The sequence below is a fragment of the Podarcis erhardii genome (assembly GCF_964252035.2).
Source record: "Podarcis erhardii genome assembly, chromosome: W".
Taxonomy (NCBI): domain Eukaryota; kingdom Metazoa; phylum Chordata; class Lepidosauria; order Squamata; family Lacertidae; genus Podarcis; species Podarcis erhardii.
The window spans coordinates 1,517,370-1,661,548 of NC_138506.1; the positions used below are offsets into that span (position 1 = coordinate 1,517,370).

The window sequence follows — 144,179 nt, forward strand, 5'->3', positions numbered from 1 at the left end:
GCCCCAGTCCCAAGTCGCGGGAGCAATGTTGTTGGTAGCCTGTTCCTGCCTGCACCCTGTCCTGCTCTTCTGCCAGAGTTCCTGACCTCACCTGACTCCCTGCCTTGGACCCAGCTTCAGCTTTGACGGACTGCCTCCATACTGCACCCTCGACCTTGGACTGGACTTGGACCTAGCCGCACGGATAACCCTCGGGACCAGCACACTGCTGCTTGCTTCTTTCCCCGCTGGTTGACAGGGAAGGAGGCGCTTCCCTGCCAGCGGCTGCAGACGGCGGGGGGCGGGGGGCGGACGCCTGTGTGGCTCCTTGCTTTTCTCTCTCTTTCTTTCTCCATTTCCTCCAAGGGAATGATAAAATGGAGGGAGCAGGACTCTGAGCCAAAAAGAAAAGGGAAAGGGGTAGGGAGAGAGAAGGCAGCGTTGGCATGAAGCTAAGCCGGGTCTAAAGATGTCTGTTAAGAAGCAGTGGGTCTCTTCCCAGCTCACTTTTATTAGCCAGGATCAAGGAGACAGGTGGTTGGTTTCACTTGTCCAAGCAGCCTGTCCACATCCTAGGAGGTAACAGATTTGAATTGATTTGATGCAGCTTGACTAGACAGGACTCTAGCACTCTCTCACCCTGGCCCTGATCCCATAGTGGAGTCCACCTCTCTCTGAATCTGAGCAATTTCATCTGCAAAAAACTGCAGGAGATATTGGAGTCTTTGCCAGGCTCCGATGTCAAAGGTGGTTCTGTTAAATTGTGAACCACCTGTGTAGTAATAGCGGGGACTATTTCCCCCCCCCCCCGACCAGTCCTCTAGACCAGTGTTTCCCAACCTTGTGCCTCCAGCTGTTTTTGGACTACAATTCCCATCATCCCTTGCCACTGGTCTTACTAGTCAGGGATGATGGGAGTTGTAGTTCAAAAACAGCTGGAGGCACAAGGTTGGGAAACACTGCTCTAGACACCAGCAGGACCTGGCAGGAAGAAGGAGAGTTCGCTAGGTGTTGCAAGTCACAAGCCCAAACAGTAAAGCTACCACCACCTCCTTTCCTGGGCCACCCTCAAATGGGGTTCAAGGAGGAGAACCCCCTTTGATATTTACCAGGTTGCACAGGCCTGAGTCACTTTACCGTGACGCAGAAAGAAATTCAACAGGTAGGTGTCCAAACGGTAAGGCACCAGTTCAGCTTCTCCTAGCAAAGGCACAAAATACAAAAGGCAAAAGTCCTTTTCCAGGTTTATTGAAAAAGCCACTCAAAAAGTTTGCACAGTTCTTGAAAGGGTTACAAACAGAAAATAAAAAGCTAACTAAAATCATACTCACACAGTAACAGTTCAAAGCACAGCGAGTAGTCAAAGTCCTTTCACTGGTCAAACGCCCTCAGGTGAAACAGCAGGGCAAGATGTTCTGCAATTTGCATCTGAATTCCCCAAACCTTTATCCTTGAAAACCCCACGTGGAGGACAGGTTTAGGGACCAATCATTTCTTTAGGTTAATTACCAATTTACCAATGGTTGTATGATGAGACAATATCTCTTGATTGACAGGAGACCAGCACAGCTGAACTTTGTTTAGACTCAGAGGCCTTGAAATCAAAAGGCTCCCGCTCTGTTCCCAGCTCTCTCTGACAGGTACCAGGCTCTTGACTTGTAAATTACTTGATAGCCTTTTGTACCTTTTCACACCCAATCCACATTCAAGCCCCCAGCTGCCAGGATCTGCAAATCAGATAACATCCCATCCTGCCTAAAGTCAGGATGTAATTGATTCACACTTCTAAAGACAGGGAGTTTTACAAAACAAATTCCTTCCAGTAGCACCTTAAAGACCAACTAAGTCAGTTCTTGGTATGAGCTTTCGTGTGCATGCACACTTCTTCAGATACACTGAAACAGAAGTTTCCAGACCCTTCTATATAGTGAGAAGGTGGGGAGGGGTATTACTCAGAAGGGTGGTGGGAATGGGTGATTGGCAGATAGCTGTGATGAGCCTGTTGACGACTCTTAACGACTGCAATAGGTCTTACAGGAAAATGCAAGGGGTGAAAAGGTGAAAAATGGCTTTGTCATGTATAATGAGATAAGAATCCAAGGTCTTTGTTCAGACCAGGTTTCTCCATGGTTTTAAGTTTGGTGATAAGTTGTAATTCAGCAGCTTCTCTTTCCAGTCTATTTCTGAAATTCCTTTGTAGTAAAACAGCTACTTTGAGATCTTGTATAGAATGTCCTGGGAGATTGAAGTGTTCTCCTACTGGTTTCTCTGTCTTGTGATTCCTGATGTCCGATTTATGTCCGTTTATTCTTTGGCGTAAGGTCTGGCCTGTTTGTCCAATATAGAGAGCTGAGGGACACTGTTGGCATTTTATGGCATACACAATGTTAGACGATGAGCAATTAAATAGTCCTGAGATGGTATGTGTGATGTTGTTGGGGCCAGTAATGGTGTTGTCCGGGTGTATGTGGCAGCAAAGTTGGCATCTGGGTTTATTGCAGGCTCTGGTGCCAGTGTCCGTGTTAGGTCTGGTTGTAGTATTATTGTGGGTTAGGAGTTGTTTAAGACTGGGTGGCTGTCTGTAGGCAATGAAAGGTCTTCCTCCCAGAGCTTGAGAAAGAGAACTGTCATTGTCCAGGAGAGGTTGCAGATCTCTGATGATGCGTTGTACTGTTTTAACTTGGGAGCTGTATGTGATGACTAGAGGTGTTCTGTTATTTTCTTTTTTGGGTCTGTCTTGCAGCAAGTTCTCTCTGGGTATCAGTCTGGCTCTGTTGATCTGTTGTCTAACTTCATCTGTTGGGTATTTTAGTTCTAAAAAGGTTTGCTGTAGATCTCTTAGGTGAGAGTCTCTGTCTGTAGAATTGGAACAGATGCGGCTGTAACGTAGTGCCTGGCTATATACAATGGACTGTTTGGTATGTTTGGGATGGTAGCTAGAGGCATGTAGATATGTTTGTCGGTCAGTTGGTTTACGGTATAAGGTGGTGTCTATGTGCCCATCCTGTATTTTTATAGTAGTGTCCAAAAAATGTATTTCTTGCATAGATTGATTCATTGTTAGGTTGATTGTGGGGTGAAAATCATTGAATTTCTGGTGGAAGGTGTTCAGGGTCTGTTGACCATGTGTCCAGATGATAAAAATATTGTCAATGTATCGCAGGTACAAGAGAGGTTTGAGTGGGTAGGAGTTTAGGAAACGTTGTTCTAAATCTGCCATGAAGATGTTGGCATACTGTGGGGCCATGCGGGTGCCCATTGCTGTGCCGCTGATCTGAAGGAACAGGTCATCACCGAATTTGAAGTTGTTGTGGGTAAGGACAAATTGGCAGAGTTTGGTGGCAAAGTCCGCTGTGGTTTTATCTGAAATGGTGTTCCTTATAGCTTGTAAACCATCGTTGTGTGGGATGTTGGTATACAGAGATTCCACATCCATAGTAGCTAGTATAGTATTGTTGGGAAGATTATTTAAAGATTGTATTTTCCTCAGAAAATCTGTGGTGTCACGTACATAGCTGGGAGCACTGATGGCATATGGTTTCAGAACAGAGTCCATATAACTGGAGACACCCACTGTAATAGTGCCAATACCTGAAATGATGGGGCGTCCTGGATTGCCTGGTTTGTGTATTTTAGGTAGAAGATAGAAAGTTCCTGGTCGCGGTTCTGTTGGTGTGTTAGTGAGGATCTGTTCTTGGATGTGTGGGGGTAGCTCCTTAACAATCTTGTTCAGTTCTTTTTTGTATTCTTGTGTGGGGTCTGAGTCCAATTTTATGTAAAAGGCGGTATTGGAAAGTTGTCTGTGAGCCTCCTGAATGTAGTCAGTTTTGTTCATGATGACGACAGCTCCACCTTTGTCCGCTTCTTTAATTATAATGTCTGGGTTGTTTCTGAGATTATCTATGGCTCTCCTTTCAGCATGGTTTAGATTTTGTTGTAAGCGATGGTGTTTTCTGGTCACATCTGTTTGGATTCTGTGGCGGAAGCAGTCAATGTACAAGTCCAGTGTGGTATTGCGTCCATCAGGAGGGGTCCATGTGGAGTCCCTTTTAGTGTAACATTTTTTCGGTGGTAGTTGGTGGAAACTTCTGTTTCAGTGTATCTGAAGAAGTGTGCATGCACACGAAAGCTCATACCAAGAACTGACTTAGTTGGTCTTTAAGGTGCTACTGGAAGGAATTTGTTTTGTTTTGACTATGGCAGACCAACACGGCTACCTATCTGTAACAGGGAGTTTTACAGTTAAAGAGACCAGACACCCCTTCCCCAGAAGGCCACAGTTTTAACTCTCCCACAATGCCTCACACCTGCGTGAACCAACGTTTTGACATACCAAAATTTCCCAACTTCACTACAACCTGAAAGAGTCTCCTGCTCCTATTTTCTGCAGATGCAATAGAGGCAGTGAAGAAAGCCCTCTTCGCCGTCGCTATTGCCACTTGGTAGGCTCGTCGCTGAGCTCTAACCCGTGTCCAGTCTGATTCAAAATGAGTTTTCTGCCACCAGTGCTCTAGCCTTCTCAGCTATTGTTTCATTGCCCTCAGCTCCGGGGAAAACCACGGGGCTGTCCAGGCTTCATGCAATTGGAGAGGGTGCTTTGGAGCCAGACAGTCAATAGCCCTGGTTAACTTCGCATTCCAGCGGGCCACCAGGGAATCAGCTGAAAGGCCATCAACATGGGATAAAACATCCACTACCACTCTCTGGAAACCATTTGGGGGCGGACCATCCAAATCGCTCCCACCTCCCTGCAGAGGGGAAGGGTCGCAGAGAAGTCCAGTTGCACCAGGAAGTGATCTGACCATGGCACTTCTTTGGTTTCACTTTTACTTGGTGTCAGTTCACCCACGTCACTAGAGGTGAACACCAGGTCTAAGGCATGTCTGCGGCTATGAGTTGGGCCAAACTTTTTCAGGGACAGCCCCACGGAGCCCATGCTTTCCACAATGTCCCGAGCGGCCTCTTGTAAGGTTGTGTTGACATGGATGCTAAAATCCCCCAGGACAACCAAGCTAGGTGTCTCCAGGAGCATATCCGCCACGACCTGAAGCAGCTCGTGCAGCAGGGAGGTCGGTACACCATAAGGAATCCTGTACTGCCCCTATTGCCCAGCTTCCGGAACATGCACTCAGAAAACTGGGTCTTCCCAATAGGATGCCTTTTGCAGACTAATGACTTCCTAAAAATCACTTTACCCCCCCCCCTCGCCCACATGACCTGGGTTGCTGTGCGTACAAGAAACCTAGTGGACGAGCAGCGGCAAGGACAAGCACATCTGCTTCATTCAACCAAGTCTCTGTCAAACATGCCAGGTCAAGTCCTCCATCCACAATCAAGCCGTGGATGGCAGTGGTCTTATGAATCATTGACCTGCCATTGCACAGCAACACCTTCAGGTCATGTGGGTCTCCCTTGTTGATTCCAATATGCATCCGGTCAAGACCAGACCTGGAGGCAGAGATAGTCTTCGGAGAACAACTAAACCTGCCTCCTTGGTAATGATGTGGTCTGGTCTTAGCATAGCTCCTCCTCCTACCTGTGATCACAGAGATCTGGTGTCTCAGGACATCTTCACCTGTGGAAATTGCCCCAGCCATTCTATTAGCTGGGGCCCACTCCCCAGCAGCCCTGACCCTCTCCCCTTAGGAACCAGATACAAACTATAGAAAACAATAGGAAAAAAACCCCCAGCAAACCAAAGAACCAAAAAGAAAAACAATTCACAATTATATTAAAAATGAACGAACCCCCAGCCCCATCTAGACATTAATCCCACCCCAACACAGTAAAAACCAAATCGTAAACCAAAATTTAAAACACCCCCACCACTTAAAATGACACAGATAAAATATAACTTAGAACCAATTAAAAAAAGGAGTCCTCTCTGCTGAGTAGCCGCTGCAGCCTTTGTGAAGCCTGTCAGACCCCTCCCCAAACCAGGTGGAAAGAGGCAAGGCGGGGCCCTTCCAGCCCTTCTCAGGCAAATCATAATATATCCAGCTGCCTCAGCAGAAAAGAACAGAACCTTCTGGAAGGAATTTTCTGGTTTCTGCCCTCAAGACTTTAGCCATGACATTTTGTCCCACTGCCAAAAAAGCATCTTTAGCTCCCTAGTTTCTATGTGTAGGGAAAAAATGTGATATGACCATAAAAGCAGGGCTAACAGAAAGCCAATAGCCAAAGCTGACAAATAATAAATCATATAGCCATTAAGCCTATGAATAATCTAACAACGTGGATCAATGAAAAATAAGAATGAGCCAGCTATCTGTTTATCTGCTCATCTGCTTCTGTAACTGCAAGCTTCACTTAGTACAAAGTAGGCCGTTGGCTAAAAGCGGGTGGGGTGCTTAAAGTCAACAGAAGTTTAAACTGTACCCATGTTTATAGTGTGCTTAGAATGCTTGATAGTGTAATAGATAGTACAGGCAAGTGTGATAAAGTAAGCGGTATCTCAAAAACACCCATGGGTGAAAAACAGAAATTAGAACATCTAGTGGTTTTTGTGGGTTTGCATACACACACAACTAGATTCCTAGACTCATCTGGAAAGATGCCATATGAAGTTCCTTTCCCCATTTGCCAGGAGCCTGAGCTCCATTTGGGGTTCCTCATTCCGTACCCCAAGGTTCCTTCAAGGCATTGCAGCCCCCAGGAAGCCTTTTCAGAAAGGCAGGAGACACTCAGCAGAGAACAGCCAACTCCAGTTCTTCTCTGCAATGGCTGCTTCTTCTGAGAGCTCCCTCTCTTTCTTGTCTGGGCTGTACTGGGAGGACTCCAGTTAAGCCAGTTCCCCAGAGTCCCCCCACTGGGCTCCAGTGGCCCCCTGAGACCTGCAGGAATTTGGAGGGGGAGCGACTTCTCCTGTGGAAATACCGCCTGAGGGAGAGGAACAGACGTCTTGGCCCATTTTGGAGGCAAGTGAGGGCCGTCCAGAAAGGGCTCCTGGGACCCCGAGGGGCCAGAAGGGGAGCCTTCAGCCTTGTCTGGGGAAGAGCCCCCTTTCCCCTAGGCCTGCAGGTGGAGCCCTTCTCCTAGCGCTGACTCTTGGGGTGACGAAGGAAGTTGGTCCGGGGGGTCAAACTCCCCTGAGGGAACCATCCACCTCTGAGGAGATAAAGCCCTTATTATATTATTATTATTCTCCTTCTTAGGCCTCAGAGACAGAGAGGGGCTTTCCCTCCTCGCCCCCTTCACCTGTCCTAGTGGAGAACCTGGCGTATCCCCCAAGGCCGCTTGCCTGGCATATCCCAATGGAGAGGCCTCCTCCACTGGGCCAACATGGCGAGAAGAGAGGCTGCCCTGTGGAGGCCAAGCCATCATGGCAGGAAGGACGCCTCATGAGCACTGGCACCTGAAGGTACCGCCCTACTTCAGCTGGGCGGAGAGACCCCCAAGAGTGTGGCATCACAAGCTCCTCTGCTTCCACATACAGCAACACCTCCAATAAGCCCTCAGTACAAGGCAGACCATCTTGCTTTAGTTGAGATAGACGCTGCAGGTGACAATCCTGACTAGCCAGCTGACCTGGACCCCAAGAACCCCCATAACTCAGACACCCCTGGGTCTTTGCACTTGTGGAATCTGGGGAATGACCTTCTTGACAGAACTGAAAATAATTTATTACACGCCTTCTGTGCTCTGCCACAAGACGCCCAGAATGAAATACTTTCCAGATTTGACCTCTTACGTCCTGCCTGACAAGTTGGAAGAAGGAACAGAAGGGCTCATGCAAGCAAAACTTGACCCTTTGTGCTCCAGATCCAGCCCACCAAATATTCCGTGAGTTGAATTTATGGGCTGAGAAGCCCCCCTCCCCTCACCACCAGCAGGTTACTGAACCCTCTTTCCTACCAATTGGAGATGAAAAGCTTCCCCAAGATTTAGTCCCCAAGCACCTAGCATGGGGGCACCTATATGTAATAGCTACTCTGCTATTTTCTGCCCATGCTCTGGGGTTGCAGTTTTCAGGCTTGGGGACAGGACGGTGACTGGTTTTGGCACCAAGTTCTGTCCATAAGCCCCACTGAGTTCAATGGGATCTACTTTCAGGTCACTACTGTGCAGACCATGCCAGCCTTATGAAGTGGGGTCAGGAGCAAACAGATGAAATTGGAACCACTGGAGATGTTTAGAAATGGGGCTTCTGTTGGGAAGGGGCTGTCCCATTTGTGCTTCTCCAGGGGCAGGGGAATATCAAGAGTAGGAGAATCCCTGCAGGGCCTCTGAGGCTCCCTTTGCTTCTTCCTCTCTCCCAGGACCCTGCAGCTTGTATTGGCTCCTTGACTCCTCAGGAAGGATGAAAGAGACGGATCCTGCAAAGCTAGTGAGGATGGAATAATAATAATAATAATAATAATAATAATAATAATAATTTATTTACATCCTGCCCTCCCCAGCCAAAGCCGGGCTCAGAGCGGCTAACAACAGTAAAATGATACAACATTCTAAAATCATTTCATTATAAAATCAATTCAAATCAGATTAATGGCAACCATTGGGCTAGAGTTCTGTGAGGATTGCCAAAGGAGGGAGTCAGGCTGCGCCCTGACCAAAGGCCTGGTGGAACAGCTCTGCCTTGCAGGCCCTGCAGAAAGATGTCAAGTCCTGCAGGGCCCTAGTCTCTTGTGACAAAGCGTTCCACCAGATCAGAGCCACAGCCGAAAAAGCCCTGGCTTTGGTTGAGGCCAGCCTAACCTCTCTGTGGCCTGGGACCTCCAAGATGTTTTCGTTTGAAGACCGTAAGGGTCCTCCGTGGGACATACCAGGAGAGGCACTCCCATAGGTACGAAGGTCCTAGGCCGTATAGGGCTTTGAAGGTTAAAACTAGCACCTTAAACCTGATCCTGTACTCCACCGGGAGCCAGTGCAGCTGGTATAGTACTGGGTGAATGTGATCTCGCAGCGAGGACCCCTTAAGGAGTCTCACCTCAGCATTCTGCACCCACTGGAGTTTCTGGGTCAGTCTCAAGGGCAGCCCCACGCAGAGCAAGTTACAATAATCCAGTCCGGAGGTGACCGTCATGTGGATCACAGTGGCTAGGTCAGGGCGAGAGAGGTAAGGAGCCAACTGCTTAGCTTGGCGGAGATGAAAAAATGCCGCATTTGTTATAGCTGTAATCTGCGCCTCCATGGAAAGGGAGGTGTCGAAGATTACACCCAATGTTCCAATACCTGATGGCTGTCAGCATTTATGGCATCGACATATGGCACATGTGAATTGGGGTTACGTTAAGAACGTCCCGGGGTGCACAATGAAGACATGTGATAAGTTTTTAAATGGCAGAGCTTGTAAGCAATCCAAGGTAAAAATGTGCTCTTACCCCACATCTAACAGAGTGACAACCAGGCCTTTTGAGCTGATGCATGCAGACTTGTGTGGCCCTATGCCAGTAGCCAGTCTGGGTGGGGCAAAACACATTGTTTTGCTTTTGGATTATTTTTCAAGGAATTCTTGGGTCTTCCCGCTTAAAAAAAAGGGGGAAGCTGCAACATTGGTGAAAGACTGGATCTCTGCTGTAGAATTGCAATTCTCTTCAAAGGTCCGGAGCTTTCAGTCTGATCGTGATGCAGAGTTCACTGGGTCTGCGCTGCAGAATTTCTTCCGCCAAAAGGGAATACGCCACAGGTTGACAGTCCCACACAGTCCTCAAGAGACTAGCGTTGCTGAACGCAAGAACAGAATGCTACAAGAGGCTGTTGCAGCTATGCTCTTTGATTCTGGGCTCCCACAACGCTTTTGGGCCGAAGCCTGGCAGTGTGCTTCATTTTCTCAGAATCGCTCCTATTGTTCTGTTGTAGGGGACACACCCTATTTTCTGCTGCACGGCAAGAAGCCCAAGGTGCATTTCTTCCATGTTTTTGGTTGTGAGGCTTGGGTCCTTATACCAAAGGCCAAACGCAGAAAGGGTGGCCCTAGGTCTCAAAAGATGATTTTCTTTGGGTATGAGCCAGGGACCAAGGGGTGGAGATTTGCCTATCCAACAGGCGACCAGTCCAGGATTCTGCTCAGCAACAGTGCTGAATTCTGTGAGCAGAGTGGGTGGACACGCATACATGGGAACCCTGATGTTCTTTCAGAGAGTCTGCTTGACTCTGCTGATAAAGAAGAGGAAGAGGTTGAACCTGCTGCTGAGGCACAGAGTCCTGACCCAGAATAGGTAGAGGGGAGAACTTCTCCTAAAGCGGTGAAGCTTGAACAGAGGAGTGCTCCTTCCTCTCCCACAGGTTCAGCTGAGAAGTCTAGATGGTGCCGTAAGTCAGAGGGGGAGCTCTCTGATGCCAAGGACGTTCTAGCTGGCCCTAGTGAGTCAGAGGGGGTACCTGAAGTTGAGTTGAGACTTTCAACTCAGACAACAAAAGGTAAGCCTCCTGACAGGTTTACAGTCACAATTGTGTGGGTTGGTATGGCACAGTGTGAACCTGAGTGTTTTGAGGATGTTCAGAAACTGCCTCAGGAAGAATCCAGCAAATGGCATGAGACAATGCAGAAGGAGATGAGCCCAATGGAGTCTCTAGGTCTGTTCTCCCTCACAACGTTGCCGGCTGGCAAACAGGCTGTGAGTAGCCGCTGGGTTTACTGTCTTAAACCCACAGCAACTGGAGAACCGCAGTACAAGGCTAGGCTAGTAGCCAGAGGGTTCACGCAGCGGAAGGGACTGCATTATACTGAAGTATATGCTCCTACTTCCAGAAGTGAAACTCTGCACATGTTCTTAGCCATTGCTGCACAAAGAGGTTTGCAGGTGCATCACTTTGATGTGGATGTAGCCTATTTGAACTCAGACCTCCAAGAGCAGTTGTACATGCTCCCTCCTACAGGGTTTGAGGGCAAGGGGCAAGGCATTGTGTGGAGATTGCACAAATCGATTTATGGGCTAAGACAATCAGCCAGGAATTGGAACTTGTGTCTGAATGAAGTCTTAGAGAAGCTAGGTTTCAGGAAGAGTCTTGCTGACAGCTGCCTGTACCTTAAAGGGTCAGGAGAGTCACAGGAAATGGTTTTGGTCTTTGTTGATGACATCATTCACTTCTCAGGGGCAAACAAACGGGTGCAGAAATTTGCCAAAGAGCTTGGTAAACGTTTTCAGCTCAAGAACCTAGGTGCAGTAAAGATCTACCTAGGTGTGCAGATAGTTAGAACTGAAAATGGTAGCTTCTTGCTCAGTCAGAAAGGCAAGATTGAGCAGTTGCTTGAGAAGTTCAGAATGTCTCATTGTGCAGGACTCAGGACACCCATGGAGACAAGCTATGTGAAAGACAGTCAGCTAGCAGAACACGCTGAGTTCGAGAACGCTAAACTCTTTCAGTCAGCTCTGGGTAGTCTGTTGTATCTGTCCCAATGGAGCAGACCAGACATTGCGTTTGCTACCAATCTGCTCAGTAGGGAAGCTACGAAGCCCAGTGTAAGTCCCTGGAATGGTATCAAGTGGGTACTGTGGTACCTGCAGGATACCAACGACTTCAGTCTCAAACTGTCAGCTGCTGGTGAGACGAAGCTCACGTGCTGTACAGACAGCGACTGGGAGAATCTGGATGACGGGAAGTCTGTATCTGGGATGGTAATAAAGGTTGGGGAATCTCTTATTGGGTGTAAATCCTGGAAGCAAAGTCTCATTGCGCTGTCCTCTACTGAGGACAGCACACTGTCAGATTTGTGCCGGGAACTGGAGTTCTATAGATGCCTGGTACAAGAGATCTGTGGGGATTGTAACTCTTCAAATGCTGAAATCTGTTTCTTCAACTGCAGCAAAGAGGTAAGCGTTATGATGAGACTGACCAAACGTACATTATCCTTTCAGGGTTGCCTGAAAGCTGGTTGCCCGTGATTAACAGCATGGAGAGTATGCGTCCCTGAGATCTGACCCTTGAATATGTGGTTGGAAGATTGACCAAAGAAGCAGAAAGGAGGCCAGATAGACAGGCTGAACTCCAAGAGCGAAGGAGTTACAGCCAAGGGGGCCAGCAGCAGAATCTGCCAATGGAGCAACGCCAAGGTTTGGACTTGGCCATGGCATTGAGGAGGTGCTATAGATGCAACCAACCTGGGCATCTCCAGCGTCAATGCAGGGCAAGACTTCCAGGAGACGACACGGAGCAGAGACAGCAATCGATACAGAAATGTAAGCAGAAGGGGTTCTCTTCAGGGAAGAAGAACACGCATTCTGCTCAGCTTGGGTCTGCATTTTCTCGAGAGGAGAGGATACCTCGAGGAATGTGGTTGCTGCACTCTGGCAGCAGCAGGGTTATCTGCAACAATAAGGAGGACTTTAGGACCCTCGAGAAGCCAGTCGACAGAAAAGACTCGATCTATCTTGCTGATGGTCGTAGGAGCAAGATTGATGGCCAGGGAATATGTTTCCTGCAGTGCTTGAACACTACTCTACCAGAGATTCTGTTTGTCAGTAGTTTGGACGATTGTTTACTGTCTGTAAGCTGTTTGATTAATGCAGGGTATATATGCAGGACAGATCCTGAAGCTGAGACTCCAATACTTTGGCCACCTCATGAGAAGAGAAGACTCCCTGGAAAAGACCCTGATGTTGGCAAAGATGGAGGGCACAAGGAGAAGGGGACGACAGAGGACGAGATGGTTGGACAGTGTTCTCGAAGCTACTAGCATGCGTTTGACCAAACTGCGGGAGGCAGTGGAAGACAGGCGTGCCTGGCGTGCTCTGGTCCATGGGGTCACGAAGAGTTGGACACGACTAAACGACTAAACAACAACAACAAATAGTGTTAAGTTCACGCAGGATGGTTGTCTGATAAAGAATGGAACAAAGGTATGTGGCCATGCAAAGATGGAAAATGGGTTATATGTAATGCAGGACAAGCCTGTTAAAGCAGCCTAGGTGGTTCAGGATAATTTGCCAGTTCATAAGGGTCTGTACGTGAATTACATAGGAAAGTGGGTCATGCAAATTTTCGTGTGCTTTCAAAGATCCAAAAGCTGTGCAAGAACCTAAAAGTAAATAGCTGTAACTGTTTCCTAGATTGCAATGTATGTAAAATGGCCAAATCTAAGAGGAAGCCTGTGGCTTCTAAAAGTGACAGAGTATCTAAAGAAGTTTTAGAACTTGTCCATTGTGACATGATAGGTCCTTTCCCACAGAAGACTGAAGGGGGCACCAGATATGCTTTTCTGGTAATAGATGATAAATCACGTTTTAGTTGGTTGTTGTTGTTAAAGCAGAAATCAGAGTGTTTCCCCACATTCAGAGAATGGGTTGCCCAAGCCGAAAAGCTCTTCGCTCACCCTGTTGTGCAGTTGCAAACAGATAGGGGTGGAGAATTTCTGAACAAACAATTTGGGGCATGGTTGCGATGTAAGGGTATCACTCATCATTTGACTACCCTTATAGCCCTGCTGAAAATGGTCTGTGTGAAAGACGTGGGGCTGTAATAGTCAGTAGAGGATTGCCTGCTAGTGGATGCAGGATCAGGTCACAACCATAGGCTGTGGGGTGAGGCTTTCCTCACAGCAAACTTTCTGACTAATAGAACCTGGTCAAGCTCTATAAGGGATTTTCCTTATCGTGTTGTTCTTTGGGAAAGAACCAGAGTGGTTGATGATCATAACTGGGGTTCTTGGGCACATGTAAATATCCCCAAAGCTCAGCACCAAAAAGGGGGTGCTAGATTGCAGAGACTGCGGTTTGTGGGGTATCAGTCCTATGGCAAAGGGTGGTGTTTCAATTTACTCCCAGGATGCTTGGTTTTGTCACGAAGTGCAGACTTTGCTGACCAGGACAGATGGACTACGATCCATGCCAACCCAGATTACCTACTGCTCCTGCAAATAAGAGAAGAGGTTTCTTCTCAGCCATTGGCAACACAGGAGCAGAAGGCAGATTTTCCCAAAAGATGTGGCAATAGATAATATTTCTCTAGAGGTAAGGGAAGAAGAGCCAGAGATAAGGGAGCAGGAAGTAGTTGTGGCTAGACGCTCTCAGTGTTCAAACAAGGGTGTACCTCCTCAACATTTGACCCTAGGAGGAGTGAAAGTATGCAATGTGAGTTGTGTGGAACCACAAAGTTATAATGAAGTCTTAGACTTACCCCCTGGGGAACGTGCTTTGTGGGAACAAGCTATGAAAGAAGAAATGGACTCTTTTAAATGTAAGCGTTTGAGGTCATAATGCCGCCACCTGGTGGCAGAGTGGTGTCATGCAAGTGGGTTTATAAAAGGAAAACCCTTGCATCTGGGGAACCATGTTTTCAAGCCAGATTAGTAGCCAAAGGGTTCACTCAAATTAAAGGGGAGAGTTATGATGAAGTGTTTTATCCCACTGTAAAGAGTGAAACCTTTCATTTAATGCTTTCCATTGCTGCTGTAAGACAACTAGCAGTGCACCATTTTGATGTTGATGCTGCATACCTGCATGCAGATTTAGACCATGAAGTGTTAATGAGACAACCCCCTGGGTTTGAAGAGGGGAATGGTGCAGTTTGGCATTTGAAAAAGGCTGTCTATGGTCTCAAACAAAGTGGAAGGTGTTGGAACCAGCGTTTAAATGAAGCCCTTGTAAAACTTGGTTTTAAAAGGAGTGTGGCTGATCCATGCCTCTACACCAAGGGGACAGGCAACAAATATCTAATGCTCTTAGTCTTCGTTGATTATTTGCTTGTAGCAGGGAGTTCCACAGATGAGATCCAGAAGCTAACAAGTCAGCTGGAAAAAGAGGTTTAAGCTTAAAGCCTTAGAGCCTGTAAGCAATTACTTGGGAGTAGAAGGTGGGAAGCCGAAGGAAGCTTCCTATTGAGCCAGAAGGAGAAAATTCTTCATTTGATATAGCAGTTTGGCATGGAAAACTGCAAACCAGTTCAGACTCCCATGACACCAGATTTCCCAAAGACAGTGTGTGATGATGAATTTGATCAGCCTGAGTTGTATCACTCAAAAATAGGATCACTGTTATATTTGAGCCAGTGGTCAAGGCCAGACATTGCGTGTGCTACAAATGTTCTGAGCCAACGTGTATCTAAACCCAGTACTGCCGGTTGGTGTGCTTTGAAAAGGCTTATCAGATATCTAAAGGTAAAAGGTAAAGGTACCCCTGCCCGTATGGGCCAGTCTTGACAGACTCTAGGGTTGTGCGCTCATCTCACTCTAGAGGCCGGGAGCCAGCGCTGTCTGCAGACACTTCCGGGTCACGTGGCTAGCGTGACGAAGCTGCTCCGGCGAACCGGCACCAGAGCAGCACACAGAACGCTGTTTACCTTCCCGCTAGAAAGCGGTACCTATTTATCTACTTGCACTTAATTGTGCTTTCGAACTGCTAGGTGGGCAGGAGCTGGGACCAAACGACAAGAGCTCACCCCGCCGCGGGGATTCGAACCGCCGACCATGCGATTGGCAAGTCCTAGGCGCTGAGGTTTTACCCACAGCGCCATCCGCGTCCTATCAGATATCTAAAGGGGACATTAAATGTATGTTTGAAGATATCTAGTACACAAGATGAAAAACTAGAAGTATTTGTTGATGCGAACTGGGAAAGCTGTGTAGCTACCAGAAAACCTACAAGTGGAATGGTTATGATGTTTGCCAATTCCATAATTGGATGGAGGTCAAAGAAACAAGGATTTGTTGCAACCTCATCCTGTGAGGCAGAATATGGGAGCCTGTCGCAAGCATGCAATGAAACCATGTGGTTTATACAGATACTAAAAGAGCTAGATTGTAAAGTAGATTTGCCTATCCAAGCGTATGAAGATAGTCAATTGTGCATTGAATTAGTGGGCTCAGAAATAACGAAGTCTGCATCAAAGCATATTGCTATCTGTCATGCAAATGTTAGAGATTGCGTATAGAATGGGGTAATCAAACTGGAGTATTGTCAATCACAAGATAATATTGCTGATTTGTTTACCAAGCCTTTGCCAGCAACGTGTCATAATGAATTGATGACAAAACTGGGTTTATGTATATAGTGTATGTATGTTTTGTTTTCTGTTGGGGTTTTTTGCATTTAAGAAACAGAAGGGTTGTCACGGCTAAAAATTGGCCGCTGTTTCTTTAATGCTAAAAGAACTAAGTCAGCATGAGTCAACGGCCTACAATGACTCATGCAACCTTTCACCTAATTCTACCTGTATATATAGAGTGTGTTTTGGGGTTTTTTTTGCAAAAATTTTATTAGTTTTTACAATATCAATGACAAACAAAAACATAAAACAAACAAAACATAACAGACATAAATCATAACCTTATTGAAAATAACAGTTATTTACTTTGTAAAACGACTTCCTCGTTTCCCCTTAGTTGAATTTCATTGCATATCCTTATAACGGTTTTCCAAATCCCAATTTTAATACCCTTTAAATTAAACATTAACATCTTTAAATCTTCTCCTTCTTGTATTAAACATATTATTTTATCAGTTAACATAGATACAATCCTAAGCCCTTTAAGTATCTGGACGCTATTTCCAGTTATTTTAGCTTAACAAATTTAACTAATCATTAAATTTCTTCCATTCTTTGTGATGTTCCTCCTCCTTCTGGTCGCGGACTCTTCCGGTTAGATCGGCTAGCTCCATACAATCCATCATCTTCATCTGCCATTCTTCTACTGTTGGTAATTCTTGAGTTTTCCACTTTTTAGCTAACAAAATACGAGCCGCAGTTGTGGCATACAAAAATAATCTAACATCTTTCTTGGGCAATTCCAAACCTGTTATTCCAAGAAGAAAGGCCTCTGGTTTCTTTATAAATGTATATTTCAACATTTTTTTTCAATTCATTATAAATCTTTTCCCAGAAGTCTTTCACCTTGGAGCAGGTCCACCACATATGAAAGAATGTTCCTTCCTTTTCTTTACATTTCCAACATGTATTATCACAATTATGATACATCTTTGCTAATTTTACAGGTGTCAAATACCATCTATACATCATTTTCATAATATTTTCCTTTAACAGAGTACATGCGGTGAACTTCACCCCTTTCTTCCACAATCTTTCCCAGTCCTCAAACTTTATGTTATGTCCTAAATCTCTTGCCCAGTCTATCATCACCGATTTAACTTGTTCATCTTTCGTATGCCAGTCCAGCAAAAGCTTGTACATTTTAGATAAGTTTTTACCTTCAGTATCTAACAACTCCATCTCCAACTTAGATTTTTCCAAGGCAAAACCATTTTTCTTATCCAGTTTATACAATTCGTTAATCTGGTGGTAATGTAGCCAATTTAGCTTATCTTTAATTTGCTCAAATGGTCTTAATTTATAGCCTTCCTCTTCCTCTATTAATAAGTCATAATACCTCAACCATTTGGTATCCATATTTAATTTTTTATGGGCCTTTGCCTCCATTGGTGAAAGCCATCTGGGCGTCTTTCTTTCTAAAAGGTCTTTGTATTTTATCCAAACATTATACAACGATTTCCTAATTATATGATTTTTAAATGCTTTATGGGCTTTTACTTTATCTTACCACAAATATGCATGCCAACCAAACACATTATCAAATCCCTTCAAATCTAGTAAATCTGTATCTTCTAATTTCATCCATTCTTTAATCCAACAAAGTGCGGCAGCTTCAAAATAGATTTTTAAGTCTGGCAGAGAGAATCCCCCTCTTTCTTTGGAATCCGTAAGTAATTTGTATTTAATTCTGGGTTTCCTCCCCTGCCAGATAAATCTAGAAAGAGCTTTTTGCCATTCTTTAAAACATTTCACATTGTCTATAATTGGGAGGGCTTGAAACAGAAAAAGCATCTTTGGCAGCACATTCATCTTAATCTGGCCCATTAATGACAATTTTAAGTTAGACCACACCTCTAAATCTCTTTTAATTTCATTCCATATTTTCTCATAGTTATCCTTATACAAATTCAAATTTTTCCCAGACAGGTTCACCCCCAGATATTTAACTTTTTTCACAAAATCTAGGCCCGTTTTTTCTTGTAGTATTTTCCTTTCTTCATTATCCAGATTTTTCTCTATTACTTTGGTCTTGCTCTTGTTTAATTTAAATCCTGCTACCTGACCAAACTCATGTATTCGCTCCAGTGCTTTAACTGCACTGGAGTCTGGATCTTGTAATGTCAGAACCAAATCATCAGCAAAGGCTTTTAATTTGTATTGTTTCGAACCTACTGTAATACCTTTAACTTGTTCATCTTTTCTAATCATACTTAGCAAGACCTCCAGAACTGAGATAAACAGCAGAGGGGACAGTGGACACCCTTGCCTGGTTCCCTTCTCAATTCTAATTTCCTCTGAAACCACATTATTTACAATAATTTTAGCTTTTTGTTCTCGATAGATCGCTTTAATACCATTTATAAAATCACGACCTATCCCCATACTCTCTACGTTATGTAACATAAAACTCCAAGAAACACTGTCAAAGGCTTTCTCAGCATCGATAAACATTAGCATAGCTTTACAACTCTTTCTTGCTTCTAACTTTTCCAAAATATCCACAACATTTCTAATATTGTCTTTCATATGTCTTCCAGGCAGAAATCCTGCCTGGTCTTTATGAATATACTCAGATAAAACCTTTTTTAGCCTATTAGCCAGTATATTTGCAAAAATTTTATAATCCACATTAAGTAGGGAGATTGGTCTGTAGTTTTTAACGTTGGATCTATCCTGACCCTGTTTAGGAATCAGAGTAATGTAAGCTTGTTTCCAGGTTTCAGGTGCTCCCCCCCCCCCTAAAATTGAATTAGATATTTCTACGAGAGGTTGTATAAGCCAATCTTTCAATGTCTTATAATATTTCGCTGATAGACCATCAGGTCCTGGTGTCTTGCCAAGTTGCATTGAATTTATTGCATGTTCCACTTCCTGACTTGTAATTGCGCCATTTAGCAGATTCTTTTTATCTTTCGGAATCCGTTGCAGTCCGTTGTTCTTTATAAATTGCTCGATTTTCCCTAGATCTTATTTTTCTTATTTATACAGTTGCTTATAATATTTATAAAAACAGTTTCTAATGTCTGCAGGTTTCTCTACCGATTTTCCTTCTGTAACAATGTTTGTAATAGTACTTTGTTTTTGTCTCTTTTAATTGCCAGGCTAGTAGTTTCCCACATTTATTTGCAGATTCAAAATTTCTTTGTCTCATCCTTCTTATCTTCCATTCAATTTCTTGATTTACCAGCTGTGAATATTGAACCTGTAAGGCTTTAATTTCTTTTTGGATCTGCAAATTCTTTGGGTTTCCTCTAAGCTTCTTCTCTTTGTCTTTCAGTTGTTCCATAATTTTGTCTTTTGCCTCATTCTGTGACTTTCTCCTAATTGCATTTTATTGTATCAGAAGCCCTCTCATTACCACTTTGCTGCCCCCCCAATTCACCCTTATCTCCATTCCTTGAGTCATATTAAGTTCAAAATAATCCTTTAGGGGTTTTTCAAAATAATCCTTTAGGGGTTTTTCAAAATAATCCTTTAGGGGTTTTGGGGCCTTATTTACAATTGATGAATTTCTCAACAAATCGTCATTCATTCGCCATCTGAAGGAACCCTGAACAAACATTTTCAAGTCCATAGAAACTGCATTATGATCCGAGCAGGTTTTAGGGCAAATTTCCATTTTTGCCACTTTAGGAACCAAGTCTCTGGATATCCATATAGAGTCTGAAGAAGTCTCTGGATATCCATATAGAGTCTGAAGAAGTGTCTGGATATCCATATAGAGTCTGATATCTCTGGATATCCATATAGAGTCTGATATCCATATAGAGTCTGAAGAAGTATCTGAAGAAGTGTGCATGCACACGAAAGCTCATACCAAGAACTGACTTAGTTGGTCTTTAAGGTGCTACTGGAAGGAATTTGTTTTGTTTTGCATATAGAGTCTATTTGCGAAAATACTTGGTTTGCACCTGAAAAAAAAGTGAAGTCTCTTTCCATTGGGTTTCTAATTCTCCATATATCTGACAGATCAAATTTTTCAGTTAGATCAAAGAAAGTCTTCAGTAGTCTGCCAGAGTTTGTAACCTTTGATCTCTGAGTTCTGTCCATCAAGGTAGATGCAACTCCATTCAAATCCCCCATCAAGATAATTTTATAATCCAAGTATTCCAGCAGACTTGCTTCCAGGTTCTTAAAAAATTCTGCTTTGCCATCATTGGGTGCATAGATTCCTAATACCAAAAATTTCTCGCCTTGTGCTGAAATTTCAACTGTGATATATCTTCCTTCCTCATCTTTGAAAGCAAATTTTGGATTCCATTTATCTTTGATGTAGAAAACCACTCCTCTTTTTTTGGCTTTATCAGAAGAAATAAATTATTGACCCAATCTTTTATTTATTAATTTTTTTTGTGTAATCTTGTAATATGGGTTTCCTGTAGACAAATTATGTCCAAATTTTGTTTCTCCAAAATATGATAAATTTGTCTCCTTTTTTGTGGCAAGTTCATGCCATGAACATTCCATGAATAAATTCTCAACGCCATATTGTCTATTTACGAGGAGGCTGCCTCCGCCCCCCGCAGCTGTGAAGTGTGCAATCCAAGTTCCACCGAGTGCTTCTGCATAAATCTATCCTTCTCCTGAAGATTCTTAATCTTTTGCTTTCTTCCTTCAAATTTGAAGGATAGGCCCTCTGGAAATTCCCACCTGAAAAAAATGTTCTTTCTCCTCAGAATGTCTGTCAGATCCTTGTACTGGGATCTCAAATTCCAAAAAACCCTAGGAATTTCCTTGAAGAGAACCACCACTTTATCAGACACTTTGAAGCCTTTTTTATAGTGATGTCCCAAAATGATATCTCTTTGTAACTTAGTCTTAAAGACCACAATACAGTCGTAAGTTATTTTAGTCTCTTTTTTAGGTCCAAATCTATAGGCTTTCTCCACCCAGTCTTCCACTTCCTCTTTTTTCAGATCCCAGAATTCAACAAAATGTTTTATCACACATTCTCTGAGTTTGTCTTGATCCTGTTCCAGATTAGGAAATCCTCTCAATCTCAGATGGGACTGTTTCTGTGCCAGCTGTAAATAAGCTGAAGATTCTTAAACTTTTGCTTTCTTCCTTCAAATTTGAAGGATAGGCCCTCTGGAAATTCCCACCTGAATAGCTGTTGCATTTTCCTGTTGCAAGCGTTCCAGGTCCTGGACCCAAATATTCTCCAATTGTGTCAATCTTTCATCATGTGTATTAATTTGCTCTTTAACAACTCGCAGGTCGGTGCTCAACTGGTCAAACCTTTCTTCCAATTTATTTACCGCGCCTGTATTGCGGTCCAGTCCTTCTTTAATATCATTTAATGCTGACAAAACCGACTCCTCAAATTGTGTCGGTGCTTTAGAGCCACGTCTAGGCTTTTCTTTTTCTGAAGTCATATCTGAGGAATGTCAAGGTCAATCACACAGTCTGCCAGAACAATGGAGAAAAACAGTTTCTCCTTTCCACCAGCCAATCAAAAGCAGCTTCCTTAGTCTTTAAAACTACTCCAATCACAACAAAAAATATGGCAGAGAGAAGTTTATCCAAAGCACTCTTTCTTGAGAGGAAGTAAGACAGTTTTTATCACTTTAGAACGTTACTAGTCAGTGCAGGACAATTCACAATTTACAGGCTATTTAGTCGAGGTGGAGATTAAGTTTATTCACTTTCCTTATAAAATCACCATGGAGACTAGCCTTTCCTCTCGGCTGGTCCGCTGCCGAGAGAGGATATCTCAGTCTAATTAGGCAAGTTTCCAATTGTAATAAATCATTCACATACCCCTATGTTCCCAAAGAAGGGAAAGGGGAAAAACATTGCTTCCAGTTTTAAAAGTTTTCTTTACTTTTAGGCTTCAGTCTTTGCACGCCGCTTCATATTTTTGTTCAACAGAAGGGGAGCCACCTCCTTTTCCAACGTCTCCCTAATCTTCCCAGATAGCTCTAAGAATGATTTAGGAGTACTTACAGTTCCAAATTGCTTATTCTTTTTTTAAGGAGGGATTGATCACTGCTGGTTGGCAGTTCTCAGAGCTTCGCAACTTTGAAGATAGAAGTCGTCTCCACCCCACTCACTCTCAGGGCTCTTACGAGCTTACCGGGGACTGGGGGAGTCGCAGATAAGGCTTGCCGGATAAACCAAGTCCTCAGAACGCCCGATCTGAGGTTTTAATGGGGGACTGTGTCGCTCTCACAGCCTCTCCCTTCTTCAAAGTGCTGGAATTCTTTCAGCCGAAAGACTCCATGACTGCCTTGCCACGTGACCAACCAGGAAGTCTGAAAGCTGGTAGTGTTGATGTGTGTACAAGCTCATCTCTAACTTGGTTTTGCGGAATTTGCGAGAGGAGCTCAGCAGCTACAGGGGAGTTGCGGTTAAGGAGATGTTGGTAATGTTCTTTCCAGCGCAGTGCAATAGCTTCTTTTATCTTTTAGAAGTGTGGTACCGTCTGTTGAGCATAGGGGGCATATGCCATGATTTATTGGTTCATAGATGGTCTTTGTGGCTTAAAGAAACTCTGTGCATCATGAGTGTCGGCTAAGTGTTGGATCTCTTGAGCTTTTTTTTAATCCAACAGGTGTTCTTTAGTTCTCTGGTTCTTCTTTGAACCTCGGCCTTAGTGTTGGCATGTTTTTACTTAGTGGCATATTTTCTATCTCTTTGCCAGATCTGAAAGGCCTTCCTTTTCTTGTTCATAAGGCGTTCAATCTCACTGTTATTCTCATCAAACCAGTCCTGGTGTTTCTTGCTTTGGTATCCAATAATTTGTTCACAGGCTGCACTAATGGATGTTTTTAGCTTGGCCCAGTGTTCCTTGATGTTATCAGGGAATTCTGAAAACAGATGGTCCTTAAGAGTTGTTTGGAAGCAATCCTGCTTAATAGGATCTTGAAGGGCTTGAGTGTTCATTTTACGCCTTGGTTTCCTTCCTTGAAGCCTGCATTGAGGTATAATCTTGATAGCCATCATGGAGTGTATTAACACTGGGAAACAGTTTTGTTTTTTTGCATTGACACCTGCAGTTGTTCTAACCTAATTTTGACGTGCTGTTTTCATATCTGAAGTTGGTTTTGTTCTGTAAGCTCTAGTTTAATTCATGTTTTTCACTTTTCACCATAAGCTTTGTTTTTCACAATGCAAGAATTCAATATTTTATTAAACACATAGCCAAAGTAGTACAATATGAGTATAAATGTAAGTGACTTATATAGCATTGAACATGGGAGACTTCCGGGGTCGGCGCCATCGGTAATGGCGGATTCCCTCTGACTCTGAGGGATTAGCTCTGCGGGAATCGGGTCTTGCCGCTACGGCGAAGCAGGGACCCTTCTAAAAATCACAGGCGGGTGAAGCCTGTGACCGTGGGACTCGGCGGGCACCTTCAGCACCCCCCCCAATTCGCAAGGGAACCCGACTACGGGCTCCGGAGTGAGCGGGGTGAGCGGCGCGGTGCTGAGAGTTAACTGCTTTTTCCGTGGAGCGAAGCCGCACAGCCGTTACCGGAGAGCGCTGACTTTTTTCCTGTGACAATTTGGACACTAAAACAACTACCCGTGAGTAGGTTAAATCTGGAAATAAGGGGAACAAAGGCTTAATTTGGCACCGAATGCGGGAAGGCATAAACAGGAAGTCCGCCTTCCGTTTCTTGTAAACAGACTAAAGCAAAGAATTTCTAAGCTAAGACCTGGAAAATCGACTGAAAAGGACTAGAATCCTAACATCATTACAAGAGATCTCCCTCCCTGAGTTGCAGGAGAGGGGAGGGAAAAGGGAGAAGTATTTTTTCCTGCAAAAAGAGAGGATAGGAAACAAAAGTCTACCGCTTAATGCCTGGGAACGGGCTGTCAAAGCACATTAAGATTATCGCTTTGTGAAACGCGCTGTTTATGGATAATGTAACTCTTTGAGAGTTAACTCTGCAAGAGAGACACTTTGTTTCTGACTGGTTTCTCCTGACTTTAAGGTAATTGAAAACTAACTGAAATTGGAACTGTTGCTTATTTTGTTAAAGGGGGGACCAGAAAGAGCTCTTTGAACGCAACAAGTATTGACTGTTATTGTGTCCCTCTAGAGGAAGTTTGAAACTGCTACAACTGTTCAGGGGAATTTTCCACTGCAAACTGGCCAGGGGAATTTTCCACTTCAAAACAAACTCCGGCCGTGGGATCGACCTTGAGTTCCAGATAAAGTGGTATGGCAAATGAAAAAGATAAAATAGACTTGCTTCAAGAAAAAACAACGAGGTCTGGTAAATCGTGGCAGCAGCGAAGAGCATCAGCATCTGGCCCTTCTGCACCACCAGGGGCACTATCTGCTCAACCCAAGTCAAAAGTAATGACTTCTGAAGATGCTTTAGCTTTGGCATTAGGAAAAATTAATGAATCTTTGGAAAAATTAAGTAAACAAGTAGCTGAAGCATCAATTAAAATTGACCAAAATACTACAAGCACTAATAATTTGGGACAGAAGGTGAATACTAATACAGAAACTATTGAGAAATTGCTACAGGAATCTACTTTGACCCGAAAGACAGCTGAAGAAGCAAAGGAAAATGCAGTTGCCGTAGAGGAAAAGATACCACCGATATGTAGGCAACTTGAGGACCATAGGTCGATGCTGTCTATGATTGAATTGAAGGAAAAACAAACAAATTTGAGGATCAGGGCCGTACCTGAACTTGAGAAAGACAATTTAAGTGACTTTCTTATGAAGGAATTTGCACTTTTGGAACATAGCTTCAGAGAATCAAGATTTCAAGATAGTAAGTGCTTTCAGGCTGGGAAGAGGGGGGGGGGGAAGAACAGGGTGAGAGACTGTTTGATTACCCTCCGAACAAAAGAGGAGAGAGACAAAATTTTGAGTCTGCATTTCCAGAAGACCTTGGAAATACATCACTCAAGAGTGGAGATATTTAAAGATATTCCGAAATATCTTTTGGATCTTAGGTCCAGCTATGGAGATCTGGTTGCCCTGTTGAGAAGCAATAGAACTGTTTTCAGGTGGGAATTTCCCCAAGGCCTATCCTTTAGCTTTAAAGGAAGAAAGATAAAAATTAAATCAGTGGATGATAAAGAAAGATTTTTGAAAGATCACGGAGAAGACCTGCAGAAAGAATCTGGAGAAGAGCCAAGAGCGCTAAAACCAGGAATATTTGACATAGCAACACTACCCTTTGGATTGGATAATTCTGAGAAAGTGATACCACCAACAGAACAAGAACAATTACTGGGTGCAGTTGGAGGAAAGTAAAGTAATTACGACATGGCTCTGCAACTATTAAGTTGGAACATTAATGGTTTTAACTCCCCACAGAAAAGGAAAAAAGTCTTTCATTTATTAAAAAAGGAACAATTGGACTTGATTTGTCTACAGGAAACACATGTGATTAGGCTACATAGAAAAGTATTGATCAATAAAAGATTGGGCCAAGAGTTTATTTCATCGGACAAGGTGAAAAAAAGAGGAGTAGTGATTTATGCAAAAGAGGGCCTATCACCGAAATTTATCTTTAAAGATGACCAAGGAAGATTTGTGGCAATTGAAATTCAAACACAAGGAGAGAAATTTTTGATAGTAGGAGTTTATGCACTGAATGAGGGGAAATCTGAATTCTTTAAAAAGTTGCATGAGACATTGTTGGACTATCTGGACTATAATATCATTATGATGGGAGATATGAATGGAGTGGTATCTACAAATATGAACAAGGCACAGAGACAGGTAGTTACTAAAGATGGCAGACTACCAAAGACCTTTTTTGAGATGACTGACAATATGGACTTAGTTGACATTTGGAGAACAAAGAACCCTTTGGGTAGGGAGGGAACTTTCTTCTCTGAAGCCAAAATGACATGGACAAGAATTGACCAAATCTGGATAACTAGAGGACTGGCCCCAAAGACTAGAAAAGTGGAAATCTGTCCTAAAACCTGCTCTGACCATAATGCTGTGAGAATGGAGATGAAACTAACACCAATTGGCTCCTTCAGATGGAGGATGAATGACACCTTGTTTAGAGATGAAGAGGTTACCAAGAAGGCCCCCAAAAAACTCTGAGAGATTACTTTGAGACAAATATGAATATTACTATTGAAAAAAGAGTAATCTGGGATGCAAGCAAAGCGGTTATGAGGGGGTTTCTGATTCAACAGAATGCAATAAAGAAGAGAACTCAAAATGAGAAAAAAGACAAAATTTTGGAGAAAATAAAAGAAGGTGAGAAGAAACTGAGAGCGAAACCAAAATCACAAGAGATTCTGAGAGAAATAAAGTTACATCTGTGAAGAGAATCAGAACTTACAGGGTTAAACAGTTCTGAGTGACGTCTCTCATTCTGAGGCGTGACCATTTTCCAGAGGGGAGTGTTCTTCTCTGTCTGTTTTTTCCCTTCTTCGCTTGTGCGGCGAGGCAGCATGATGTGCGCTCTCTCGCCGGGTTGATTTATGACGTTTTCTACACGATTAAAGACTATTAGAGATAAGCAAGAACGCCTGATTTATTACACACACACGCATTGCAACAGGCTTCTGCCCGCTGTGTCGAACTCTGCTGAAGGAAGCTGACGGAGAGCTTCCGTGGGAGTCCAGTGAGGCGCAGAGGAAGCGTGTTGGACTCCATTCCAATAGCCACAGGTTATGGGGAGTCAGCAAAGCTTTGAAGCTGTTGCCAAATCGTGCCGGTGTGTGTGGAAGCCAGCTGAGAGGAGGCTGGAGCCAGCTGGAGCTGCCTAACGTTTGAGGCAAGGAGGAGCTCGCTGGGAGGAACGGATCTGCTGAACCGGGTGACGGACCAGCTGCTGAGTACGTGAGTAAGCTGAGCCCCAGGGGAGAAGATGGCAGATGGCCAGGAGTTAGCAGATGTCCCGTTCGAAAAGCTCACAACCCAGTCCTGGGACATCTGGGTTAGAAGAGTGAGGGGTTGGTTTTTGGCCACAGGGCTTTGGAGTACAGCCCAGAAGGAGCCAGCACCCCCCACACAAGTTGCTGCTGGAGATGACGCAGCAGGCTGTGAGGCTGCTTTGCCGGAGGAGAGCAAGCAGAGAATGCAAAGGGAATTTTGCATGTTGAAGTCATGCGTGGATGCTATGCTGTTGCCCCATTTGGAGGGCGTTGAGTCGGCTCAGGCTGCCTGGGAGGTGCTGAGGGGTTTGTGTAAAAGCTCAGCAGGAGACCAGAGCCCTGAAGAAGTTATGAGCCCAGAAGGGGCTGGTGCCCATGTCCCTGAAGTCTCAGCCTCAAGGAGCGCTGTTGGCAAAGTCGGGGGGGGGGGCAGAGAAAACCAAAGGCAAGTTTGTAAAGTTTTCCACTGTGTGTGACGAGGAGGAACGCCATTTCAGAGGGGGCAGAGCTGGCACAAGGAGCCCTTCCGGTTGCAGAAGGAGGGGGCCAGCTGGAAGCCCAGTTCAGTGTTTTTCCACTCGTCGCTGTTTTGTTTGCAATTCTCCAGACCATCTGCGTCGTTCCTGCCCGCAGAGAGCCAGGGAGGCTAGGCAGGATGTTTCCAAGGTCGTTTCCCATGGCAACCAGTCCAGGAGAGCAGACCAGCGTGGGAACGCGAAGGGAAGACGTGACTCAGGGAGTGAAGACGGCCCTTATCATCTGACTGCTTCTATGGCAATATTAAAGAGCTCCAGTGAGAACAGAAAGATGCGCTGGGTCATAGACTCTGGAGCCAGTCATCACCTGATAACAGCGACACCTGCTGTCGAAATGTGGAACTGCAGGGCTGTTTCAGCTGGGAATACAGTTGTTTTTGCTGATGGGTCGCAAAATCCTTTATCTAATGTGGCTAATGTTTATGTCTCTTTCTTGCAGGCGGAGCTGGAAGTTTACGTTGTGCCTGAGATGAAACACTGTCTTTTGTCTGTATCTTGTCTCTTGAAGCAGGGGTACAAGGTTTGCTTTGAAAATGATGTCTGTACTATTTCCAGGGGTGGGAGACAGCTCGTCAGTGTTGCATGCCAGAACAATCTCTTTTTTCTGGAGACACCTCTGGAGGGTGAGGGGAATGCTGAAGGAGCACAAGCAAAGTGTGCAAACGTTCCCACTCATGATTCATGTGTTTGCTTGTGGCACAAGAGATTGTCACATGGTTCTTTGGAAGATGTCCAGAAGTTGCGCCAGTACACAGTAGGGTGCAGAATAAAATCATGTAACCATTCCCTAGATTGTAGGGCATGCAGAAAGGCAAAGGTAAAAGGGTGCAGTTATCCCAGGGTGGAGAGGGTAACCACGAAACCTTTTGAGCTTGTGCACACAGACCTTTTTGGGCCCATGCCAGAGAGTTTGGGCGGGGCCAGGTTTCTGCTGACGCTGACAGATGACTTTAGCCAGCATAGCTGGTGCTTCTCGCTGAAAACAAAAGGAGAAGCAGCACAACTGATCAAAGATTGGGTTGTGGAGGTGGAACGACGGTTCTCCACCAAAGTGCAGGGGTTCAAGAGTGACAGAGGTGCAGAGTTTACTGGGTCTGCTCTGCAGAGGTTCTTCCGTCAGAAGGGGATAAGTCACAAGGTGACAGGTGCTACTTTTCCTCAGGAGAGAGGCGTGGCAGAGCTCAGAAGTGAAGCTCTGGCTAAAGCTACAGAAGTTTTACTGTGTGACTCCGGTTTGCTTCAGAGCTTTTGGAGTGAAGCCTGGAGGACGGCCAATTTCACGTTTAACAGGTCCTACAATTCAGTGGTAGGTGACACCCCGTATTGCTTGCTCCACGGAATGAAGCCGAAACTGCATTTCTTCCGCGTGTTTGGTTCACAGGCCTTAGTGCCGGTGCCAAAGGCTCAACGCAAGCAAGGTGGCCCGAGGTTCCAGAAAATGATCTTCTGTGGGTATGAACCTGCGACAAAAGGGTGGAGGTTTGCATATCCAGAAGGTGATCAGACCAAGCTTCTGATCAGTAAGTATGCTGAGTTCTGTGAGCAGAATGGTTGGTCAAGGATCCATGCGAGTCCTGACGTTCTCTCAGATTGTCTGTCTGATTCTGAGGAGGAGGGAGAGCTAGAGGCTGAACCTGTTGCTGAGGACCAAGTCTATGAACAGGGTCAAGAACAGGGTCGGGCATCTCCACAGGTTGTTAAAAGAGAGCCCAAGAGTGAGCCTTCGTCTCCTGTTAGCAAAGTACAGAAGGCCTGAAGACGCACTAGGTCAGAGGGGGAGACTTCTGATGTAGAGGACACACTTGCTGACCACAGTGAGTCAGAAGGAGCACCTGAGTTTGTGCTCAGACGGTCCACTCGCACCATGAAGGGAATTCCACCTGAGAGGTTTCAGGTCACCAGTGCGTGGATTGGTTTCGCACAGTGCGAACCTGGGAGGTTTAAGGAGGTTCAACGATTGCCTGAGACAAATGCCAGGAAGGGACGAAAGGCAATGGTAAGGGAGTTGAACTCTCAGAGATCTGTAAATGTATGTTCACAGGTTCCCTCTGAATGCGAGACGAGAGGGGGTGTGAAGAGAATCAGAACTTACAGGGTTAAACAGTTCTGAGTGACGTCTCTCATTCTGAGGCGTGACCATTTTCCAGAGGGGAGTGTTCTTCTCTGTCTGTTTTTTCCCTTCTTCGCTTGTGCGGCGAGGCAGCATGATGTGCGCTCTCTCGCCGGGTTGATTTATGACGTTTTCTACACGATTAAAGACTATTAGAGATAAGCAAGAACGCCTGATTTATTACACACACACGCATTGCAACAGGCTTCTGCCCGCTGTGTCGAACTCTGCTGAAGGAAGCTGACGGAGAGCTTCCGTGGGAGTCCAGTGAGGCGCAGAGGAAGCGTGTTGGACTCCATTCCAATAGCCACAACATCAAGTTCAATATATGAAAATGATGAATCAGGAAATAGAGTGGAAAATTAAACAGATGAGACAAAAGACATTTGAATCGGCTAATAAATGTGGGAAAGTGCTAGCCTGGCAGATGAAAAAAAGACAAAAACTTAATACCATTACAAATTTGGAAGTGGAAGGAAAGAATATACAGAATCCAGTGGAAATTAGAAAATGCTTCCAGAGATATTTTAAACAGTTCTATACACAAGGGCCACAGAAAGAGACTGATATAGACCAATTTTAAAAAACAAATGGATTACAAAAAATCTCTCAAGAAAATAAGCTAATGTTGAACTATAAAATAACGGAACAGGAGGTAGAAGGTGCCATCCAGAACATGCAATTGGGCAAATCTCCCGGGCCGGATGGTTTAACTTCAAAATATTATAGATCTTTGAAAAATTGGATAATTCAACCACTAAAGGAAGTTTGTAATGAAATTTTGGAGGGGGAAAAAGCACCAGAGTCGTGGAAAGAAGCTTATATTACACTTATACCGAAAACTGAGTCTGAAAAGACACAACTTAAGAACTACCGCCCCATATCCCTGCTTAACGTGGATTACAAAATTTTTGCAAATATTTTGGCTAAAAGATTAAAAAAAAGTATTAGTGGAAGAGATACATAAAGACCAAGCTGGCTTTCTCCCGGGCAGACACTTGTCTGACAATACGAGAAATATTATTAATATTTTAGAAAAACTACAAGTGAACATTAACACTAAAGCAGTTTTAATATTCGTAGATGCGGAGAAAGCCTTTGACAATATTTCCTGGAGTTTTATGAAGAAAAATCTTCAGGGGATAATAATAAATGTCTTGTCATGTTTGTTGATCAATAAAGCAATGTTATAGAGAAAATCCAGTATTGGTTGTCTGGGGTTTACTTGTGCCTTCCTAGAGTGTACTGGGTCTCATCTATGCTAAACATGTAAACAGATTAAAAGGACCTAATTGGTCATAACAGGTTTGGGACTGGCTTTTGGAAGATGCCTGTTTGTGAATTTGTTTTGTGTGTGTAGATCAGTGCACGCTGACCAACGTGCAGTCTTCGCAGTAAGCCTCTATTCTGATGGCCTTGAGTAATCATGACAACCAGTAGATTCTTATCTGCTGCAGCCTTCATCCGCCCTCACAGCAGCCATTGTAGCATACCATTATCATCCGCCTGTTCTGCCGTTGAGGACTTATTGGATCATTCCTTGTCTAGCTCCTTTCCTTTGACCTTACCGCCTTGGGTACAGCACACTAAACAGCTGTAAGGCCACTGAGGTTACTTCACAAGTTGGACACAAGAGAGAGCAGGAGGGAAATAGCTGAAGGGAACTCCTCTCTATTAAAAATCATCTCTGAGGCCAACACACATACAATTCAGAAAAAGCAGAACATATTGTGAAAACAATTTGTATTTCATTACTTTCGGTTTTATTTTTCTCAAAAAATGTAAATGTACTTTTAAATTTACATTTCAGCTATTACACTGAAGAAGCAGACAGTTGTACCAAAATGTTAATGCTGCTCGAACACTTTGCTGAATAGCATTTTTTGATCTCCTGTTCTATATGAAGGAAACCAAGAATTAACTGTCAGAGTAGTAGTAATAATAATGATTTGATCTATATACTGCCCTTTATCAAAAGATCTCAGGGCGATGTACATTAGAAACACATTCCAAAACATCAGTGATAATCATAACAACAGTCCTCTCCAGCCTGCAAACTTCTCCAACCAGATGCTGTCCAGATGTTTTGGACTACAACTCCCATCAGCCCCAGTCAGTGAAGGTTTTGCGCTCTCACATCAGTTTCAGCGTCATACAGCTGGCCAGGGCTGATGGGAATTGTAGTCCAAAACATCTGGAAGGCACCAGGTTAGATTACAGTCTCTCCTGCCAAAGCTCATCTTGCCAGACTGCTGGATGTCAATTTGTCGGGGAGGCTGCAATGTGAGGATGCACTTGGCCCATGGCTCCTTGGCTCATAAGTGGCAGCAGATCCAATGCAAAAGGAAATCTTCATCTTTTACACTTGCAGAAATCTGCACAAATCACTTCTATGAAATGCCTGCTATGTTCCCTGTTGCGACATTATGTACACAGTGCCTTCTTTTTAAATTATTATCTATAAATATTTTTATCATGTATACAAAAGAATAAAAATGTGAACTAAGAAATAAGTGGTGTCGCTCTCGCCAAATTAAATTTTAGGGCCAGAAAGAAATATGGCAGCAGGAACAACTTCAGCACTCACCCAGGCGTGCTGGCCCAATGAGGGCTGGACATGCTAACCTGAGACACCAGCAAGCCAAACTCTCATGGTGAGCTGTTTGCATGTGACGAGGCACATGTCAGGACACTCACCCCAGGGGCATGTGATTTAACTGTGGCCACAGCCAGGCCTGTTTCACCTCTAAAAGATAAGTTTCTCTACATGCCGTACAAATATACACTACACCCAACATTTACAGTGTGTGATTTCTTGAAGTTTACAGCACAGGAAGCAGGCTGCCTAACTCTCCATGATATAGAAAACAATCACTCAAAATGCATTATCTTTCAGGCAGATGACCTTGCAATCCAGGAAAAGGGTGTGGAGCAAAGTACACCAGCAGCCACAATAAAAGGTTCTGAGGATACGGGAGGGACTGTGGGGCTACTGCATTGTCCTCTGTCGCTTGGCATCAAGGGGGGGGGCCTAGATTTCCAGCAATTCATCTGAGGCCTTCACTTTCATTGCTGGATCTTTTGGCCAGCTCTTGGACAGGTTTAGCCTGTGTAGGAAAGAATGGCTTTAGGGAAGAGGAATCCTGAGATACTGGCAAGGGCCATGCCTCACTGTTTCCTGGAGCAGGAGCACCAGCTGAGTATTGCCAGGTATGTCGTCCAGGAGCTCCATGCAACTCAGATGCTGCACTCACCTGTCCTTGTTTGGCTCTGCTGGACTGCCATGGGCTTCAAGATCTTCTTAGCATCACTTGCATAGCAAGGAACATTGTATTTGCCACTGGAGGTCTTGATGATGGCACCTCTTCTCTGAGCATCTTGAATCAAAGCATTCCAATCTTCATTTTCCTACAATGGTTTTTATTTTAATTTAAGAAACAATAAATTATTAGGACAGGAGACTGGGCAGGTGCGGTAGTGACGGTTTATAAACAAGAGTTGGGAAAATTCATGGATTCGAAGTTAATCCTGCTGCCTCAAAGTAGAGGCTGTTGTAGCTTGCTCCCAGTTCTCTTTTCTTCGAAGGCAGGGACAGGAACCTGGTGACCAAATCAGCCCCCCCCCCCAGCATTCCCAGTCAGCCCACCACCCTTCAACTTGTCAATCCCACCTGCTCCCTCTAAGGAGATTCTTCTAACTTCTGTTGCACTGCAGGAGAGGGCGAGTGTGATTGTGTGGGTCTCTGGCTCCATCTGCTTTTGGAGTATGCCTCTCAACAGCATTCCACAAGGAAAAATGGAGGCGACCTTAGCTTGAAAAAGACTGGCTAAATTAATCTGAAATACTAAAGACCACTAATAATGGGTGTCAGTAGAAATTAGGACACAGAACTTCCTTTGGATTGCACTCACTGGTAAACAGTGGCTTCCGAACACACAACAGAGAATCCCTCCAATACATTTGTACATAGACTACAATTATCCTTCCCTCCTCACTGCAGCTATAGAGCCACCAGTGACAGAGAAACAAGTATTGTTTAATGCAAGTCCACTAACAACTCTGCCACTTTACAGGAGCAACAGCAAACCATCATCACCAGGACTTCCAAATGGAGAAATCTGGATTGGAGGCCCTCTAGTGGCAAAGTCATTGCAGTACAAGACTGACAAAGGTGACCATAATAAGACTGAGTGCATACGTATGTGAGTGATTGTGATTTCACACAGAAAAGTGGCAGGATGGGAAAGAGGGTGCTGAAGTCTCCCCCACTCCACCTACTTTTCTCCTGACAGGGCTCACTCCCAGTCCAAGAGCCTGACTGGGAGAAAAGTGTCAGGATAGAGAAGAGTCTGATGGGGCAGAAGCAACTGTCATGGTAGAGAACCCAATCCCTTTCTCTGCTTGAAATAAACCCTCCCCACCACACAGTTTGGCATTTTAAAACACTGAGACGAGTGGAGAACTTCTGTGGCCCTCTATATGCTGCTGAACTACATCTCCCACCATCCCTTGACCACTGGCTATGCTGGCTGTGGCTGATGGGAGTTGTACAACATCTGTAGGGCTGTAGGATTCCCAGTCCCTGCCCTTACAGCCTCTCACGAACAACCTTGGTGGATCAGATCAAATGGTCCACCCCCTGAAGTGCCATGCTTGGTCTTGCATGAAAAATAGCAGTGGTGGGGAAGCTGTGTTGTTGGGTTCCAATTCCCACCAGCCCCAGCCAGCATAGCTAAAGGTCAGAAGACGGGAGTTGTAGTCCAGCAGCACTGGGAGGCAGCAGAGCTTCCTTAGCTCTGGAATATAGTATTGCCAGTTTAAGCTCAATTGTGGAAAGACCTAAAGTAACCTAATTGTTTTATAATTTATGAAACCTGAGTTTCAGGTTCCTCTGGGCACCCACAAGCAACAGGGCCTTCTCAGTGGTGGCTCCCTCTTTGTGGAATGCCCTCCCTGGGGAGCTATGTCTTTCTCCCTCATCATTGCCTTTCAGGAGGCATTTGAAAACATGTTTGTTTAGCCAGGCACTTTTGGTGGTTGAAGAACACTGTTCCTAGCAATGCTGAGATCACTGGATGAGAGAAAGGTCCCGTCCCCCCCCCCCCCCCGATTTTTAATCGTAGCTATTTTTAGAATGCTTTAACATTTATTCTGTGTTTGGCATGTTTACCACACTGGGCTCATTTGGGCAGAACATAAATTCAATAAATAAGCAAATGCTGCCCAATATTTTCCCTAACACTGCTGATTCAAAATACATAATTACTTACGACACCTTTTGGCCAGCCTGATGCTTTCCAGATGTTTTGAACTACAACTCCCACTTGCCACAGCCAGCAGAGCCAACATGTGCCCTCTTTTGCAAGTGTGGGCAGAGGGCCCAATCTATACAGGGTACTGTGCTCAGAAAATCCTGTGGGCACCCCTGAATCCTGTTATGCTCTCCTTCCAAACAACCCTATGAAGTAGGCTTGATTTATAGCTTTTGGAGGTGATATGGGGAGTTTGTGTGTGTGTATAAATCCAGGTGTCTTTGGGCCAAGCCCAGGACACCACCATTAACCCCCCACAAAGGTGCTTATTTCTTCTTCCACGTACCATGAGCGTTTGCAGGTGTCCAAGGATGAAGAGACTGTACTTGGCTCGGGTGATGGTGATATTCAGTTGCTGCAGACTCTTCAGAAACCTAGAGACGGGGGAAAACCCTGTATGTAAGGCTGGCTCAGGATGGGCAGCTATGTCCACAGTGCCCTACTAGCTACCACTGTGGGGTTCAACTAAATCCCTGTTTAAATTTCAAAGGCATTAAAAAAGTTTCAGGCATTCCCACCAAGGAGGAATAAATCTTAAAATCAGTCCATGCTCTGCTTTTGCAATTTCAGCTGCTCCCTACCCGCCACCATGTGGCTTCCAAGCGCAGACACCCCCACCACCATAAAAAAAAAAAAACACATGTGGAAAGGAAGTGGGCTGGTGGTGGAAACCAGCTTCATTCCATGTCAGGACCTTCAGCTGCCTATCCAGCACAACCTGTTGGTGGAGTAATACTATTTGTTGTGATTCAGGTGACTTGAAAAACAGAAATGCATCGTTAGCACAACAGTGAAATTTTTTCTCCTTCTAACCCCCCCCCCAACTTTTAAATAAAATAATAAAAAGAAGCCCCTTGTGAGTTATTCCTGACCTGCTCTCGACTCCCACCTTGACACTTGAACAGCAGTTCTTCTGGGGCGCATCTAAAAGCACTGGACCCATCGAAGCCAGGAGCCCTCTGATAAGGGCTCCCCATTTTGTGACCCATCTGAAGCTACAGAAGAGGAGAGGCAAGAGGGTGTCTGCACTCTGCCCTCCATTCTGCCCCCAAACCCAATGCTTCCTTCTGGCCTTGCCAACCCCTCAACTTCCCTGTTCGCCCACCTCCCAGATATATAGTTCAGTTGTAAGCTGACAAAGTGCCCCTCACCTTCAACACACACTGCACCTCCACTTACAATATGAACTTCTGGCTTCAAGATCTGGCTTTTATTGTGTGCTACCCTAGGCTGCCATTAGGTTCCTTCCAGGCAGTTTGACAGAAGGGCACATACACACAGTTTTTGGGTTGTGGGACAGGCAGGCACTTTCACATCCTGCTATTTTTTTCTGGAAGAGCCAGAAGAGTTGCTACCACTGGTTAGAGGCCCCCTCTTCTCCCCCCCCCCCCAGCTAGACACAGTGGAAGCGCCCTCCCAGATTCGCCAACATAAGGAATTGTAAATTCATTGGGATAAGGGAGGTGAAATGAGGAAGCTAACACAGCCTTGGCCCTGCCAGAGTGCCACACTTTGGGAACTCCTCTCATAAGATCCCTTATGGGCATCACAGGTGGTCAAGAGTGGAGTACAAGACCACCATAGGGGCTCCAACACCCCTTGTTCCAACCTTGAATTGTGGACAGTGGCCCACATACTTGACCACCCCAAGGATCACATCTTAAGTGTCAGAATTGCCAAGTTGAGGCACCTCAGTTGTCACCTCGCACTATGACAGCAAAGTCTTACCCAACTGATCCTTGCATGCTGTTCACTCGAACACAGGACACAATGATACAGTCCTTCTCACGGCCCTGGAACCCATCCACGAGGTCAACTTCCCCGACTCTGTAGAGAAAAGGAATGTCGTATGGTGCCATCCTAAATACACGTCTCTCTTTACCACCACCACTCATCCCCAAAAGAGAGGTGAAACTGATTGAGAAGGAAACAAACCACACTTTTATGAAGTTAAAGAAAACTCCACACTTCTTGTCTGAAATAGAAAACTATGTAAACAGTGAGAGAGCAAGCGAGGGAGCACATGGTAGATTGGAGAGATTACTTGAGTCAGTAGGTGAGCTGTTGCACCTCACTTTTCTCATATGTAAAATGGGAATATAACCTGTATTTTACACACTGCTGTTGCAAGAACAAATGAGATGGGGGGGGGGTTGTGGGAATGTTAAGGATAGTAGGAAATGATATATTGAATAAGCATTATCCTTCCTTCACTCATGCTAGTAAGTGATGTAGCAGAGCAGATTCCCCTCAATATACCTGGAAGCTAGCTTGCGGATTTGTTTGAAATATAAATTTTATTTATATCCCGCCCTCCCCAGCCGAAGCCGGGCTCAGGGTGGCTAACAACAGTAAAATAATGCAACATTCTAAAATCATTTCATTCTAAAATTAATTCAAATCAAATTGATGGCAACCATTGGGCTAGAGTTCTGTGAAGATTGCCAAAGGAGGGAGTCAGGCTGTGCCCTGGCCAAAGGCCTGGTGGAACAGCTCTGTCTTGCAGGCCCTGCGGAAAGATGTCAAGTCCCGCAGGGCCCTAGTCTCTTGTGACAGAGCGTTCCACCAGATCGGAGCCACAGCTGACAAAGCCCTGGCTCTAGTTGAGGCCAGCCTAACCTCTCTGTGGCCCGGGACCTCCAAGATGTTTTTTTTTGAAGACCGTAAGTTCCTCTGTGGGACATACCAGGAGAGGCGGTCCCGTAGGTATGAGGGTCCTAGGCCGTATAGGGCTTTAAAGGTTAAAGCCAGCACCTTAAACCTGATCCTGTACTCCACCGGGAGCCAGTGCAGCTGGTATAGCACCGGGTGAATGTGATCTTGCAGCGAGGACCCCGTAAGGAGTCTCGCCACGGCATTCTGCACCCACTGGAGTTTCTGGGTCAGTCTGAAGGGCAGCCCCACGTAGAGTGAGTTACAATAATCCAGTCTGGAGGTGACCGTCGCATGGATCACAGTGGCTAGGTCAGGGCGAGAGAGGTAAGGAGCCAACTGCTTAGCTTGGCAGAGATGAAAAAATGCCGCCTTTGTTATAGCTGCAATCTGCGCCTCCATGGAAAGGGAGATGTCAAAGATTACACCTAAACTCTTAACGGACGGTGCTGGCACTAATTACGCCCCCGTAAGAGATGGGAGTTGCCCCCCCAATCCCATATCGTCCCGACCCAGCCAAAGGACCTCTGTCTTCAAAAGATTTAACTTCAACCGACTCCCACATAACCATCCAGCCACAGCTTCCAAACATCTGATCAGTGTGTCTGGGGCCGAGTCAGGATGGCCATCCATCAACAGATAGAGTTGGGTGTCATCAGCATACTGATGGCAGCCCAGCCCAAAACTCCGGACAAGCTGGGCGAGGGGGCGCATAAAGATGTTGAAAAGCATCGGGGAGAGTATCACACCCTGAGGCACTCCACACAGCAAGGAGTGGCGCGATGACAATTCCCCCCCAAGTGCCACCTTCTGTCCCCGACCAGAGAGAAACGAGTGCAGCCACTGAAGGACTGTGCCCTGGATCCCCACATCGGCGAGGCGGTGGTCCAGGAGTTCCTGATCGACCATGTCGAAGGCTGCTGACAGGTCTAGAAGAATCAGCAGCCCCGACCCGCCTCGATCCAGCTGCCTGCGGAGAACATCTGTTAGGGCGACCAGAGCCGTCTCGGTCCCATGACCAGCACGGAAGCCGGACTGGAATGGATCCAAAGCCGATGTTTCCTCCAGAAACCCACCAAGCTGTTCAGCAACCGCTCTCTCAATCACCTTACCCAGGAATGGAAGATTCAAAACCGGGCGGTAATTGGATCTAATGATGTTTTCTTTAAGAGCGGACGCACCACTGCCTCCTTCAGTTCCCCTGGGAATGTCCTGGTGCCAAGGGACAAATTGATGATATCCCCTAGGAGGGCCCGCACCTCGTCTGGACATGCTCTAATCAGCCAAGACGGGCGCGGGTCAAGAGGACAGGTGGTGGGCTTTCCAGCTCGGAGGAGTCTGTCCACATCGGCTGGGGATATCCGGTCAAAGTGGTCCAATACTGGACCCAAGGACAGTCGAGGGGCCTCCAGTTCCGTTATTGTATCCAAATTGGCAGGGAGGTCACAGTGGAGCAACAGGACCTTCTCCGCAAAAAAGCTCGCAAATGCCTCACAGCTGTGTGTCAAATTGTTATTTAAATTTGGCTGTCCCTCGAGGGACGTTAAAGACCTAATTATACTAAATAATTGCGCCGGGCAAGAGCTAGCGGATGCAACGGAGGCCGAGAAGTAAGACTTCTTAGCGGCCTTCACTGCCATCTCGTAGGTTTTCATAAAAACCCTATAAGATGTTCTTGAGGCTCTGTCGCGGGCACCCTGCCATACTCGCTGTAGCCGTCTGAGGTCCCGCTTCATTTTCCGGAGCTCCTCAGTAAACCAGGGAGCCTGGTTTCTGCGGGGTTGCATTAGATTATTATGGGCACCACTCTGGGCAGCTCCCAACAGATTAAAAACAGAATAAAACATCAAACATTAAAAACTTCCCTAAACAGGGCTGCCTTCAAATGTCTTCTAAAAGTCAGATAGTTGTTTATTTCCTTGACATCTGATGGGAGGGCATTCCACAGGGCAGGTGCTACCACTGAGAAGGCCCTCTGCCTGGTTCCCTGTAACCTCACATCTTGCAGTGAGGGAACCGGCAGAAGGCCCTCGCAGCTGGACCTCAGTGTCTGGGCTCAACGATGGGGGTGGAGATGCTCCTTCAGGTATACTGGGCCGAGGCCGTTTACGGCTTTAAAGGTCAACACCAACACTATTTTAAAATGGGGTTTTAGAGCTGTCTTTTTAAAATAATATTTATTACTTTTAAAACTTACAAAAAAGAAAAAGAAGAAAGAAGACAAAAGAGAAAAAAGAACAAAAAAGAGAAAAAACAATACAATATATAAACTATACAAAACACAACCTTAACACATTAAACTAAACACAATAAACAAAACAAAACGATACAAAAACAATTTAAAAGCATACATCATACCTTTTCCATATTCTATCTTTCATTCCCTTGTTTCATCAACCTCCTCTCACCTCCCTTTTTGTATTCTACTTCTATTAGTTGTCTCAGCAATTCCTTTCCCTCTTTCTCTATTTTCTGTCATATAAATGTCTTAACATATTTTTAATCTTATTTTCCATTAAAACTAGTATACTTATTTAAGCTTAACTCCTTAAAACATTTCCACTAAGGCCATAAAATTTCATTCCAACATTTTTCTATCACTCATTAATTTTACAATATTTCTATATATAAACTTTAAATTTTCCAATCTTCTTCCACCATCTCCTCTCCCCGGTCTCGGACTCTGCCAGTCATTTCCGTCAACTCCATATAGTCCATCAACCTGGAGATCTTATGTCCGAGGCTCTTAACTCTTTTCCACGTCCCTTCTGCAGGTCTTCTTCATATTCTTTGATGCTAAAGAGCAGATCTCGGGGAAACTCCGACCTAACGATGCTTTTATTCCTTCTCGACAGGTCAGCCAAATTTCCGTAGTTAAAGCAAAGATCCATAAAGTATTTCAGGGCATGTTTCAAGATTCCTCCAAATCCAAAGGCCCCCAGAACTCCAATCTCCTCCTGACCCAAGTCCATGACCCAAAAGTCAGTTAATCCCTGCATGGAGGGATCTTTCCAACTTTCCTTTTCCAGTCCAAGCCAGGCTCCGATCCTCAAAATCTGACTTTTTCTAGTTTCAATCATAAAAGGCCTCAACTTATAGTCCTCAATTTGCCTCTGTAAGGCTGAGGCTCCCACTTGTATTACTTTAGGTTCGACAACAACTTTCTCCTTCTCCTCTTCCACAATTTGTCCTGCTAAAGTAAATTCCTGTACCAAATCCTGAATAATTTCTATATTGGTGCTCACTTTTTGTCCCAAGTTATCAATTTTAGTAGTCAAAACATCCGTCTTCTTGTGAAGTTGTTCCAACGAGTAGCTTATCTTACATAATGCAGTCACTAAAGCTTCTCCTGTCGACATTCTTAAATGGTCCAAGGTCAATCCCTGATTCTCACAGTTCTTATCATGCAGCTGGAGATTCCCCAGCTCCACTCTTGTAACAGTTTCAAAAGCTCCCTCTAGAGGGAAACAGTCTCCACTTGTATCAATCCTTTCAAGCACAGTTCAAAAAGTAAAGTTAGTTTCAATTTTCAGTTACTTTTCCTCCTTTTTAAACGCAGAAGAGGACAATGGAAACAATATATTTCTCTTATTTAACTAACTGTCAACATACGTTCTCTTCACTGTCAATGAACTCTCCCAAAACGTCAATCTACTGGCAGCCCGTTTCCAGGTTCAGAGCAGTGGTAATTTAATTTTTATCACTCTCTCCTGCAGGCTACACAGGCTAAAACCCCGAAGTGGGGGTTTTAGAGTTTTTAGGGGTTTTTGAATGTTTTACGTAGTTTTTATGTAGTTTTATGTAGTTTTTATGTAGTTTTATGTAGTTTCGTGGTAGTTTTATGTAGTCTTTATGTAGTTTTATGTAGTTTTTCAATTTCATTGTTCCGCAAGGGACAATGACAATAAAGATATCGTATATCGTTGAATTGTGATTGGAAACATACTGGGAGCCAATGTAGGTCTTTCAAGACTGGTGTTATATGTCCAAAAAATTCTCTCCCTGGAGTTATAGAAAAGAGTCAAAATTTGGGGAAGTGGCAGGATTTAAAGTAAATAGGAATAAAACTAAATTATTAGTCAAAACTTTGAAGGAAGAAGAGAAAAAAGAGTTGGAGCAAAATATTGAGATAGAAGTTCATAAAAAGGTCAAATATTTAGGGATATGGTTAACATCAAGAAACATAAATATTTACAAAGATAATTATGAAAAAGTGTGGCTCGAGATAAAAAGAAATTTAGAATTATGGAGCAGAATGAACCTCTCCCTGCTAGGAAAAATAGTTGCGGTAAAAATGAATGTTTTGCCAAAAATGCTATTTCTGTTCCAGTCAGTCCCAGTAATGGTAAAAGATGATTGCCTTAAAAAATGGCAGAAGGAAATTTCAAAGTTTATCGGGGGGGGGGGGGCAAAAGGCCAAGGATAAAGTATAAGTTACTTAGTTACTGTCAGGGAACTGACATCAGAGCGAGCAGAGCGAGAGGCGGAGGCAGGGCTCCAGAGCGATGCCGGAGAGGGGACCAGCAGGGGGGAAGGAATTCAGCGTAACACCAATAGAGATGAGAGGGAGATGGAGGAATTGGTGACAGGGCTCCAAGACCCTTCACCCGAATCTAGTGGAGAGAGCGCTGGCACGCCCCTGCCTTCCCCTCACTTGCGCAGACGCGTTCCGCGCAGGGAACATAGGAGGAGACTTGGGGTCAAACAGCTTTTATGCTGGAAGAGGTTCAAGAAACGCCCACTGACGGATTCTGCAAGTGACTAACAGGTCACGGAGGGCGAGCTCTAACCCTAAACATGGTTGAGCAAACAAACTGACTAAACTGAAGGCAATTTACGCACAAGTAACCCCCTTACAACCATTACAGCAATCCGTCAGTCCCTGCTGTTACTTGTGCGCAAGCAGTGGAAACATGAGCCAGACTGGAGGCGCCGGGGCAGCGGAGCAAACTGCGGGGGCGCAGGACCTAGTGAAGAGGAACCAGGAGCTGGAACGGCATGTAGCACTGCTGATGGCGCGGCTGGATGAGAGGCGCACCCAGGACGCGCAGGTTAGACCCACCCCGTGGCAAAAAAGGTGCCCGGACTGGTACACAAATTTGGGGGGAAGCCCCAGGAATATAATGGATTCCAAACAGAAATAGAGTACGCCTTGCAGCTGCAGCATGATGACTTTGCTGACGAGGCAGCGCAGGTGGCGTATATTGTGGGGCACCTTGAGGGCAGCGCGAGGGAATGGGTTAGACCCCTAATGGCCCCCGCCATGAAGGACGTCAGGAAGTTTCTTCAGGCGATGGACGCTATGTATTCAAGCCAATTGGGGGAGAGTCTGACACAGAGGGAGCTGATGAGATGCAGGCAGGGGGATCTTTCCGTTAGAGACTACTGGTCCCGCTTTGCGATGTTAATACACAGGCTCGAATGGGATCTAGATAGCCCCCCCATACGGATGCTGTTTGAGGAGGGGTTGTCCCCAACCGTTAAAGATGAGCTCTCCCGCGCGCCCCGCCCGGAGACTATGGATCAGCTGACAAAAGCTGCGATGGCGATAGGCGCTCGCCAGGAAGCGCGCGCTTTGGAAAGGCGGGAAGGGAGAGGAGAGCGTTGCCCTGACTACCGCATTCCTGAGATGCCAAAGCAGCCTTCCGATGACGTGGTGCCAATGGAAATTGATGGGGCGCGCGCATGCGAGGTTCCGAGCGCCCACCAAGGAGGCAAAAGGGAAGGAAAGGCTGGGGAAAGCACCAAGAAATGTTTCCTCTGCCAACGGCCAGGACACTTTGCCAGGGTCTGTCCACAAAGAAAGGCTTGGCAAGGGATGGTGGGAGCCGCTGGAAATGAGGAGGGGGGGGCAGAGGAAAAGGTGCAGGGAAACGCCAGCGCTTGACTGCCCACAGGGGGGCGCAGCAGCCAAGCGAACAACTAACAGAAGTGCCCCAACCAGACCCACCCAAGGTTTCTATAGCGATAGAGGTGGTGCTAGAACACCCAGTCAAGGTGAAGGCAATGCTGGACTCAGGCAGCTCCTGTAATTTTTTTAGTAAGGAGATTGCACTGGAGCACCAGATCCACCTGCTGCCACTTGATTTCCCACTCCAAGTGACCACGATAGATGGCAGGGAGCTGCTGGGAGGGGAGGTAACGCATCAAACCCCGCCAATGAGAATGAGTGTGTCCAGGCACACAGAAACCATTGCCTTTCATGTGGCCACACTGGCGGGACCCCCGATAATACTGGGCATGAGCTGGCTAGTGCTACATGATCCAGTGGTGGCTTGGCATCAACGGACAGTCACCTTCGGGTCAGCGCACTGTTTGGAACACTGTCTAGGGGGAGTGAAGCCCAGAGTGAGGTTGGCCAGAGTGGCAGCAACTACACTGAAGCAGAGAGCGGAAGTGCCGCCACAGTACGCGAACTTACAAGAGGTCTTCAGCGAGAGGGAAGCGGACAGGCTGCCGCCACATAGGCCCTTCGACTGCTAAATCAACCTACTCCCTGGGGCGCAGCTGCCGGTGGGTAAGCTGTATGCCATGTCGGACCAAGAGATGCAGGAGTTGCGAGACTTTATAGACAAGAACCTGAAAAGGGGGTTTATAAGAGAATCTAAGGCAGTGGGGGGCAGCCCTGTGTTTTTTGTGGATAAGAAAAACACGGATCAGCCGAGGTTCGTCGTAGACTATCAAAGATTGAACCTCGTATCGGAACCCGTGACCTTCCCAATGCCCAGAATTGATGATATTCTGACTAGGGTAAGGAAGGGTAAGATTTTTACCAAGCTGGACCTTCGGGGAGCATACAACTTGATTAGAATGAGAGAGGGGGACGAATGGAAAACCACCATGTTCACCCCCCTAGGGGCCTTTGAGTACCTAGTCATGCCATTTGGATTACAGTCGGGCTCAGCCTGTTTTCAAAGCTTCATGCACCATGTGCTGGGTCCCCTGCTGTACAAGAACTGCGTAGCATTTCTGGACGACGTCCTGATCTATTCGGACAATGAAAAAAAGCATGTCCAGGACGTCAGGGAAGTGCTGAAAAGGCTACAAGAGCACCAGCTGTGGGTCAAGCTGGAAAAGTGCCAGTTTCACGCCAAAGAAGTGGAATTCCTGGGATACAGGTTGTCAGACAGAGGCCTAGCCATGGACCCCGGCAAGGTGCAGGCGGTGCTGGAATGGAAGGCCCCCCAAACCCGGAAGGATGTTCCTCGGGTTCAGCAACTTCTACCGGAAGTTCATCAAGAACTTCGCCCACTTGACCGCGCCCATCACGGATTGCCTCAGTAGCAAAAAGAAGTTCGTCTGGATGGAAAGTGCCCAACGATCCTTCGAAAGGCTAAAGAAGGCGTTCAGCTCGGAGGAACAGCTCCTGCACGTGGATCTGCAGAAGCCGATGAGGCTAGAGACCGACGCATCGGACAGAGCGATAGGAGCGGTGTTACTCCAGCCGGGACCAGGCCAACACACCTGGAGGCCGTGCGCCTTCTTCTCAAGGAAGCTGAATAAATCGGAACAGAACTACACGGTGTATGATCGCGAACTGTTAGCTATTTATGCAGCATTTCGCCAGTGGAGACATCTCCTAATAGGGGCTCAGCACAAGATTCAGGTTTGCACTGATCACAAGAACTTGGAATACTGGAGAACAGCGCGAGTTCTCAACCAGAGACAGATTCGATGGGCACAGGAGTTCTCCAAGTTCTTCTTTGAGATCAAGTACGTGCCAGGAGAAGAGAACGTGAGAGCAGACGCGCTTTCCCGGAAACCGGAGTACACGAAAGGAGAAGGACCACCGGAAGCTCGACACGATTTCCCTGAGGAACGATGGGTTTGTGGGGGAGCGTTGGTTGGGAAACGAGAACTAACCGAGCTAATTCGCCAGGACGAATTCGCCCAAACCAGAATCAGGGAACTCAGGGGAACTGAGGGAGACCGGGGAGGTTTTGAGGAAAGGGAAAGACTGCTATATTACAAGGGAGCAATGTATGTGCCCGGGGAGGCCTTGCTTGAAAGGGTGCTCAAACAGCTTCACGACAACCCAACAGCGGGGCACTTTGGGCAACACAAGACCATGTTACTGGTCACCAGGGAGTTTTGGTGGCCAAGGGTGAGGGAAGATGTACGAGAGTATGTACTGGGGTGTGACCGCTGCCAAAGGGCCAAGGGAGAGAGGGCAGCCCCGGCAGGGCTACTGGAACCCTTACCCACACCGGGAAGACCCTGGGAGGTGGTGTCTATCGATTTCATGACAGATTTACCCAAATCCAGAGGGAAGACAGCAGTCATGGTAGTAGTAGATCTGCTAACCAAAATGTGCCATTTCATAGCGTGCTCTCATGCAGTGACTGCAGAGGAAACCGCCCAGTTGTTCATGAATCACATCTTCAGGTTGCATGGGGCTCCTTCGAGGGTTATCTCTGACCGAGGGAAACAATTTACCTCGAGGTTTTGGAGGAGGCTTATGAACTTATTGCAGGTGGAGATGGGATTCTCGACGGTGAGGCACCCGGAAACTAACGGGCAAGCAGAGAGGGCGAACAGCATTTTACAGCAATATCTACGCTGTTACGTCAACGAGAGACAGAACGATTGGGTAGAAAAGCTAGCACTGGCAGAGTTTGCATATAACAATGCGGAGCATGTGTCCACGGGGATGAGCCCGTTCTTGGCTAATTATGGGTGTCACCCCAGGGCCTTTCCCGGGAGGGGGGAGGAAGGGGGGAGCGTGCCCGCCGCAGAGCAGTTCGTGGAAGAAATGGAAGCCCTGCACCAGCAGCTTAAGATGAATCTGGAAAGGGCCAAGGAGGCGTACAAGAGACAAGCAGACAAACGCTGCCGTGAAGGGGAGACCATTAGGGTGGGGGACCGGGTGTGGTTATCCACACAAGGCTTACCCTTCAAGGGCGGGTGTAAGAAGCTGAGGCCAATACGGCTGGGACCATTTGAGGTGACACACCAAGTGAACCCGGTGGCATTCTGGCTCAAGTTGCCAGACAGCATGAAAATCCACCCGGTATTTCATAGGTCACTGCTCTCACCGTACAGGGGGGAGCGGAGGGTCCGGGGGGTAGGAGGGGAAGGGCTCACACACCCACAACTGGAAGAGAGGGAACACCACCACCAGGTAATGGAGATCCTGGATTCGTGCTGGCAGGGGCGGCAGGTGGATTACCTAGTAGCTTGGGAGGGGGAAACCGAGTCAGAAAACACGTGGGTTCCCGTGGGGGAAATAGATGATGAATTTCTGGTGGAAGAGTTCCACAACAGGTATCCGAGGAAGCCCAAACCCCTGGAGCGATTCTGGGAGGAGCAATTTGCCACCACCGATGAGGAGGAGGAGGATTTCGTGGGTTTTCCAGCTTCCCCAGAGGAAGGAGGAGAATCGTCAGGAGAGGAGGAATCAGATTGGGAAGCCCCTCCCGTGAGGAATCGGAACGGGTGGGAAGCTGGGTTTGAGTTCTCGGACGACGACAGCAGCTCCTTTTGGGGATTCCCTACATCGTCAGCTGAAGAAGCGGACAAGGTCACATCACAGGGTCAGGCCGGGGGTGGAGGGGGTCCTGGGAGGGAGGTGGATGTCAGGGAACTGACATCAGAGCGAGCAGAGCGAGAGGTGGAGGCAGGGCTCCAGAGCGATGCCGGAGAGGGGACCAGCAGGGGGGAAGGAATTCAGCGTAACACCAATAGACATGAGAGGGAGATGGAGGAATTGGTGACAGGGCTCCAAGACCCTTCACCCGAATCTAGTGGAGAGAGCGCTGGCACGCCCCTGCCTTTCCCTCACTTGCGCAGACGCGTTCTGCGCAGGGAACATAGGAGGAGACTTGGGGTCAAACAGCTTTTATGCTGGAAGAGGTTCAAGAAACGCCCACTGACGGATTCTGCAAGTGACTAACAGGTCACGGAGGGCGAGCTCTAACCCTAAACATGGTTGAGCAAACAAACTGACTAAACTGAAGGCAATTTATGCACAAGTAACCCCCTTACAACCATTACAGTTACTTACAGATACAAAAGAAAGAGGCGGTTTGGCCTGCCCTCCCATACCTTAAATTGTATTATGAGGCTGCATGTTTGGTATGGATTAGGGACTGGATAAAGCTGGAAAAGCAAGAAGCATTGGATTTGGAAGGTCATGATAATAGATTCGGATGGCATGCATATCTATGGTATGGGAAAGGAAAAGTACATAAAGGATTTTATAATCATATAATTAGGAAATCATTAATGAGGGTTTGGGAGAGATATAAAGATTTAATAGAACAGAAGACACCTTGGTGGCTCTCAGCACTTGAAGCTTTGCTGCTCAAGCCACTTGGTAAAAAAGGAAAATGGCTTACATACAGTGATTTACTAAAGGACCGAGAAGGAAAATGGAAGCTAAAAGAGTATGAGGAAATAAAAGATCATTTTCAGAGTTGGTTACTGTCAGGGGCTCAGGAGCAGAAGCACAGGAGGGGGAGGAAATGGAGAGCGAGGGGGAGGAATCCGAGGGGAGCGTAGGAGATGACAGTGGCCCGAGGGATTCCATGAGCCTCTCCAGCAAATCGGAAGATTCACAGAAGGGGGCGCCAGTGGCCAGGGGTAGGGGGTTCCCAAGGGGAACGCCCCAGGAGCAAGGGGGCAGCAGGGACTCCCAGAGCAGTAGTTGGAAATCAGGACCAGCTTCCCCACCAGAGCAGAGTGGGGGGGAAGGGTCCCAAGTATCGGGGCCAGTGCATTCCCCACCAGGGAGAGAAGACGAGGCAGAGCTGACCACGCCTCCATCGGAGAGTCGGACAACGGAGGGGAGGTCAGATCCGGCCAGTATCCCGGAAGAGGGAAGCAGTGACAGAAGTAGTGTAACGGTTAGGAGAAAGGTCACTGGGTTGGCGCGAGAGGCAAGTTCAAATGTACAGGAGCGCGGGACAGCAGAGAATGAGGATTGGGAACCGGGTCCTAAAGCCCGCCGGAGGCAGGGGGAGGAGCTAAGCGACTCAGCGTCGGAAGAGTCCAGAAAGGGCAATGCCCCAGCGGGCAGGAGGACCCAGAGGAGGAGAGAGCAGCGGAAAAGGTGGAGCAGGGCTAGGATCTTAAACTGGTGTCAGAGGGGAGGAGACTCAGACGGGACTTCGCCGATCTAGGGTTTAAGACGTAGGGCTGCACGCTGCGGCTTTGAAATGGAAACTGAACTTCAATAAAGACTTTTGTACATTAAGACAGCCTAGCGTTGGTCCTCTGTGAGCTGGGACCTAGAGGCAGCTCTGACAGTTACATTACAGGCAATTACACAAGATATACAAAGAAGACAACAAGAAAGGATTTAGTTATACTACTTCTAGATTTCAAAAGGAAATGATAGAAGGAAAAGTGAAGTTGCTGAATGGTGCATATAGTATTCTGCTAGAATGGGAAACAAAAGATGAGGTGAAATCGGTCATGATCAAATGGGCACAAGATATAGGACATAATATACAATTTGAAGATTGGGTTAAATTGTAGAGAATAGATTTAAAATTTACAGACTGTTCTCTTTTGAAAGAAAATTACCTAAAAAAACAACAAAATGAATTGGACTCCCTGGCAGGTTTTGAATAAACATACACAAATTTATTGAGGGATAACATAGAAGATAGATAATATAAGGATGTATACAGTTTTATAATATGCGAAAGTTAACACTGGATGAGAAATCAGAGAGGAGCTGAGGGAAGTCGTGGGGGGGAGGGAGGGAGGGTTTGTTGGGGAGGGGGGAGGGGAAAAATGGGGGGGAATAAGGAAGATGATTTGTTTTGATAATTTGCTATGTTGAAATTGTTAATAAAAAAAAATCGAAAAAAAGAAAGAAAAAAAAGACTGGTGTTATATGCTCCTGGCGGCCACTCCCAGTCACCAGTCTAGCTGCCGCATTCTGGATTAATTGCAGTTTCCGGGTCACCTTCAAAGGTAGCCCCATGTAGAGCGCATTGCAATAGTTCAAGCGGGAGATAACTAGAGCATGCACCGCTCTGGCGAGACAGTCCGCGGGCAGGTAGGGTCTCAGCCTGCATACCAGGTGGAGTTGGTAGACAGCCGCCCTGGACACAGAACTGACCTGCGCCTCCATGGACAGCTGTGAGTTCAAAATGACTCCCAGGCTGCGCATCTGGTCCTTCAGGGGCACAGTTGCATCATTCAGAACCAGGGAGTCCTCCACACCCACCTGCCCCCTGTCCCCCCAAAACAGTACTTCTGTCTTGTCAGAATTCAGCCTCAATCTGTTAGCCGCCACCCATCCTGCAACCACCTCCAGACACTCACACAAGACCTTCACTGCCTTCACTGGTTCTGATTTGGAAGAGAGGTAGAGCTGGGTAACATTCGCATACTGGTGAACACATAGCCCAAACTCCCTGATGATCTCTCCCAGAGGCTTCAGATAGATGTTAGAAAACATGGGGGAGAGGACGGAACCCTGAGGCACCCCACAAGTGAGAGCCCAGGGGTCCGAACATCCATCCCTTAACTCCACTTTCTGAACACGGCCCAGGAGGAAGGAGCGGAACCACCGTGTAACAGTGCCCCCAGCTCCCAGCCCCTCAAGATGGCCCAGAAGGATGTCGTGGTCGATGGTATCAAAGGCCGCTGAGAGATCCAGCAGAACTAGGAAACAGCTTTCACCTCTGTCCCTAGCCTGCCGGAGATCATCAACCAGCACGACCAAGGCAGTTTCAGTCCCATGATGAAGCCTGAATCGCAAATGGAAGGGATCCAAATGGTCCGCATCCTCCAGGCGTGCCTGGAGTGGTTCCGCAACCTGTTGGAAAACGCCCTGGGGAGGCTCCTTCAGATGGCAACTGAATGATGATCTGTTGAGAAGTTCATTAATTGTTAATAAGGCCCAAAAAACCCTAAAGGATTATTTTGAACTTAATATGAATCAAGGAACGGAAATAAGGGTTATTTGGGAGGCCAGCAAAGCGGTAATGAGAGGGTTTCTGATACAACAAAACGCAATTAGGAGAAAGTCACAGAATGAGACAAAAGATAAAATTATGGAACAACTAAACGATAAAGAGAAGAAGCTTAGAGGAAACCCAAAGAATTTGCAGATCCAAAAAGAAATTAAAGCTCTACAGGTTCAATATTCACAGTTAGTAAATCAAGAAATTGAATGGAAGATAAGAAGGATGAGACAAAGAAATTTTGAATCTGCAAATAAATGTGGGAAATTATTAGCCTGGCAACTAAAGAAGAGACAAAAACAAAGTACTATTACAAACATTGATGCAGAAGGAAAATCTGTAGAGCAGTGTTTCCCAACCTTGGGCCTCCAGCTGTTTTTGAACTACAACTCCCATCATCCCTGACTAGCAAGACCAGTGGCAAGAGATGATGGGAATTGTAGTCCAAAAACAGCTGGAGGCCCAAGGTTGGGAAACATTGCTGTAGAGAACCCTGCAGACATTAGAAAATGCTTTTACAAATATTATAAACAACTGTATAAAAAGGATAAAGAAGATATAGGGAAAATCGAGCAATTTATAAAGACTAATGGGTTGCAACAGATTCCGGAGGATAAAAAGAATCTACTAAAAGGTGTAATTACAAACCAGGAAGTGGAACAGGCAATAAATTCAATGCAACTTGGCAAGACACCAGGACCTGATGGTCTATCAGCGAAATATTATAAGACATTGAAAGACTGGCTCATTCCACCTCTGGTAGAAGTATCTAATTCGATTTTGGGAGGGGGCAAAGCACCTGAAACCTGGAAGCAAGCTTACCGTAGTTTTCGCTCCATTACACGCATTTTTTTCCTCCTAGAAAGTAAGGGGAAATGTCTGTGCATGTTACAGAGCGAATGCTTCCCTCCTCCGTGGTTTCCAGCGGGAGAAGAGCCGCTGAATGGGGAGGAGAGAGGGACAGAGTGCCTGCTTCTTTAAAGGAGCAAAGCGGGAGGGGAGGGGAGGGGACGGCTCCTGTACGGTTGGCTCCTTTAAAGCAAGCAGGCTCTCTGTATCTCGTCCCGCTTTGCTGGAAATAGCAGGAAAGATTTTCAGCTCGTGTAAGTGGCTCCTGTCCGGTAGGCTCCTTTAAAGCAAGCAGGCTCTCTGTCCCTGCAGCAAAGTTTTTCAGCTTGCTAAGGAGGGGAGGAGGAGGGAGAGAAGCAGAGCTTGCTCCACGCGTGCTCCTTGTCCATTGAGTTCTTTTCCTTCCCTCCCCACTTAAAACGTGGTTACAAAGCACAGATCCACATGGATCCTCAGGATTTTTGCACTGGGTCACCCCAAATTCACCATCAGATCACATGTCTGTGGCCACAGCATGAACCACAAAAATCATACATCCACTGTTTCGTGTAGAATATTTTTTTTCTTGTTTTCCTCCTCTAAAAACTACATGCGTGTTATGGTCAGGTGCGTGTTATCGAGCGAAAAATACAGCATATTACTCTGATTCCTAAACAGGGTCAAGATAGATCCAATGTTAAAAACTACAGACCAATCTCCCTACTCAATGTGGATTATAAAATTTTTGCAAACATACTGGCCAACAGGCTGAAGCAGGTTTTATCTGAGTATATTCATAAAGACCAGGCAGGATTTCTGCCTGGAAGACATATGAAAGACAACATTAGAAATGTTGTAGATATTTTGGAAAAGTTAGAAGAAAGAAAGAGTTGTAAAGCAATGTTAATGTTTATTGACGCAGAGAAAGCCTTTGACAATGTTTCTTGGAGTTTTATGTTACATAATTTAGAGAGTATGGGGATAGGTCATGATTTTTTAAATGGTATTAAAGCGATCTATCTAGAACAAAAAGCTAAAATTATTGTAAATAATGTGGTTTCAGAGGAAATTAGAATTGAGAAAGGAACCAGGCAAGGGTGCCCACTTTCCCCTCTGTTGTTTATTTCAGTCCTGGAGGTCTATGATTAGAAAAGATGAACAAGTCAAAGGTATTACAGTAGGTTCGAAACAATATAAATTAAAAGCCTTTGCTGATGATCTAGTTCTGACATTACAAGATCCATATTCCAGTGCAGTCAAAGCACTGGAGCTGATACAAGAGTTTGGTCAGGTAGCAGGATTTAAATTAAACAAGAGCAAGACCAAAGTAATTGAGAAAAATCTGGATAATGAAGAAAGGAAAATACTACAAGAAAAAACGGGCCTAGATTTTGTGAAAAAAGTTAAATATTTGGGCGTGAACCTGTCTGGGAAAAATCTGAACTTGTACAAAGATAATTATGAGAAATTATGGAATGAAATTAAGAGAGATTTGAAGATATGGTCAAATTTAAAATTGTCATTAATGGGCCGGATTTCTGTGATTAAGATGAATGTGCTGCCAAAGATGCTCTTCCTGTTGCAAGCCCTCCCAATTATAGATAATTTGAAATGCTTTAAAGAATGGCAGAAAGCACTCTCTAGATTTATCTGGCAGGGGAGGAAACCCAGAATTAAATATAAATTAGTTACGGATTCTAAAGAAAGAGGGGGATTTTCCCCGCCAGATTTAAAAATCTATTTTGAAGCTGCTGCACTTTGCTGGATTAAAGAATGGATGCAACTAGAAGACACAGATCTATTAGATTTGGAGGGATTCAACAATGTGTTCGGTTGGCATGCATATTTATGGTATGACAAGGTAAAGGCCCATAATGCATTTTATTTTTTTTTATAATATTTTTATTAAGTTTATGAAATACAGAAAAAAGAGATAAAGACAGATATAAATAAAGTAGAGAAATTACAAATTTCCATAATCCTTTTTTCCAGCACATCTATTGGACTTCCCCACATCCTCCAAACCCTGCGTTCTCTGTAATACAAAACATCAGCAATTTGTTAACTTATTTCAAAGCTTATTGTATCTTTCATTTTATTATGTTGCCTAGTTTCAAAACTGTTGTAACCCAAATCTTATACGTTTTAGCTTAAACACAATAAAGTTATTTCATTATTCCACCTCTGACTTCTTGTACCTTAATTTCCATTTCATTAATTTACAATTGCTGAAGCTAGAATTTCTAAAAAGTGCATTTTTTAACATTCATACAACTTGTAATGTTTTTTCAAATAGTCTTTAAATTTTTCCCAGTCCTCCTCGATTGTTTCTTCTCCCAAGTCTCGGATTCTGCCAGTCATTTCGGCCAGTTCCATATAGTCCATCAACTGCGTCTGCCATTCCTCCAGCGTGGGTAAATCTTGTGTCTTCCAATGCTTAGCAATCAGGACCCTTGCTGCTGTGGTAGCATACATAAAAAAAATTCTATCTTTCTTAAGTACTCTCTGGTCCACAATGCCCAGAAGAAAGGCCTCCGGTTTCTTAGGTAAGGTAAATCTAAGTACCTTTTTTAGTTCATTATGAATCATCTCCCAAAAGGCCTTCACTTTCGGGCAAGTCCACCAGAGATGGAAGAATGTCCCTTCCGCCTCTTTACATTTCCAACATTTATTGTCAGACAGGTGATATATCTTAGCAAGTTTGACTGGGGTCATGTACCACCGGTATATCATTTTCATAATATTTTCCTTCAAGGCACTACATGCCGTAAATTTCATTCCGGTGTTCCATAACCTTTCCCAGTCTTCAAACATAATGTTGTGCCCCAAGTCCTGTGCCCATTTTATCATGGCGGATTTGACTGTCTCGTCCTGTGTATTCCATTTAAGCAGCAAATTATACATTCTCGAAAGTAGTTTATTTTTTGGCTCTAACAGTTCTGTCTCTAATTTCGATTTTTCCACCTGGAATCCAACCTTTTTATCCACTTTAAAAACCTCCTGGATTTGAGCATAGTGCAACCAATCTCGCACCTTGTTTTTCAATTTTTCCAAGCTCAGCAACCTCCAATTGTCTCCAATTTTTTCAATTATTTCCCAATATTTAGGCCAGTAGGCTTCCATGTTAAGTCTCTTACGTGCCTTGGCCTCCACCGGTGAGAGCCACCTCGGAGTCTTACTCTCCAATAAGTCCTTATATTTTGTCCAGACCATCAAAGGCCCATAATGCATTTAAAAACCATGCAATTAGGAAATCGTTGTATAATGTTTGTATAAAATATAAAGAACTCTTAGAAAGAAAGACGCCCAGATGGCTTTCACCAATGAAGGCAAAGGCCCAGAAAAAACTAAATATGGACACCAAATGGTTGAGATATTATGATTTATTAATAGAAGAAGGAGGAGGTTACAAATTAAAACCATTTGATCAAGTTAAAGATAAGCTAAACTTGGTTACATTACCACCAGATCAATGAATTGTATAAATTGGATAAGAAAAATGGTTTTGCTTATGAAAAATCTAAGTTGGAGACCGAGTTGTTGGATACTAAAGATAAAAATTTATCTAAAATGTACAAGCTATTGTTGGAGTGGCACACAAAAGATGAACAAGTTAAATCTGTGGTGATAGATTGGGCAAGAGATGAAGAAAATAATATAATGTTTGAGGACTGGGAAAGATTGTGGAAGAAAGGGGTCAAGTTCACCGCATGTACTCTGTTAAAGGAAAATATAATGAAAATGATGTATAGATGGTATTTGACTCCTGTAAAATTAGCAAAGATATATCATAATTGTGACAATATATGTTGGAAATGTAAAGAAAAGGAAGGAACCTTTTATCATATGTGGTGGACCTGTCCCAAGGTGAAAGACTTCTGGGAAAAGATTTATAATGAATTGAAAAAAATGTTGAAATATACATTTATAAAGAAACCAGAGACCTTTCTTCTTGGAATAACAGGTTTGGAATTGCCCAAGAAAGATGTTAAATTATTTTTGTATGCCACAACTGCTGCTCGTATTTTGTTAGCTAAAAAGTGGAAAACCCAAGAATTACCAATGATAGAAGAATGGCAGATGAAGATGATGGATTTTTTGGAGCTAGCCAACCTAACCGGAAGAGTCTGCGACCAGAAGGAGGAGGAGTATCAGGAAGAGTGGATTTAATTTAATGATTATATAGTTAAATTTGTTAAGTTAAATTAACTGAAAACAGCTTGCAGATACTTGATTGGCTTAGGATTTTATTTATGTTAAGTGATGAATTAATATGTTTAATTCCATAAGGTGAGGATTTAAGGATGTTAATGTTGAAGTTAAATTTCATAAGAATTGGGATTTGGAAAACCGTTAAAAGGACATGCAATGAAATTCAACCAAGGGGAAGCGAGGAAGTCACTTAACAAAGTTAATAAGTGTAATTTTCAATAAGGCTATGATTTATGTTTGTTGTGTTTGTTTGTTTATAATATTGTGAAAACCAATAAAAAAAAAATAGAAAAAAAGGAAAACGCCCTGGGGATGCCTGCAAGCCCCCATATCTCCGAGCATCCTCCGATGTGTGCAGCACTGGAAAAGGCATCTCCCTTCATCTCCAGGGAACTCAGCGACATATACCAGCTGGCATATGCACACTAATCTTCTGGCATAACACAGCAACAAGCGTGGGACATTGTAGATCTAAGCTACTATTTATTTACACTCTATATACAGACTACAGCATAATGGTGTCCGTTCTTTTCCGAGAGAACAGAAGAAGTGAAAGTACAGTCCAAAGTACATACAACGAAAGAGAGATAAGGCTGTCTTCCGTTCCCATAGTCTTCTCAGACAGGCATGTGATTTACAACAATCTCAAATGCAGCGACGGTGGAGTGAAATGCTAACACAGCCACCCGCTCAATCACCTTGCCCAAGAATGGAAGTTTTGAGACTGGGCAATAGTTGGCCATATGGGCTGGGTCCAAAGATGCTTTTTTAAGAAGCGGTTTAATAATTGCCTCTTTCAGTGGGTCTGGGAAGGCTCCCTCACAGAGGAAAGCATTCACCACCCATCTCCCAGCCCAGCACTTCCCGGCTTGCTTTTATGAGCCAGGATGGGCTGTTAAGGAGACAGGTGGTTGGTTTCACTTGTCTAAGCAGCCTGTCCACATCCTCGGAGGTAACAGATTGGACTTGATCCCACGCAACTTGACTAGACAGGACTCTAGCACTCTCCCGCCCCGGCCCTGCTGCCATGGTGGAGTCTACCTCTTCCCAAATCTGAGTGACTTTATCTTTCCTGGTGTCCCCTTTAATCCCTCTTCAAAGAATAAAGACACAAGAGTCTTTCTGAGTAAAGTAACAAAATGTTTACTCACATTTCAGTTCATTTGATCCCTGAAAGGCAGGCTTTACTTGGTAGTTACACAATAAAGAGTCTGAGTTCATCTCATATGGAGACTGAACTCATGTGCTGCTGGCTGAGAGCCAGCAGACAGCAAAATTACATTAAGACAACAAAATGGATGGAGGAGAGCAGCATGGCAGCAAAAGATAAACAAGAGAATAGAAAGCAAGTGAAGCAAGACAAACAAGACTGAGAAAATGGCTGCATGACTCGGCACTTTTATGGAGTCAGCCAGAGCGATGCCCATCTCCTAGGTCACATGCAGGGGAGGGATGCTCCACACCAGTGGAAAAGGACGTTACCCTGACTGGATGTCCCCCTGCCTGTGCCCACGCTAGGGAAATAAGGAATGTTGCATTTGACTGCACCAATGGATTACATCCCACAGGGATATTGTGCTGAGCTATCAGTATACAGATGCTTTACCGACTACCATCAACAAATAAGGAAGATCCCTGCCCCAGGGAACCAACAATGTACCATACATTTTAGCAACAGGGAAACAACAGAGGGAAGATTTTATTTTATTAAATAATAAGTTCAGGGAAGTGAGAGATAAGGCTAACAAGGGGTGACTACGCACAAGCGTAGTCTCATTTGCTTGGGATGTACTTCAGCAGCATGCAAGGCCTCACAAGTGACATCACTTTGGGAGGAAGACAGGGGGGATACTTACAGTGCTTTTGTACACCAGGAATGAGAAACCCATGGTCCTCCAGATGATGCTGGACGGTATCCCGCATCATCGCTGCCAACAGGCCATACTGCCTGGGACTGATGGGAGCTGAAGTCCAGCAGCATCTGGAGGGCCTATTGCACACTGAATGCAGTATTTCAACAACTTAATCATGATTCAATTGAGAGTAAAGTTCACCTCCAGTAACTTGACTGACACTCTGCTGAATCAAGAGGCCCAGTTAAAGGGATTTTAATGCCATTCAAGGCTTGTGAAATTCTTACCTATTTTCTCCAAATTCTTTCTCCAGCTGGTTCAGGATCCTTCTTTTCTGAGCACTGCATGGGGTGATGATCCCAATGTTGCGAAAGCTGATGTCTCTCTTTTTGCTCTTAATTAACTTCATTAATTCTATTACCAGCTTAACTTCCTGGAGATTAATGAAGGAACTGAACAAGAAAGAAATAGAAGGGGAGGGAGAAAGGGATGAGCTGAAGGCCTTGTATTTGGATGTGTGCCTCATTTTAAAAGTTATCACAGATTCTCTCTCTTAGGGTTCCTTTGGGACATACACTCAAAGAACTGCAGAGTTGGAAGGGACCCCAAGGGTAATCTAGTCCAACCCCCCCTGCAATGCAGGAATTCCAACTAAAGCACTCATGACAGATGGCCATCCAACCTCTGCTTAAAATCCTGCAAGGAAGGAGAGTCCACAGTCACCTGAGGGACTCCATTTCACTGTCAAGCAGCTCTTACTGTCAGAAAGTTCTTCCAGGTATATAGTTGGAGTCTCCTTTATTGTAACCTGAAGCCATTGGTTTGAGTCCTAGCCTCCAGAGAAGGAGAAAACAAGCTTGCTCCATCCTCCATGTGACAGCCCTTGAAATATTTGAAGATGACGGTCATATCTCCTCTCAGTCTCCTCTTTACCAGGCTAAACATACCAAATTCCCTCAATAGTTCCTCATAAAACTTGGTGTCCAGACCCTTGATCATCTTGGTCACTCTGCTCTGCACATGTTCCAGCTTGTCATCACCCTTCTTAAATTGTGGTGCCCAGTACGAGACATCGTATTCCAGGTGTGGTCTGACCAAGGCAGAATAGAGTGGTACTATTACTTTCCTTGATCTGGACACTAGACTTCTGTTGATGCAGTTTAGAAGATCATTATATTTTTTTTGCTGCTGCATCACACTGCTGACTCATGTTAAGCTTGTGATCTACTAAGACACATACTACTAACAATGCCTTGTTAGTAATATGAGATGGTGTCCCCCATCTTATATTTGTGCCCTGAACAGTGCTAGATGACCTCAAAGATTGCTTCAATCTTAGCTTTTTAAAAAACACTTAAGTGTGCCCACCCACCAACAGCTAAGGAGAACATGGCCACAAAAGCTGCCACATGCTCTTATTGTGGTGGAAAGTGGGAAAACACCAGATCATGATTGCTGCAGCCTTCCCATTGGGACATCTGGTTGCTCACTGTGAGGACAGGATGTGGGATTTGATGGGATTCTGGCCTGATCCAGCAAGCAAGCTCTTCTTATGTTCTTGATCAAATCAATCTGTGGCAGGTAAGTTACCCACAGATCAGATCGTGAAGCTGAGGCTCCAATACTTTGGCCACCTCATAAGAAGAGAGGACTCCCTGGAAAAGACCCTGATGTTGGGAAAGATGGAGGGCACAAGGAGAAGGGGACGACAGAGGATGAGATGGTTGGACAGTGTTCTCGAAGCTACCAGCACGAGTTTGACCAAACTGCGGGAGGCAGTGGAAGACAGGAGTGCCTGGCGTGCTCTGGTCCATGGGGTCACAAAGAGTCGGACACGACTAAACAACAACAACAACAACAAGTTACCCAAATTGTCCACCAAGCCAGAGTTCCACACCACACAGCAGACCTTTCAAATGTAGCAGGGATGACACCATATACCTGTAGTCCAGCAACAATCTGGGTTTATAACAGCACCTCTGGGAGGGAAACAGGTTTCCCCATTCCTGTCCTACAATAGAGTTCAGGACTAAATCGGGGTGGTGCACCTTTTGTTGGGACTCCCAACTCTCATAGCTCAGGGTGGGGATGGTAAGAGATTGCAGACCAGCCATGAGCTCCTTACTCCAGGATGAGAGAGGGACCCTTGGGGTGGGGGGCTAAGCAGGGCTCTTTAGCTTTTTCTGAGGGCTGGATTAGATGGCCAGTGTGTGGCAGCTGTGAAAATGCTATGCTAGGGAACATTAGGAAAGGAATGAAAAATAAAACTGCCAACATCACAATGCAGTTACACAAATCTACAGTGAGACTGCATTTGGAATACTATGTAGAGTTTTGGTCGCCTCCTCAAAAAGGAAAAGGTTCAGGAAAAGGGCAGCCCAAATGATGAGGGGGATGGAGTGACTCCCCTATGAGGAAAGGTGGCAGCATTTGGGACTTTTTACTTTAGAAAACAGGTGACATGATAGAAGTGTATGAAATTACACATTGTGTTTTAAGTTTTCATTGTTTTTATCTGTTAAGTTGCTTTGAGATTTGTTTGTGTAAAAAGCAGCTAACAAATGTAATTAATAAAAAACAGTGCTGGCTTTATGTGGGATTTTAAATTTTGTTTCTTTATTTTACTCCTGCTAGCCACTTTGAAAAGTGTGACTACAAATTCACAAAGCAAATAAATGAAAAACTTACTTGCTCTCCTGTTCTTCCTGGCCATCCAAAACATCAAAGAGGAGGTACGGTAGGAAGGGCCATTCCAAAGAGAATCGGCTCTCTTCTGTCCATCTATAATGCAATGAGAAATCATAATAGCTTTTAAAAAGCAGTGTGCTGAGGTCTATTTGCTCAATTCTTCACTGCAGGAGGAAACACTATCCGTCACATAATCATTCACATGATGTTCCCCACATAGAGAAAACTAGCATGTCAGGGAGGTGGTGTGGGGGATGACAGAAACTGTTCTCCCTGATGTCATCGTTTTCTACATGAAGGGGAATATTCAAACAGCATGACAAACATATTCAGTGAATAGCAGTGGAAGGGCAAAAAATCCAGAGGCTTATACAGAAAAATCCAGAGGCTTATACAACCTCTTACAATAGCAGAAATGCAAGTACGTTTAGAAAATAATCAAATTTCATGCCTGTTAGGATATCAGCCGAGATCATTTCTTACAAATACACAGATTAAAAATGAAGCTACAAGTAAACTAACAGAATATGAAAATATAGTAATAAGAGATAGCATTTCCCTTTTATACAAAACACTTATTGAGAACCAATTTTGCCCCCAACAAAATCTAAAAAGCTGGAGGGAATTAAATTGGGATATAAACACTGAAGAGGTTAAACAGAACAATTTATGGACAAAAGCACCATATAAATTTCTGTCAGCAACTATTAGGGAACGTTCACTAAAAATTGTACATGGATGGAATTTAACACCATCTTTTTTAATATACAGTATATTAAAAAAGAAAGAACAAGAAAGTGGTTAGAATGGAAGAAAAAAATTAAAGTATCAAATTAGGTTGCTGGAAAGAGTCAGGTTTGAGGCCTATGATCATGCACAGAATTTTCATTCAACTAAGTACTCACCAGTAGTGTCAGAGCAAGTACATTCATTCACACAAACACACCAGATATGATGAGCTAAAGCAGGACCCTCCAGGTGTTGCTGGAATACAACCCCCACCATCCCTGACCACCAGCCAAAATTCCAGGGTAATATGGAACCGATGTCCACACTTAGGTCACCTTTTCATGAAATGCCTGTTGCCTTGAGGCAAGGTAAAAAAATTAGTAAGATGTCTACACACCGGTCAGTTTTCAGGGCATGGTCGTAGATGTAATTGGAAGGGAAGAGGCAGATCTCTGGGTGCATCCTGTACTGAGTCCTCAAGCACAGGACTGGAAGCCTGTCACTGTGTTTTTCTTGGATTTGCCCATTCAGGTGTCTGCAGAGTCGGCCCATCAGAGACTGCCTGTAGCCGTAATCCTCAGCTTTCTGCCAAAGCAAGGGAGGGGAGGAGGAGTAAAACTTTCAGGGAATGGGTTAAGCACAGGCAGCAACAATTAAAGAACAAGAGATGAGAAGTAGAAGCATGCATATGTACTCTGTACTTGGTCTGGGCCCCTTTTGCATCAATTACTGCCTCAATGCGGCGTGGAATGGATGCTATCAGCCTGTGGCACTGCTGAGGTGTTATGGAAGACCAGGATGCTTCAACTTCCGGGTTGGCGCCTCCGGCAATGGCTGAGCTCCTCCGATCGGGAGGAACTTACTCCGTGAAAAACAGGGTCTGACCGCCACGGCGAAGGCGGAGACCCATTGAAATCACAGGTGGAAGAAACCTGTGAATCTGGGATTCGGCTGGCACCTTTTGCGCCTCCCCTACTCGCAGGGAAACCCTGTTTAGGGGATCCGAAGCGACGTGGGGTGAGCGGCGCGGTGCTTTGAATAGACCGCTTCTTTCACGGAGTGAAGCCGCATTGCTGTTGCTGGAGAGCGCTGACTTTTTCCTGTGGACAATTGGATTTTAAACAACTACCCGTGAGTAGAACGAAAAATTGGATTTTTAAGTATCTTAATTTGGCGCCGAAGCGGGAAGGTCATAAACAGGAAGTCCGCCTTCCGCTTTTGTAAATAGACTGAAGCAAAGACGTTACAAGCTAAAGCCTTTGAAAGCCTTTGATAAAAGATTAAATTTCCATCGGTTAAAAATACAGAACCCCCCTTGGAGGCAGGTGAAGAGGGGGGAAGCTTCGAATTTTGAACCTAGTAAGCCTGCAGGAGTGAGGGGAAAATCAAATCACCTCAGCTCTGAAACTGGGAACGGGTTGCCAGATGACGTTTGGGGAAAGTTCGTTGACAGAACGGATTTGACAGCTAGTTGAAATAAGAGCAAGATACTGTTTCCATTGTCCTCTTCTGCATTCAAAATGGAGGAAAAGTACTTCCGGAGGCGGCGCGAACGGCAATGGCTGCCCTCTTCTAACCGCGAAGAGGGAGCTCCGTGGAAATGGGTCGTCCGCTACGGCGAAGCGGAGACCCGCATCGGAAAACCACAGGCAGTAGAAGCCTGTGGCCGTGGGACTCAGCGGGCACCTTTAGCGCCCCCCGAAACTGGATAGGAACCCCGTAAGGGGCTCCGGAAGGTGACGGGGTTGGCGCGGTGCTGAGAGTCGATCGCTCTTTCCCTGGAGTGAAGCCGCAAAGCTGTTGCCGGTGAGCGCTGACCTTTTTTCTGGGACAATTTGGCTAAGAAACGACCACCGTGAGTAGGTGAAGCTTAAGAAATTTATATCTTTAAAAAACAAGCTTAATTTGGACACTGAAACGGGAGATGCAACCAGGAAGTCCGTCTCCCAGCTCTGTTTAAAGTTCAAAGCAACGACGATTAGTTTGCTTTTGCCTAGAACTACGCTTTAAAAGATTACCTTCTGAACATCAGACATAGAATCTCACCTTATTTTAAGGTGGAAGAGGAAGAATTTGGCTTTCCCTCTTCCCGTGTGGATTTATAAATATTTTAATTGACTGAACCCCTGGAGATCGGGCTGCCAGGCTACTAGAGCTGTCAGGCTGCAGGAACTGTCAAACTGTAACTCGCGCTTTTTGGAGACATTGTAACTTTCTATGATTAACTCTGCAAAGTAGAGGACCTGTTAGGTCTGCTGGACATTTGCAACTGTTATAAACTTGAAGGGACATTTTGTAAATTCGAGACTGTATAAATTGTGACTTTTGAGATAAACATTGTGTCCCTCTAGTGGAAGATTGAAGTGGTGTAAAGACTGGGGGTATTTTTCCATCTTTGGACTTGGGGATTTCCATGGGAACTGCAAACCGTGTGACTGACCTTGACACATAGACAGCAGTGGAATGAGAGGGAGGACAAGATCAAGCAAAGCCAAAACACAACAGACTAGCATAATCTCACAGCTGCGCAGGTCATCTGTTCCTGCTATTCCTGTGGCACAAGAGGAAGATTTAGAACAAACAAGGCCTGAAGGAATGGCCGCAGGAGGAGACTTTACTACAGTGCTAGATAAAATTTTTGAAAAATTAGAAGGCCTAAGTAAGCAAGTGGCGGACCAATCATCTAAACTTGACCAAAACACAGCTAGTGTCAACAATTTGACTCAGCAAGTTAGGTCAAATGCAGAATCTATTGGAATGTTATTGGAAGCCACTACAGTAAACCGTCAAACAGCTGAGGAGGCCAAACAGAAAGTAGAGGCCGTGCAAGAGGAAATTAAACCCATGCGCAAACAGATTGGCGAACACCAGGCATATCTGTCTATGATTGAACTAAAATCTAGGGAAAATAATTTGAGATTGAGGTCAGTCCCAGAAAAGGAGGACTTAATTGAGTTTCTGACAAAAGAGTTTTCAAAATTTTGGCCTTTGGAAGAGGATAAAGACTTTAAAATTATAAGTGCATTCAGACTTGGAAAGGGAGGGAGGAAGGTCAGGTCAAGAGATTGCCTGATCTCCCTTAGAACGAAAGAAGAAAGAAACAAGATTCTGGGTGCACATTTTCAAAAGACTCTTGAGATCCGAGACTTTAGAGTGGAAATTTACAAGGATATCCCGAAACATCTTCTGGAGCTCAGATCCAACTACGGAGATTTGGTAAAACTACTGAGAAGCAACGGAATCATCTTTAGATGGGAGTTCCCCCAGGGACTATCTTTTAACTTTAGAGGGAAAAAAGTTAAAATTAAAACAGTTGAAGACAAGGAAAATTTTTTGAGTGACTACGGAAAAGACCTTCAGAAAGGGACTGAAAAAGAACCAGGAGCCTCAGGATTTGATCCCTTGAGTCCATTACTTACACCTTTGGGTCTCGACGTGCAGGAGAAAGTGACACCACCGCCAAAAGGAGAAGAACTTTTGGGAGCAGTAGGAGGAAAATAGATATACTGCAACATGACTCTGCAACTATTAAGTTGGAACATTCATGGCTGTAACTCCCCCCAGAAGAGGAAGAAGATCTTTCACATATTAAAAAAGGAACAATTGGACTTAATTTGTTTACAGGAAACGCATGTGATTAGGCTCCATCGGAAGGTTTTAACCAACAAGAGGTTAGGCCAAGAATTTATTTCATCTGACAGAGTGAAAAAGAGAGGAGTTGTTATCTACGCAAAAGAGAGCCTATCACCAAAATTCCTTTTTAAAGATGAGCAAGGAAGAATTGTGGCAATTGAAATTAAATACAAGGAGAAAAATTTTTGATTTTAGGAATTTATGCACCAAATGAGGGGAAGTCGGAATTTTACAAGAAGTTGCATGAGACAATGTTGGATTATATGGACTACAACAACATTATCATGATGGGCGATATGAATGGGGTGGTATCCACAAATATGGACAAGGCACAAAGACAAAACATGACAAAAGATGGCAGACTACCTAAAACTTTTTTTGACCTAACTGACAATATGGACTTGATTGACATTTGGAGAACAAAAAATCCCTTAGGGAGAGAAGGGACTTTCTTCTCTGAAGCCAAAATGACCTGGACTAGAATTGACCAAATATGGATAACTAGAGGACTGGCACCAAAGACTAGAAAGGTGGAAATCTGCCCCAAAACTTGCTCCGACCATAACGCCGTGAAGATGGAAATGAAACTAACATTAACTGGTTCCTTCAGATGGAAGATGAATGACACCTTATTAAGAGATCAAGAGATTGTTAAGAAGGCCCAAAAGACCTTGAGAGACTACTTTGAAGTAAATTTGAAAACTACAGTTGAAAAAAGAGTAATCTGGGATGCAAGTAAAGTGGTCATGAGGGGGTTTCTGATACAACAGAATGCTATAAAAAAGAGAACCCAAAATGAGAAAAAAGACAAAATTTTGGAGAAAATAAAAGAAGGAGAGAAAAAATTAAGATCGAAACCAAAGTCACAGGAGATTCTGAGAGAAATTAAATTATATCAAGTACAATATCTGAAACTGATAAATCAGGAAACTGAGTGGAAAATTAAACAAATGAGACAAAAGACTTTTGAATCAGCAAATAAATGTGGGAAACTGCTAGCGTGGCAGTTGAAAAAAAGACAGAAACTGAACACAGTTACAAATCTCGAGGTGGAAGGAAAAAACATCCAGAATCCTGTGGCGATCAGAAAGTGCTTCCAGAGATACTTCAAAAAACTCTATACCCAGGGGCCACAGAATGAGACTAAGATAGATCAATTCTTAAGAATTAATGGATTACAAAAAATATCTCAAGAAAATAAGACAACATTGAACTATAAAATAACAGAACAGGAAATTGAAGGTGCCATTCAAAACATGCAACTAGGCAAATCTCCAGGACCGGACGGATTAACCTCCAAGTATTACAAGACTTTGAAAGACTATTTAATTCAACCATTAAAGGAGGTGTGCAACGAGATTCTGGAGGGAAAGAAGGCGCCGGAGTCGTGGAAAGAAGCTTTCATGACACTAATACCAAAATCTGAATTTGAAAAGACACAACTTAAGAACTACCGTCCCATATCCCTTTTAAATGTGGATTACAAAATCTTTGCAGATATTTTAGCTAACAGATTAAAAAAAGTTTTAAATGAAGTGATACATAAAGATCAGGCAGGCTTTCTTCCAGGCAGACATCTTTCTGATAATACAAGGAACATTATTGACATTTTGGAGTTATTGCAAACGAATATTAATACAAAAGCAGTTTTAATTTTTATTGACGTGGAGAAGGCCTTTGACAATATTTCCTGGAATTTTATGAAGGAAAATCTTAAGGGAATGGGAGTGGGACGGGGGTTTGAAAATGGTATAGAAGCAATTTATTCAGAACAAAAAGCAAAATTGATAGTTAATAATGTGGTGTCAGAAGAGTTCAGAATAGAAAAAGGAACACGACAGGGATGCCCTATCTCTCCATTGTTATTTATTTCGGTTCTGGAGGTGCTTTTGAACATGATTAGAAGGGACCAGCTGATCCAAGGAATTAGGGTCGGAGCTAAACAATATAAACTTAAGGCTTTCGCAGATGACTTGGTGTTGACATTACAGGAGCCAGAATCTAGTACGAAAAGGGTGTTAGAATTGATTCAATAATTTGTTAGGCCGAATTGCTGCTATTAAGATGAATGTATTGCCAAAAATGTTGTTTTTGTTTCAAACACTACAGATTGTGGACAAGACGGAGTGCTTCCGGAAGTGGCAGAGAGATATCTCTAAATTTGTCTGGCAGGGCAAAAAGCCCAGAATTAAGTTTAAGATATTAACTGATGCGAAAGAAAGAGGGGGCTTTGCCCTGCCAGACCTAAAGCTGTACTATGAAGCCGCAGCTTTCTGCTGGCTAAAAGACTGGCTACTTCTGGAGGACACTGATGTACTGGACCTGGAAGGCTTTAACAATGCTTTTGGTTGGCATGCATACTTATGGTATGACAAGGTTAAGATCAATAAGGCCTTTAAGAACCATATTGTCAGGAAAGCAGTATTTAATGTCTGGACAAAATACAAAGACTTATTGGAAAACAAAACTCCAAGGTGGCTTTCACCTCTGGAAGCTAAGGCCCGAAAAAGACCCAATATGGAGGCCAAATGGCCAAAATATTGGGAAATATTAGAAAAAGATGGAGACAATTGGAAATTGCAGAGTTTGGAGAAAATGAAGGATAAAGTGCGAGACTGGTTACATTATGCTCAGATTAAAGAAGTCTTTAAAAACGACAAAAAGTTAGGGTTCCAGGTGGAGAAATCGAAGTTGGAAACAGAATTGTTAGAACCAAAGACTAAGGTACTATCAAGAATGTATAACTTGCTGTTAAAATGGAATACACAAGACGAAATGGTTAAATCGGCTATGATAAAGTGGGCACAGGACATTGGGCATAACATTATGTTTGAGGACTGGGAAAGGTTGTGGACCACTGGGCTGAACTTCACTGCATGTAATGCTCTGAAGGAAAATGTAATGAAAATGATATATAGATGGTACATGACCCCAGTTAAACTTGCCAAAATATACCATTTGTCTGAAAATAAATGTTGGAAATGTAAAGAAAGTGAAGGAACATTCTTTCACCTCTGGTGGACTTGCCCTAAAGTGAAGGCCTTCTGGGAAATGATATATAATGAGTTGAAAAAGGTATTTAAGTATACCTTCACTAAGAAACCAGAGGCCTTCCTTCTGGGTATTGTCGGTCAGAAGGTGCTAAAGAAGGACCGAACATTTTTTATGTATGCAACAACGGCAGCAAGGATACTCATCGCTAAGAACTGGAAAACGCAAGATCTACCCACACTGGAAGAATGGCAGATGCAGCTGATGGACTATATGCAACTGGCCGAGATGACTGGCAGAATCCGAGACTTGGGAGAGGAGAGGGTTGAAGAAGATTGGAAGAAATTTAAGATGTATTTGCAAAAATACTGTAATTTGGTTGAATGTTAAGAAGGATGCTAGATCATAAATAATTGAGCACCACTAAACTAGACGGAATTGGGATGACAAGTGAGAAATGTAAACCTTCTGGAGAACTATTAGATTATATTTAAATGAACGGGGCATAAGAACGTAAACAAGATGATAAATTGCTGGTAAAAATTTACAATGATGTAAGTGGGAGCGGGAGACGCGTGGGAGTCCAGAGAAGTTATGAAACTATGTTACGATACATGTTATATTGTTCATTATTTTTACTCTTGTATTGAAAAATTTTAATACATTAAAAAAAAAATAGAATTGATTCAAGAATTTGGTCATGTGGCAGGATTTAAATTGAACAAACAAAAAACTAAGGTTTTAGAGAAAAACTTGACAATAATGGAAAAAGAAAGGTTTCAGAAGGAGACAGACTTAACTGTGGTTAAGAAAGTGAAATACCTAGGGATTAACATGACGGCTAAAAATTTGAATTTATTTAAAGATAACTATGAGAAATGCTGGATAGAAGTCAAGAAAGATCTAGAAATTTGGTCAAAATTGAAGCTTTCCTTGTTGGGCCGGATCGCTGCTATTAAGATGAATGTATTGCCAAAATTGTTGTTTTTGTTTCAAACTTTACAGATTGTGGACAAGATGGATTGTTTCAAGAGGTGGCAAAGAGATATCTCTAAATTTGTCTGGCAGGGCAAAAAGCCCAGAATAAAATTTAAAATATTGACTGATGCTAAAGAAAGAGGGGGGTTTGCCTTGCCAGACATGAAGTTGTACTATGAATCAGCAGCATTCTGCTGGTTGAAAGATTGGCTACTTCTTGAGAACACTGACATTTTGGACTTGGAAGGGTTCAATAATGCTTTTGGGTGGCATGCATATTTGTGGTACGACAAGGTAAAAGCTAATAGAGCATTCAAAAACCATATTGTCAGGAAAGCTGTGTTTAATGTCTGGACAAGATATAAGGACCTATTGGAAAACAAGACCCCAAGGTGGCTATCACCTATGGAGACTAAGGCTTTGAAAAAACTCAATATGGAGGCCAAGTGGCTGAAATATTGGGAGATATTAGAACAAGATCGAGACACATTGAGACTGCAGAGTTTTGAGAAACTAAAAGATAAAGTGCGAGATTGGTTACATTACTACCAAATTAGAGAGGCCTTTAACTTGGATAAAAAAATAGGCTTCCAGGTGGAAAAATCGAAATTAGAAACAGAATTGTTAGAACCTAAAACTAAGATACTTTCGAGAATGTACAACTTGCTGCTAAAATGGAATACACAGGATGAAACAGTTAAATCAGCTATGATTAAATGGGCACAGGACATTGGTCATAACATTATGTTTGCTGACTGGGAAAAGTTGTGGACCACTGATATGAAGTTTACGGCATGTAATGCCTTAAGAGAAAATGTTATGAAAATGATGTATAGGTGGTACATGACCCCAGTCAAGCTTGCAAAAATTTATCACCTGCCTGACAACAAATGTTGGAAATGTAAAGAAACTGAGGGAACATTCTTTCACCTTTGGTGGACATGCCCAAAGGTTAAGGCTTTTTGGGAAATGATCTATAATGAACTAAAGAAGGTATTTAAATATACTGTACCTAAGAAACCAGAGGCCTTCCTTCTGGGCATTGTCGGCCAATTGGTGCCAAAGAAAGATAGAACATTTTTTATGTATGCAACAACCGCAGCAAGAATACTCATCGCAAAGTATTGGAAGACACAAGATTTGCCCACCCTGCAAGAATGGCGGATGCAAGTGATAGACTATATGGAATTGGCTGAAATGACTGGCAGAATCCGAGACCTGGGAGAAGAGTCGGTGGAAGAGGACTGGAAGAAGTTCAAAGAATATCTCCAAAAACATTGTAAAATGTTTGAATGTTAAAATGATGTTGGATATAAAGATAATATGGCATTAGTGACATGGTAAAGAAAAATGCAAAAATGTTTTAAAAGAAAAGGGTGTAAAGGCCAGAGTAATATTATGTCGAAATTAAACAGAATGATATAAGGGATTAAGTTATAAAGAACATGTAAAAATGGATTTAAAAAGAAAGTGAAAATCGAAGACATAATAGGTTGAAATGTATAATATTGATTAAGATTTGAAAGAGGGTAAGGAGCTGCTGAATTTGATTGAGTAAAGGGGAATGCAGGAAAGGGAGACGTGAGGAAGTCAGGAAAGAGGGTTATAAAGATAAGAATCCAAAAACTAATTTTCTTTATTTTCTGTTCTTATTTCTTATTTTTTCTGTCATATGTTCTTTACTGTGTTTTTTAGCTCTGTTGGATTATGTTGCTTTTTATTGTATTTTTTTTTCTGTTTTGTTTGATTGTAATATTTGTTTTATTATATAAAATCAAAATAAATATCTTTAAAAAACAAAAAACAAAATGGAGGAAAAGTAACCGAAAATTGAAACTTTGTTTATTGCTTGAGCTGTGCTTGAAAGAACTCATACAAGTGGAGACTGTTTCCCTCTAGAGGGAGCTTTTGAAACTGTTACAGGAGTGTAACTGGGGGATCTCCAGCTGCAAGATAAGGATTCTGAGAACCAGTGATTGACCTTGGACTATTCAAAATGTTGATAGGAGAAGATATTGTTACTCTATTATGTAAAATAAGTCATTCGCTGGAAGAGCTTAATAAAAAGACGGATGCCACGACTTTTAAAGTTGATAACTTGGAACAGAAAGTGACTAATTTGATACGAGAAGAGAGCACCAACACAGAAATATTTCAGGACTTGGCACAGGAACCTACTTTGGCAGAACAAATGGTGGAGGAAAAGGAGAAAGTTGTTGTTTTTGAACCTAAAATAACACAAGTGGGACTCTTAGTTTTACAGAAGCAAATTGAGGACTATAAATTGAGGCCTTCTATGATTGAATATAGAAAAAGTCAGATTTCGAGGATTGGTTCCCGGTTTGGACTGAAGAAGGAAAGTCGGAATGATCCCTCTATCCAGGGATTAATTGATTTTTGAGACATGGACTTGGACTTGGAGGAGATTGAAGGTTTGGGGGCCTTTGGATTTGGAAGAATCTTGAAATACGACCTGAAACACTTTATAGACCCTAGCCTCAACTATGGAAATCTGGCTGAACTGCCCAGAAGGAATAAACATATTGTTAAGATGGAGTTTTCTCAAGATTTGCTCTCTAGCATCAAAGAATATGAAGGAGATCGGCAGAAGGGACCTGGAAAAGAGTTAAGAGCCTCGGACATAAGATCTCCAGGTTGATGGACTATATGGAATTGACGGAAAGGACTGGCAGAATCCGAAACCAGGGAGAGGAGTTGATGGAAGAAGATTGAAAAATTTAAAGTTTATATATAGAAATATTGCAAAATTAATGAGTGATAGAAAATTGGTGGATTGATATTTTATGGATTTAGCAGAAATGTTAGTTGGAGGAAATTTAAAGACTATTTATAGAAACATTGTAAAATTAATATCTGTTAGAAGGATGTTGGAATAATATTATATGATTTTAGCAGGAATGATATAAAGGATTTGGGAATAACTGACTGTTAATTGGTGAAAGGAGGAAAAGTAAAGTTACATTATATTAAGACAATTTACAGGACAAAAAATTTATAAGAGGGAAAGGATTTGCTGAAATGGATAATTGACCTAGAATACAAAAAAGGGAGGTGGGAGGAGGTCAAGGAAATAAGCTAACGAAAGATTAGTAATGAGGAGATTTGATGCATTTTTCTTTGTGTTTTTGTTTTTGTTTAACGGGTTCTATTTCTCTGTTTTTTTCCTTGTTTTTTTATATTGTGATGTGTTGTTTTGTTTTTGTTTAATGTGGCATTTTTACTTTTTCTTTCTGTAATTTTTGAAACTTTAATAAATATTATTTTAAAAAAATAATTAAAAAAAAGACCAGGATGCTTCAATAGCAGCCTTCAGTTCTTCTGCATTGCTCGGTCTCATGTCTCAGAGGTCCAATATTGCTCTATTTGCAATCCTTGTTTTGCTGATTTCATTTAATATTCTAATTTTCTGAGATTGTTAATTTGGGGTTTTCATCAGCTGTACGCCATGATCATCACAATTATAACAAATAAAGGCTTGACATATCTCGCTTTGCATGTCATGAGTCTATCTCATATATTAGTTTCACCTTTTAAGTTGAATTACTGAAATAAATGAACTTTTCCACGATATTCTAATTTTCCGAGTTTCACCTGTATTTGAACTAGAGATTAGGAATGAGTGAACTATTCTGGGCTACCCAAGAGGCTTGGGAAACAGTCCCACAAAATAACCCAATCTTTTATTTATTTGAAAGTGGGAAAGATGGCAGCGTAAGAGGGTGCAGGAACTTCTCCCCTCTCCTTATGCTCTTTGCAGCATATCAGAACTAAGAGAAATGGTGGTGCTTGAGAAAAATAAAAGTCTCTCAAAGACTACTGCTATGGGAATATCCCTTGATATACATCTAAAAAAACACATTCTTAAAGCATTGGCCCTATCTACTCTTGCCTCTGCCCTACCAGCCATTGGAGTGTCTCCCAGAAAAACAGTACTTGGTATATACACTTCTTTTTAACCAAAAGGGATGTTGTCTACTAACATGGTAATCACACAGGCTGATTTCACAGAAACTCACAGAATTGTGTAAATAATTTGATCAGATAAACTAATTGAATCATTTTCACCGTAGGCAGCTCATACACCATTAAGGACCTGATAGATGTTTTACTTTATTTATGCCAAAAGCAGGGTCATTAGATGCTTATAAACAGCCTGTCAGTTTTCAGCTCTACAACTTTTTTCTGGGATAGTCAAAACACCTTAATTGTTGACATACTCACCATAGATTTAACTGTGGGAGGGAGCTGCTTTGGGTCTCCAACCAGGACCAGCTTTTTGCAGCCATGAATGAGTGGGATGATAGTTTCAACCTCACAAGCCTGCATGGCCTTTTAAAAAGACAAAGGGACCAGTTTAAATGAGAGAGATCGAGAGAGATCTTAAGATCTCGCCGCACAAGTCGCCTTGTATCAAATCCTGCTATACCACATCTGGAACTCATCCATTCTGACATAATAGCCTCCCCTGACCCTCTGGATCCAGTTTTCAGGAGTCTGGGGTGGAAGGGAAGAGGCCAGGATCTTTCGATCCAATCCATAGCAGGGAGCTACTCAAGGATCTTGCTTAAAAAAAATAAATTCCTAGCTCTCCAACATTTATTTGGTTGCCTCCAGCTTCAATACAATTTGCTTTCCCTGTATAGTTTGATATAGTTCAGCTTTCCCACCCCAGCTGGTGCCTTCCAAAAATGTTGGAACGACAAGTTCCATCAACTGAAGCTGTATCACATAATGCTAAACCACACATCTTAATGTTAGCGTGCAAACAAGACTAGTAGAACACTGGCTGAACCCCCCAAAATGGGGTAGATCACTGCCAGTTTTTAACTCTGTGAGTAGATCGCAGTCTCTTGAGAGTTGGCCACCCCTGGACTACAGCAACTGAATTCTGAAGTGTGTGGGGGGGGGGTTTCTGTTTCTGTTTTTAAAGGGTGGCAGCAGCTTCTTCAACTTGAGATTTAAGTTACCTAGGCATGGAAGTCAAAATTTCCACCCTCAAAATGTGCAAAGCACTCATGACCAGGGCTAGGGATGGTGTCAACTTTCGCTAAATGGTACAACTGGGAACCTGCATGGTTGAAGACCGAGTGCTTTCAAGTGATGGCCTACATTTATAATGCGGACACTTAATTTAGGCATCAGGCTGTCAGGTGAGAAGCATGTCTTGGCAGCCTACAGCTGTTCATATAATTCTATAAAGCTGTTAATATAGTTCTATAAAATTCCATGCTCACCCCTTCCTGCCCCAGGTATCTTTGGGTATGACTCCTCTGGAAGAATTTTCAGTGAGGGGCATGCTGCTCAGCACCAACATGCTTGGGCTGGATGAACAGCAAAAGGAAGGCTTTCAATGTAGTGATTAGGCCCAGGGTCAGAGAAAGAGGAGGCAAGCTACTGTGTTGTTTTTTTAAAAAGCCTTTTTAAAAAACAAAACCAAAAAAACCCCAACAGCAAACTGTAAACCTGATTCATTGTAGAGGTGCAGAAAGGAAAAAAGGCTGCTTCGCAGATTATTCAGAGCTGTTTTCTGAGCTCAGGTTTACAGAAGAGAGTGTTTCTGGGTCTAAGGAATTTGTAAGCATTTAAAGCTCCTGAAGGAAGTTATGTACTCTGAAACGTATAGAGCAGCAACAGTAGAAACACATTTAATCAGTAAGCACAGCAGCTTGCCTCCTCTTTCTCTCTTTTTGTCTTCATGCACACACCAGGCCCACGGTACCAACCACTACAGAACAAGTGCCAATCAGGGATTTAGGTGAGATGCTTTCCCCACTGTGACATGCTATTAGGGTTAGGCTGGTCAGGTGAATTAGCAGGTGATCATCTGGTTGGATCAAGTGGTTCATGGCCTCCCAGGCTTAGAGCTTGACTGGAGCTGCTTCGCTGACATAAATGTTATTTAGTACTTATGTAGCGATTTTCCATAAGCATTCAAAGAGCTTTCTGTAATTATGTAAAAGGTTCTTGCAGAGAGGGGCTTGCCTAAGGCTACTCATGGGTAGCTGACATGATGTCCTCCAGAAGGCAGCTGTCTTGTGTGCAGAAGGTCCCAGGTTCAGTCCTTGGCATCTCCAGGTAGGGCTGGGAGAGATTCCTGCCTAAAACCTTGGAGAGCTGCTGTAAGTCAGTGTGGACAATACTGAGCAAGATGGACCAATGGTCTGATTTAGTATAAGGCACATTCCTATGTTCCTAAGGAGTCCCCAACCTTTTTGGGCTCAAGGGCATATTTGGAAATCTACTGTATTTTTCGCTCTATAGGACGCAATTTTCCCCTCCAACAATGAAGGGGAAATGTGTGTGCGTCCTATGGAGCGAATGCAGGCTTTCGCAGGCTTTCCTATGGAGCGCATGCAAGCTTGCGGATAGCTGCCTGAAGCCGGATAGCAGCCTGCAGCCTGAAACCCAGGGAGCGCAGTGCCAACTCCCGCTGCGCTCCCCCGGCTTCAGGCAGCTATCCGCAAGCCTTCGAAGCCCGGCGGGAACTCCCGCTGCACTCGGAAGGCTTGCGGATAGCTGTCTGTTCTGGGGGCTGGGGTCGGGGGAAGCTCGAGCTTCCCCTGCCCCCAGCCCCGCAAGCTCCGGCGAGGTTGCGCACAATCTTGCCGCCGCTCCTGGACCTGTTTTGGGGGCTTCCCCTGCCCCAGCCCCACGGCTAAAAACGAAGCCGCGCGCAGCCTCTCCCGGCTGGAGAGGTTGCATGTGGCTAAAGAGGAAGCCAAGACAGCCAGCGGGATGGATCCCACTCGCTGTCTTGGCTTCTTTGCTCTTTGGAGCTGGGGGGGGGGGAGAATAATTTTTTTTCTTTATTCCCCCCCCCCAAAAAAAAAACAACAACTAGGTGCACCCTATGGTCCGGTGCGCCCTATGGAGCGAAAAATACGGTAAGTAACAGTTAAGGACACAAGAAAATACTTATTTCACAAAAGAAAAACTGGCAATGATCTGACTCCCCCGTCTGCCCACCCCCCCCCCTTTGGCAAACCACCTATGCACGCCTTGAAATAAAAAAGAGGGGAAAAGCAGGCAACACCACTAAAAACAGTCAAAACACATCAAACAAAAAAGCTGCCTTGAGGGCTTTTAATGTCAGAAGAGGGTGCTGGTGGTGGGGAAACATTTGTATAAATACAAAACAAGGCAGCCAAAGTGAACAGGGCTGTTTCTGCAATCTGTAAAAGGTACTAAAGACACCCTCCATCCTCCTGCCCCAAATATGCCCTTGCTACTGTAGTGCCTATATCCCCCACTAACCATGTCCACGATGACGCAGCTCAGAGGATCACAGTCCAGCCGCTGGAATACTGCACCCAGCAGGCTGCTCCCACTGGTGCTCAGTGTGCAGCAGATGATGTGAGACTCCAGGATGATGTTCGTTTTCATGTCGCTTTGCGATCGCCCACAAACCTGGGAAACACAAGAGCCAGGAACTTCCTTTTTAAGAGCACCTAATTTTTAGACAGAGACCAGTTTTCTTTCAGCTGCCTGTTTTGTTTTTGCAACAGCAGCCATGGTCAGGCAGGCAAAACAAGTCCATGCTCAGTGTGTGGTTGAAGATGAAGTCAGCTGCTTTTAGAAGAAGAACTGGATTGGATGCTAAAATGACAGGCCATAGTTCTGTGAAGGGGTACCCATTTTGCATTCAGGAGGTGTCAGCTTCAATCGCCAATATCTCCAGATAGGGCAAACAATACTGACCAAGTTAGATCAATGGCCTGACTCAGTATAAAGCAGCTTCCCAATGCTCCTATGACTCAGGATAAACACAGCCAAATACCTGCTTAGAGTCCGTATGAAGGTGTATGTGTTCACCCATGTGGTGCTCAGGAATGCAACAGTGCCCCTTAGAATTGCTCTCGGTGCCCACCAAGCCACAGCCTCACCTTCTATGGCATGAGGTGGTGAGGAAAGTTACCCTAACCCAGCTTGGAAAGCACATAGGGTTGTATCCAATCCAGTGAATGAACATGACGAGCCCATTAGGCTCATTAATCTAAATGGGTAAAAATTAATTGTATACAGTCCATAGAGCTGAAAGAGGAAGTGGGAGAAAGTGCCACACTTCTAACTTCCTCTTTTGGCTCTATGTGCTTTTCAAGGCACAGACAGGAACCTGAATAGCTGAACGTAAAGCAGGATGTTAGACTAGATGATCTCTGAGCCCCGCAAAAATTCTTAAGTGTCTAGGATAGGGTTGCCTCTTTCCCTGGCTTGGGCTGGCAGCGGCCGCAGCGTGCAGAGCAGCCTGAGCCACCAGCCCAAGCCTCCCATGCCCAAGCCAAACACAAACAAACAAACCAGCCCCCCCAACCCAGACACTTCCTTTAAAATGTAAAAATCCCCCCCGGGGGGGGGGGCATGTTGGCCCAACAAAAGATGACATGTCCAGGATTTCCCAGACCTATGGCAACCCTAGTCTATGATTTGGCTGAGATAATGGCACGTGGCTGATGTGCAACAGAGTAGCAGCACAATCAGTGATCTGTACTAACAGGAGAGATATTCTGATTTCCTAGCTGGAGCTAATCCAAGACACAAGCACTTTTTTGCATGATGAGATGAAGCAATTCACCAAGGTTGTTTTTAAGAGCATCTTAGTGATGAAACTCATACCTCCTTCAGTTGAACAGTGAGCCTCTTGCTCTCTTCTGCAAGCCTGCGAGTTTCCTGCTCTAACTGTTGTTTCTGAAAGAAAGATGAGGTGGGTGGGAATTTACTCGTTTTTGACATGAAAACTCAACCAATCATGGGGAAGGGCATAGCTCAGTGGTAGAGCATCTACTTTGGATGCAAAAGGTCCCAGATTCAATCCCCAATGGTATCTCTAGGTAACCCTGTCTGAAACCCTGGAGAGTTGCTGCCTGTCAATGTTGACAATAATGAGCTAGATCAGGCTTCCTGAACCTCAGCACTCCCGATGTTTTTGGCCTACAACTCCCATGAACCAGTGGTCAGGCTAGCAGAACCAGTGGCCAGGGATGATGGGAACTGTAGTCTCAAAACATCTGGAGGGCCGAGCTTGAGGAAGCCTGAGCTAGATGGATCTATTTTCTGACTCAATATAGGGCTGCTTACGGAAAGAAAAAAAAGTTCTGAACAGCCTCCCTGCTACTTGATCCCCACTTTAACTGAAGACTGAACATTTGAGCAAGTAAAACATGTGTCTCCCCACTACCCCACATCAGGTTTCAGCCCATCCGCTGTGCCTCCAAGCCTTCACACTTTTAACTGAAGAGCATGTCTGAACTACAGTTTCAGACCACAGCCTACCGGACAGACTGAGTAGGATATAATAATCCTGGTCAAATTACCCATGGCAACTAACAAGTACCTTCTCTTTGCTTTGGCTTTCGTCTATAGCACACTGGCAAGAAAGAGCATCCAGTCGTTGATCTATCTCTTTCTTCCGCTTGTGGATGTCTTGATCTTTCCCAAGAGCTGCTCGGCCTAAGGAATCCAACCAAATGCTTTTAATTTAGAAATTTATATCCCACTTTCAAAATGGAACTTTGGTTGCTTACCATTCTCACACTGAAATTCAATGCTTCTGACATTCATTAAACTGTGGGTTTATACTGTTATATTGTTATATGGTGGGGGGATCCCTAGAAATTAATAAATGGTAAGGTTTAATTAATAAATGGTAAGGAATATACAAGCTGCAGAGGAATTCCTGGGCTAGCCTATGCAAAATGACCTAGCCAAGCTATGGCAATTAAGAAACAATACAGGGCCATTAAGGGCCATTGGCAATGCAAGAGAGCTGTCCTTCCCCACTGTCCTGAGGTGTGAACAGTAACCAGGGATTTAGAAGGCTTCCCTGGGTGACTGTATTTGAGGTAACATGAAAAGAGTGCCTTTAGCAAGGTGTGCTGGGAAGAAAAAAGGGAGGCAGAGAGAGAAAGTTCCATCTTGAGCAGGCAGGCTGGGAGAACAGGGAACAAGCCCTTCTTGAGATGACCATGCTGTAAGATCTGGACTCCCTTTATCTAAACTCAGGTGTAAATATGTGAATAAATCATATTTCTTAAAGCTACACAAGCCTCTGCCGCACCTTGATTCTCAAAGGAACACAGATCCTGGGTGAGCACCTGGAACACCGCCTAGAATTTTGCTACTGCTTAGCAGAGTGGGGGGTGACACCCAATCTTTATAACAATATCCAGTGGCAGTCAGCTCCATTGATTTCAATGGGTCTACTAACATTACAGCCCAGAGGTTCCTGTTATACCCCAATTACGAAACTGATTTAAAACTGCTGGGAATGATTTTTAAGAAGACTTTATAGCTGAAGTGATTTCAGTTATATTTTTTGTTTTGTGTGTGATGCTTTATTGTTGAATTATGCTTAGATAAAGCCAGAGTAAAAGCCAGAGTATATATTTGATAAAATAAACATCTTTGGCTGCAGACCAGGATAGGATGGGAGGGATAGGATGGTGTTACGGGATTTCATCCCTGCTCACAATCTGGGAAAGGTCTGTCCCAGATAGAACAGAGACTGGGGGCTATGAAGAACCAGCTTTTGAACCCCACTGTTAAGCAGACTAATTAGGAGACAGCAAATGGTGTGAGGGAGGAACCCTTTACAAACTACTCACCCATTCTGCGATTGGCCTGGGCATCCAGACTGAATTTCTGTACGTCCTTGCTGATCAATTTTTCTTCCCCCAGCCTCACCAGGTTGATGTCACCACAGTTTCCTGGGTGTGAAACAGACACTTAGAGCCCTGCTGAAGTACAGCTAGCTTTTTTAAACTAGAAAGACATTTGGCAAATAAATACTTTTGATCTGCTTAGCAAATCCTGAAATCTGTATCTTGCACATCCTCAATAAGAGTTAGAAAAAAATTCAAAAAATGGCAACCAAAATGACCAAGGGGATACAGCAACTCCCCTACAAGGAAAGGTTGTAACATTTGGGACTTTTTGGTTTAGAGAAAAGGCAAGAGGCAACAAGCCAGATGTTTATAGAATTATGCAAGGCATGGAGAGAGTGGCTACAGAAAAGTTTCTCCCTCTGTCTCATAACACTGGAACTCGTGGGTATCTTAAAATGCTAAATGCTGGAAGTCTTAGGACAGATTTTAAAAATTACTTATTCACACAGTGCACAGTTAACTATGAAACTCGTTCCTCGTCAAGGTTCTTTTGCTGCAGACACCCTTAGGGCAGCTTACAGAAAACAAGACAAACAACAAAATAAAAATACAACACTAAAACCAGTAAAAATAAGTGCAGCAAAGCTTTTAGTAGGTAAGTGCAGCACTAAAAGGATCCCAAAGAACCTTTAAAAAGTGTAAGGATGTACAAGAAAGGCTTTGCTTGGAGTCTACAGGATAAACAGAGGGCATCAGGGAGATTAGACTGGGGGACTTCAGCATGCCAAACACATGGTCCACCACCAAGATCCAACCCTGTCCCAAAGGATTTCAGATGGATTCTCTGCAAGGACAAATGCCTTCGGAAAAGCAAAGCACCCACTGCCTATACTGGCAGGTGGGGGAGCGTCTAAGTGACTTAAACACGAAATAATGTCTTATTCTTCAGTTATGACCAAGCCAATTGCTCCCTCCAGCTATGAATTCCACAGATGAGAACTGGCCAAGAACTCATCATACCCAAAGGCTTTTCCTTGTCCTGACATTTTCCCTTGAACTCAACAATCATTATTTTCATGAGGTGATCTAGAGCAGCGTTGGACGGAGCACAGACCAGCACACGGTTCCTCTTGATCTTGCTTTGTACAGGATTCTCTTTCCCAGATCTCTGGAGATTTAAAGAAAAAAAAAGTCATAGGGTTGTAAAATATACCTAGAATATACCCATTGAAACAAATCAACCATATAGTCATGCCCAGACTAGGGGTGCATACGGTAATTGAAGTTGGGTCTTTCAGAGGTCATCTAGTCCAATCCCCTGCCGGACAAAGGGTCTAAAATGCAGGATGCAACCACAACATCCCTGAAAAAATAGCTGGGTAAAAGACCCACTGTAATGGAAAGCCTGCCCACCTCCAGAGGCAGTCCTGTGCACTTTTGAAAAGCTCCTGCCCCTGTGAAGTACCCTCTAATATTTAGCCATTAGTTCTAGTTCTGCACTCTGGGCATAAAGAAGACTGAGAAAAAGTTAAGTGCAATAATGCAGGGTAGTCGTCTTCCACCTTTTTAGATCAAAGTCCCTTTTTAAAGCCCAAGGGTCATATCCAACTGAAATATACTCGGAGTCGAGTGTGGATTTCATGCTCTTTATTCAGCTCATCGTAGCGAGGAATGGAAGTTCCCCCAAACCGTCTGCTTTATATACATTATTTAAACAATGGGTCGCACGTGATTGGCTAATTCCGGGATTCTCCTGTAGGCCAATCAGGTTGCAGATTCACTTCCACCTGGAGCTGGATTGGGTGGCTCCTGCGGACCAATCAGACTGCTGCATTTTGGATCCTATTCAACTCAGTACATAACACCAACTAAGTTTTATTCAAAGTGCACACATTAAAATTATGGGGCCTATGTTACTCATGCACAGTAATTTCAAAGGATCTATTCCAAGTAGGACTAAAAAGAGCCTGCTGGACTACTCCAATGACCCATCTAGTCCAGCATCCTGTTCCCATGGGGGCCACCCAGATGCCTGTGGGAAACCAGAGAGCAAAACATGAGCATACGAGTACCTTCCCCTCCTGTGGTTTCAAGAAACTAGTATTCAGAAGGATTACTGCCTCTGACAATGGAAACAGAGCATAGCCTAGCCATCATGGCAAAAAGCCATTGATTGCCCTTCCATGAATTTATCCAATCCTCTTTTAACATCACTGCCTCCTATAGATACACCCCAGATGTGCACTCTGAAATTTATTTTTAAAGGAAAATGACACGAAAAAAGGAGTCCTTAACCATTTAGAGTTGTCACTTTCCCCCCTCCTCTTGCATCTTTTGTGTCCTTGTGTGACCCAATACATAGCAATTTAGAAGGCTTAGTATTCTCCAGCATTTTACAGTGCTACCTCTGGTTACGTACTTAATTTCTTCCGGAGGTCCTTTCTTAACCTGAAGCACCACTTTAGCTAATGGGGCCTCCTGCTGCCGTTGCGCTGCCGGAGCACAATTTCTGTTCTTATCCTGAAGCAAAGTTCTTAACCTGAAGCACTATTTCTGGGTTAGCGGAGTCTGTAACCTGAAGCGTATGTAACCTGAAGCGTATGTAACCCGAGCTACCACTGCATTTCTGTCCAAAGAAAAACAGTGCCTAGAATCATAGAATCATAGAGTTGGAAGAGACCACAAGGGCCATCGAGTCCAACCCCCTGCCAAGCAGGAAACACCATCAGAGCACTCCTGACATATGGTTGTCAAGCCTCTGCTTAAAGACCTCCAAAGAAGGAGACTCCACCACACTCCTTGGCAGCAAATTCCACTGTCGAACAGCTCTTACTGTCAGGAAGTTCTTCCTAATGTTTAGGTGGAATCTTCTTTCTCGTAGTTTGGAACCATTGCTCCGTGTCCGCTTCTCTGGAGCAGCAGAAAACAACCTTTCCCCCTCCTCTATGTGACATCCTTTTATATATTTGAACATGGCTATCATATCACCCCTTAACCTCCTCTTCTCCAGGCTAAACATGCCCAGCTCCCTCAGCCGTTCCTCATAAGGCATCGTTTCCAGGCCTTTGACCATTTTGGTTGCCCTCCTCTGGACACGTTCCAGTTTGCCTGTGTCCTTCTTGAACTGTGGTGCCCAGAACTGGACACAGTATTCCAGGTGAGGTCTGACCAGAGCAGAATACAGTGGCACTATTACTTCCCTTGATCTAGATGCTATACTCCTATTGATGCAGCCCAGAATTGCATTGGCTTTTTTAGCTGCCGCGCCACACTGTTGGCTCATGTCAAGTTTGTGGTCAACCAAGACTCCTAGATCCTTTTCACATGTACTGCTCTCAAGCCAGCTGTCACCCATCTTGTATTTGTGTCTCTCATTTTTTTTGCCCAAGTGCAATACTTGACATTTCTCCCTGTTAAAATTCATCTTGTTTGTTTTGGCCCAGTTCTCTAATCTGTCAAGGTCGTTTTGCAGTGTGATCCTGTCCTCTGGGGTGTTAGCCACCCCTCCCAGTTTGGTGTCATCTGCAAATTTGATCAGGATGCCCTTGAGTCCATCATCCAAGTCGTTGATAAAGATGTTGAATAAGACCGGGCCCAAGACAGAACCCTGTGGCACCCCACTAGTCACTCTTCTCCAGGATGAAGAGGAACCATTGATGAGCACCCTTTGGGTTCGGTCACTCAGCCAGTTACAAATCCACTGAGTGGTAGCATAGTCAAGACCGCATTTTACCAGCTTCTTTACAAGAATATCATGGGGCACCTTGTCAAATGCCTTGCTGAAATCAAGGTAGGCTACATCCACTGCGTTCCCTTCATCTACCAGGGTTGTAATTCTGTCAAAAAACGAGATCAGGTTAGTCTGACATGACTTATTTTTCAGAAATCCATGCTGACTATTGGTGATCACAGTATTTATTCCTTTCTAGGTGCTCACAGACTGTTTGTTTAATGATCTGCTCCAGAATCTTCCCTGGTATTGATGTCAGACTGACTGGGCGGTAATTATTTGGGTCCTCTCTTTTCCCCTTTCTGAAAATAGGGACAACATTTGCCCTCCTCCAGTCTGCCGGGACTTCGCCTGTTCTCCAGGAATTCTCGAAGATGACTGCCAGTGGTTCTGAGATCACATCTGCCAGTTCTTTTAATACTCTTGGATGCAGTTCATCTGGCCCTGGAGACTTGAATACATCTAAACTAGCCAAGTATTCTTGTACTATCTCCTTAGTTATTCTAGGCTGTGTTTCCTCTGCTGAATCATTTGCTCGAAATTCTTCAGGTCGGGCATTGTTTTCTTTATCGGAGAAGACTGAGGCAAAGAAGGCATTGAGGAGTTCATTATTATTTTTTTTAATAATTTTTATTGGGTTTTTACATTTTATAACAACAAACACACACACAAAGACAAAAACACACAAATACAATTACATACCCTAATTTTCTTTACCCACTTTCATTGACTTCCCCCCACCCCCTCCTCTTACATCCCAGTTCCAATAATTTAATTCAGCAAGTTCTTACCTAACCTCTTAAACATATTCATATTGCTTTTAAAAATTTAATTCTTTTTGTTTATCTATATTCAACTTATCCAATTCTCTTATAATCATTAATTTCTTTTTTTTTTTTAAGGTCGATCTAACTTCCCTTCCACAAATTTTCCCTTTATTATATTAATTATAGGTCACATTGACCAAATAAAACAAATCATAACGTTTTATAGTTCTATTCTCTCTCCCCCCCCGCCCCGGTTTCTGTCCCTTCCCAAACAAATGTCCAAAAAACAAACAAAAAATAGTTCTTAGCCCGGATTCCTCACGTCCGAGGCGTCTGATTCTCTGTCAGTCCCTCTCTGCCAACTATATTGGTAGTCCTCTTTGTTGGTCCTAAGACCCCGAAGGAGTTCAGTCAGAGTCACATCATATTTTCTTTCATCCAGAATGTTAAAAAGTGTTTGCTGCGAAGGATCATCTACTTTTCCATACTCAAGAGGAAAGTCCCAATCATGTTGCTTTATTCTTTTTAGTTTTAATATTCCAAGTACTCCAGGGACTTCCCTCTTCTTCTTTCTCATCTTTCGCAGGTTTGTAATCCAAAGGTCTTCTTGCTCATACTCTAACAATGTAGATTCCTGGTTGATATTTTCCACTTGTAGTGTCTGCACTCCTTCTTTCTTCTCTGTCAATTCCAAAGGCATCTCTTCCTGCTCAGCTGCAGAGTTTTTGTCATACATCTCCTTTGTGCATTCAGCAGAGTTGTTTGTTTCAGAATTCAAGGTCATAAATACTTTACTCAGAGCCATACTCTGCTCTTGCAGGATTCCCACGAGAAAGAACATTTTTTCTATCTCCGCCAGTAATTTTCCCTCTGCAGCCATTGTAATGTCACTAATTCCCCCTAGGGGGCTTTCGGTTATTTAGTAGTCCTTTTCCAATAATCTGTTACTTTGTTATTATCAGTACTTTGTTTCCAATCGCCTCAGTTCAAATGTATCACCTTTAATTCAGAGAGTTGTTAAATAACAAAATTCTTTACTTTGTCCGTCCGTTTGACAGCTTCTTTGACAGCTGTCAAACTCCTTTCACTTCTTCCTCCGGCACCCAAACAGGACACTCCCGGGTTTTGGGGGGGATTACACACAAAGTTCCAAAGTTCCTCCCTTTCTCTCCAGCACAAAATCTTCTTCTATCAAATTTGTGAAAAACTTTTAAATCATCAAAACAGTATTCATTCCGCCTTAATTCTCCGTTCCTTGCTTTAAATCGTCTATAAGTAGAGGGGGTGCGGACTTCCCTTTAACACATCCCCCGGTCGTGCCGAATTCAAAGGATAAGAATTTTTTAAAGTCCAAATTCCACTACTCACGGGTCCTTTGTTATCCAGTCCAAATTTTGGGAAGAAAGTCAGCGCTCTCCGGCCATGGCTTGCGGCTTCGCTCCACTGAAGTAGCGGTCTACTCTCAGCACCACGCCACTCTCCGTACCCTCTCCGTAGCCTTTAAAAAGGCTCTTCGTGGGTCAGGGAGGGCGCTTAAGGTGCCCACCGAGTCACCAAGTCCGCAGGCTTCCGCGCCTGCGGTTTCTGAGGGTCCCCGTGTCGCCGGCACGGCAAGACCCGTCTTCAGCAGAGCCGATTCCCTCCGGAGCTCGGAGGGAATCCGCCATTAGCCGTTCGCGCTAACCCGGAAGTCCGGCATTGAGGAGTTCAGCCCTTTCTGTGTCCCGTTTGCATTTCACCATCTTCTCCTCTGAGTGACCCCACTGTTTCTTTGTTCTTCCTTTTGCTACAAACATACCCATAAAAGCCTTTTTTGTTGCTTTTAACCTCTCTAGCAAGCCTGAGTTCATTCTGTGCTTTAGCTTTTCTGACTTTGTGTCTACACGTGCTGGCTATTTGTTTGAATTCCTCTTTGGTGGTTTCCCCCCTTTTCCATTTTTTGTACACATCCTTTTTTAATCTTAACTCAGTTAAAAGTTCTTTAGATAGCCACTCTGGCTTCTTTAGGCACCTTCCATGTTTCCGTCTCATTGGTATTGCCTGAAGTTGTGCTTTTACTATCTCCCTCTTAAGAAACTCCCAGCCATCATGAACTCCCTTTCCTTTTAGTATTACTGTCCATGGGATCTCACCCAGCACTTCCCTAAGTTTTATGAAGTCGGCTTTCTTAAAGTCAAGAAATTGAGTCCTAGTATGCTTGGCTGCTCCTTTCCGCTGTATAGTAAACTTCAGAAGAGCATGATCACTCGCGCCTAATGATCCTTCCACTTCTACCCCACTAACCAGGTCATCAACATTGGTTAGGACCAGATCTAAAATGGCTGTTCCTCTTGTTGCTTCTCCCACTTTCTGGACAATGAAGTTGTCTGCAAGGCCAGTGAGGAATCTGTTTGACCTTATGCTCTTGGCTGAGTTTGACATCCAGCAAATATCCGGGTAATTGAAGTCCCCCATTACTACTATCTCCCTTCCTTTTGCATGCTTGGCCATCTGTTCCAGGAAGGCATCATCTATGTCCTCCGTTTGGCTTGGGGATCTATAGTAAACTCCCACAATGAGGTCACAGTTATTCTTCTCTCGCTTAATTTTGACCCAAATGCTCTCACTTTGGCTTTGAGGTTCTAAATCTTGGATCTCTTCACAGGTATACACATCCCTGACATATAACGCCACTCCTCCTCCTTTCTTGTCTGGTCTGTTTCTCTGAAATAGATTGTATCCCTCCATTATTACATTCCAGTCGTGGGACTTATCCCACCAGGTTTCAGTGATGCCTATTATGTCATATTTAGTTTGCTGTACCAAGAGCTCAAGCTCATCTTGTTTATTTCCCATGCTTTGCGCATTAGTGTACAGACATTGAAGTCCATTAATCATTCCCCCGTGTCTCTTATTTAAGGATTTTTTCCTCCCACCACTAGGTCTGTGTGCTGTTTGCTCCATTTGGTCTATGACATTTGGATGATCATCTTCATCAATTGATAGACTCCTACCTTCAGGAGCACTGTCTTCCTCCCCCACATTAGTCAGTTTAAAGCCCTCCTGATGAGGTTTCTGAGATTTTTGGCAAAAACATTCCTCCCAACTGTTGTGAGGTGCAGCCCATCGCTTGCCAGAAGTCCATCTTCAAGAAACTGCAGTCCGTGATCTAAGAAGCCTGCATATTTTCTGTTTTTTTTATTTAACATGTTTTATATACTGCTTAATTAAAAAATATATACATAGAGTGAAATAAAACATTCATACAAAATAGCAAAAAAAATCAGACTTTAAAAATAGTAAAATAATAAAGCGATAAAAGAAAGAGATAAAAATCAACATTTTTTTTTTAAAAAAAAAACAACAACAAATGTACATAATAAAATTGTACAGCTGGGTAGGCTTGCCTAAATGGAAATGTTTTGAGTATGTCTAAAATGGTACAAGGAAGGCACCTGCTTAATTTCAGTGGGCAGGGGATTCCAGAGAGTAGGTGCCGCGTCCTGGAAGAACTGGTTCCTTGCAAGTACAAAATGGACAAGAACAGGCCCAATTAAAAGAGAAGAAAGTGTTGGGATGTGAATAGATCCTAGCAGAGGATATATTTATTAGATATTGTCCTTTCCTAGCATCTATTCACATCCCAACAAATGGGGTCCAAGGGATGTGGGTTGCGCTGTGGTCTAAACCACTGAGCCTCTGAGCTCCCATTGCTTTGTCCAAGCTCCTGCCAACCCAGCACTTTGAAAGTGCACCAGCGTGAGTAGATAAGTAGATAACACTGCAGCAGGAAGGTAAATTGTGTTTCCGTGCGCTCTGGCACTTATCACGGTGTCCCGTTGCGCCAGAAGTGGTTAGTCATGCTGGCCGCATGACCCGGAAAGCTGTCTGTGAACAAACACCGGCTCCCTCAGCCTGAAGCGAGATGAGCGCCACACCCCATAGTCGCCTTTGACTGGATTTATTTATTTATTTATTTATTTAAATAAAATTTTTATTAGGGTTTTAAAGATTACAGAAAAAAAAGAGAATAACAACAATCAGTGATAAAAAAGAAAAAACAATACATATATATAAAAAAATCATCAAAAGCCAGAAAACAGAAGAAAAAAGGAAAAAAAACACAAATCAAACCTGTACATCACTTGCTTACCTTCACTTATTTCCTTGACCTCCTCACACCTCCCATTTTTGTATTCTAATTCAATTTGTTGTTTCAGCAAATCCTTCCAACCTTATTTTTATCTTAATAATTTGTCTTAATATACTATAAATTTTACATTCTCTCTTTCACCAACTCATTTTTACTTAATCCTTTATGTCATTTCTACTAAAACCACACAATTTCCTTTTCCCAACATCTTTCTAACAATCCTCAATTTTGCAATATTTTTGAAGATAAACTTTAATTTTTTTCCAATCTTCTTCCACCGACTCTTCTCCTTGGTCCCAGATTCTGCCAGTCATCTCAGCCAGTTCCATGTACTCCATCACCTTCATCTGCCATTCTTCCCGGGTGGGTAGATCTTGTGTCTTCCAATACTTTGCGATGAGTATTCTTGCTGCTGTTGTGGCGTACATAAAAAAAGTTCTATCCTCCTTTCGCACCAATTGGCCGACCATGCCCAAGAGAAAGGCCTCTGGTTTCTTCTGGAAGGTATATTTAAATACCTTTTTCATTTCATTATAGATCATCTCCCAGAAGGTCTTAATCTTTGGGCACGTCCACCAAAGGTGAAAGAATGTACCTTCAATCTCTCTACATTTCCAACATTTATTATCGGGCAAATGATAAGGCATTACATGCCGTGAACTTCATACCAGTGGTCCATAACTGTTCCCAGTCAGCCATCATAATGTTATGTCCAAGATCTTGTGCCCATTTAATCATAGCAGATTTCACCGTTTCATCCTGAGTATTCCATTTAAGCAGCAAGTTATACATTCTTGACAAATTCTTAGTTTTAGGATCTAACAATTCTGTTTCCAATTTTGATTTTTCCACCTGAAAGCCAATTTTCTTGTTCAAATTATAAACCTCCATTATTTGATAATAATGAAGCCAATCTCGTACTTTGTTTTTTAGTTTGTCAAAACTCTGCAGTTTTAATCTGGAAACGATGCCTTATGAGGAAACGATGCCTTATGAGGAACGGCTAAGGGAGCTGGGCATGTTTAGCCTGGAGAAGAGGAGGTTAAGGGGTGATATGATAGCCATGTTCAAATATATAAAAGGATGTCACATAGAGGAGAGAGAAAGGTTGTTTTCTGCTGCTCCAGAGAAGCGGACACGGAGCAATGGCTCCAAACTACAAGAAAAAAGATTCCACCTAAACATTAGGAAGAACTTCCTGACAGTAAGAGCTGTTCGACAGTGGAATTTGCTGCCAAGGAGTGTGGTGGAGTCTCCTTCTTTGGAGGTCTTTAAGCAGAGGCTTGACAACCATATGTCAGGAGTGCTCTGATGGTGTTTCCTGCTTGGCAGGGGGTTGGACTCGATGGCCCTTGTGGTCTCTTCCAACTCTATGATTCTATGATTCTATGATTATATGATTATATAATCTGTCTCCTTCTTGCTCCAAAATTTCCCAATATTTCGGCCAATTTGCCTCCATATTGAGTTTTTTCAGAGCCTTAGCCTCCATTGGTGACAACCACCTTGGCGTTTTACTTTCAAGCAAGTCCTTATATCTTATCCAGACATTAAACAGTGCTTTCCTGACAATATAATAATAATAATAATAATAATAAATTTTATTTATATCCCGCCCTCCCCAGCCGAAGCCGGGCTCAGGGCGGCTAACAACACTAAAACAATACAACATTATAAAACATTATAAAAATGAGTTAAAAACAAAATTAATGGCAATATGGTTTTTAAACGCTTTATGTGCTTTGACCTTGTCGTACCACAAGTATGCATGCCATCCAAAAACATTATTAAAACCTTCTAAATCCAAAATGTCCGTGTTTTCAAGAAGCAGCCATTCTTTCAGCCAACAAAATGCAGCTGATTCATAATAAAGCTTAAGGTCTGGCAGGGCAAATCCACCTCTTTCTTTAGCATCAGTTAAAATCTTAAATTTTATTCGAGGTTTCTTGCCCTGCCAGACAAATCTAGAAATATCTCTCTGCCATTTCTTGAAACAGTCCATCTTGTCCAGAATTTGCAATGTTTGAAACAAAAACAGCATCCTAGGCAATACATTCATCTTTATCGCAGCAATTTGGCCCAGCAATGATAACTTCAATTTTGACCATATTTCTAGATCCTTTTTCACTTCCATCCAACATTTTTCATAATTATCTTTAAATAAATTCACATTCTTAGCAGTCATATTAACCCCCAGGTATTTCACTTTCTTAACCAATGTTAATCCTGTCTCCTTCTGAAACCTCTCTTTCTCAATCACTGTTAAATTTTTCTCTAACACCTTAGTTTTCAGCTTGTTCAACTTAAATCCCGCAACCTGACCAAATTCTTGAATTAATTGCAATACTCTTTTAGTACTAGATTCTGGCTCCTGTAATGTCAAGACTAAATCATCAGCAAAAGCTTTCAATTTATACAGTTTAGCTCCGAGTTGTATACCTTTAACCAATTGGTCCTTTCTAATCATATTAAGCAGAACCTCCAGGACCGATATAAAAAGCAATGGAGAGATTGGGCAACCCTGTCGTGTTCCTTTCTCAATCTTAAACTCTTCTGTAACTACATTATTCACAATTAACTTAGCTTTTTGTTCTGAATAAATTGCACCTATACCGTTTTCAAAACCTTGGCCTACCCCCATTTCCTGTAGGTTTTTCTTCATGAAACTCCAAGAAATATTATCAAAGGCTTTCTCCGCATCTACAAATATCAAAACTGCTTTAGTGTTTATATTCACTTATAATTTTTCTAAAATATTAATTATATTCCTTGTGTTATCTGACAAGTTTCTCCCCGGGAGAAAGCCCGCTTGGTCTTTATGAATTTCTTCTACCAATACCTTTTTAAATCTTTTAGCCATAATTTCAGCAAAAATTTTGTAATCCACATTGAGTAAAGATATGGGACGGTAGTTCTTAAGCTGTGTCTTCTCCGATTCTGTTTTCGGTATAAGTGTAATGTAGGCTTCTTTCCACGACTCTGGTGCCTTTTTTCCCTCCAGTATTTCATTACAAGCTTCCTTCAAAGGCTGTACTAGCCATTCTTTCAAGGATCTATAATATCTTGAAGTCAAGCCATCCGGCCCTGGAGATTTGCCTAATTTCATATTCTGAATGGCTCCTTCCACCTCTTGATCTGTTATTTTATAATTTAGCATTAACTTATTCTCTTGAGAGATTTTTTGTAATCCATTTGTTTTCAAAAATCGGTCAATATCAATTTCTTTCTGGGTCTCCTGTGTATATAGCTGTTTAAAATACTTCTGAAGACACTTCCTAATCTCCACAGGATTCTGTATGTTCTTTCCCTCCACTACCAAATTAGTGATAGTGTTAAGTTTTTGTCTTTTTTTCATTTGCCAAGCCAGCAGTTTCCCGCATTTATTAGCCGATTCAAATGTCTTTTGTCTCATCTGTTTAATCTTCCATTCTATTTCCTGATTCATCAATTTCATATATTGTACTTGATGTAGCTTTATCTCTTTCAGGATCTCCTGTGATTTTGGTTTTGCTCTCAGTCTCTTTTCTCCTTCCTTTATTTTCTCCAAGATTTTTTCCTTTTTTTCATTTTGAGCTCTCTTCTTAATTGCATTCTGTTGTATCAAAAACCCTCTCATAACTGCTTTGCTTGCGTCCCAAATTACTCTTTTTTCAGTAGTGGTATTCATATTTATCTCAAAGTAGTCTCTCAAGTTTTTTGGGGCCTTTTTAGTCATTTCCTCATTCCTAAACAAAGAGTCATTCATCCCCCATCTAAAGGAACCAATTGGTGTTAGTGTCATTTCCATCTTCACGGCATTGTAGTCAGAGCAGGTTTTAGGGCAAATTTCCACTTTTTTTATCTTCGGGGCCAGCCCCCTAGTTACCCAAATTTGGTCAATTCTTGTCCATGTCATTTTGGCTTCAGAGAAGAAAGTTCCTTCTCTTCCCAAGGGGTTCTTAGTTCTCCAAATATCAGCAAGGTCCATATTGTCAGCCATTTCAAAAAACATCTTTGGTAATCTGCCATCTTTTGTCACCACCTGTCTCTGGGCTTTATCCATATTTGTAGACACCACTCCATTCATATCTCCCATCAAGATCATATTATAGTCCAAATAATCCATCAAAGTTTCATGCAATTTCTTGAAAAATTCCGATTTCCCCTCATTCGGTGCATAAATACCTACTATCAAAAACTTCTCTCCTTGTAATTGAATTTCAATTGCAACAAATCTTCCTTGATCATCTTTAAATAAAAATTTCGGTGACAGGCTCTCCTTTGCATAAAGTACTACTCCTCTTTTCTTAACTTTATCTGATGAAATAAATTCCTCTCCTAATCTTTTATTACTCAGAATCTTCCGATGTAGCCTTGTCACATGTGTTTCTTGTAAGCAAATCAAGTCCAAATGTTCTTTTTTAAAAATATGAAATACTCTCCTCCTCTTTTCCGGGGAATTCAGTCCATTAACATTCCAACTTAATGCTTGCAGTGTCATGATGTAATTACTTTGCTTTCCCTCCAACTTCACCCAGTAGTTCGTCTATATCAGTCAGTGGCGTTGGTTTCCCTTTTTTTGGTGAACTCTTGTCCAATGCTTCTGGCTCTTTTCCAAAGTCCTTTCTGCAGGTCTTCTTCGTAGTTTCCCAAAAACTTATCTTTTTCCTCCACTGATCTTATTTTTATCTTTCTTCCTTTGTAGCTAAAGGATAGGCCTTGGGGGAATTCCCACCTGAAAATAATTTTGTTCTTTCTCAGAAGGGCAACCAGGTCTCCAAAACTGGATCTAAGATCCAAAAGATGTTTCGGTATATCTTTGAAAATTTCCACTCTTGATTGCAGAATTATCAAAGGATAAGGGAGTGGTCTGCGAGAGCCCGTTGACGGTGAATAGACAAATCTGACAGCTGTCAAGCTAGCTGTCAAGATACAAAAGAAAGACTTTGTTTCTACTGTCCGTTTTTGTGTTTAAAAAGAAGGAACTGTTACAATTTTACGTTTAAAAAGAAGGAAGGAACTGTTACAATTTTACGTATGGGACCTTTGGGACTGTGCTGGAAGGAGTGATAAAAGGAACTTGTTTCCCTCTAGAGGGAGCTTTGGGATATTGTCGTAAGAATGCAGCTGGGAAATTGCTTTTAAAGATAAAAGCTCTGAGAAACTAGTTTTTGACCTTGGACTGTTTAAGGATGGCGGTTGGGAAGGAAGTCGAGTGTGAGCTGAACAGGACATTTTATCTGTTGGGAAAGCTGCAAGACCAGATAAATGTTATGGCTACCAATGTTGTAATCTTGGGAACAAAAGTGGGCATTAGTAAAGAAGCTGACAAGAACTCGGCACAGGAACCTCTTCCAACTGAACAAATTGAAGAATTTGAGAAGGAGAAACTTGTTGTGATTAAAGTGATGAAAGGGGGAGCCGTAACCCTACAGAGGCAAATGGTGGATTATAATTCGAGGCCTTACATGATGGCAACCAGGAGGAGCCAGTTTTTGGAGATGGAAGCCTGGCTTGGTGTGGAAAATGAAAGATGGAGAGATCACCTTATGTGGAGATCAAATGACTTTTGGGATATAAATCTGAGCCAGGTGGAGGCTGGAGCTTTCGGGGCCTTTGGATTTGAAAGGAGTGTGAAACAAGATTTGGAATATCCTACAGGCCCTACTTTTAACTACGGAAGTCTGGCATACCTGCTAAGAAGGAATATGACTACCGATGGGTTGGAGCTCCCCCGAGATCTGTTCTTTAACACCAAAGACTACCAAAAAGACCGGCAGAGGGGACATGAAAGAGATTTAAGAGCCTCGGACTTAAGATCTCCGGGTTGATGGTTTTCCGAGATTGATGGAACTATTGCTAGGGGCCGAAACCGGGGAGGGGAGTTGGTGAAAGAAAATTGGGAATTTAAAATGTATATATTATAATTTTTTTTTCTTTTTCTTTTAATGAGAGATGGGAAAATCGTGGAATGGAATTTTTTTTTTTGACCCTAGGGGAAACGTTTCAAGAATAAGTTCAGATATAGCCATCTGGGAAATGATCTATAATGAATTAAAAAAGGTGTTTAGGTACACCTTTCCCAAGAAACCAGAGGCCTTCCTCCTGGGCATTGTGGACCAAAGGGTGATAAAGAAGGATAAGACATTTTTTATGTATGCATCTACAGCAGCAAGAATACTTATAGCAAAATATTGGAAGACACAAGATCTTCCCACGCTGGAAGAGTGGCAGACGCAGTTGATGGACTATATGGAATTGGCCGAAATGACTGGCAGAATCCGGGATTTGGATGAAGAGACAATGGAAGAAGATTGGAAAAAATTTAAGGACTATTTGCAAAAACAATACAAGCTATATGAATGTTAAGAATCTGCATGTTTTGGAACTTAGCTCCTGCAACTAGATCGAGAAAATGGGAAGATAAGTTACACTTAAGAAAAAGTTGAAATTTAAGGTTATTATATTTTTTATCTTAAGGCATAAATATTAGATAGAAGGCACCTTAAAATTAGAAGTGAAATATTTTGAAAGATATAAATAAGATACGAAACAAGGTAATAATTTGCTGATATGTTTTATTGTAAAGAATGCAGGGCGAGGGAGGTGTGGGGAAGTCCAGCTAACAATTTAAAAATGTATTTTGAAAGTCGGAGTATTATTTATTTTTCTTCTTTTTTCTTCTGTAAACTGAAAATGCAATAAAAACGTTTAAAAAAAAAGAATAAGTTCAGATATATAAGTTTTAATGAGAAATAAGATTAAATAAAGTAAAAGTGGATGGTTAATTGGTGAAAGAAAGAATGGAAAATTACAGTATAATAAGATAAGATATAAGGATAAAAATAAGGTGAAGGATTTGCTGAAATATTTATATGAATTGGAATACAAAGAGGGGAGATGTGAGGAGGTCAAGGAGATAAGTTAAGAAAGGGAGTTATATTAAGGTTTAACTTGTTCTTTTGCTTTTTTTGTTTTTTGGATTGTATCTTTTTTTTCCTTTTTAGCTGTTTTTGCTTTTTTATTTTCCTATTTTTATTTTTCTCTTGGATATGTTTTGTTTTTATATATTGTGTTCTTCTTTGTAACCTTTTAAAACTTGAATAAATATTATTGGGGAAAAAAGAAAATATACCTTGTTTTGTTTTTTTATTCAAATTTTAAAGATTACAAAGAGAAAAAAGAAAGAAGAAAAAAATAAAATAAAAAAGACAGAAAAAATACAACAATTGAAAAAAAAACCAGATCAAACCTTTACATCACTTGCTTTCATTCACTTACTTCCGTGACCTCCTCACACCTCCCATTTTTGTATTCTAATTCAGTCAGATATTTCAGCAAATCCTTTCCAGCTTTGTTTTTATCTTAATAATTTATCTTAATATATTGTGATTTTGCATTCTCTTCTTTCACCAATTCATTTTTACTTAATCCTTTATATCTTTTCTGCTAAAACCACATAATTCTATTCCAACATCTTTCTAACATTCCTTAATTTTACAATATTTCTGAAGATAAACTCTGAATTTTTTCCAATCTTCTTCCACCGACTCTTCTCCTTGGTCCCGGATTCTGCCAGTCATCTCAGCCAGTTCCATGTACTCCATCACCTTCATCTGCCATTCTTCCCGGGTGGGTAGATCTTGTGTCTTCCAATACTTTGCGATGAGTATTCTTGCTGCTGTTGTGGCGTACATAAAGAAAATTCTATCCTCCTTTAGCACCAACTGGCCGGCCATGCCCAAGAGAAAGGCCTCTGGTTTCTTCTGGAAGGTATATTTAAATACCTTTTTCATTTCATTATAGATCATCTCCCAAAAGGTCTTAATCTTTGGGCACGTCCACCAAAGGTGAAAGAATGTACCTTCAATCTCTTTACATTTCCAACATTTATTATCGGGCAGATGATAAATTTTTGCAAGCTTGACTGGTGTCATGTACCACCTGTAAATCATTTTCATTATATTCTCTCTTAAGGCATTACATGCCGTAAACTTCATACCTGTGGTCCATAACTGTTCCCAGTCAGCCATCATAATGTTATGTCCAACATCTTGTGCCCATTTGATCATAACAGATTTAACCGTTTCATCCTGTGTATTCCATTTCAACAGGAAGTTATACATTCTTGACAAATTCTTAGTTTTAGGATCTAACAATTCTGTTTCCAATTTTGATTTTTCCACCTGAAAACCAATTTTCTTATCCAGATTATAAACCTCCCTTATTTGATAATAATGAAGCCAATCTCGTACTTTGTTTTTTAATTTGTCAAAACTCTGCAGTTTTAATCTGTCTCCTTCCTGTTCCAAAATTTCCCAATATTTCGGCCAATTTGCCTCCATATTGAGTTTTTTCAGAGCCTTAGCTTCCATTGGTGACAACCACCTTGGAGTTTTATTTTCAAGCAAGTCCTTATATCTTATCCAGACATTAAACAGTGCTTTCCTGACAATATGGTTTTTAAACGCTTTATGTGCTTTGACCTTGTCATACCACAAATATGCATGCCACCCAAAGACGTTATTAAAACCTTCTAGGTCCAAAATGTCCGTGTTTTCAAGAAGCAGCCATTCTCTCAGCCAGCAAAAGGCGGCTGATTCATAATAAAGCTTCAGGTCTGGCAGGGGAAATCCACCTCTTTCTTTAGTGTCAGTTAAAATCTTAAATTTTATTCGAGGCTTCTTGCCCTGCCAGACAAATCTAGAAATGTCTCTCTGCCACCTCTTGAAACAGTCCATCTTGTCCAAAATTTGCAATGTTTGAAACAAATACAACATCCTTGGCAATACATTAATCTTTATCGCAGCAATTCGGCCTAACAATGATAACTTCAAATTTGACCATATTTCTAGATCCTTTTTCACTTCCATCCAACATTTTTCATAATTATCTTTAAATAAATTCACATTCTTAGCAGTCATATTAACCCCCAGGTATTTCACTTTCTTAACCAATGTTAATCCTGTCTCCTTCTGAAACCTCTCTTTCTCAATCACTGTTAAATTTTTCTCTAACACCTTAGTTTTCAGCTTGTTCAACTTAAAACCCGCAACCTGACCAAATTCTTGAATTAATTGTAATACTCTTTTAGTACTGGATTCTGGCTCCTGTAATGTCAAGACTAAATAATCAGCGAATGCTTTCAATTTGTCAGTCAGTCTGACATCAATACCAGGGAAGATTCTGGAGCAGATCATTAAGCAAACAGTCTGTGAGCACCTAGAAAGGAATGCTGTGATCACCAATAGTCAGCATGGATTTCTGAAAAAATAAGTCATGTCAGACTAACCTGATCTCGTTTTTTGACAGAATTACAACCCTGGTAGATGAAGGGAACGCAGTGGATGTAGCCTACCTTGATTTCAGCAAGGCATTTGACAAGGTGCCCCATGATATTCTTGTAAAGAAGCTGGTAAAATGAGGACTTGACTATGCTACCACTCAGTGGATTTGTAACTGGCTGACTGACCGAACCCAAAGGGTGCTCATCAATGGTTCCTCTTCATCCTGGAGAAGAGTGACTAGTGGGGTGCCACAGGGTTCTGTCTTGGGCCCGGTCTTATTCAACATCTTTATCAACGACTTGGATGATGGACTCAAGGGCATCCTGATCAAATTTGCAGATGACACCAAACTGGGAGGGGTGGCTAACACCCCAGAGGACAGGATCACACTTCAAAACGACCTTGACAGATTAGAGAACTGGGCCAAAACAAACAAGATGAATTTTAACAGGGAGAAATGTCAAGTATTGCACTTGGGCAAAAAAAATGAGAGGCACAAATACAAGATGGGTGACAGCTGGCTTGAGAGCAGTACATGTGAAAAGGATCTAGGAGTCTTGGTTGACCACAAACTTGACATGAGCCAACAGTGTGACGCGGCAGCTAAAAAAGCCAATGCAATTCTGGGCTGCATCAATAGGAGTATTGCATCTAGATCAAAGGAAGTAATAGTGCCACTGTATTCTGCTCTGGTCAGACCCCACCTGGAGTACTGTGTCCAGTTCTGGGCACCACAGTTCAAGAAGGACACAGACAAACTGGAACGTGTCCAGAGGAGGGCAACCAAAATGGTCAAAGGCCTGGAAACGATGCCTTATGAAGAACGGCTAAGGGAGCTGGGCATGTTTAGCCTGGAGAAGAGGAGGTTAAGGGGTGATATGATAGCCATGTTCAAATATATAAAAGGATGTCACATAGAGGAGGGAGAAAGGTTGTTTTCTGCTGCTCCAGAGAAGCGGACACGGAGCAATGGTTCCAAACTACAAGAAAAAAGATTCCAGCTAAACATTAGGAAGAACTTCCTGACAGTAAGAGCTGTTCGACAGTGGAATTTGCTGCCAAGGAGTGTGGTGGAGTCTCCTTCTTTGGAGGTCTTTAAGCAGAGGCTTGACAACCATATGTCAGGAGTGCTCTGATGGTGTTTCCTGCTTGGCAGGGGGTTGGACTCAATGGCCATTGTGGTCTCTTCCAACTCTATGATTCTATGATTCTATGATTCTATGAATTTATACTGTTTGGCTCCGACTTGTATGCCTTTAACCAATTGGTCCCTTCTAATCATATTGAGCAAAACCTCCAGGACCGATATAAAGAGCAATGGGGAAATTGGGCAGCCCTGTCGTGTTCCTTTCTCAATCTTAAATTCTTCTGTAATTACATTGTTCACAATTAATTTTGCTTTTTGTTCTGAATAAATTGCACCTATACCATTTTCAAAACCTTGGCCTACCCCCATTCCCTGTAAATTTTTCTTCATAAAGCTCCAAGAAATGTTGTCAAAAGCTTTCTCCGCGTCCACAAATATCAAAACTGCTTTAGTATTAATATTCACTTGTAATTTTTCTAAAATATTAATTATATTCCTTGTATTATCTGACAAGTGTCTCCCCGGGAGAAAGCCCGCTTGGTCTTTATGAATTTCTTCTACCAATACCTTTTTTAATCTTTTAGCCATGATTTCAGCAAAAATTTTGTAATCCACATTGTAAGTAAGTAAGTAAGTAATTTTATTTACGGCCATAGGCCCATACAGGTAAAAACGACACATAAATAACAACTTGTGCACGTGGGGAAAACAGCCGCTAAAGCACCACTATAACAATAAAATACTATAAAATAGAATGGCATACTACACCTTAGTTAGCTTGTAGTGCTCCTTGGCGTCGCTTTTGGGTAAGGACAGCGACCAGGAACCTTGCCACTTTCAGGGTCGTATGAGTATCCTTATCCTGCAAGATTTGGGCAAGGTGGAATTTTGGTGGGGTACCCTCTAGTTTCTGTATGATTGATCCCAACAAATTTGCCCGTGGCACATTGAACAGGGGGCAAGTGAACATAATGTGCTGGAGCGACTCCGGTGTCTCCTTATCACATTCGCACATGGCGGGGGCTTGGCCCTTTGAGAATCTATGTCTCAGGACGTTGGAGGGAAAAACGTTGAACCTCGCTTTGGTGAAGGCCAGTCTATGGGCAACAGTCGAAAGGGAGGAGAGGTATGATGGAACGCAGTAAGTTAATGTGATACCAATGTTCTGAGGCGAACAAACACCTCCCCCCAGCATATAATTTCGCTGTAGGTCGATGTCATCCAGTCTTTGGCGGATCAGTCTTTGAGCAGTAATTTGGTCTAGTTTTAGGGAATCTGAAGGAGAGATTCCATAACTCAGGAGTTTGGCATGAATTCTACTAGTCCAAAGGCTAGAGAATTCATCTCGCCATAAGCATTGGACAAGGTAGTGGTTTGGTAGTCTATGCCACAATGATAACCAATAATTGAAGACTTGCTTCCACAGGCAAGTTTCTAAGGATGCGATCTTCAATTCTAGTCGCATGGCTGCGTTGCTTACGCACAGAGGGAGCATTAGGAGCCGACGTAGGAATTGATTTTGCAGTGTTTCGAGAGGAGCAAGATCTGTCATCACAGCCCAAAGCGGGGCAGCATAAGCAAGCACGGCAACCACTTTTGCCTTGAACACCTTTAGGGCCGAGGGAACATGCAAAGCTCCATCCGAAAAAAAGAATCAGAGGAGCGCATATGACAGAGTTTTGGCCTTGTTAAGTAGGTGTTGAATTTGAGCTTTCCACCCCAAATTGTATTGAAAAATAACTCCTAGGTACTGAAATTTTAGAACTTGCTCTATTTTTGCTCCACCAAGCTTCCATTCATATAATCTCCGGCTTCTGGAGAAAATCAGAATCTTGGATTTAACATGGTTGATGGTTAATTGGTTGAGTTGACAATACGTGGCAAAGATCTTCAGAGCTCTGATTAGTCCAACACGTGTATAAGATAGAATTACCACGTCGTCCGCATATAAAAGGAGTGGGCAGCGGTAGTCTGCTAGTCTAGGCGCGTGTGTACTTAAAGAAGAGTTAACTAGGGGTGCTCGCATGTCGCTGATGAATAGGTTGAATAGACAGGGGGCCAATATACATCCTTGGCACACTCCCTTGTTTATTGGTATCGAATTTGTGAGGTTGCCCGCAGGAGTAAGTCTCACTCTGGCAAGGGTATCTTCGTGGAGCTGACTTATAAGCCATAAGAGTCTTCTATCAATGCCCTGTTTCGCAAGTTTCTCCCATAGAATATTTCTAGGAACGCTGTCAAAGGCTGCCTTTAGGTCTAAGAAGGCAGCACAGAGGTAGCCCCGGGGAGGAGAGGAGTACTTCTGTGCAAGATGATAAAGAACTATCGCATGATCGATTGTAGAGCGTTTAGTTCTGAACCCTGCTTGTTCATGGCCAATCTGATTAGTCTCATCTACCCATCGCAATAGTTTAGTCAGCAAAAAGCTGGCATAAATTTTCCCTATAATCGAAAGGAGGCTGATGTTACGGTAGTTTTCCGGCTCCGTTGGAGAACCTTTTTTATGAATTGGTACTATAATGGCCTCCTTCCATATTTTGGGGATGAGGCCAGAAGCGTTGATTGCATCGAAGGATTTGGCCAAGATGCCAGCCCACCATTTTAGGTGTAGTTTAATGGCTTCGGCAGGGATCAGATCGGGCCCTGGGGCTATACCTGGTTTCAGCTGAGCTATTAGCTTGGCTATTTCGTCAGGATCGGTGGAAGGCCAAATAGGTAAGTGGGTAAACAGATGCGTCAGATGGTCAGAGGGAGCATCCGCCTGTGAGAAGCATTTCTTCAGGAACAATTCCCATGTCGGTGCAGGGATGACTGCCCTTGGGTATTTCCTCACCCTTCTGTTGATCAAAGACCAGAATTCCCTGGATCTGTGTGGTTTTGAAGCAGTAATCAAAGCCTGCCAGCGATTGTGTTGCCACTCACGTTTGGCAATTTTCTGCGTATGTTTGTAAACTAGCTTGGCTTGTGCATAACTAGCTGGCAGAGTAGATGCACCAGAGGTCTTATATACATTATATATAGCACGAAGGCGCTGTCTTGCTTGTTTACACTGAGAGTTATACCAGGGGGCGCCGTAAGAATATTCATTTCGATTTAATATTTTGGGTGGTAACCTAAAGAAGGACGTAAGATCAGTCGTAAGATGGTGGAAGCATTTCAACACTATGCTATGCTCGTCTGAGGCAGAGCCTATGTTGGGATGGGGCCCAAGGATTTCTTTTTGAAAGAATTCCTGATACCTTTGAGCCTGGGTCTCCGACCATTTGATTCCTCTTACTTGGAGAGATTCGTTGGTTACCATCTGGGTCGCATGTCTATGAGCCTCCGACTGCCAGTTCAGGGAAAGCTTGGCTACAAGGGGAAGATGATCACTAGATTGTACATTCTCGATCTTAAAGGTGGAAATACACTTAAGTAGATCCCTGGAAACCAACAGGTAATCGAGGACGCTGTTTGATTTAACGCTCAGGTGGGTAAAATCCCCAGGAATATCAGGGAGGCATGTGCCATTTAAGGGGACCAGATTTAAACGGATGGCCATTTGATAGAGGAGTACTCCAGCCTCATTTGCTCTGTGGTCTTTAGAAGTTCTCCTCATGATATGTTCCAGATCATAATTATCAAGGTTTGGAGTAACCCACCATTTGGCTTTGGTCAGCGAGTCCCAGTTTGCTGCTGTGCGGGCGTTAAAATCGCCACCTATTATGGCCGGGGTATTAGGAAACTTAACATAGCATGAGAGCAAATGCTCTTCTAGCGAGCCCCATTTAGAGCCAAGTTCGGAGGAGGAACCCCCAGGTGGCAAGTAGACATTTGTAACTAGAAGTGAGATCTTTTCCCCCGCAATCAGCCCGGTAAGGGCGTAAGGAGGCAAGGCCTGTACTAGAGTAAGTTTAGAATGTAGGTTGAGGGAGATGCCTATTATTAGGCCCCCTTTAGGGCGGCCTCCTTTCAGGGAGGGGCAGGCAGGGAGTTCTAGAAGTTCAAAGCCATTTAGAACAATTTAGAACAATGCAATTCTGGGCTGCATCAATAGGAGTATTGCATCTAGATCAAGGGAAGTAATAGTGCCACTGTATTCTGCTCTGGTCAGACCCCACCTGGAGTACTGTGTCCAGTTCTGGGCACCACAGTTCAAGAAGGACACAGACAAACTGGAACGTGTCCAGAGGAGGGCAACCAAAATGGTCAAAGGCCTGGAAACGATGCCTTATGAAGAACGGCTAAGGGAGCTGGGCATGTTTAGCCTGGAGAAGAGGAGGTTAAGGGGTGATATGATAGCCATGTTCAAATATATAAAAGGATGTCACATAGAGGAGGGAGAAAGGTTGTTTTCTGCTGCTCCAGAGAAGCGGACGCGGAGCAATGGTTCCAAACTACAAGAAAGAAGATTCCACCTAAACATTAGGAAGAACTTCCTGACAGTAAGAGCTGTTCGACAGTGGAATTTGCTGCCGAGGAGTGTGGTGGAGTCTCCTTCTTTGGAGGTCTTTAAGCAGAGGCTTGACAACCATATGTCAGGAGTGCTCTGATGGTGTTTCCTGTTTGGCAGGGGGTTGGACTCAATGGCCCTTGTGGTCTCTTCCAACTCTATGATTCTATGATTCTATGATTCTATGAATTTATACTGTTTGGCTCCGACTTGTATGCCTTTAACCAATTGGTCCCTTCTAATCATATTGAGCAAAACCTCCAGGACCGATATAAAGAGCAATGGGGAAATTGGGCAGCCCTGTCGTGTTCCTTTCTCAATCTTAAATTCTTCTGTAATTACATTGTTCACAATTAATTTTGCTTTTTGTTCTGAATAAATTGCACCTATACCATTTTCAAAACCTTGGCCTACCCCCATTCCCTGTAAATTTTTCTTCATAAAGCTCCAAGAAATGTTGTCAAAAGCTTTCTCCGCGTCCACAAATATCAAAGCTGCTTTAGTATTAATAGTCACTTGTAATTTTTCTAAAATATTAATTATATTCCTTGCATTATCTGACAAGTGTCTCCCCGGGAGAAAGCCCGCTTGGTCTTTATGAATTTCTTCTACCAATACCTTTTTTAATCTTTTAGCCATGATTTCAGCAAAAAATTTGTAATCCACATTGAGCAAAGATATGGGGCGGTAGTTCTTAAGCTGTGTCTTCTCAGACTCTATTTTCGGTATAAGTGTAATATATGCTTCTTTCCACGACTCTGGTGCCTTTTTCCCCTCCAATATTTCATTGCAAACTTCCTTCAAAGGCTGTACTAGCCATTCTTTCAAAGATCTATAATATCTTGAAGTCAAGCCATCCGGCCCTGGAGATTTGCCCAATTTCATATTCTGAATGGCTCCTTCCACCTCTTGATCTGTTATTTTATAATTCAGCATTGACTTATTCTCTTGAGAGATTTTTTGTAGTCCATTTATTTTCAAAAATCGGTCAATATCCATTTCCTTCTGGGTCTCCTGTGTATATAACTGTTTAAAATACTCCTGAAAACACTTCCTGATCTCCACAGGATTCTGTATATTCTTTCCCTCCACTTCCAAATTAGTAATAGTATTAAGTTTTTGTCTTTTTTTCATTTGCCAAGCCAGCAGTTTCCCACATTTGTTAGCCGATTCAAATGTCTTTTGTCTCATCTGTTTAATCTTCCATTCTATTTCCTGATTCATCAATTTCATATATTGTACTTGATATAACTTTATCTCTTTCAGGATCTCCTGTGATTTTGGTTTTGCTCTCAGTCTCTTTTCTCCTTCCTTTATTTTCTCCAAAATTTTATCCTTTTTTTCGTTTTGAGCTCTCTTCTTAATTGCATTCTGTTGTATCAAAAACCCTCTCATAACTGCTTTACTTGCGTCCCATATTACTCTTTTTTCAACAGTGGTATTCATGTTTATCTCAAAATAGTCTCTCAAGGTTTTTTGGGCCTTTTTAATCACTCCTTCATTCCTAAACAAGGTGTCATTCATCCTCCATCTAAAGGAACCAATTGGTGTTAGTTTCATTTCCATCTTCACCGCACTGTGGTCGGAGCAAGTTTTGGGGCAAATTTCCACTTTTTTAATCTTCGGAGCCAGCCCCCTAGTTAGCCAAATTTGGTCAATTCTTGTCCATGTCATTTTGGCTTCAGAGAAGAAAGTTCCTTCTCTTCCCAAGGGATTCTTAGTTCTCCAAATGTCAGCAAGGTCCATATTGTCAGCCATTTCAAAAAACATCTTTGGTAATCTGCCATCTTTTGTAATCACCTGTCTCTGGGCCTTATCCATGTTAGTAGACACCACTCCATTCATATCTCCCATCAAGATCATATTATAGTCCAAATAGTCCATCAGAATTTCATGCAACTTCTTGAAAAATTCCGATTTCCCCTCATTTGGTGCATAAATACCTACTATCAAAAACTTCTCTCCTTGTGATTGAATTTCAATTGCAACAAATCTTCCTTGGTCATCTTTAAATAAGAATTTCGGTGACAGGCTCTCCTTTGCATAAAGTACTACTACTCTTTTCTTAACTTTATCTGATGAAATAAATTCATATCCTAATCTTTTGTTACTCAGAATCTTCCGATGTAGCCTTGTCACATGTGTTTCTTGTAAACAAATAAAATCCAATTGCTCTTTTTTTAATAAATGAAAGACTCTCCGCCTTTTTTCCAGGGAGTTCAGTCCATTCACATTCCAGCTTAGTACTTGCAGTGTCATGATGTAATTACTCTGCTTTTCCTCCACCCGCACCCAGTACTTTTTCTATATCAGTCGGTGGTGTTGATTTCCCTCTTTTTGGTGAGTTCTTCTCCAAAACTTCTGGCTCTTTTCCAAGTTCTTTCTGCAGGTCTTCTTCGTGGTTTCCCAAAAACTTGTCTTTTTCCTCAACTGATCTTATTTTTATCTTTCTTCCTTTGTAACCAAAGGATAGGCCTTGGGGGAATTCCCACCTGAAAATGATTTTGTTCCTTCTCAGAAGGGCAACCAAATTTCCAAAGTTGGATCTAAGATCCAAAAGATGTTTCGGTATGTCTTTAAAAATTTCCACTCTTGATTGCAGAATTATCAAAGGATTCTGAAAATGCAAACCCAAAATTTTCTCTCTCTCTTCTTTAGATCGGAGGGTAATCAGACAGTCCCTTATTTTGATCTTCTTTCCTCCTTTTCCTAGTCTGAAGGCCCTCACAATTTTAAATTCTTCTTGTTTCAAATATACGTTGAAAGCATCCAGACCACAGTACAAAATGTACTATATGTTCCGGGACTGACATAATTTGCTCAGTGTTTCTCAGCTAACTGCACAAGATTTCTGTGTTTCTTTTGACAGGGAGAAGTGCATCATCGCAAAGGATGGAGATGATCTTCTGTTTGCCTACAATGAGGACGGGCTGTATTTATTTACTTTCATTTGATAGTAATGAATGTAATGATGATGTTGATAATGATGTGACACATGTGATGTGTAGAAACAAAGGTCACTGTGGCTCAAAAGGGCAGAAAGCCTAGTAAAATAGTCAAAAGAGCTTTTCAGCAGGTGCATGCTGATGTAATTGGTCCTCTATCACCCTCTAGAGGCAATGCCAAGTACTACCTGATTGTGGTTGATTCCTATTCTGAATATGCATGGATTTATATGTTAAAAAGGAAGAATCAGATTCTAACAAAGTTCAAAGAATTTTGTGCATGGGTAAAATCTGTTCATGATGTGAAAATTTATTGTCTTTTCACAGATCAGAGACAGGATTTTGTTTCACAGGAATTTGGGAGTTTCCTGGCTGAACAAGGGGTGAAGCACAAAGTTGCTACCCAGAAGTCTTCATGGAACGACGGTTTGTGTGTAAGGATAAACCAAGTGTTGCAACAGGACATGAAAGCGTTACTGCTTAGTGCAGGCTTGCCAAATGAGTTTTGGACTGAACTGCTGAATTGTTATATTTAAACTCATAACAGGAGATACTCCAAAGTTATGAAATGCACACCCTATGAGAAACTGTGCCAGAAGGTACCCTATGTCAAACACCTTTGGATTTTCGGGTCTCACGTGTGGGTGGAGACACCACAGAGCAAGAAGCTCGGCAAATGTGGTGCACACGGTATATTTCTGGGTTACAAAAAAGGCCAGTACAGAGTATTGATGTCTGACACCAACATAGTTCTTCTCACTAGGGATGTTGAGTACACTGCAAAATGGAAGGAATCGGCAAACCACGATTTGTAATGTTCTTTTTGTTCCAGGTTTGGTGGACAACTTGCTGAGCATTTCTCAGCTCACAGTGCAAGAGTTGAACATTTCCTTCAGCAGGAAGAAATGTATCATCAGGAAGAACAGAAGAGATCTATATGCTGACTGTGTGAATGGCTTATTCTTATTATCCTATGATGATGTTGATACTGATGTTGATATGCGAAGTAATCAGATGTGTTGTGCAATGTCTACTAACAAAATTTCGCATGCAAATTGTTTCCATGACCATCACAGGAGGCTCGGTCATCTAAATTTTCAGGCCATTGCCAAGATGCCTGATCTGGTAAAGGGGATGACCATTAAACTCTGCAGATTTCACATGAAATGTACTGTATTTTTCGCTCTATAGGACGCACTTTTCCCCCTTCAAAAATGAAGGGGACATGTGTGTGCGTCCTATGGAGCGAAGACGCCATATCCCCGCGACCCTCTCCCGGCTGGAGAGGTGACACGCGGCTATGGCAGGAGCCTCTTTAGCTGCGCGCCACCTCTCCAGCTGGGAGAGCGCGTGCGGGGCTAAAGAAGCCATAGCCAGCTGGAGAGGTGACGCACGACTATGGCAGGAGCCTCTCCGCTGCGCCTTTCCGCTGCTCCCTGACCTGCTCTTTGGGGCTGGTGGTGGGCTTCCCCCCGCCAGCCCCAAAGAGCAGGTCGAAAGGAACCTGAAGCCTGGAGAGCGACAGGGGTCGGTGCACACTGACCCCTCTCGCTCTCCAAGGCTTCCAAGGTAGCCGCCTGAACGCACCTTAAACGGCACCTTGTTTTAGAGCGGGAAAACAAGAGGGGGAAAATTCTCCCCCTCTCTGCGCAGCGCCTCCTGCCGCTTCGCTGAAGGGGCGCTGGGCAGAGAGGGGGAGATTTTTTTTTTCTTGTTCTCCCCCCTCTAAAACAAGGTGCGTCCTATTGTCCGGTGCGTCCTATGGCGCGAAAAATACGGTAAATCATGTGCAGAACATGATTGCTCCAAAGGGTAAAATATCTGGCAGGGAAGCCAAAGAGCCCTACCAAATTGTGCACGCAGACCTTGTTGGTCCATTAAAGCCATCTTTAGGTAAAGCACAATATTTCATGGTATGGATAGATCAGTTTTCAAGATATATTTATGTTTTCTTGCTCAAGTAGAAGTCAGAAGCGTTTCCTAAGTTCAAGGAATTCTGCGCTTGGCTGCAGAATGCCCACAAGAGACAAGTGGGTTGTCTTTTCACTGACGGCAGAATTCTCTTCTCAGCAGTTTGAAGCTTTTCTAGCTGAGAAAGGAATCCAACAGAGCTCCATGGCAAAATGGTCTCTGTGAAAGGGCAAATCAAACGTTCCAGCAGGGCATGAAATCTCTCGAGTGATGCTAATTTGCCTGATTCATATTGGGCCGAAGTTTTCAATTGTTTTACTTATGTGCATAACAGAAAAATTTCTTCACCAATAGGTTGCATACCTTATGACAAGTTGTTTGGCAGGAAACCATTTGTTAAACAGTTGAGAATTTTTGGTTCTGACATGTGGGTTCACACACCTCAGAGCACCAAGCTGAGCAAACGTGGTATGCATGGAATATTCGTGGGATACGAAAAAGGTGCTTACAGTATTAATGTCTGACACGAAGACAGTGAGATTCACTAGGAGTGTTGAATATAATGCAAAGTGGGGAGAAAATGTAGGAATTTTCCAATGTTATCCTGATACTAATAATGATGAGAAATCTGATGATGACACAGGTTCAGACACCAGTTCAATGAGAGGTGGTAGTGCTGCTGATGACAGTGATGACACGGCAGACTACAAGAGTGCAAAGGCCTCACTCAGACCATCCGAAGAGTCTGACACTGATTGGGGTCTGGAGCCACAGTTTACTATTGGCCGCGATTCTCCTAAGAAAGAGGAGATTAGTCCTGAAGACTTGTGCATAATTCGCAGATCTGAAAGAGCCACAAAGGGCAGACCATCTAAAAGATTTGTTGATGAGTTTGAAAGACAGCTACAACTGTTATAAATAACTCAGGGAAGATTCAAGAGCCTTCAAGCTTCCAAGAGGTCAAAGAGTTAACCTCGAAGGATGCTGAACCATGGTTAAATGCCATGCAGACTGAGCTTAATTCCTTAGAGAGAAACAAAACATGGGAACTGGTTCCAATCGTACCAGGAATGAAGCTAATTGATAGCAAATGGGTCTTTAAGGCCAAGACAGACCAGAGTGGCAAGAGGATTTTCGCAGGTACTAGGTCAAGATTATCACAAGACCTACTCTCCCACCATGAAGTATGAGAACATTAGGCTTATGCTCAAAATTGCTGCAAAGGAGAAACTAAACGTTTCTCATCATGATGTCAACACTGCATTTCTGTACGGGGACCTGGGCGAACAGATTTATATGCATTCACCTGACGGAATATAGGTAAAGAAAGGATTGATTTGTGTTCTAAAAAAATCCTTGTATGGTCTCAAAGTGCCACTGCTTTTTATATCGGTCCTGGAGGTTTTGCTAAATATGATTAGAAGGGACCAATTGGTTAAAGGTATACAAGTCGGAGCTAAACAGTACAAATTGAAAGCATTTGCTGATGATCTGGTATTGACATTACAGGAGCCAGAATCTAGTACTAAAAGAGTATTGGAACTAATTCAAGAATTTGGTCAGGTAGCGGGTTTTAAGTTGAACAAGATGAAAACTAAGGTTTTAGAGAAAAACCTAACAGTGACTGAGAGAGAGAGGTTTCAGAAGGAGACAGGATTAACACTGGTCACACTTCCGGAGGCGGCGCGAAGGGTAATGGCTGCCCTTTCCTAACCGGGAAGGGAGCTCCGCTCGAGAAAGGGTCATCCGCTACGGCGAAAGCGGAGACCCACAACGGAAACCCGCAGGCGGCAGAAGCCTGCGGTCCTGGGACCCGGCGGGCGCCAGTAGCGGCCCCCAAAACGTTGAAGGAACCCCGTAAGGGGCTCCGGATTGTGGAGGAGGCTGAGGCGCTGAGGGTCGTTCCGCAATCGGCGGACTGAAGCCGCGTAGCTGTTGCCAGTGAGCGCTGACCTTTCTTCCTGAAATTTTTGCTTTGAAAACAACAACCCGTGAGTAAATAATTGACTGTATGCAATTTGGAACTTTAAAACATTAAATTTGGCTGAAAGCGGAGTGACGAAAAACAGGAAGTCCGTCTTCCGCTCCCGTTGAACTTGAACGCAAAGAGCTGGAGGAGTGGAGGCAAAGAGAGACCTTTTAAACTATTTGATCTGAGCACCCATTGAACTTTATCTCAAGTGGAATAACAATTTTATGTACTGGACTTTATAAATTTTAGCTGCATGGGGATATCTTTCTTCTCTTGGAGCTACATTTTAACTAAAAACCCCAGGTGCTGGAGCTGCCTGAGAAATTGAGCTCTCAGTTTGCAGTTTGCAGTTTGGATACTTTGAATCTGAACTTTGAAACAATCTGAGAGAGTCTGAACTTGCTACTTTGAGGCATTTGGATTACCAGTTTGCACCACCAGAAACACTGTTGCTGTATTAAACCCTAACTCTGCTGAAAATTTTTTTATTGAAGGTTCTTGGACTTTAGAAATTTGACTTTATTTTAACTGAAATTGATCTCTTCCTTGAAATATTTTAAACTCCCCCTAGAGGATTTGGGACTTATAGCAGTGACTCGTATTTTACTTTCCTTTTCCCGGCCCTCTGTTGACTGTTACCATCTGGGCTGCTGCTTTCTCATGGGAACAACTCAGCTTGACCTTGACTTTTAGATAACTTGGAATGAGTGGTGCAAGAAGGAGAGGAAGAACTAAACAAACAACTTTGACAACTTTAACCGCAGCCTCACAGGCACGTAGATCATCTGTGCCTACTTTGCCTTCTGAGGAGGAAGCTGCCTCTCTGCCACGGGCAGGGGAGGGAGAAACTGAGGAATTACAATTGGAAGATATGGCCTCAGGGGCAAGCACTGCTATTCTAGAGAAAATTTTTGAAAAATTAGAATCTTTGGACAAGAAAGTAGAATCTTTGGACAAGAAGGCCGATGAGCAAACATATAAAATTGACCAGAACACAGAATGTTTAAATAAATTATCTGGACAAGTTGCACAGAATACTCAAGCAATTGGAGAATTGAAGGAGGCTGCAGGGGAAAATCGGAAATTGGCTGAAGATACCAGCCAAAAACTTGAAAATTTAGAACAAGAGGTAAGACCACTCTGCAAACAAGTAGGTGAACACCAGACCTATCTATCTATGATTGAACTGCGGAACCGGGAGAGCAATTTAAGGATAAGAGCAATACCAGAAGTGGAAGAAGGCAACCTAGCTGAGTTTTTGACCAAAGAATTCTCCAAATTTTGGAGCTTAGAGGAAAAGGATTTTAAAATTGTTTCAGCTTTTAGGCTCGGAAGACTTATAAAGAAAGAGAAGCCCAGAGACTGTTTGATAACATTGAGGTCAAAGGAGGAAAGGGACAAGATTCTGGGCCTACACTACGGAAAGTCACTGGACATTCTGGACAAAAGAATTGAGATCTACAAGGATATTCCTAAACAACTGTTAGATCTTAGATCTAACTACTTGGAGTTGACAAGATTACTAAGGAAGAATTCAATCATCTTTAGGTGGGAATTTCCTCAAGGACTATCTTTTACCTTTAGAGGGAAGAAGATCAAAATCAGAACATTGGAAGATAGAGATAAATTTCTGAACGTATACGGAGAGGACCTTCACAAAGGAATTGATCAACTTCCAGGGCCTGAAACACCAGAGGTACCTGCACCCTTGGACCCTGAAGATCCTTCAAATAAGGTACCACCCCTTGAAAAATAACCAGATTTATTCAGGATGTCTCTGCAACTTTTGAGTTGGAACATTAATGGCTGTAACATCCCGGAAAAAAGGAGGAAAATTTTTTATATACTAAAAAAAGAACAATTGGACATTATCTGCTTACAAGAAACACATGTGACTAGGCTCCATAGAAAGGTGTTAATAAACAAAAGACTTGGTCAAGAATTTATATCTTCGGACAGAGTAAAGAAGCGAGGAGTGGTGATATATGCAAAAGAGAGCCTGTCACCTAAATTTTTATTTAAAGATGAACATGGAAGAATCTTAGCAATTGAGATACAACATCAAGGAGAAAAGATTCTGATATTAGGAATTTATGCACCAAATGACGGGAAATCGGAATTTTATAAGAAGTTGCATGAGATTATGCTGGACTATCTGGACTACAACAACATTATTATGATGGGAGACATGAATGGGGTCGTATCGACTAACATGGATAAGTCACAAAATCAAAATGTTACAAAAGACGGCAGACTACCAAAGACCTTTTTTGAAATGACCGACAATATGAACCCCCTGGGAAGAGAGGGAACATTCTTCTCTGAAGCCCAGCTGACTTGGACAAGAATCGACCAAATATGGATAACTAGAGGTCTGGCACCCAAGGTTAGAAAAGTGGAAATCTGCCCAAAGACCTGCTCCGACCATAACGCGCTGAAGATGGATATGACACTTTTGCCAACCGGCTCCTTTAGATGGAAGATGAACGATAGCTTGTTTAGAGACCAGGAGATTATTAAGAAGGCCCAAAAAACTCTGAAGGACTATTTCGAAATAAATATGAACACTACGGTGGAAAAAAGAACTATCTGGGACGCAAGCAAAGCTGTGATGAGGGGGTTCTTGATACAACAGAACGTCGTAAAGAAAAGGACACAAAATGAAAGGAAAGATAAGATCTTGCAGAAAATTAAAGAATTGGAGAAGAAATTAAGATCAAATCCGAAGTCACAGCCGATTCTGAGAGAAATTAAACTATACCAAGCACAATATTCCAAACTGATAAACCAAGAAATAGAATGGAAGATTAAATTAATGAAACAAAAAACTTTTGAATCGGCGAATAAATGTGGGAAACTGCTTGCTTGGCAGTTGAAGAAGAGACAGAAATTAAATACAGTTACAAACCTAGAAATTGAAGGAAGAAACATTCAGAACCCCATGGAAATTAGAAAGTGCTTCCAGAGATACTTCAAAAAATTATACACTCAAGGGCCGCAAGACGAGGCTGAGATTAAACAATTTTTGGAAAGAAATGGACTAACAAAGTTGTCACAAAAAAACAGATTAATCCTGAACAACAAAATAACACAACAAGAGATTGAACAAGCCATTCAGAACATGCAACTGGGCAAATCTCCAGGGCCAGATGGCCTGACTTCCAAGTATTACAAGATATTAAAAGACTATCTGATCCAACCAATGATGGAGGTTTGTAATGAAATTATGGAAGGGAAGAAGGCGCCGGAATCGTGGAAGGAAGCTTTTATCACATTGATACCAAAATCTGAAACTGAAAAGACACAACTCAAAAACTATCGTCCCATTTCCCTTCTGAATGTGGATTACAAAATATTTGCAGACATTTTGGCAAGCAGACTAAAAAGAGTTCTTAATGAAGTAATTCATAAAGACCAGGCAGGCTTTCTCCCAGGTAGACATATGTTTGCTAATACTAGGAACATTATTGACATTTTGGAACTTTTGCAAACAGACATAAATACAAAAGCAGTGTTAATTTTTATAGATGCGGAGAAGGCCTTTGATAACATTTCTTGGAAATTTATGAAGGGAAATTTGAAAGAAATGGGAGTGGGACGGGGGTTTGAGAATGGGATTGATGCAATATATTCAGAACAAAAGGCCAAACTGATAGTTAACAATGTGGTTACAGAAGAGTTCAAAATTGAAAAAGGAACACGACAAGGCTGCCCGATTTCCCCTTTGTTATTTATCTCGGTTCTGGAGGTGCTCTTGAATATGATCAGAGGGGACCGGTTGGTGGAAGGGATTCAGGTCGGAGCGAAACAATACAAACTTAAAGCTTTTGCAGATGACCTAGTTTTGACCCTGCAGGAGCCAGAATCTAGTACGAAAAGAGTATTACAATTGATTCAGGACTTTGGTCGGGTGGCGGGATTTAAATTAAACAAACAGAAAACCAAGGTGCTGGGGAAAAAATTGACAGATATAGAGTCAGAACGGTTTCAGAGAGAAACAGAATTAACTATGGTTAAAAAGGTAAAGTACCTAGGGGTAAACATAACAGCAAAAAACCTGAGTCTATTCAAGGACAATTATGAAAAATGTTGGTCTGAAATTAAGAGAGACTTGGATAGTTGGACAAAATTGAAGCTTTCTTTGTTAGGCCGAATTGCTGCTATTAAGATGAATGTATTGCCAAAAATGTTGTTTTTGTTTCAAACATTACAGATTGTGGATAAAACGGAGTGCTTCCGGAAGTGGCAGAAAGATATATCTAAATTTGTCTGGCAGGGCAAAGAGCCCAGAATTAAGTTTAAGATATTAACAGATGCGAAAGAAAGAGGGGGCTTTGCCCTGCCAGACTTAAAGTTGTACTATGAAGCCGCAGCTTTCTGCTGGCTAAAAGATTGGCTACTTCTCGAAGACACTGACGTACTGGACCTGGAAGGTTTTGACAATGCTTTTGGTTGGCATGCATACTTATGGTATGACAAAGTTAAGATCAATAAGGCCTTTAAGAACCATATTGTCAGGAAAGCAGTGTTTAATGTCTGGACAAAATATAAAGACTTATTGGAAAATAAAACTCCAAGGTGGCTTTCACCTCTGGAGGCTAAGGCCCGAAAAAGACCCAATATGGAGGCCAAATGGCCAAAATATTGGGAAATATTAGAAAAAGATGGAGACAATTGGAAATTGCAGAGTTTGGAGAAAATGAAGGATAAGGTGCGAGACTGGTTACATTATGCTCAGATTAAAGAAGTTTTTAAAAATGACAAAAAGTTAGGGTTCCAGGTGGAGAAATCGAAGTTAGAAACAGAATTGTTAGAACCAAAGACCAAGGTACTATCTAGAATGTATAACTTGCTGCTAAAATGGAATACACAAGACGAAATGGTTAAATCGGCTATGATAAAATGGGCACAGGACATTGGGCATAACATTATGTTTGAGGACTGGGAAAGGTTGTGGACCACTGGGCTGAACTTCACCGCATGTAATGCTCTGAAGGAAAATGTAATGAAAATGATATATAGATGGTACATGACCCCAGTTAAACTTGCCAAAATATACCATTCGTCTGATAATAAATGTTGGAAATGCAGAGAAAATGAAGGAACATTCTTTCACCTCTGGTGGACATGCCCTAAGGTGAAGGCCTTCTGGGAAATGATATATAATGAGCTGAAAAAGGTATTTAAGTATACCTTCACAAAGAAACCAGAGGCCTTCCTTCTGGGTATTGTCGGCCAGAAGGTGTTAAAGAAGGATCGAACATTTTTTATGTATGCAACAACGGCAGCAAGGATTCTCATTGCAAAAAACTGGAAAACTCAAGATCTACCCACACTGGAAGAGTGGCAGATGCAGCTGATGGACTATATGCAACTGGCCGAGATGACCGGCAGAATCCGTGATCTGGGAGAAGAGAAGATGGAGGAAGACTGGGAGAAATTTAAGATGTATCTACAAAAACATTGTAATTTGGTTGAATGTTAAGAAGGATGCTAGATTATAAAAAACTGGCCACCACTAAACTAGATTTAAATTTGATGATAAGTGAGACTAAAGAAAATATAAAAAATTTTTGGAAGAAGTGCTAGATTATATCTGAATGAGTGGACATGAGATTGTAAACAAGTTGATAATTTGTTTGGAAAAAAATTTTAACGATGTAAATGGGAGCGGGAGACGTGAGGGAGTCCAAAGAAGTGATGAAATTGTTGTAAAAGAAGTAAGATTGTTTATTATGTGTGCATTTATATTTAAAAACCTTAATAAATATTTATATATATATAAAAAAAGGATTAACACTGGTCAAGAAAGTGAAATATCTAGGGGTTAATATGACTGCTAAGAATGTGAATTTATTTAAAGACAATTATGAAAAATGTTGGATGGAAGTGAAAAAGGATTTAGAAATATGGACAAATTTGAATTTATCATTGCTAGGCCGAATTGCTGTCATAAAAATGAATGTATTGCCAAGGATGCTGTTATTGTTCCAAACATTGCAAATTTTGGATGAAATGGAATGTTTCAAGAAGTGGCAGCGAGATATTTCTAGATTTGTCTGGCAGGGCAAGAAGCCTTGAATAAAATTTAAGATATTAACTGATGCCAAAGAAAGAGGTGGATTTGCCCTGCCAGACCTTAAGCTTTATTATGAATCAGCCGCATTTTGTTGGCTGAGAGAATGGCTGCTTCTTGAAAACACTGACATTCTGGATTTAGAAGGTTTTAATAACATATTTGGGTGGCATGCATACAGTGGTGCCCCGCAAGACGAACGCCTCGCAAGACGGAAAACTCGCTAGACGAAAGAGTTTTCCGTTTTCGAGTTGCTTCGCAAGACGAATTTCCCTATGGGCTTGCTTCGCAAGACGAAAACATCTTGCGACTTTGTTTCCTTTGTCTTAAAACCGTTAAAACCAAGGGTGCTTTGCTTCAAGAGCTGCAGTTGCGACCTGACTTCGAGGAGCAACTGTTAGCACGCGGTTTGGTAGCCTTTTTTCAGACTTTGCTGATTTTTTAAGCTTTTCCAAAACTTCTTTTGCATCCATTTGGTAAGTTCAACTTTTTTGTGGTTTTTGGATTTTGGGTTGGGGTGTTTGGGATTCAAGGACTTGGTGTTGGGGGGGGTTGCAAGAATCCGGGAGCTTGTGGGGTTTTTTTTTTTTTTGAATTTTTATGATTTTCTGTGACCATTGGGCCATGTTGTTTTTTTAAAAAATAAATTCTGAGTTTGAATTTCTGTGTGCTGGGTGCTTTAGGGAACAGTTGGGGAGGGGTTTGCAGCAGTTGGGGAGGGGCTGGGGGAGCAGTTGGGGAGGGGTTTGCAACAGTTGGGGAGGGGTTTGCAATTTCTGTGTGGTGGGTGGGTGGCTGGGGGAACAGTTGAGGTTTTTTGAAGACTTTGGTGTTTTTTGAAGCTTTTCCAAAACTTCTTTTGCAGCCATTTGAGGTTTCTGAAGACTTCGGTGATTGATTGTTGAAGCTTTTCCAGAACTTCTTTCGCATCCATTTGGTAAGTTAAACTTTTAAAACTTTTTGGGGGGTTTTTGGATTTTGGGTTGGGGTGTTTGGGATTCAAGGACTTGGTTCTGGGTTTGAATTTCTGTGTGGTGGGTGGCTGGGTGCTTTTGAATTTTTTGGATTTGAAGCACAGCACTGATTTTTTTGTGTGTGTGTGAGTTTACGAAGGTAGGAGCTGTGCTGCCATGGGACCCAAGAAGACTGCTGCTGCAGAGGCCGGCGAGAGGAAGGAGAAGGTGACGCTGGAAATGAAGGAGGAGATCATCCGGAAGCACGACGGCGGAATGCGTGTGACAGACCTCGCCAGGGAGTACGGGAGGAATCCATCGACCATCGGGACCATCCTGAAGATGAGGGAGAAGATCCTTGCGACTGATGCAGCCAAGGGAGTCACCAGGATCGTGAAGAACCGCCCAGCTGTTCTGGAGGAGGTCAAGAAGTTGCTGCTCATCTGGTTAGAAGAGAAGCAGCGTGCAGGGGACACAGTGACTGAGGCCGTCATTTGTGAGAAGGCCAAGGCCTTGCACGCAGACCTCGTCTGGGAACAGCCAGGAACCTCAGGCGAGCCAGAAGTCTTCAAGGCAAGACTTCCGGAGGCGGCGCGAACGGCAATGGCGGTCCTCCTTGCGCTGTGAGGGGGAAGCTCCACGGAAACGGGTCGTCCGCTACGGCGAAGCAGAGACCCACATTGGAAACCCACAGGCAGCGAAAGCCTGTGGTCGTGGGACTCAGCGGGCACCAGAAGCGCCCCCCGAAACGAAGAAGGGACCCCGTAAGGGGTCTCGGAACGTGGAAGGGCTGGAGCGGTGTTGTGAGTCGATCGCTATTCCTGTGGAGTGAAGCCGCATAGCCGCTGTCGGTGAGCGCTGACCTTTTTTCCTGGGGACATTCGATTGGAAAAGTAACAACCCGTGTGTGCTGGTTCCGGGGGAAAGGTACCGTGATCGTAGTCAGAGTTCACGAGATGAGAGGCGAGGTCCAAAACAGGGAGCCGGGCGGGGAACAGGAACGCTGGGAGGTCAGAAGCAGAAGAGCTGGGCAGGGAACAGGAGCGCTGGAAGATCAAGCAGGAGGCCGGGCAGGGAACAGGAACGCTGGAAGGTCAGGAACAGGAGGCCGAGCAGGGAACAGGAACACTGGAAGGTCTGAAGCCAACAACGACGTTGCTCCCGCAACCTGGGACCGGGCTGACTGACCTTTATCTTCTTCTAAGGCCAGGGGCGGTCCCGGCCCCCAGGAGCCCCGCCTCCTCTGGCCTTAAGGCGAGCACTCCTCCTGGGAGCAACCAGTTCCCTTCGCCTCTGTAGTTCAGGAGAGGCCGAAGGGTTACTGGGCCCCGGAGGAGGCTCACCTGTAGCCACTGAGTCCTCAAGCACCTCTGGGGCCAGAAGGGTTTCACCTGGTGCCTGCTCCTGAGGATCTGACACAGGTGCAGGCTCCTCAGAATCTAGGTCTTGCCCCAGTTCAGCCGGCCCTGGAGGCGGGGACTCCTGTGCAGGCTGGGATTCCTCTGGTTCAGCCTCTGAATCGGAATCCCAGGCCATCACACCGTGAGTAAGAAAGGACAGTAAGAATTGGAGACTAAATTATTATAAATTCGGTAAAAAGCGGGAGACGCAACCAGGAAGTCCGTCTTCCGCTTCTGCTTAAGATCTAAAGCAAAGGACTTTGATGTTTGGAGCCTTTGAAGAGGCGTTAAGAAACAAGCAATCTGCGCCTCTACTGGAGCTGTTTATATGCTAAACTAGGATTTAACTTTTTTAAGTGATTTATTTTTTTAAATATGGACTGTGTCTTACCTCTTCTTTTGGAATTACAGTTTCACTGAGAAACCCAGGCAATTGGACTGCCTGATTAACAGAACTGTCAGATTGCAGACTTTGACACTTTGTTATTAGGGTTTGCTACAAGCTGAGTGTTACTGGAACTGCTACATTGAAAAACTTTTTTTGGCACTTGTTAGAGACACTGTTGTGCTTTTAAGACCAACTCTGTTATCTACAAGAAAACTGAAGGTCCTTTGGAAATTAACGGCTGTTTGGACATTGTTTTAGAAGTATTGGAGCTTTGGATTAATTGGAGTTATAAATCATTTACTTTAACAACTTGGCTTTTCCCCTCAAGATATATTTGAACTCCCTCTAGAGGATTTTGGATTTATACTTGTATGTGACTTTGCTTTCTCTTTCCTTTCCTCCTATTTGGCTGTTTACCCTCTGGGCTGGTGGATTCCCATGGGAACATACTCAGCTTGACCTTGACTTGTAGACAGAACTGGAATGAGTGGCTCTGGGAAAACAAGAGCGGCTAAAGCAAAAGCTAAACAAACAACTTTGACTTTAACCTCACAGCCGCGTAGATCATCTGTCCCTGCTGTGTTGCTGGCAGAGGAAGAAGGAATTGAGCAACCTCTGCTGGAAGTTATGGCTGCAGGAGGATCCAGCTCAGTACTAGATAAAATTTTTGAAAAATTGGAAGTTTTGGATAAAAAAGCAGATGAGCAAATGGCTAAGATTGACCAAAACACAGCCAGTGTTAATAAATTAACTGAATAAGTTGCTCTGAATACACAATCAATTGGGAAACTATTTGAAGCCACTACAGAAAATCGTAAATTGGCTGAGGAAGCCAATCAAAAAGTTGAAGAATTAGAGAAGGAGGTAAAACCATTGCACAAGCAGATTGGTGAACAGCAGGCCTATCTGTCTATGATAGAATTACGGAGTCGGAAAAATAATCTGAGATTAAGGTCAATATTAGAACTTGAACAAGGGAATTTGGTTGAATTCCTGACAAAAGAATTTTCCAAGTTTTGGCCTTTGGAGGAAGAAAAGGATTTTAAAATTGTGACTGCCTTTAGACTTGGGAAATTAACAAGGAAAGATAGGCCCAGAGATTGCCTGATTACTTTGAGATCCAAGGAGGAAAGAGATAAAATATTAGGCCTACATTACGAAAAGTCACTAGAAATTTCGGACAGAAGAGCAGAAATTTATAAAGATATCCCAAAACAACTGTTGGACCTTAGATCCACCTATATTGAGTTATCAAGATTGCTGAGGAGTAATTCAATTGTTTTCAGGTGGGAATTTCCTCAAGGATTATCTTTTACATTCAGAGGGAAGAAGGTGAAAATTAAAACAGCCGAGGATAAAGAAAAATGTTTGAGTGCCTACGGAGAAAGGGATTGAAAAACCTTCAGGGCCCGGGCCATCGCCAGCACCTACACCTTTGGGATCTGAAGATCAGGAGAAAAAGATACCACCATCAAAGGAATAACAGATTTGTCCAGGATGTCTCTGCAACTTCTGAGTTGGAATATTAATGGCTGCAACTCCCCGGAGAAAAGGAAAAGAATATTTCATATATTGAAAAAAGAACTGTCAGGTCTGCCTCTAGGTCCCAGCTCACAGAGGACCAACGCCCGGTGGATATAATATACAAAGTCTTTATTGAAGTTTAGTTTCCATTTCAAAGCTCTGGGCGCGCAGACCCACGTCTCGACGCTAGACCGGCTAAGTCCCCTCTGACTCACTGCTCCTCCCACACCAGTTTAAGATCCTAGCCCGGCTCCACCTCCTACGCTGTTCTTTCCTTCGCTGGGTCCTTCTGCCCTCTGGGGTTTCCTCCTTCCTGGACTCCTCTGACGCTGACCCCCCTTGGTCTTCCCCTTCCTTCCGGCGGGCTTTAGGACCTGGCTCCCTACCCAGGCTCCCTGCTGTGCCGCTCGCCTGTACATTTGAACTTGGCGCGCGCGCCCAGCCGGTAACCTTCCTCCTGACCGTTTCCCCGCTTCCTGATGTGGGCGTGACCAAACCTGACTCCTCTCCTCCCGCTGGTGGTGAGAGCACTGGTCCCGATTCCTGGGACTCCCCCTCCCCACTGCGCTCTGGTGGGGAAGCTGGTCCTGATTTCCAACTGCTGCTCAGGGACTCCCCGCTGGCCCCTTCCTCCTGGGGCTTCCACCCTGGAACCCCCCTCGCTCTGGCCATCGGCGCTCCCTTCTGCGAGTCCTCTGATTCGCTGGAGAGGCTTGTGGAATAACTCTTTCCACTGTCACTGCCTGCGCCTCCCTCGGACTCCTCCTCCTCACTCTCCATTTGCTCCCCCTCCTGTGTCTCTCCTTCTGAACCCCTGACATCCATCTCCCCCTCGAAGCCCCCCCTTCCCCCCTCCCCCTCTTCAGGTGCGGGTTCTGGGTGCTCCAGTGTTGTGGGGGTAATTTCAGGATACAGTTCATCCCCCGAGGCGTGCATCCAGCGTGATAAGTCCAGGAAGTCCTCCATGGGCTCGTCGACGGCGATTTCCTCCGCTTCCATCTCCTGGGCGGTGTGTTCGAAATCTGAAGCCGCCCCCAAATCACCCAAGACCCCCTCTCCCTCTGTCGCCTGAGGTGACTCCACTTCCCAGGGTCCCTTCGGCATGTCTCTGCGCCAGCCCACTTCGGGTTGGTCCTCCCACCAATAAGATCCCCCCGTGCCAAACCCTGAGAGTGATCCCTCTGGGGAACTGCCTCCCGGAGTCGATTCCTCAGCTGAAGAGAAACCCCGGAAAGTGCTGGCTGAGAGTGTGGGTGTGAACAGACAGTTGTCAAAAAAGCCCGCCGGCATGGGCTTGTGCGGGAAAAGTGTATGGAATTCTTCCTTGAGCCACTGCTCCTCCAATGCGTAATCCTGCACCCACCTGTTGGCGCTGGCCGGGGTGTCCTCTGTGGCGAGAAGATATTCGATCCCGTCCTCCCCCCACCTTGAGTCTAAAATCTCTGTGGCTTCCTTGAGTGGCTCCCCTCTCGGCGACCCCCCCTTTTTGGGCGCTTCCCTGAGCGGGTCTGGCGCCGTCCCTGGTGCCTGAAACCTGTGGGGCTCTCTGTAGGGTGTGAGCACTGATCTATGAAAGACCGGGTGCATTCTGGACCCCTCCGGGAGTGTCAACCGGAAGGCCACTGGGTTGATCTGCGCCTCTACTTGGTACGGCCCTAGCTGCTTGTGCCCTAGCTTCTTCTTGGCCAGCGATCTGGCTGGAACTGCCTGGGCTGCTAACCACACCCAGTCTCCTACCCGGATGTCTTCCCCCACTCTCCTGTGTCGGTCTGCCTGCACTTTGTAAGCCTGTTTCGCCACCTCTAACTGCCTCCTGAGCTGCTCGTGGATCTCCTGCAACTCCGCTGCCACGGCCTCTGCTCCCTGCGGCTCCCCTGCCTTCACTTTCTCCAAACCCGGGAAGGTTCTGGGATGCCGCCCATTGTTGGCGAAAAACGGCGTCACCCCCGTGGACGCGTGCTTCGTGTTGTTGTAGGCAAACTCGGCCAACGGTAGATAGTCCACCCAGGTCGAGGGCTGCTGGTTCGCGTAGCATCTCAGGTACTGCTGCATAATGGCGTTGACTCTCTCCGCCTGCCCGTTGGTCTGCGGGTGTCGCGCCGACGCCAGGCTGACCTTGACGTTCAGGAAACCCATCAGCTTTTGCCAGAAGTTGGATATGAACTGGCGCCCCCTGTCGGACAGGATGGACTGTGGCAGGCCGTGCACCTTGAACACGTGGTCTATAAACAGCTTGGCGGTCTGCTCGGCTGTAGCCACCTTCGCGCAAGGAATGAAGTGGGCCATCTTGGTGAACAAGTCTACTACCACGAGTACCGCCGTCTTGCCCCTCGAGCTGGGCAGATCTGTGACAAAGTCCAGGGCCACCCTCTCCCACGGTTCGAACGGTGTCTGTAGCGGTTCCAACAGGCCTGCCGGCGGCTGGTGTACTGGCTTGGCCCTTTGGCAGGTGTCGCACCTATTGACGTATTCCGCGACATCCCCTCTCATCTTGGGCCACCAAAAGTCTCTGGCTACTAAGTCCACCGTCTTCTCCTTGCCGAAGTGTCCCGCGCTGGGCGCGTCGTGCATCTGTTGTAGGACTTTCGCTCGGAGGTTGTCTCCCGGTACGTAGAGGGCTCCTTTGCGGATGAGCAGGCCGTTGCGTATTTGGAAGTCGTCGTCCCTCGCCGTGCCGCTACGGACCTCCTCCATCTTGGCTCGCGCGAAGGAGTCCGTCTGCAGCGCGCGCCGCACTGCGTCCAGGTCCACCGTGGCTGACGCGCATGCCCACGCCTTCGGTGCGAACATGTGCTTGGCCGCCGCCGGTGCCTCTTCCTCGAGATACTGCGGTTTCCTGGACAGCGCGTCCGCCATGATGTTGTTGTTTCCAGGGATGTATTCTATTCTGAAGTCGAAATCTGCAAAGAACTCCGCCCAGCGGATGTGTCTCTGGTTCAGGAACCTCGCCGTGCGCCAGTACTCCAAGTTTTTATGGTCTGTACGGACCTGCACCGTGTGTTTGGCTCCGACGAGGAAGTGCCGCCACGCCTTGAAGGCTGCATGTATGGCCAGTAACTCCCTGTCCCAGGTGGTGTAGTTCTGCTCCGACTTGCTGAGTTTTCTGGAGTAGAAAGCGCACAGCCTCCAGTCCCCCTGGTGGTCTTGCTGCAACAGGACGGCCCCTACGGCCCTGTCTGAGGCGTCCATCTCCACTCTCATGGGCCTGCTGGGGTTCACGTGTAGCAGGTGTTCCTCGGACGCGAAGAGATTCTTGAGCTTTTGAAAGGACTGCTCTGCCTGCTCCGTCCAGATGAATTTCTTCTTCTTGGCACTGAGGGTGTCAGTGATGGCCGCTGTCTGCATGGCGAAACCTTTGATGAATTTGCGATAAAAGTTGGCAAAGCCGACAAACCTCTGGACTTCCTTCCGATTGCGTGGGCTCTTCCAGTCCAGCACTGCACGTACCTTGGTACTGTCCATGGCGAGTCCCTTGTCGGACAGTTTGTAGCCCAGGAAGTCCACCTCCGTCTTGTCGAACTGGCACTTCTCCAGCTTGGCATAAAGCCTGTGCTCCCGCAGCCGTTGCAGGACCTCCCTGACATCTCTCTCGTGAGCCTCCGGCGACTCCGAGAAGATGAGGATGTCGTCCAGGAAGCAGACGCACTTCTTGTAGAGAAGACCCGCCAAGACATGATGCATGAATGCTTGAAAGCAGTGGGAGCCATTTTGTAATCCAAAAGGCATAACTCTATACTCATAGGTGCCCAGCGGCGTAAACATGGCCGTTTTCCACTCGTCACCTTCGCGCACGCGAATGAGATTGTACGCTCCCCGCAGATCCAACTTGGTAAAGATGCGACCCTTCCTCACCGTCGCCAGCAGGTCATCGATCTTGGGCACAGGGAAGGCTGAGGGCTTGGTCTTCTGGTTTAAGACGCGAAAGTCCACGACCAGCCTCTTCTGGGGCGTGTCCCGTTTCTTTACAAAAAATACAGGACTGCCCCCCACCGCCTTGGACTCTCGGATGAATCCCCGCTTCAAGTTGTGATCTATGAACTCCCTGAGCTCCTGCAATTCATCCTCCGACATGGAATACAGTTTCCCCGTCGGGAGCGTCGCCCCCGGCAGGAGGTCAATCTTGCAGTCGTAGGGTCTGTGGGGAGGCAGCTTGTCTGCTTCTTTCTCGCAGAAGACCTCCAAAAACTCTTTGTACTTGTTAGGTACTGCTTGCAGGATGCCCAAGTGCAGCTGTGGTCCATCCTCCTGCCCCTCATCTTCCAGGTCAGCCAGGATGCAGTGTTCTGCGCAGTAGGAGGAGCCGAAGGTTAGTTGACGCTGGTACCAAGCTAATGCCGGGCTGTGCCTATCCAGCCAACTCATGCCCAACACTATGGGCGTGTCTGACAGGCGGGTGACATTGAAGCTGATGACTTCGCGGTGATTACCAATGCGCATCACCATTGGCGGCGTCTGCTGTAGCACTTGCCCTCCCAGTAGCTCCCTGCCGTCCACCGTGACGACGTTCAGAGGTACCGTCGCTGGCAGAAGGGCTATGCCATGTTGCTGGATGAACTCCATGCCTATAAAATCTGCATTGCTCCCAGAATCAATGGAAATGGGGACTTCCACGGTGAGCCCATTTGGAAGCTGGAGGGATGCGGTGAGCTGCACCACTGGTTTGGGCGGGAGGGGGTCTGTGGGCTGTAAGATGCCTGGGGACTGCTTCACTGATACGTCTGGCTGGGCCCCAGTGGCTCCACTTCCAGCCAGACAGTGCCGTTTCCCTGCTGTGGTGCAGTCTGCTGAACTGATTCTGTTACTGTTGCTGAGGCTGCAGTGTGCTTGTGGATCCTCCGGGGACACTCTTTCGCCATGTGTTGAGCACTGTCGCAGATGTAGCACTTCCTGGTTCCTCTAGGAGGCTTCATTTTGACTGCTCCCGGCGTTAGGGCTCCGGCTGGGGACTGAGCCTTAGCACCACCTATCTCCATCGGTTCCTCTCCCTCTCCCAGCGGAGGCATGGATCGAGCGCGCGCCGCTTCCTTGGGAAAGGGGGGCGGTCCTCTCGCTGGCGTGCGTCCCCAATGCCCTTCCTCCTTGTCCCAAGGGCGTCCTTCCAGCCTAACCCCCATCGTGAGTGCCCTCTCCACAACGTCTTTGGTGGTATGGGGTCTCTCTCCCCTTGCGATTTCGTCTTTTACAGCTCCATTCAGCCCTTCCCAGAAAAGGTCTCTGACTGCAGCTGAATCTTTTTCCCATCCCAGCGCATTCACCAATGCAAAAAAGCAGGAATGATACTCCCTCACAGTGGCTCTCCCTTGTTTCAGCCCATGTATCTGTTTTCTGGCGATATCAATGTCTATTGTTGATAAAAAACACGAATCCATGGCTTTAATGAAGGCATCCGCACTTCGGAGCGCCGGATCCTTATCTCTCCACAGATTGCGCAGCCACGCTTTAGCTTCTCCATGCAAATGAGATAATATAAATCCCACCCTCTCCTGCTCATCTCTAAAGTCTTTATCCAGCAATTGCAGCGCAAACAGCACGTCTGCTCGGAAGTTAGGGTACTGCTGCAAATTCCCATCGAAATGAGACACAAGGCTGCCCCCTCTCTTCCCCAGCCCAATCCCCTCTGGCTTTGGGGGGGGGTGCCCCTGCCTTGTAAGCGCTTCCAGCCTGGCTTGTAGATCCTTGCAGGCAGCAGCTGCTTCGTCTCCCCTCTTCCTAGATGCGAGTATCTCCTCGTTGAGTCGCGTCACTGCATTTTGCAGGGCTGCCATTTGCTGTTCGGTAGTCATCTTGCCTTGCTTTTGTGAGCTCGTTAAGCACCAATCTTCGCCCCTCGCTGCGAGGTTCTTGGTGAAAGGGGGGTGAGAGGGGACTTACTGTCAGGTCTGCCTCTAGGTCCCAGCTCACAGAGGACCAACGCCCGGTGGATATAATATACAAAGTCTTTATTGAAGTTTAGTTTCCATTTCAAAGCTCTGGGCGCGCAGACCCACGTCTCGACGCTAGACCGGCTAAGTCCCCTCTGACTCACTGCTCCTCCCACACCAGTTTAAGATCCTAGCCCGGCTCCACCTCCTACGCTGTTCTTTCCTTCGCTGGGTCCTTCTGCCCTCTGGGGTTTCCTCCTTCCTGGACTCCTCTGACGCTGACCCCCCTTGGTCTTCCCCTTCCTTCCGGCGGGCTTTAGGACCTGGCTCCCTACCCAGGCTCCCTGCTGTGCCGCTCGCCTGTACATTTGAACTTGGCGCGCGCGCCCAGCCGGTAACCTTCCTCCTGACCGTTTCCCCGCTTCCTGATGTGGGCGTGACCAAACCTGACTCCTCTCCTCCCGCTGGTGGTGAGAGCACTGGTCCCGATTCCTGGGACTCCCCCTCCCCACTGCGCTCTGGTGGGGAAGCTGGTCCTGATTTCCAACTGCTGCTCAGGGACTCCCCGCTGGCCCCTTCCTCCTGGGGCTTCCACCCTGGAACCCCCCTCGCTCTGGCCATCGGCGCTCCCTTCTGCGAGTCCTCTGATTCGCTGGAGAGGCTTGTGGAATAACTCTTTCCACTGTCACTGCCTGCGCCCCCCTCGGACTCCTCCTCCTCACTCTCCATTTGCTCCCCCTCCTGTGTCTCTCCTTCTGAACCCCTGACAAGAACAATTGGGCATTATTTGCTTGCAAGAAACACATGTGACTACGCTCCACAGAAAAGTGTTAATAAACAAAAGACTAGGACAAGAATTTATCTCTTCGGACCGAGTTAAGAAAAGAGGAGTGGTGATATATGCGAAGGAGAGCCTGTCACCAAAATTTCTATTTAAAGATGAGCAAGGAAGAATTTTGGCAATTGAGATACAAAACCAAGGAGAAAAGTTTTTGATATTAGGAATTTATGCACCAAATGAGGGGAAATCTGAATTTTATAAGAAGCTGCATGAGATAATGCTGGACTATCTGGACTATGACAACATCATTATGATGGGAGATATGAATGGGGTGGCTTCAACCAACATGGATAAGTCCCATAGCCAAAATGTGACAAAAGATGGCAGACTACCTAAGACTTTTTTTGAACTGACTGACAATATGGACATGATTGATATTTGGAGTACAAAGAACCCCCTGGGAAGAGAAGGAACATTCTTTTCTGAAGCCCAACTGACATGGACAAGAATCGACCAAATATGGGTAACTAGAGGTCTGGCACCTAAGATAAGAAAAGTGGAAATCTGCCCAAAGACCTGCTCCGACCATAATGCCGTAAAAATGGATGTGAGACTAATCCCAACCGGCTCCTTCCGATGGAAGATGAATGACAATTTGTTTAGAGATCAGGAGACTATCAAAAAGACCCAAAAAGTTTTGAAGGACTATTCTGAGATAAATTTGAACACTATGGTGGAAAAAAGAATCATCTGGGACGCAAGCAAAGCGGTTATGAGGGGGTTTCTGATACAACAGAACACTATAAAGAAAAGAGCACAGAATGAGAAAAAAGACAAGATTTTGGAGAAAATTAAAGAATGTGAGAAGAAGCTAAGATCGAAACCGAAGTCACAGGAGATCTTGAGAGAAATTAAACTTTATCAAGCACAATATTCCAAATTGACAAATCAGGAAGTCGAGTGGAAAGTTAAACTAATGAAACAAAGATCATTTGAATCGGCAAACAAATGTGGAAAACTGTTAGCATGGCAGTTGAAAAAGAGACAAAAACTAAACACGATTACTAGAATCATAGAATCATAGAATCATAGAGTTGGAAGAGACCACAAGGGCCATCGAGTCCAACCCCCTGCCAAGCAGGAAACACCATCAGAGCACTCCTGACATATGGTTGTCAAGCCTCTGCTTAAAGACCTCCAAAGAAGGAGACTCCACCACACTCCTTGGCAGCAAATTCCACTGTCGAACAGCTCTTACTGTCAGGAAGTTCTTCCTAATGTTTAGGTGGAATCTTTTTTCTTGTAGTTTGGAACCATTGCTCCGTGTCCTCTTCTCTGGAGCAGCAGAAAACAACCTTTCTCCCTCCTCTATGTGACATCCTTTTATATATTTGAACATGGCTATCATATCACCCCTTAACCTCCTCTTCTCCAGGCTAAACATGCCCAGCTCCCTTAGCCGTTCTTCATAAGGCATCGTTTCCAGGCCTTTGACCATTTTGGTTGCCCTCCTCTGGACACATTCCAGTTTGTCAGTGTCCTTCTTGAACTGTGGTGCCCAGAACTGGACACAGTACTCCAGGTGAGGTCTGACCAGAGCAGAATACAGTGGCACTATTACTTCCCTTGATCTAGATGCAATACTCCTATTGATGCAGCCCAGAATTGCATTGGCTTTTTTAGCTGCCGCGTCACACTGTTGGCTCATGTCAAGTTTGTGGTCAACCAAGACTCCTAGATCCTTTTCACATGTACTGCTCTTCAATCTAGAGATTGAAGGAAGAAATATCCAGAACCCAGTGGAGATCAGAAAGTGCTTCCAGAGATATTTCAAACAATTATATACTCAAGGGCCGCAAAATGAGGTTGAGATAGAACAATTTCTGACAAAGAATGGATTACCAAAGTTGTCTCAAGAAAATAGATCAACCCTGAACTATAAAATAACACAACAAGAGATCGAAGATGCCATTCAGAATATGCAATTGGGTAAATCTCCAGGGCCAGATGGGCTTACCTCCAAATATTACAAGACATTGAAAGACTATTTGATACATCCATTAATGGAGGTTTGCAATGAGATTATGGAGGGGAAGAAAGCACCGGAATCGTGGAAAGAAGCATTCATCACATTGATACCTAAATCAGAAACTGAAAAGACACAACTTAAGAATTACCGTCCCATCTCCCTTCTAAATGTGGATTACAAAATTTCTGCAGACATTTTAGCAAGTAGATTTTAAAAAGTTCTAAACGAAGTGATTCATAAAGATCAGGCAGGCTTTCTCCCAGGTAGACATTTGTTTGCTAACACAAGGAACATTATTGACATTTTGGAACTTTTGCAAACAAATATTAATACAAGAGCGGTGTTAATATTTATAGATGCGGAGAAGGCCTTTGATAATATTTCATGGAAGTTTATGAAGAAAAACTTGGAAGGGATGGGAGTGGGACGGGGATTTGAAAATGGGATAGATGCAATCTATTCAGAACAAAAGGCTAAATTGATAGTTAACAATGTGGTGACGGAAGAGTTTAAAATTGAAAAGGGAACACGACAAGGTTGCCCTATTTCCCCTTTGTTATTTATCTCGGTCCTGGAGGTGCTTTTGAATATGATCAGAGGGGACCGGTTGGTTGAAGGAATTCAGGTCGGAGCGAAACAGTATAAACTTAAAGCCTTTGCAGATGACCTAGTCTTGACCTTACAGGAGCCAGAATCTAGTACAAAAAAGGTATTACAATTGATTCATGAGTTTGGTCGGGTGGCGGGATTTAAGCTAAACAAACAAAAAACTAAGGTATTGGAAAAAAACTTGACATCTTCAGAATCAGAAAGGTTTCAGAAAGAGACAGAGTTAAATGTGGTTAAAAAAGTTAAATACCTAGGGGTAAACATAACAGCAAAGAATCTGAGTTTATTTAAGGATAACTATGAAAAGTGTTGGTCAGAAATCAAAAGGGATTTTGAAAGTTGGTCAAGATTGAAACTTTCCTTGTTGGGCCGAATTGCTGCTATAAAGATGAATGTATTGCCAAAGATGCTGTTTCTGTTTCAGACTTTACAGATTGTGGATAAAATGGAGTGTTTCGGGAGGTGGCAAAGAGATATTTCTAAATTTGTCTGGCAGGGCAAAAAGCCCAGAATTAAGTTTAAAATATTAACTGATGCCAAAGAAAGAGGGGGGTTTGCCCTGCCGGACTTAAGGTTGTACTATGAATCAGCAGCTTTCTGCTGGTTAAAAGATTGGCTGCTTCTTGAAAACACTGATGTTTTAGATTTGGAAGGTTTTAACAACGCTTTCGGATGGCATGCATATCTGTGGTACGACAAGGTTAAAATTCACAAGACTTTTAAGAACCATATTGTTAGGAAAGCAGTGTTTAATGTCTGGACAAAATACAAAGGCTTATTAGAAAATAAGACCCCAAGGTGGCTGTCACCCACGGAAGCTAAGGCTCTGAAAAGACCCAATATGGAGGTCAAATGGCCGAAATATTGGGAAATACTAGAAAAAGATGGAGATAATTGGAGGCTACAGAGTTTGGAGAAACTAAAAGATAAAGTGCGAGATTGGTTACATTATGCTCAGATTAAAGAGGTTTTTAAATTGGATAAAAAGTTAGGTTTCCAGGTGGAAAAATCGAAGTTGGAAACAGAATTGTTAGAACCTAAGACTAAGGTACTCTCAAGAATGTATAACTTGCTGTTAAAATGGAACACACAGGATGAAACGGTTAAATCAGCTATGATAAAATGGGCACAGGACATTGGGTATAATATTATGTTTGCTGATTGGGAAAAGTTATGGACCACCAGTATGAAATTTACGGCATGTAATGCCTTGAAAGAAAATATTATGAAAATGATATATAGGTGGTACATGACCCCAGTCAAGCTTGCAAAAATATACCACTTGCCTGATATTAAGTGCTGGAAATGTAAGGAAACCGAAGGAACGTTCTTTCACCTCTGGTGGACTTGCCCTAGGGTTAAGGCTTTCTGGGAAATGATATATAATGAGCTGAAAAAGGTATTTAAGTATACCTTCCCTAAGAAACCAGAGGCCTTCCTTTTGGGCATTGTTGGCCAGAGGGTGTTAAAGAAGGACAGAACTTTTTTCATGTATGCTACAACAGCAGCAAGGATACTTGTCGCCAAATATTGGAAAACTCAAGATTTGCCCACGCTGGAAGAATGGCAGATGCAACTGATGGACTATATGGAACTAGCAGAAATGACCGGCAGATTCCGAGACCTGGGAGAGGAAGCAGTGGAAGAGGATTGGAAGAAATTTAAGGACTATCTACAAAAACATTGTAAATTATATGAGTGCTAAGAAGGATGCGAGATTGAAAATAACACGGCTCCATTAAGCTAGTTGAAAAGAATATGAGAATAAGTGAATTTAAGAGAAAAATAAGCAGAGGTTGGTTTGACCGGTTCAAGGCAAGATCTGGAATCCACAGCGTGGTCAGGCATGGAGAGGCTGTGTCTTATGCCAGACAGTGTGTATGTTCAGCAGGAATTGAAGCTGCGTCACACAATGGACACTTCAAGATGGCGGGGGCTGCTAAACGGGATGCCAGAGAGGTTCGGAGGGCTAGATTTGCTGTCTCCGACGCCCACACACAGCGGGAGGCAATTGCTGAGCGGACTGCCAGAAGTAATTCCCCAGGGAAAGCTGATACAGTATCCCAGAGAGGGTTGTGTTCCTGACACTGAAAGCTTCACAGAAGAGAGGCTTTTGAAGGAAGAATGCACAAGGGGGGTGTTTCCTGTTCCTGTTAAGGGCGAGAAATCTCCAAAGCAGGAGTAGCAAGGGGAGTTGACTGCCATGTCATCCCAATCTTCACTGCAACCAGCAGGTGGCACTGCTGTGTTTGAAGCAGTGGAAAGTTTTTCCTGTGAGAAGTTTGAACAGAGTTCAAAAGTCAGGAACATTTGCAGCATTTCCGACAGGCGACATGAAGCAAGGCCAGAGATGCAAAGATGCAGCACAGATATGGTGACTAGCTGTTCCAGTACAGAGATGCAAGAATCTTTTGTGCTAGATTCTGAGGCGAAGAAACACCTTTGTGGAAGATGGAACTGGTTCACCGCGTGTACACCACAGAAGGGTCTGATCCACCAGTCGGGTGGAGACTTCTTGGGGGTACATAGCACCGGGATCGTGGAACCGCAAAGCTGTAAAGTTGTGATGTCTAATGTGTTTTTCATTCCAGGTTGAGAAGCCCAGCTGATGCAGCCTGGATGTTCTGTTTATGTCAACAAACAGCGTGCAACCATCCAGAAGAACGAAAGCGACATTATAAATGGCTTGTTCTTACTATGTTGTGATGTTAACATGGGGGATGGTGGGTGTAATGGGATAAGGGGTTGCTTGTGCGTAAGCGCTAAAACGCTCCCAGTTTTGTAGTTAGTTTTAAACTCTCCCTAACCGGACAGCCATAAGTGCGTGGCTGCCTTAATCACTGGCAGAATCCGTCAGTGGGCGTTTCCTGAATTTCTTCCAACATAAAAGTTCTTTGACAGAAAGTCTCCTCCTTGATTCCCTGCGCGACAGCTTTCTGCGCAGAGTGGGCGTTCCAAGGGGAGGTCCTGAGCTCTCACCACTGGTCTCACTTGAAGCGTCTCTGAGCCTCACCTCCCCTCCCCTCAGCATCTCTGAGCCTCACCTCAGAGTTTTGTTTTGACTTAGGCCCAGGGACTTTGCAAAGCGGCCAGTGTTATAGCTGCCAGGTGCACAGAGTGTAAACAAGCCAGCTATTGGATTTTAGAGGCTTGTGTTTGAGAGTTAATGCAAGGACTCAAAATGGATGTCAAGAAGGGGGGAGCCCTGCCTTCTCCGCCCCTCCTGACCAGTGACAATTATGCATCTTGGTCTATTAAGATGAAGGCCTTGCTGCAGAATCAGAGACTGTTTGGGGTGATTGAGAACCCCATCCCTGCAGCACCAACGCGTGCTTGGGAGTCACAGGATGTGAAGGCCAGAACTGCTATAATTCTGTGCATGTCAGACTCTGAGCTTATCCATATACAAGATTTACAGCACGCAAAAGATGTTTGGGACACGCTGAGAAGGACACATCAGAGAGATGCAGGTTCTTCAGCGTTGCTGTATTTTGAGCTGACCAACCTGAGGCTTGCGCCTGATGGAGATGTTCAAGCGCACCTGACGGAAATGAAATTTCTGCGTCAACAGATGGTGGAACGCAATTTCCGTCTGCAGGAGGAAGTGTTTTGCTTCATGGTCATCAACAGTCTGAATCGGACTTACAAAACGGTTGCCAGTCAGCTGGGGTCTCTCCCAGCGCAAGATTTGACTTCGGAGAGGGTCTTTGCCGTGGTTCTTAATGAACATGACAGGCTTGCCGCCCTGGAAGTCAAGGACAGGGGGAGACAAGAACGGAGTTCTGACACCCCCACTGCTACAGCTACTGGAGAAAATGCCGTAGCTTTGAACGTTGTCCGATGCTACAATTGTGGACAAACTGGGCATCTTCAGCGGTACTGCAAGAAGCCACGTCAGAACAAGGGAGCCAAGGGAAGCTCCACGAAGTCTGAGGCGTCAGGCAGAGGTCATGCCAAGTCACAGACGAAGCCTGCAAAGGCTTTGATGTCGAAAGGAGCCACACCAGAAGTGGGGAATTCTTTCGTTTTGGACACGGGAGCGACGGTTCACATGACCCATCGCAGGGATTTGTTTTCGTCGTTTAAGAAGCAAAGCTTCGTTGTACAACAAGCCAACGGTCAAGAGCTGGAAGCCACCGGAATTGGGACTGTGTATCTTAAAAGTCAGAACTTGACTATAAACAATGTTTATTTGGTTCCAGAGTTGAAGTACAATCTGCTCAGCGTATCGCAGATTGCCAAGAAGGGACTGAAACTGTCCTATGATGATCAACACTGCGAGATCTACAAAGATGGAGAGTTGTATCTTTCTGCCAAAGAGAAAGATGGACTATATTTGTTGACTTTTGATCAAAGTGATTACATGGAATGTAATTCTTGTGATTCTAACATGATTTCTTTTGCAGGTGTAGCCAAGAAGAACGCCAAGCAGGTCACCTCGAGGGTCGACAAGGCATTTCAGCGGGTGTATGCTGATGTGATTGGTCCTTTAGCACCGTCTAGAGGCAATGCAAAGTATTACCTAATATGTGTTGATTCTTTCACAGGTTTTGTCTGGATTTATCTTTTGGTGAGACCGAAAAAAGCCTTAGAAAGGTTTAAAGAGTTTTGTGACAAGGTTAAAAATATGCATGATGCTGACATAGATTGTCTTTGCACAGATGAGAAGCCAATTTTTCTTTTACAGGATTTCCAGAGGTTCCTAAAGAAGAAAGGGATAAGACACAAAATTGCAGCTTCAGAAGAAGCTTGGAACAGATGTGTCTGTGTTAGGGTGAACAAAGAATTGCAAAAGGGAATGGAAGCGCAATTGCTTAGTTCACATCTGCCACATGAGTACTGGGCTGAGTCGCTAACGTCATATTGTTATACGTGGTTGAGAAAGTTTTCAAAAGAGTTGGGAAGTTCTCCTTTTGAGAAACTGTTCCACAGAAAACCTTCTGCTGCCCATTTCAAGGTTTTTGGGTCTCATGTGAGGACAGAAGCTCCGGGTGGAGTAAAGAATGCCAGAGGCATTTTTGTGGGTTATGAAAAGGGTCTCTACAGAGTAATTTTGTCTGAATCTGGTAAAGTGATTCTCACAAAATTCCTAGAGAGTGCTCCTGAACAGGAGAGAGTGATTGTTCACACATTTCCCACAGGTAATGATGATTCTGATGATGATGATGATGATGATGTTGATTTTGTTGAGTTCAGTAGTACTGATGACAGCGATAGCTCAGACAGCTCAGTTGTCACAGTCATTGAGAGGAAACCTCACGTAATGACTAGACCCTCAGAAGAGGAGGATGAACCACTGTTTACAATTGGTACTGGTTCTCCAGAGAGTCCAAAGGCTGAACCAGAAAGCAAAGAAGAGCAGCACTTCTTACGTAGGTCTGAGAGAGCAACGAAGGGTGTACCACCCAAGAGGTATTCAAAGGAGTTTGCTAACCTAGCTGTTGCTATTGTAAACGACCAAGGTCAGATTGAAGCTGTGTCTGAGTCAGAGACAAAGGCACAACAGAGAGTTGTTAACCAAGGTAATGCAGATGCACTCATTCCTTGGAAGTCACACAACCAGAGAGGTACATTGGTAAAACCAGTGGCGGGTAGTTCCAAGGGTGGAACTGAAACAACAGGGGAGTGTTATAAGTATAACAACTGTTTGTTTTCTTCTCTGGATGACGCTTTGCTCGCAGCACGCATTGATACTTTAGGGGGAGTATGTTATTCTAAAGCAGCAATGCTGCAGCAAGCAAAGGCTCTAGCAGCTCAGACAGCTGCCTGTGGCTGCAAAGCCAGACAGGATGTGTGTGACTGCTGCCATGGAAACAAAGGGGCAGTCCATCCTTATTGAGCACAGGATATGAGCTCAGTGTGTGTCATATGACCTGTACAGGATGTACATGGGTGGAGTTTGTAGTTTCTCTCTGTTTGTTGAAGAGAGCAGACATCTTTTACTGTATGACTGCTAAAGACAGGAATAAAGCATGTAGATACATTTCTGTCTGTGTCTGATTCCCCTCCCTGGGGATATGCAGGGAGGAGGAGGAGGAGGAGGAGAAGCAGTTGGTGTGTTTTTCTCACAGCCTGAGGAAAATCGCCGGAACGGACCTCGTGTGTTGTTTTCCTGCCGGGAGTCGCCGGAGGGAGGTCAAAAGAATTCAGCCGGTGCCTGGAGAGATAGGCACATACCTCTGACCGAGCCTGAATTACAACAGTCTCCTCCTTCCCTCCTTCTTCAGCGGAAACTCTCCCTCTCCCCCTGCTGGTTCCCTCCTCAGCATCCGAGGGTCTCCCAGCATCCGAGAGCCTCTCCACCACCCTGAGCTCCGATGGCAGTTCCCTGACAGTGGGAAAGTTGGAGAGACAAGTGATGCTATGTCTGATAACACACTTGTTGTAGGCAAATTCGGCCAGGGCTAATTTTTCTACCCAGTCACTCTCCCTCTCATTGACATAACACCTCAAGTATTGTTGCAAAATACTGTTTGCCCTTTCCGCTTGCCCGTTGGTTTCTGGGTGTCTGGCCGTCGAGAAATTGACCTCCACGTGCAGTAGGCTCATGAGCTTCCTCCAGAACCTGGACGTGAATTGTTTTCCTCTATCAGAGACCACCCTCAAGGGGGCGCCATGCAACCTAAAAATGTGTTCTACAAACAGCCTGGCGGTCTCCTTCGCCTTCACCGCATGTGAGCAAGCTATAAAGTGGCACATCTTAGTTAACAAGTCGACTACTACTATGACCGCCGTTTTCCCCCTAGATTTGGGCAAATCTGTCATAAAATCTATGGACACTGCCTCCCATGGCCTTTCTGGTGTGGGTAATGGTTCCAGCAACCCCGCTGGTGTTGCCCTCTCCCCTTTGGCTCGCTGGCAGCGGTCGCACCCCCTGACGTATTACCGTACATCTTCCCTCACGTTTGGCCACCAGAACTGCCTGGTGACTAGCAACATGGTTGGGATTCAGAACTTACAGGGTTAAGATGTTCTAAGTGACGCCTCACATTCTGACGTCAGGTTTGGAAGGTGGGAGGAGTTTTTCCTTACTGTTCTGTGTGTCTTCGAGAGAGACAGCAGCCATAGCCATGAGTGCTAGAAGTCCGGGAGAGTCTATCTGAGAAATGCTGAGTTGTAAATATTCTGCTGCAATAAAGGACTGATAAATAAACACACAACCGCTTGGTGTGTTTGCATGGATCTAATGAAAGAGAAGCAACAGTTTTTTCCGCTGTGTTTTACTCTGCAAGCCGAAACCGGAGAGACGCAGATCGGCGCAGCTTGGCTGAGGAGCGTGCCGGACCGCTATAAACTGCACCTAATTGGGGTCGTAAACCAATTAGGCACGTCACGCTTAATTATTCTAAGAGGTTATGGACCTAATTACCGCCATAAAAGCTGTTGCTTTGAAGTCAGCTGGAGGTTGCTACCGAAAGCGGAGGTCTGCGTTCTGAGGCAGAGCAGCTGGCTGAAAGACGCTGACTTTGCCTGATGCTGAGAGGCAGGAGCTGAGAGCTGAGAGCAGCTGAGAAGACGGGTGCTGGAAAAGCTGTTACGTGAGTAAGCTTGGGGCCCCGGGAAGAAAATGGCAGACAGCCAGGTCCTTGAGGACATTCCGTTTGAAAAGCTCACTTTAAAAAGTTGGGCAACCTGGTCCAGAAGAGTGAGGGCTTGGTTTTTTGCTACTGGGCTTTGGGATGTAAGCCAGAAAGAGCCACTACCCCTCAATCCAGCTGCTGATGGGACAGACGTTGCAGGCTTTGAGGCTGCGTTGCCTGAAGATAGCCAGCAGAGAATGCAAAGAGAGCTTGGTATGCTGAAAGCATGCGTACACGCATCGCTGAAACCTCACTTGGAGGGCGTAAAGTCAGCAAGGGCTGCCTGGGAGGTGCTGAGAAGTTTGTGTGAAACTTCAGCAGGAGGCCAGAGCCCTGGAGAAGCAAGAAAGAGCCCAGAGATGGCTGCAGCCCCAGTTCCTGATGAATTAGCCTCAAGGAGTGCTGATGAGCAGGTCGGGGGGGCGCAGAATTCCAAAGGCAAGTGTGAAAAGTTTTCCACTGTGAGTGCTGGAGTGGAGTGCAGTTTCAGACAGGGCAGGGCTGGCACAGAGAGCTCTTCCGGAAGAAGGGGGGCCAGGCCGGCTGAAAGGAGCCCTGGGCAGTGTTTTTCCACTGGAGTTCGTCGTTGCTTTATTTGTAATTCAACTGAACATCTGCGTCGCTTTTGCCCCCACCGGAGCAGGGAGACGAGGCAGGATGTTGTCAAGGTTGCTTCTCATGGGAACCAGCAAGGTTTCCATGGCAACCAGCCCGGCAAGGCAGCCAGGCGTGGGAACTCGCAGAGCGGACGTGCTAAAAACAATGAAGAAGCTTATCAGCTGACAGCCAGTCTTGCAATGTTTGAGGACAGCTCTGAGAGAGACACTGAGCTCTGCTTTGTAATCGACTTAGCAGTGAACCGCAACTTGATTCCAGAGACCCCTGCTGTCGAGATGTGGAATTGCAAGGCAATTCCAGCTGGGAAAACTGTTCTGTTTGCAGATGGGGAAAAAAGAAATGTAACTAATGTTGCAAAAATCTTTCTTTCTGTTTTGCAGCAGCAGTTGGAGGTTTGCACTGTACCAGGGATGCATCACTGTCTTTTATCTGTGCCTTATTTGTTAAAAAAGGGGTTTAAGGTTTCTTTTGAAAATGATACTTGCACAATCTCCAAAGGAGGGAAGCAGCTAGTCAAAGTTGCAAAGGGGCAGAATGATCTCTTCATTCTTAAAACGCCTCTGGAGGGTGAGGGGAAGGTTGAGAGAGCACAAGCTTTGCGTGCTACAGTTCCCACTCATGTTTCATGTGCATGTGTTTGGCACAAGAAGACAGCTCATAGTTCTCTTGAAGAACTACAGGTGCTACCTGAATGCACCAGAGGCTGTAAAATTCAGGAATGTGGAAGTGCCATAGATTGTGAGACTTGCAGACAGGCAAAGGTAAAAGGGTGCAGTTACCCCAGGGTGGAGAGGGTAACCACAAAACCTTTTGATCTTGTTCACATAGATCTGTTGGGTCCCATGAAGGAACCAAGTCTGGGAGGGGCCAGGTTTCTGCTGACGATGCAGGATAGTTTTTCGCAGAACTCCTGGACTCATGCTCTCAAATCCAAGGAAGATGCAGCACAGCTGATTAAAAGTTGGATTGAGGAGGTGGAACTAAGGTTCTCCACCAAAGTGCAAGCAGTCACTAGTGACAGAGGTGCGAAGTTTACTGGGTCTGCTTTGCAGAAGTTCTTTCACCAGAAAGGGATACGTCACAAGGTGACTTCTCCTCAAGAGAGGGGGGTGGCAGAGCTCAGGAGTGAGGCTCTGGTTAAGGCTGCACAGGTGATGCTGTCAGATTCTGGATTACCTCCAGGTTTTTGGATGGAGGCAATTAAATATGTGAGCTTCACCTGGAATCGGATCTACAATTCAGTGGTAGGTGACACACCTTATTTCATGTTGAACGGCAGGAAACCCCAGATTCACTTTCTGCGTTCTTTTGGGTCTGTTGCATCTGTGCCGGTGCCTGAGGCTTTGCGAGGGCCAGGTGAACCCAAGTTCCAGAAAATGATCTTCTGTGGGTATGAGCCGGTTTCTAAAGCATGGAAGTTTGCGTACCCATCAGGTGATCAGAGTAAGCTGCTGATCAGTAAACACGCTGAATTCTATGAGCAGGATGAAAGGTCAAAGTCTCCTGCAAAGCGTGATGTTCTCTCAGAATGTCTTTCTGATTCAGAGCAGGAAGGTTCTGATGAGGAGGAAGGAGAGGCTGAGTCTGCTGATGACGATCAGCTCACTGACCAAAGTCAGGAACAGGATGGGGCATCTCCACAAGTTGTTAAAAGAGAGCCCAAGAGTGCGCCTAGTTCTCCTGTTAGCGTGATGCAAAGGATTCGAAGACGCTTTAAGTCAGAGGGGGAATCCCGTGATGCAAAGGACGCACCTGCTGGCCACAGTGAGTCAGAGGAAATACCTGAGTTTGTGCCCAGGCGGTCCAGTCGCACAACGAAGAGTATTCCACCTGAGAGGTATCAGGCCACAGGTGCGTGGGTAGGTTTCGCACAGTGTGAATCTGTGAGTTGTGAGGATGTTCCACAGATGCCTGACAGGAACGCCAGGAGAGGGCGCAAGGCATTGGGGAAGGGATTGATCTCACAGAGGTCTGCAAAGGTACAGCCACAGGTCTCGTCAGAATGCTCGGCGAGAGGGGTGTTGGGATTCAGAACTTACAGGGTTAAGATGTTCTGAGTGACGCCTCACATTCTGACGTCAGGTTTGGAAGGTGGGAGGAGTTTTTCCTTACTGTTCTGTGTGTCTTCGAGAGAGACAGCAGCCATAGCCATGAGTGCTAGAAGTCCGGGAGAGTCTATCTGAGAAATGCTGAGTTGTAAATATTCTGCTGCAATTAGGCACATCACGCTTAATTATTCTAATAGTTTTGTGTTGACCAAAATGTCCCGCCGTGGGGCTGTCGTGTAATTGTTTGAGTACTCTACTTCTCAATTGCCCCTCTGGTATATACAACGCCCCGCTGTAGTACAGCGCCCCATTTTTTTCCTCAAAACCCCCCGGGTTTTCCCCTGCTCCCCTGAGCTCTCTGAGCTTGTTTTGGGCGTACTCGTCGCCCTCGGTCCCCTCTACCAGTTCTTGTTGCCCAACCAATACTGCCCCACACACCCAGTGGTCCTTGGGTATCACATGTCTTTCTTCCGGCGCTCCCTCTCCCTCCATATATTCTGGCTTCCAGGAGAGAGCGTCCGCCCTTACGTTTTCTTCCCCCGGTACGTAGCAAATTTCAAAATGGAACTTGGAAAACTCCTGTGCCCATCGCACTTGTCTCTGGTTGAGTACCCTTGCCGTCCTCCAGTATTCCAGGTTCTTATGGTCTGTGCACACCTGTATCTTGTGTTGTGCCCCTATTAGTAGATGTCTCCAGCGTCGAACTGCTTCATAAATGGCCAGCAGCTCCCTGTCGTACACTGTGTAGTTCCGTTCCGACTTGTTCAACTTCCGGGAGAAGAAGGCACACGGTCTCCAGTCGGACGGATCTCTTCCCGGCTGTAGCAGTACTGCCCCTACTGCTCGGTCTGATGCATCGGTCTCCACCCTCATTGGTTTCTGCAGATCCACGTGCAAGAGCTGTTCTTCCAAAGCGAACGCCTTCTTTAGTCGGTCAAACGATTGCTGCGCCTCTTCCGTCCATACGAACTTCTTCTTGCTACTGAGGCAATCGGTGATGGGTGCAGTTAAGTGGGCAAAGTTTTTGATGAACTTCCGATAGAAATTTCCAAACCCCAGGAATCTCTGCACGTCCTTCCTGGTCTTAGGTGTCTTCCATTCCAGTACCGCTTGTACCTTGCCCGGATCCATGGATAATCCCTTGTCAGACAACCGGTACCCCAGGAATTCCACCTCTCTTGTATGGAACTGGCACTTCTCCAGTTTGACCCATAGCTGGTTCGCCTGTAACCTGCTTAGCACTTCCCGGACGTCTCTGACATGCTGCTCCTCGTCCTCTGAGTAGATCAACACGTCATCTAAGAAGGCTACACAGTTCTTGTACAGCAAGGGTCCTAGAACGTGATGCATGAAAGATTGGAAGCATGCTGAACCCCCTTGTAATCCAAAAGGCATAACGAGGTACTCGAAGGCCCCCAGGGGGGTAAACACGGTGGTCTTCCATTCATCCCCCTCCCTCATTCTGATCAGGTTGTACGCCCCCCTTAGGTCCAGCTTGGTAAAATTTTTTCCCTTCCTAACCCTGGTCAAAATGTCGTCAACCCTGGGCATGGGGAAGGCTACTGGTTCTGACACCGAATTGACGGCCCGAAAGTCCACTACGAGCCTGGGCTTATTAGTGTCTTTTTTGTCTACAAAAAACACTGGACTGCCCCCCACCGCTCTCGACTCCCTTATGAAACCTCTCTTTAGGCTCTTGTCTATAAATTCCCTTAACTCCTGCATCTCCCTGTCCGACATGGCGTACAGTTTGCCCACTGGCAGCTGAGCTCCCGGGAGTAGGTTGATTTGACAGTCAAAGGGCCTATGAGGGGGTAGTCTATCTGCTTCCTTCTCACTGAAGACGTCACGCAGGTCGGCATATTGCGGTGGTATCTCTCCTTTTTCCCCCACCGCCAGCCCTGCCAAACTGGCCATTGCCATCCCCGGGTTCCCCCCCCCCCCATGGCAGTGTTCCAAGCAGTGAGCTGACCCGAAAGAGACCGTCCGCTGGTGCCATCCCACTAACGGATCATGTAGCGCCAGCCAGCTCATTCCCAATATGATGGGTGGTCCCGCCAGGGTGGCTACGTGAAAGGCAATGACTTCCGTGTGCCTGGCCACCCTCATTCTCATGGGGACCGTCTGTTGGGTTACTTCTCCCCCCAGAAGTTCCCTCCCATCAATCGTGGTGACTTGCAAAGGACTACTTAGGGGCAGAGTCTGTATCTGATGCTCTGACGCGAATTCCTTGCTCATGAAATTGCAAGAGCTGCCTGAGTCTAACAGAGCTTTTATCGTGAGTGGATGTCCGTTGGGTAGCTCTAGCACCACCCCTACGGCGATGGCTGCTCGGGGGGGTTCAGGCTTGGGCACGTTCACTGGTCCTTGGCCTGGCTGCTGTGCCCTGTCTTCGGCAGCCAGGCGTTGGCTTTTACCTGCTCCTTAACCCCCTCCTCCTCACTCCCAACAGCCCCCACCATTCCTTGCCATGCCTTTCTTTGAGGGCAGACCCTGGCAAAATGTCCTGGCTGTTGGCAGAGGAAACACTTTTTAGCGGCTTTCCCCTCCTTCTTCCGCCCTTCGTTTGAATTTGAAGCCCCACGCGCGCCTCCAATTTCCATTGGCTCCACTGGCTGGGAAGACTGTTCTGGCATCTCAGGAATGCGAAAATCATTCCAACGCTCTCCTCTGCCTTCCCGCTTCTCTAGAGCCCTTGCTTCCTGTCGCGCCCCAATCGCAAGTGCTGCCTTGGTCAGCTGATCCATCGACTGCGGGCGGGGCGCGCGGGAAAGTTCATCTTTCACTGCAGGGGCTAGGCCTTCTTCGAATAACATCTGGATCGGGTCCGAAGCCAGATCCCACCCCAGGCGGTGTATGATCATGGCAAATCGCGACCAGTACCCTCGGACTGATTGATTCCCCTGTTTGCACGCCATCAACTGCCTGCGTACAATGCCCTCCTCAATCTGGCTGGAAAACATCAAGTCCATAGCTAAAAAAAATTTCCTCAAGTCTTTCAAGGCGTCATTATCCGATGCCATCAGGGGTCTAACCCATTCTCTAGCCCCCCCTTCCAGGTGTCCAATCACAAAGGCTACTCTCGCCCCCTCGTCGGCAAAGTCATACTGCAGGTTCAATGCATACTGCATCTCTGTCTTAAAGGCTTGGTAGTCCTTTGGATCACCCCCGAATTTATGCACCAGTCCCGGTACCTTCCTTGCAATGGGGGTGGGTTTCCCCTGTGCATCCTGAGCTCGCCTTTCATCGAGTCGCGCTGCTAGCAGAGCCAGCTGGTGTTCCAAATCTCTGTTTCTCTCCTCCAGAGTTGGTCCTTCTCCGGCTCCCTCCGCTCCTCCGACTCCCGTTGGGTTGCTCATGATGCCCTTCCTTCGCACAAACAACGTCAAAGACTGACGGATTGCTGTAATGGGATAAGGGGTTGCTTGTGCGTAAGCGCTAAAACGCTCCCAGTTTTGTAGTTAGTTTTAAACTCTCCCTAACCGGACAGCCATAAGTGTGTGGCTGCCTTAATCACTGGCAGAATCCGTCAGTGGGCGTTTCCTGAATTTCTTCCAACATAAAAGTTCTTTGACAGAAAGTCTCCTCCTTGATTCCCTGCGCGACAGCTTTCTGCGCAGAGTGGGCGTTCCAAGGGGAGGTCCTGAGCTCTCACCACTGGTCTCACTTGAAGCGTCTCTGAGCCTCACCTCCGACGCTGTCTCCTCCTTCCCTCCTTCTTCAGCGGAAACTCTCCCTCTCCCCCTGCTGGTTCCCTCCTCAGCATCCGAGGGTCTCCCAGCATCCGAGAGCCTCTCCACCACCCTGAGCTCCGATGGCAGTTCCCTGACAGTGGGAAAGTTGGAGAGACAAGTGATGCTATGTCTGATAACCATCTTTTTCATGCAGGATGTGTGCATGGGTCTTCCAGATTGCTGGTGTCTGACACGAAGATGGTCAGGTGTACCAAATGTGCTCAGGACAAAGCAAAGGAAGGAGGCGATATGGGTATCTTACAAAGGCACCCTATTGGTAATGGAGATTCTGATGTATGGATTCAGAGGCAACAGAGTGACACACTCAGCAAACATAGTTTGCAAGGCCTTTCCCTGGATTCAGACAAAAGTTCTGCGAGGGATTGCGACAAGGTAAACCCAAGATGTGCAAAGGGACCAACAGATGGGTCTGACATGTGGGTGCAGACGTCACAAGGCAGGAAGCATAGATTCTTCCTCGGGTATGGTGGCTTGTACAAAGTACTGAGACCTCATGCCAAGATGATTTTACTCACTAGGGATGTTGAGTGCAGTGAAAAATGGGGAGGAAATGTGTGTGTTTTCCAAGGCAACCCCATTGCTTCAGACTCAGATACTGAGTCTACTACTGATGCTGAAAGTGAGGCGAGTTCCACTGATACAGTGAAAGACGTGCGCCTGGTGTACAGATCTGAGACAGCTACCACCAGGTATGCTCAGGAGTTTGCTAACACAGCTATTGCAGTTTTAGCTGTGGCTAGTGGCTCGACACAGGTCTTGGAATCCGAAGTCTTGAAAGGGATACAGGGTTTGTCCTCAAAGGACGGGAAACCACACCCAAAGGCTGTAAGGGTAGACACTGTTTCCTTGGAGAAGAAAGCTGAACCATGTCCAAAGGCCATGTGTGCCAACACCGATTCCTCAGAGAGGAACGAGGCTAGGGTTCGAGTCCCAACAAAGCCAGGTGTGAAACTTCTTGATAGTCAGGAGAACTATGATGCCAAGACTAGTCAGAAGTGCAAGATGGTAAGGCCCAAGGCCAATCCAGTTGCATGTAGTTCCAAGGGTGGAACGGATGGTACAGGGGTATACTGTGTGTATGACATCTGTATGGTTGGTATCTGAAGAAGTGTGCATGCACACAAAAGCTCATACCAAGAACTGACTTAGTTGGTCTTTAAGGTGCTACTGGAAGGAATTTGTTTTGATCTGTATGGTTGTTGCAGTTACACTGATGACTACAACACTGCTCATGCATCGGGGGAGGATGTTAGGATTCTTGCTCCGTGCCTGCAGTCATGGGATTGTCGTCTATCACATGATGGTGTATGTTTTCATTCCACAGTATGGGAAGTGACAGAGACAGGATGTTTATGTTACTGTGTTCTGTGAAGTGGGACTATTGTTTTTTCTTCTTTTTCTTTTTGCTGTCTGATGAGAAAGAGGAAGTATTATATGTAAATAAAAGTAGATTAGCCAAAATGCTGTGCTACTGAGTTCTGCTACGCAAACTGCAAATACTCTGTAGGATCCCTAAGTGTGCTGATGCTTC

At 44.4% G+C, this 144,179-nt stretch overlaps 2 protein-coding genes across 2 annotated transcripts in view; one reads left to right on the forward strand and one right to left on the reverse strand.

Annotated features, from left to right (window-relative positions):
- Positions 1-32,355: 32,355 nt before the first annotated feature.
- On the reverse strand, positions 32,356-101,067 carry LOC309333183 (putative helicase senataxin; the record flags this gene model as incomplete). Its single annotated transcript, XM_081846583.1, has 13 exons — positions 32,356-32,774; positions 34,965-35,052; positions 36,407-36,505; positions 57,431-57,595; positions 59,832-59,924; positions 60,958-61,145; positions 72,405-72,512; positions 75,438-75,590; positions 76,797-76,868; positions 77,515-77,630; positions 78,785-78,886; positions 79,805-79,952; positions 101,044-101,067. 13 exons carry the CDS (start codon positions 101,065-101,067, stop codon positions 32,604-32,606), a joined length of 1,527 nt encoding a protein of 508 aa, XP_081702709.1. The 3' UTR covers positions 32,356-32,603.
- A 14,892-nt stretch (positions 101,068-115,959) lies between these two features.
- Positions 115,960-144,179, forward strand: part of LOC309333185 (putative CENPB DNA-binding domain-containing protein 1) — a gene marked incomplete at its 3' end in the record, with an annotated part of 108,564 nt that continues 80,344 nt past the window's right edge. Inside the window, exon 1 of the mRNA XM_081846585.1 lies at positions 115,960-116,039. The remainder of the gene's footprint in view (positions 116,040-144,179) is intronic.